Here is a 144179-nt window from a genome sequence, read left to right as displayed (position 1 = left end):
TCATGTCTCCATATGCCAACTGTACCCAGCGGTTCTTGGGCAGGCACAGAAATTCCATTTCTTGTATTGAGCCGTGGAATGTTTGAAATGTGCCACATATTGTATAGGCGGAATGTGCCTGGAGGGGGGTGAGATGCCAGGTTGCCTGAGTGTCATATCAAGTGGCAGGAGCTGAAAATCTGGTCGGCTCTCCGCCTCGCCACTCCCACCTGCCCTACCAGATATGCTGGAATGCGGTCAGAATGCGCAGCACCTGAAACCAATTGAGTCTTTGCACTCAAAAGCTGTGTTTGTGTCACCTTGACGGCGGCACTTGTGACAGGTACACCGAGGTCAGGAGCGGCGACATTTCAGAGAGCAGGCACCCCTGGAGAAGACGGCCCAAGAAGAGTAAAGGGCCTCACAGTGAAGGCGCCAGGAGACGGAGGAGCGAGTGAGGTAAGCGCAAGGACAGGAGCTGAGGAGCTGGGCGCCGTACCCATGGGGCAAACAGGCAGGCTGGCACTTGTACCTCCGGCACCTGCTCAATCCTGCGGGCCCTGGGGTGTCAGACGGGCCTCGGGAAGCCCTAAGACCCGCTGTTAGTCTGTAGGTCTCTCAAGAGCCGCCCGCTGGCTCACCTGTCTGTCTGTCTGCCTGCCAGCGTGTCTGCCTGTGAGTCAGTCTGTCTGTCGGTCTGTCCGGGTAATGCATGCCAACATTGGGCACCAGCTTCAGTGGGCACTGCTAGTGTAGGTGAAAGGCACTATATAAAGTCCACTTCTGTTTATGCTGTTTATTACTATGAAAAGCGCTATATAGTATCGATATTCATTTGCGCTAGTTGTTATATAGAATTGGTATTAACTTGTAGTGTCATTACGAAAGGCACTACATAAAGCCAACGTTCATTTGTGCTGTTTATTATAATCAAAGTCTCTATAAACAATTAATATTCCTTTATGATGTCACTTATTATGAAAGGCACTATATAAATGTAACATTGGCTTATGATGGTGTTTATTACACAAGGCACCACGTAAAGTCCACGTTGATTTATGACGTTGTCTATTATGAAAGGCACACTCCTGGTGCTTTATAGCTCCCTTCACCGAGGCGTGCCATCAACCTCACAAATTCGGGTTAACCTCATGGAAGTTCTGATTACTAAATGAAGGAGAGGCTGCTTGCTTTGTGAAGCTTTTGTGTTGTTTATGAAAGGCACTATATGAAGTGACGACTGGCACTGCGAAAGGCGGCGATGGTGGTGGATGTAGTAGGAGGTTTTATAAAATGATTTGCCACTCTGAAAGGTGCTATATGAGGGGGAACTCGTGATCAGACCCACCATGAAAGGCGCTATATGAGAGGGACAGGCTGGCAGTTCTGATGGGCAAAACCGTTACAAGCCAAAGTGCGGCACTCGGGGACAAAGCAACCCCGGGCAGGATGTGACACTGAGAGACTGTGAGTGCAGTCAGTGCAGTGGTGTCTGTGGAGTTCGAAGGACACCAGGAGGGCATGCCAGTCAGCGACTGGACACATGGCTCGGTAACCATGAGGTCTAAAACATCATATATAGCGCCTTTCACGGGGACACCAGTGCCTTAGGGGGCAGTGAGGAGTGTGAGCGAGTGTGAACCTCTACGCGTAGGCGTGTCTGTGTGTGTTTATATGGCCGTATACATGTGGGCCTGCTCACGTGTGCAAGTGTGTATGTGCTTGTGTGTGTACTTGGGTGGGCCTTCGTGAACTCGTGTGTGTGTGTGTGTGTGTTTACTGTATATACATACATGTCAATGGGTTTGTGTCTTTGCCTGTGTGTGTATTTGGACACGCGAGTGTATGGACATGTGCCTTTGTCGTTCTTCACTTGTGTGTGTGTGTGTGTGCCTGGCATGTGTGCAAATCCTGTCTGTCTGTCTGTCTGCAGGCCTCCGGCTCAATGGACAAACATGTCCTGCATCAGCTCATGCTAGCTTTGGTGAAAGACGCTATATACAGTCAACACTTTCTAATGAGGGGTGCTAATATTCATTTATAATGCTTATTATTATGAAAGGCGCTATATTAAGGTGGTATTTATTTGATGTCACTTATTGTGAAAGGCGCTATTTTTAGGTGGTATTTATTTGATGTCACTTATTATTAAAGGCACTATATTAAGGTGGTATTTATTTGCTATTGCTTATTATGAAAGGCGCTATTTTAAAGTGCTATTTATTTGATGTCACTTATTGTGAAAGGCACTATATTAAGGTGGTATTTATTTGATGTCACTTATTATGAAAAGCGCTATTTTAAGGTGGTATTTATTTGATGTCACTTATTGTGAAAGGCACTATATTAAGGTGGTATTTATTTAATGTCACTTATTATGAAAAGTGGTATTTATTTGATGTCACTTATTGTGAAAGGCACTATATTAAGGTGGTATTTATTTGCTATTGCTTATTATGAAAGGCACTATATTAAGGTGGTATTTATTTGATGTCACTTATTGTGAAAGGCACTATATTAAGGTGGTATTTATTTAATGTCACTTATTATGAAAGGCGCTATATAAAGTCAACACTTCTATGTGACCTTGTTTCTTAAGAGAGGCACCACATAAAGAGACCCAAATCCTGGACTCAGACTCGGTTTGATTGTATTGTGCCAACGAGGCCATGCTTGGTGCCCACTGTGCCAGCCTGCTCTGACGCTTTCTCTCGATTCCCCAGGTCACAACTGTCATGAACCTGTCCTGTGTCAGTGCAGACATGGAGTCCTCGGAGGTCACCAACCCCTACGGTCACATCACCCTCCCGCGGGCTCAGCTAAAGATCACCAACTTGGACAACAGCACCGTCATCAGCAACCCGATGGCCAGAGAGCAGGAGCAGCTCCCGCCGGGGGGCTTCATGCCTCAAGGTGGGCGAGTCGTCATGACGTCACAAATGAACGGCGCTAACCAGAGCAGCGTCACGGCGCCATACGGGGCAGCATACGGTGCAGCTGTCCAGCACGGTGGGAAGACGCGACCCAAGTCTGAGTCCGAGGGGGGCACCTGCTGCACCTGCTGCTCCTGCTGCCGGAAGAAGTGCTGCTGTGTGGTGTCCTAAACGCTGCCCCCTGCTGGCAGCTGTCCATCGTCCATTCTCTCCTGTGGACACTCGAAACTAAAAGAAGAGGCCTTGTTACCTATACTGGCCAGAGTTATCTTCACCAAGGGGAGATGCCATGATGTTGCCCGTTTTCCACCACCCACCTCCTCCACCCATCATCATTTAGGTCTCTCCAGTGGTGGGCTTCCATCCCAGCTGTCCCTCACCAGCTCACATTTGGTGGCCTGAATGATAACACAGGGTTTCATGATTCCTGAGATCCCAGCAGGTGGTAGGCTGGAATGGCCCAAACCTGACCAGGGGGACAACAAGAGAGGGGACCGAACACCGGAGATGTGACTCTGAGCTGACCAGACAAACGACTTTGTGTCCGAGATCTGTGAGTACAATGCTGGACTTTGGGGGACTGTGGACTCCCCTCCAGCTGACCTCTTACAAGCCACCTGAAGTGAGGGTCCTCCATGAGTGCAGCCCACCCTGGTCACAGCATGCCCACCCTTCACTCCTTTAAAGAATTCAGAAAGTCAGCCCACCATGTGTGGTCCCATGTTTGGCAAGTTCTTCTTGTGCCCAGGAGAAGGTCAGGGTTGGCATTGGCTCCTCCCTGGTGCCCTGATGCTGCTAGGACAGACTCTGCCCACCCCCCTCAATGCCCCTCCATTGGAGTTTTCACTTCAAATGTTTATTAAACTTTGTTCTTTTTTGAAGTCTCAATGTGGGATTTACTGAAACGCCAGGCTGTGGGTGCCAGTCACTCGAGACCTTGTCCAGTCCAGAAATGCGGGCGGGCAGACGGGTAACGTCTTGTAGCCCCAGGGGCCAGACGGGTGTGTCAGTGTGACAGACGTGGCCGCATTCCTTGGGACACTTGAAGTGGTGATGACCTCATCTGAATGTCAGTCACCTGCTCTGCTGTCACCTTGTCACCTTCACGCCGATCGGGACAAAGAGGTGGCAGGAGGGCCCACGTGACCTCCCCCTCCCTGCCTGCCTGCCTGCTTGCCTGCCAGTGTCAGCTCGTGGTCTCCACTTGGTGTTTACACAGGTGTGCCACGCCTTACACACACACACCTCACGCACACACACAGCTGGCAACTCCCAGAAACTTCCGGAAGAGCGGCCTGCCTGACACTATATAGCGCCTTTCTGAGGGTGTCACCAGGGCAGATGTCAAGGGGCTCTCTTAGGACCACACCACGGGGATGGAGGAGAGCTAAACCAGAAAACATGTCATGTGCCCGCCATTCCTCACCCACCGTGCCACACTTGACCTCCTCAGGTGGGTGGACAGCTGGACGTGCCGGCCATACAATCAAAGGGACATCATAAATGAAACACGAAGAGAGGGACAAACACGAGTGGGGACAGCAAGAAGGACGGGGGGAGTTCTAGCGTGTCATGTATGGGGGGTTTGGGGGGGGGCAGTCGAGAGCCTGAATGGAAGTCAAACGTCCTCAACACAGAAGGACAGACGAGGTGGGCTGGCAGCAGAAACCTAAGTACCTGAATGAGAAGGTGGGACCCCCACCACAAAACGGGGGGCAGTCGAGAGGCCAAACAGAAGTCACATGAACCTCAACAGAGCCGAGGACACAGAAAGGTCCAAAGAGACCCCTTATGAGGTCCAGGCTGTCATGGCAGCCACAAGAGGAGCACCTCACTTCGGTGGTCTCAAGAATGTGATCACTTTGGGGGTCTGGGCCTTCGCAGGGTCACCAAGACATTTTTCGTGTCTGCTGCTTTAAATTGAATTGGACAACAGCTGGCAACAAGCAGGTGGCGATTGGGTGGGTGTTGGCAGTTGGGGGGGCAAAACCTTAAAGTGTGAAAATCCAAGGCACACGTTGCCAGGCGCTCAGTTGGTCAGCGCTGATTACTGATAAAGTGTCATCACGGAGAGCTGGATTTGGGGGCTTCAAATTGTAATCAAAACATCATCATCATCTTCATCATCATCATCACAGTAGTGCATCTTATTTACATAACGCAGAGTGTACTGGTGGTCTGACAGCCCCCTTTTTGTGTTATCGACTGCAGCAGTAAACGATATCTTCATCAGCTGTCTTCTTTGGGTGGGCACTTGGGACTGTGGGTCCCGTGTGTGTGTGTGTTTGTCTCCTTGAGACCCCCATCACAGGTTGCTTCAGCTGACCCCCTAATGGGATATGGTCGGGGGCGGGGGGGTCAAAGATTTCACTTTTTACAAAACTTCAAAGAAAAAAGAAAACAACAGGGGCCTGTGACATTGTCACCTGGAGTGTCACTTCATGTCATTTCAAGGTGGCTGATATTTTCAGTTTTTGGATCTTTAGCGGTGGTCCGCACCCTTTAGGCGCCACCCCCATAAGGTGACCTGCGCGTGTCCAGGTGCCTGATTATGAATTTGATGTTATTTTTGATTTCGGACCCTTTACTAGACCCCCAAGGACCTCCGTCAGAGGGGGACTTGTGACAGACTTTCATCACAATTAGGAATATTCAGCCGGCAAGCATTTAAAGCGACCCCCACATTTGAGTGTCCCGGCGGGCGGCTCTCCTCGTGAACTCTGACGGGTGGCGCGCCGTACGCCGAGTCGGACCCTCTGTGTGCTCGACCCCCTTGTGACTCCTTCTCTCCGTTTTCTCTTTTTGTTCTCTCAGCTACTTCATTTCTTCAGATGCGTCAGTTGGCCTGTGGGTGGCGCACTACTGGTCACTGCCTGGTGGTCTCCCCTCACTTTTTTAACTTCACTTGTCATTTAACAGGTCGTGGAGTGCGAGGGGGGCTTTGACTGGACGGCGGTCACAGGGGGTTGGTGTCAGCATCAGGGACCCCACTTGAACGCATACAAATATGTGGGGGGACAGGCAAAGCGGACTGCTGCAGGTGGCCTTTGACCGCTCATCACGGTGACACGGATGATGACGTGTGACACATGTGGCCGTGTGACAAGGGAGGAAACGGCATCATTTCCTAGTCAGGTGGCACCCGCCTGTCACTGGGCACTTGAAAGGGCTGTTGTTTGTTTGGTTTTTCTTTTTCGGGTTCAGTTCAGTAAGGCAGTGGGGTCGGACCCCCAAGCTCAGCTTTGTGAGTGGTCTGGTGGCAGCAGGCCAAACAGGTCAGTGCAGTCGTCCCCGTCCCCATTCCAGTCATTCCCTCCCTGGTGTCCTGGGGCTGTTGAAGGGTCTCCGTTCAGTGGGTGGTGCCCAGGACAGGTCTGGAGGGGGGGACGGTCACCTGGGGGGCATCCTGACGACAGGCCAAACCACCTCAACTGGCTCCTCTCGATCTGGAGGGGCAGCAACTCTCCTGTGAGGCAGAGGTGGTCCAGGCTTTAGGTGACATGGGTGGCCATCACCTGCGGGCAGTGCCAGTGCTCAGTTATTTTGTGCCCCAGAACAAGCTTATTGGTGTGCCAACCAACTGTTATGTTGGGTTTATCCACCCATATCATCTGTGCCCAAGGCAAATGCCAAATCTACCTTAGTGGTGGTGCCAGCCCTGTCTGAGGGGCGCCATTTGTGAAAGTTTACAGGCACACGCTTCAGAATCCAAGGGGGGAGAGACCCCTCTGCCCACCTACCCCCTCACCCACCCTGGTTATTGATCCTTGTGACGCTGAGTGGGCACTGCCACCCGCTGGGCACCACTTATGAAAGTAAAAGTGCATGCGCTTTGTGCACCAAGGGCCATGCACTCCTCACGGGTACCGCGGTTTTATACGTTTGCATGAATTTATTTTCTTTTATTTCTTATTCTTTTTTCTTCTTCTCTAATCTTCTTTGGTTTTTCCTCCTGACATCCAGTTAGACACACTGAGCTCCACTCTTGGTATGAAAATGGGGGGGCGTTTGTGCTACTAAAGGGACACCGAGGGGTGACATCCCACCACCCCACCCAAGGTGCCAAGTGGCCTTCAACTGGCGCTGCTCTGAGAGCCCCCTGAGTCCCTGACCTTCTCACCCCATCATGGAGTGTCGAGGACCCCTCTTTCTGTCACATGTACAGTTCAGGACCACCGGTGAGGACACAGCTGAAGACAGACCACTAAACCCAGAGCTTTGTCTGGACCAGTGCAGCACCAGCAGACACTTGTGAGATCTCTGAACTCCTCCACAAATGGAGGTGGTCTCACCTCACTTAGACAAAGTGGTCTCTCTCGGCCTCAGACTTGGAGGGGCTCATCCTTCACACTTGGCAGCGAATCGCAGTCACAGTCAGATGACCCTCATGAAGGTTCAAATTAGCCTGCCTGGCACAGGACCATCAGGAACCACTTCAGGAATCAGGCCTGGAGGTGGCATTCACCAGTGAGCACCTGGTGATCAGACAAGCCCAGTGCCAGTGTAGGGCCTCGTCAAGCTTAAATTGGGCACTGGGCAGACCACACAACCCACCCAGGAGCCACCTGAGGCAGTGATGTGGAGTCTTGCAGGAGGCTCCACGAGACAAAGGTAGGGTGCGATGCCAGCTTAGTGTCGGGTACAGGTGAGAAAGATATACACGGATAAGAAAACCAATAGACAGACAAATAGTGAAAGGCACTATATTACAGATGTGTAGGTCCTTAGTGTTAAGTGTAGGCAGGTTGTGTGGTGCAGTGCCAGTGCTTAAAACTTTGGCCCTGAGGCTGTGGGCTCAAATCCCACTACTGACACCACTGTGGGACTCTGAGCCTGGGCTCCAGTTGGAAAAACAAAAGAAATGAAGCCATGGAAGAGCAAGTCACTCGGGATAAACGTATCAGCCAAATAATCAGATTATAGATACCAGTGGATAGTTAACATGTGAAAGGCGCTATATAATACATAGATAGATAGATAGATAGATAGATAGATAGATAGATAGATAGATAGATAGATAGATAGATAGATAGATAGATGTGAAAGGTACTATATAATAGATAGATAGATAGATAGATAGATAGATAGATAGATAGATAGATAGATAGATAGATGTGAAAGGCACTATATTATAGACCCCCAGGTGGGAGTAGAAACCGAGGCTGCACCTGCGCACACCTCAGCAAACGTCTGGAGAAATGACGAAGGTCCGACACAGGCGCTGTCGTAATTTTCTAAACAATGAATCGCATTGAGCGCATCATGGAAATCTGACCAGGAACTGCCACCGAGTTGCGTTTCTTTCTTTCTTTCTTATTAAAAAGACGATAAACGACTGCGGCGTGCGTTCGTTTTTTTGCCCAACTGCGCCATCTGCTGGTTGCTGGCGGTATTGCTCTGTCTGCCCTGACGGGAGACGCCACAGCAGCCGGATAAATTCGCTTTAAAGCGGCACATTTGGGCGCCCTTTTAATCGCGATGACCGTGTGATCTGCGCTCGTGACAGACGGCGTGACATTTCGCTGTGATTTCATTTTGGTTTTCCCGAAGTCGCTCTCACTTGGCTTTTCTTCTGGCTGACGGACTGGCGCGCTAGCGAGAGGAATCGCCAGTCTTCTCTTGACGCGTCTCTCGCAGTTTGTCCGATGGCCCGCAGCCCCGCCTGCTCAAGCATGAACACGGAGTCGCTTCCTGATTGGTCCAGGAGAGCGGAAACACGTGACCTGTCACACCTGCCCCGCTGAAACTTGAATTTCCCAACAGGGCTAAGTTTGGCGCACAGAGAGAACACATCAACTCCACACAGAACAGGAGCTGTGAGGAATATCAGAAGACCCTCGGGCTGGCGTATCACACGCCTTCAATGACTGTGGAGAGCTGATTCGAAAGGCGTTGGACGTTTATGGTGTACGCCTGCTTGGGACTGACCCCGAGTGACTGTGTATGTGTGTGTGCCCTGTGACAGACTGGCATCCTGTCCTGCCTGGAGCCTCATGCTGGTGGGACAGGCTCAGCCTGTTGCGTTTCTTTTTCCAAATGTTAAATATGAGCGCAAGCCATCAAAGATCCGAAGGACTGATGGTTGGAGGTTAGGGTTAGCCAGCTGCGACACGGCAGACAGTAAACTGGCCAGGGTGATTAGCACTGGGGGGCACTGCCTCGGTGGTGAGCAGAGTGGTGTTTCTCATGCTTGTGTTTGCAGACCACATCTGTAGACCACCCTGAAATCCCATCTAGTGTGGCGCTTGCATGTTCTCCGTGTATCTACCGGACATTTTCTCAGATTTCGCGTCCGCACCTCAGATATGCGCCGCTGGGGTCCACGGCTTTTCTTCTAATTCGTGTCAGCGTGTAATTGATGGGCTCGCATCCTGTCTAGAGCTGGACATGACAATGTCAGAAGAGTTGTGACAATGGTGGGCCAGAAAGGGTGACCACCACACCCACATGACCCTGAAGCAGGCAGCCATAAGTCACCAGCCTGTTGGAGCCCCCAGGTGTTGGCTTCTCACCAATGGTCACCACAATCTGTTGGTATTTGGTTCCTGGTGCGCCAAAGAGGTGTCCCAAGAAGAGACCCGGGGACACGACTCCATGGAAACAGAGAGAGGCCAATGGCGGATGACAAACATCTCATCTGGTCTTTAATGAGGAACTCGACCCTCGGAAATGGGGGATTCCAGCCAGGGGGTCTGAGCAGGAATTAACTTCACGTTTCATGATAAATTCCTGATCGGTTGGACTGTGAGAACTTTTACAGTGCAATCAGGGGGTACTCAGACCCCTCACTGAAGCCCCCTTGGCACTAATGATGCAAGCCTGGCATCTTCTTGGGTTTGACATGACGAGCCTCACATGCCCACATTTGGGGCTGTTCCGCCAATCTTCTCTGCAGGTCCCCTCAAGCTCCTGCGGACTGGAGGGAGACCCTCGGTGGGCAGCCTTTACAGTCTCAGGTCACTCCAGAGATGTCTGATTGGACTCATGTGTGACATCTGACTAGGTCACTCGAGGACATTCTCAGAGGTGTCTCACAGCCACTCCTGTGTTGTCTTTGTCTTGTGACACAGTCTGAGGTCCAGAGCACTCTGAGAGGTCTTCATGACCCTTCACCCCACTTTGAGGGGTCTCCCAGTCCCCGATACTTCACTGCTGGTATTGCGAGGGTAATGAGCAGTGCCTGCTGTCCTCCAGACGTGATGCCCAGCAGTCCACGGTTTGGGTTCTTCAGACCAGAGAATCCTGTCTTCTACATTTTGAGGGTCCTTTGCGTGTCTTTCTTGCCATAACACCCAGACTGCTGGAGTGCTGCACTTGATGGTTGGCCTTCTAGAAGTTTCTCCCACCTCCACACAGGTGCTCAGCCAGAGTGACCATCAGGTTCTTGACCACCTCACCTACCAAGACCCTTCTCCACTGATTGCTCAATTTGGCCAGGTGGTCAGCTCTAAGGAGAGTCCTGGTCGTTCCAAACTCCTTCCATTTAAGAACTGTGGAGACCACCATGCTCTCGAGAACCTTCAGTGCTGCAGCCGTCGCCCCCTGATCTGCTTCTCGACCCACTCCTGTCCCTGAGCCTTGCAGGCAACTCCAGGGACTCCATGGTGTGGTTGGTGGGACCTTCTGTGGAGAGGTGTGTATGACCTTCCTGATCAGTCCAATCGATCGAGCTGACCACAGGTGGTCTCCAAAGAGGTGTGGAAACATCTGGAAGATAAGGAACAGAGTGGGACGCATCGGAGCAGACGGCCTGAAGGTTTGCGTCAGGGGGAGGCTTTCAGATTTTATTTTAAATAAATTTCAGAAAGTTTCTACTGCACAGTCGTCTTTTCACTTCGGCATTCTGGAGTTTCGATGAAGGACAAAAAAAAAAATAAAAAGAATTGGAATGCAGTGGCGTCACTAAGGGTTGGTGTCCCCAATACTGGATTAAGACCCCGACAGACCCCCGGGTGACTGAGTTGATGCCACAGACAGCTGGCCATTTAATGCAGCATTACCCTCCATCGTGGCATCATTTGGGATGTCCCAAGGAAAACGTGGGGCAAGGAATGATGGGAGTGGAAGTCCAGGGGATGAGAAACTGGAGGTGGATGGATAAAGAAAAGGGTCCGACCAGGGGGGAGGTGCAGGACTGAGCAGGACGGAGAAGGTTCATCAGGTACATCCACAGGTTTATTGGATTGTCAAATGAAAAAGAACATTTGGGGCGCTCCTGGTTTTGTTCCCGGTTTTCCAGGTAAGTTGGTGTTTCTAAAAGCCATAATGCGCTCCCAGCCCAACAGCAGCAGCCGAGCAACCAAATCTCCCAACTATGAGAGGACCTCTCAGCGTCACCACCGAGCCCCCCACGGCTCAATCATCAACGACCGAATTAAATAAAACTCTCTGCGAGGCCACTAATCGGAATGCCTCTTCATGTCAGCCTTTGTTCAGGGGTGCGGATCAAAGCGTCAAGAGAGACTTTGGGGTCTAAGGGACCCCCAAGGACGTGACCAGCATCACCAGAAAACACAGAGGTGGACCACAAGGAGGCGCCGCAGCCACAGAGCAACTCCAAGGAGATGGGACGATGACATTAATGGTGAGGACATCGCTTGGGGCAGGGTGGTCTGTGCATCCCAGCTCATTTGGGGGGCTCACCAGGAGAGAAAGAAAATGACGAGGAGGCTGGTGGGTTTGCTCAAACTTCTGCTGCCTGGAAATCGTTTGTCGACTGGTCACAGTGTAACCGAGTGTGGCATGGCCACCAGATGAGCCCCCACCCTACATGACTGGCGTTCTCTGGCCATGGTGCCAGGGATTCACGTTGAGTGGGCAGACCAAATGCCTCATTCTTCAGGAAAGGGTCCACACATCCTCATCGTGTCCTCCTAGAGCCTCCCTGGGCAGGTGGGTCAAAGAAGTGCCCACCACACAGCTGCACCCTCCTTCAGCCCGACGGTTCATGAGATGTTCATCGGAGTGGTGAATCGGGTACTCGAGGACACTGGCGGACATTCAGGAGAAGAGCGGTTAGGACTAAGGCCAGGAAGTTGTGGAATCTGAAAAAACTACCGAGACGTGGAGTTGAAGAAGACACCTGGAGGACCTTCAGGAAGGACGTGGGAGGTAATGGCTAAACAAAAAGCAGCAAGTGGACTGAATGACCTCTCGCAGTCTCGTGTGCCAAATATCTGAGGTTCTTATGGGCGGGATGCAAATTCCACATCTGCATGTAAGGCACTATATGAACATGGACTGATCAGGACCGCCAACCTGTTGGCTCATGGTGGGCCTCCATTATAACTCAGCTTTCTTGCAGGCCCCTCAGTGGTAAAGGCAAGCGGGTAGTAATGATGCCAGCGTGCAGTGGGTATGATCAGCATGGCATGTTACTGGGCATGTGCACGATGTGCAGCCATCCCTAACAGCCCATCTTATCTGTTTGTGTTTCACACTTTGCTATCACCAAGGCCTGCAGCCTGCCATTGACACAAACGCATCAAGACCCACCGACCTACAATCAGGGCACAGTCCAGTGGTGCCCAGCAGGGTGAGAGTCTTTGGAGGAGGTCTCTGGATTATCCCCTTCAACTGATGAGACTGATGAACTTCATTAATGAGGGTCCCTCCTTGAGAGCTGAGACCAGAAGACCACAATGATGGGCAGGGTACCCTGAACATGGTATCTCCCCATGGCAGGGCACACACACACACACACCTCCACTCACTCATACCAGACCAGTTGAGACTCATAGATTCACCTAACCTTCAGCTCTTATACATTGGAGTAAAACTGGCACACGTGAAATAAAAGTCACTCAGACACGGGGAGAACATGCAGACTCCACACACACTGGGCCGGGACTCTGGGCAGAAGGCAAGACCTCTGCATAATAAACAAATAAAAGGGCGCCCCCTTGTGGATATGCAGAACCAGAGCCTGCCTGGCTTTAGAGGGCCCTCTTTGAACTTCACCCTCTTAGGCCTCTTATATGGCGCCATCTGTAGGTGAGGGAGGAAAGTGCTGCGGCCAACTTGAGCTTGTCTCTCTGCCCCATCAGGTAAGCAGAAGCACTGACTGCTCCATCCACGTTCTGACCTGCCAGGACCCCCGTACCTCTGTGCAAAGGGGGAATGGGAACACAGAAGAGACATGTGGTTCATTTCATTCCACCCAGAGGTGAGCTGACCAGCATGGCATTGTTTGTAATGAGGACAAAGTCCAACAGTAAAGATGAAGGTAAGGTGGGCCAAAGCAGAGGGGCTTTAAAGGCAGGTGAGTGAAGGAGACTGAGGCTCATGCAGAGAACGAAGCTCAAGATGGTGGGCACTGGACGACTGACCGGTGCAGCACACTTCAGGTCAGCAAGAAGCACACAAGTCACCTCAAGGTCGCCCATCATGCCTACAATACTAGTGAAAAGCACTCTTAAAAGGCGCTATATACAATGCAACCTGTCACAAAATGTCGGCGACCAACGTCCTGGGGTGCAGCAGAGCTGCTTCATTAGGTCCCTAGTGAGTTGTGTCCACATCTGCGCTCTTCTTCATTTCGTTACCTTTATGTGTTTCTGCTCCTGTGGAGTTTTAACACTTCAGCCAAACAGCCCACAAGCCCCCATACCAGTGACTCTACTGGGACACGCTGAAGCCACACTGGGCCGGCTCCTGGTCTCTGCTGCCCCCATATGGCGACTTGTCGTAACGTCAGCCCTCGTCCGCTCAGTTTATTCAAGTGGGCTTTTCTGAGATGCCCCCCTCCACGCCAGTGTGCTGCTCTTCATCTTTGGGTCCAAAGTGAAATGGTGCGCTCGAGACTGCGGGGGTCCTCCAGCCCCCATAGGTTAGGGTGTCAGGTAGCCAGTCGGAGGTTAAACAATAAAAAGTGAGAATTCGGACGACATCTGGAGAATGTCGCTTCTGGGATGAGCATCAGGCTGCGCCGCTTCTTTGAACCAAAGGTTTCGGTTAACAGCCTGATAATATAACGTGGCGGACCCGGGGGTGTCGCGTTTCCGTCGGCCTTTGCGTGAAAGCCGATCTGCTCGGCGTCCCGCCCCTGCCCAGGAGTAACTCAACACCGGGCCGTCGAGTCTGACAGCTGGCAATGCCAGGCAGCCACTCGGAGCCGAGGCGTCGCAAGCCCAGCGTCTCAGGATGGACGGCAGGAAGGACACGCGAGGACCTCCAGGAGAAGCGGTGAGTCCTCAAAGCGGGCGGACGAACGGACGGTGTGACGGCGCGACATGAACGGGCGAAGAGGAAGAGGAGAAGGACGTGTGGCGACGGGCGGCAGTAGCCTGCTTCTTCCCTTCGGCCATCTTCTATAGCGCTTTCACGTTCGGGTCGTGAGGAGCAGGGGTTGTAGCTATGCTGGGCACATTCACACCAATCAGCCTTGGCATTAACTTGTGGTAGTGGCTAGCCAGCGCTTTATATTATAATAATACAGTTAATTGGCTGGGATTGGCTCCAGCAGACCCCCGTGACCCCGTAGTTAGGATATAGCGGGTTGGATAATGGATGGTTGCATTTAATTCATATAGCGCCTTATTTACCTAAAGTGCACGGATCAGAATTTTTGCGCTTAAAGAACCTCCAGAAAATACATTTTGGAGAAGTGGTTTGAATCTGCACTCCCCCCCATAACGCCAGTGATTGACATAAGGGGGAGATGGGGGGATTTGGGGTTCAACCGGAGGCAGAAGGTCGGACACGCACACGAAGGCCGAAAGAGCAAACTGAGCTTAGGCAGAGGTACGAGGCTGCAGCGCCAAACACTGCGCCACCGGCTGTCCTGAGAGGCGCGCTCGATGGCACAGGCGTTATACGCGTGGGGGGCTCAACGCGCTGGGATGCCGCTGTTTGAACTGAGCCTGGCACCATGTAGGTGCCCACATTTTCATGTTGTGCCTCTAGAAGTAAACCCGTTCACGTGGTACAAATGCAGATACAAATAAATACACAAAGCGCAAAAAGACTGGAGGCTGAAAACATCCCCTCATTAAATCACCAAATAAAAACCAAGGCGGGAATGTCCACTTGGGTGACAGACAACGAGGGGATGATTGACAGCCTGTCACATTGGCTGCCCTCAAATTGGTCTTAGCAAAAGGAGGATTTGTAAGTCTCTTTGGATCAACAGATCCGCGCGCTTACAAACAGTTAGGCTAGAAAGGGGCGGGGCTTGAGCGCAGACCCACGCGTGATGATTTGCATATTTCATTGAAACTTCTGATGACTTTCGGTCACCAACAGGCTAAGAGCCGCCACACTTGTGTATGGTGGTCGCAGGCTGCTGACGTATCTCTCTCTCTCAGGGATCCCTATTTCCGGAACTTTCCACCTTGTGATTTTATATAGCGCCTTTCATAAAGATCACCGCGAGTTACAATGCGGGTAAAGCACAACTACTTCTATAATGTGACTACTGGCCGGTAAAGTGTCGAATTCAGCGAGTACCCTTGTAGCCATATATAGCGCCTTTCAGACTAAATGTCGCCCCAAGATACTTAATGTTCACAATGCGTGACTCTGCGGTGTGAGCTTGGCGCTGATGATGTGTTTTACTTAAGGCCTCTCAATGAGTTAATGGTGAAGACAGAGACCGGCGTCCGGCCCAGAGTTTGTTTGTTTGTTTGGCCCAGAGTTTGTTTGTTTGTTTGCTTCATCCCTACGTCCGATGATTGCTAGGATCGGCCTCAGCTTCCTTACGACCCCGGTCAGGATAAGTGGCTTTGGGAGTTGGAGGGGTAGATGAATGGACTAAAACTTTCATTTGTGTTGCTCTCTGGCACCTTTCATGGCTGATGACACTCTGAGATGTTTTACAGGTAACGCCTGTTGTTTCCGGGCGGCACGGTGGCGCAGTGGTAGCACTGCAGCCTTGCAGTTAGGAGACCCGCGTGGAGTTTGCATGTTCTCCATGTGTCTGCGTGGGTTTCCTCCGGGCACTCCGGTTTCCTCCCACAATCCAAAGACATGCAGGTCAGGTGGATTGGCGATTCTAAATTGGCCCTAGTGTGTGCTTGGTGTGTGGGTGTGTTTGTGTGTGTCCTGCGGTGGGTTGGCACCCTGCCCAGGATTGGTTCCTGCCTTGTGCCCTGTGTTGGCTGGGATTGGCTCCAGCAGACTCCCGTGACCCTGTATTCGGATCCAGCCGGTTAGAAAATGGATGGATGGATGGCTGTTGTTTCCATATTTCTGCAAAGTTGAGCCTTGCAAGTGAAATGACAGCTCAGGGTCACACAGTGGATGGCATTAAACAAGTAACCTAACTGTGTGACAGTGTGACAGTGTGTGTACACTGCTCCAAAAAATGATGGGCACACTTAATGATGACAGCCTAACACCAAGGCAGTCAGGGATGTCAGTCTGTCCAGTTAGGGAGCACAAGTGATTGGGAACCAACGTCACCTGCTTTGGTGCAAATGAAGTGACAACAGGTGACCTGGAGTGACAACCCCATCAAAAAGGACATGGTGGCCACAGACAGTTGCTCTCCTTATCCTCCCTGACGGATTCTTCTTCTGTGGTTTTGTGTTTTGCTCGTGTCCTTGTCACTACTGGTAGCATGAGGTGGCACCTGCAGCCCGTTCAGGTTGCACGGGTAGTCCAGCTCCACCAGGATGTCACATCCATACGTGCCATCACAAGCAGGTTTGCTGTGTCTCCCCGAGCGTGGAGGAGATGCCAGGGGCACAGGCTGTCACTCAAAAAGAGCTGGACAGGGTTGTAGAAGGGCATCGGCCCAGCAGCAGAACTGACATCTGCTCCTTTGTGCCAGGAGGAACAGGAGGAACCCTGCCAGAGTCCTACAAAATGACCTCCAGCTGGCTACTGGTGTGCATGTGTCTGACCAAACTGTCGCCAACAGACTCCATGAGGGTGGCACGAGAGCCTGGCGTCCTCTAGTGGGTCCTGTGGTCACAGCCCCACACCATGCAGCTTGATTGGCATTCACTAGAGAACACCACAACTGGCAGCCTCGCCATTGTCACCCTGTTCTCTTGACAGATGAGAGCCGGTGTGACAGAGTCTGCAACATCATCTAGCATGAGCAGTTTGGCGGTGGGTCAGTGATGGTCCGGGGAGACATATCCTTAGGGGGCAAGGCAATGGTACCCTGACTCCTGTTAGATACTAGGATGAGATCCTCAGAGCCATTGTCAGAATGTACACTGGTGCAGTGGGCCCTGGGCACATCCTGGTGCAGGACAATGCCCGGCCTCATGTGGCCAGAATGTGTTGGCATTTCCCAGATGATGAATACATTGATGCCCTTGACAGGCTGGCACATTCCCCAGGCCTGCATCTAACTGGGATGTTTTTCTATGGGTGCATCTGACACCACCATGTAGCGCCACAGACGCTGACAGATGCCCTGATCAGGTCTGCCATCGGCCGTCTCATCAGCAGCATGACCATGTTGGGGGTCCATACAGGAACGTGGGGGGCCGCACACACTACTGTGTCACATTTCAAAATTCACGCCAGTCTGGGATTTCAGTTTTTGACTTTGATTTTTGGTGTGATGTTGAATCAGCGCTCAGCGGGTTGTGACTTTCATGTCCACTGTCGTCACCTCAATTTCTTCTCGATGAATTACACAGCCTGACTCAGTAAGGACTGACCACTTGAGTATTTCGTTCATCGAGATCCGATGTGTGATTGACTTGCTCCCTTCATTCTTGGAGTAATGTACTGTATATAGCGCCCTTCCACATTCAGCATCACCCACATCTGTTTTACAGGTCTGTTCCCACATTGCTGAACATTATGTTGTGGTGGATGAAGAGACCTGCTGAGACTCAACGGCAGGAGTCTGACTTTACAGTGGAGTGAGTCTGTATAGTGCCTTTCAATAACTCGGCTGTCCTCAAGGTACCGGCACAGGGTCATGTATTTCTATGATGGGAGTCCTGGCAGATAAAGCAAAGTCGCCCAGGGTGACACAGCGGCAGAGACTGAACCTACCAATCTGTGATGCTTTATAGCGCCTTTCATAATTCAGTTTACTTTTACCGTATTGAGCGAGCGCTGTGACGAGTTCTCGGGTAAAATGCAAATACAAATTTACAAAATACTAAGAGTACATCATGAGAGCGCAGAGAGAGACGCGGGTTTGTTTAAAACCTCAGGGGAAAAGACTGAACCTCAGGGGAAAAGACTGAATTAGCGTAAAAAAGACTGAATTAGCGTAAGACAGGGGCGTCCAAACTGCGGGCTGTGGTCCAATTTTAATTGGCCCGCAGCAAATTCTAAAAATATAATGAAATATGATCAACACACGATATTTGCTATTATCTGTTCTGTACTTCTTAGTTTTAACACAAGGCAGAACTACTGTCTTCATCAAGGCAGCGTCTTCACAAACCAGCGTAACCAAAGAACAGTTTTGCTACGGATGACCAAAACTGGCAGAACCAAAGAAACGCACAATAGCAAGTGAGTGCAGAAAATTTCATAAACGGTGGGAAAATGAATATTTCTTCCTAGAAGTGCAGGGCAAGTGTGTCTCTTTGATTCGCAATGAAACGGTCGCAGTGATGAATGAATATAATGTGTGTCTACACTTCGACACCAAACATCCGACCTCCGAGTCCTACACCGGTGCCGAGCGAGAACAGAAAGTTCAGCAAATGGCGGCCAGTCTGCTAGCTCAACAAAAGTTTTTTTTCCGTGCTAACAAAACACAAGAAAATGCCACATTCGCCAGTTATGAGGAAGCGCAACTAACTGGCCGTCACGGGACACCTTTCTTGGATGGTGACGTCATAAAACAGCGCCTCACTAAAGTCGCAGGAATAACGTGTGCGGAGGAAATGCGGGAATTCAACAAGGTGCGCTTGTCCAGAAACGCAGTTGTGTGGCGAACGGAAGATTTGTCCACTAACTTAAAACATCAAGTGTTAGATAAAGGTTGTGCTTTTGATTTTTACTCGACTGCATGTGATGAGGGCACTTCATAATAAAATAAATGAAAACTCATTCATGGAGAGTTGAGATGCTGTTTTATCTTTAAGCATATTCAATTATGAAGCATAATTTAGCGATATTTGATTGATTTTGCTGGCTTAATACACAGGAGGTGAGGTAATATACTGTAGCTCACCTGTAGTGGGTGGTCCAGCCCTCTGTATGTGGCCCCCAATGAAAAACTTTTGAACACCCCTGCCTTATGTTGAGTGCTACCAGATGGCACCAGAGATTTAAAAGAATTAAAAGGGATTACCCAGCTTGTGTCCCGAACATTTTTGATTTGTTCCGGCTTTGTTTGAACCCGTGTCTGGCCACCTCACACTGTAGATTGAAACATGAAAGAAAACACGCATGGCATGAGCACTCAGATGCCTTCAAAGTTGGATCATTTTTTTAAAATTATTTTCTAGTGACTCCAAATTTCAGGGAAAACCTCTAGTGGGTGGCCCAGTCCTTCGTATATTTCTCTGTATGTGGCCCCCAGTGGAAAAAACGTTTGGACACCCCTGGCATAAGGCGTCCTAAAATGAAGTCTCTTGATTTACTTCATGAGGTACAAGTACACCTGTGGGGGCCCTGGCGCCTTGCCCCGGTGTTGGCTGGGATTGGCTCCGGCAGAACCCCGTGACCCTGTAGTTAGGATATAGCGGGTTGGATAATGGATGGTACAAGGACACACAAAACAAGAGATAGACATTTGAAATATGAACACTTTTGCTTCAGTTTAAATGTTTAAAGTCGAAATATCCCCGATAGTAACAGAACTTTGTCCTTTGTCACCTTCTGATAGAGGTCCGTAGAGGGCTAGTAAAGGATCAAAATCCAAACGTCCTTTCATATTCATAATCACTGATCTTGAATAGTCAAAAACGATACCCGACATCCTTAGGTTTGGGATTTGTCACTTTGAATCTTCTGGGGGTGGCAGGGTTAGGGGGCAACTGGAGCCTACCCCAATGCAGCAATCACAGGGCACAAGGTACGAGCAACACCTGGGCAGGGCGTAAATTCACACACACACACACAAGATGAATCCAATTCAGGGTTGCCTACCCTGGCAGCTCTGGGCTCAAAGCAGGCAGGAGGCACAGAGTGACAATTCAGAATGACAAATTAATGCAACCTGCATGTCTTTAAGGGGTGTGCAAGGAAAAGCCACACAGACACAGGAACGACGTGCAGCCTCCAAAGAGTTAAGTGCTTCGAGTGGTGAGAAAGCTCTTTATAAATACCAGGAATGAATGCCATTTTAAATTGGACTGAAGATTTTGGACCTGTGAGACAGCGGTGCTCGTATTTATGTGTCAAGTGCTTTTTTTTTTGAAAGTCGCTATATAATGTGACAAGTTTACTTGGTGCAGGCTGTCTGGGTTTGCAGCGCCATCTAATGGTAGGTGGCTGTGCCAGTCACATCACTGCATAGAACAACCATTATATATTAATAGAAAGTTCCTAGAAAGGCACTATATACAATAAAGAGTGCCGTATAAGGCATGGCCATAAACAAAACCCTGTTGTGGCCAGATGACCCAAAGCGCCCAACCCTGTCCAACTGTCCCGTGTCTTTTCCCTTTCAGATGTCGGCGGAGGCAGAGTTGGGAGCAGACGTGGAGGTCAGCCAGAAGGCAGGCAGCCATTACGGCAGAGACAAGCTGGACTGCATCATCTGCTTCTGCAGCTTCAATCTGGCCGAACGCCTGCCACGCAAGCTTTACTGCGGCCACACCTTCTGCCAGGCCTGCTTGCTCCGGCTGGACGTGGTCCTGAACGAGCAGCGCTGGATCCCCTGTCCTCAGTGCCGCCAAAACACCCCTGCGCCCCGTGGCGGGGTGGTCATGCTCGATCTGGACTTGGCCTCCTTCCTGGCGGCCAAATGTGAAGCAGAAAGCCAAAGAGCGGCACCTCACCACAAGGGCAATGAACTGGACGGCAAGCTGCCCGGTAGTAAGCAGGAGCCAGTGACCCAGCAGCCTGCCATCTGGAGCCTCGAGACCCCCGTAGAACCCAGCTTTTCCAGGAGCCCGTGCTGCAGGAAGATTTGCTTGTGGTGCTTTTGAACGAAGGCTCAGTGGGGAAAATGGCCTCACCTACGACTCTACAACACAGCACTCACCGGCAGAGGAGAGGACAAGCTGGAGCCCTCGAGAAGTCTGCACACCGGATGAGCTGAGGAGCAATGAGGATAAACTGGGGGGATGAAGGGCATGGGTGAGGTCCACCCTGGTCCCGTGTCATGTGAAGCCTAAAATTCACAGCCTCGGGCTACTCAACTGTTCCAAGATGCCCAGCCGTTGTCCTTTGGCAAACCTCCATTGGTCAGTTTGACTCACTGGGGCACAGCCAGGGTGTTTGACACCTCAGACTTAAACAGTAGGCTCAGATGGCTTCACCCAGCGCTAACAAAAGGTGGCCAGAAATTCATCAGGCCTTTAGATATCATAAATAAAACATGAAAGCAGGAGGTGGCACAGCCTGGGGTGATGTGCCCTTCACATGTGAAATTCACAAGGCGCTGTCTCTGTCCACTTTGGAGGAACAAAGATGGCAAAACCCACCTAAAATGTCGGGAACGTCCATTCAGAAAGAGTCAGTCCACCCGGAAAGCCTGTCAAATGAAGTGGGCACTGAGGGTCTTATTGATTCATGTTATAATCATTTCTCTTATTTTGTGCCAACTATTACATTTTATACTTTGTAAATTGTAATAAAAATGTCTCATTTTATAGAGCACCTTCCCGCAGTGAGTACCATTGTAATGAGCTTCATACATGGATGATGATGATGATGATGATGATGATGAAAGCCTTGGCACCATTGGTAACCTACCATTTGGGGGCTTGTAATCTTATATAGTGACTTTCATAACAAATACTATTCCAAGATCACACAACCATTTTCTTCATATTGGAGCAACGTGAGTGCCACCCAGCCAAAGGTGCACTCGCTGGTGGGCCAAACTGAAATACCACTGACTGTACCCGCCACATTCTGCTTTATAGTTCAATGACTGAACCGCGTGAAGTGACAAGCTCAGGGTGACACATTGAAAGGTTTATTGGTCTGAACTGAAACCTTGTGGTGTTACCTGGCACCCCAAAACACCTCGCTGCAAAGTGATTTACAAAGTGCCTTTTATTTCAGTAATTAACATGGCAAGGCAGCTTTTTGGTATTTGAGATATTTCTCTGTGTTTTGTTGTGTTGCCAGGTTATTCAAAAAAAAAATGTTTGGCAAAAGAGAGTAGAAACTTTATGCTAAGGTTGTTACTTGCTAATCATGGTGCTGGAGAGTGGGCATGTCATCCATGACGATCCAAAGCAGAATCTCACCCAACTCTGAACACGACAACAGACACCCTGCAACTCTCTCTAGCCACACCCAGTCTGCTGTCAATCAGGCCGCTAACTCCTCCCAGCTGGCGGCGCCTCAAACACCTCACCCTACCCAGCCGACTGCTGCTCAGACATTTTAGCTCCGCCTCACCAAATGTCACTCAAACATCTCACCCCACCCTGTCGCCTGCCACTCAGATATCTCTTGACCCATCTAACCTTCTGCATGACTAACAGCCCTCCTTTTCTTCCTCTACAGAATTCCCCTGCTTTTTATATTATAAGCATTTAAGGCTTCTCTAGTAAGAATGACAGATGTTTCGAGGCCAAGTACTCGTAATTCACCAATCATGGTGCCAATGTGTGATAACAACAAGCATATAAGAATTTCACTGGACTCTATAAACTTGACAATAAGGTCCCCAGAAACGTAATTCATCAAGGCAGACACTGACATGTGAGGTGACCAGAGCCTCACCACTTTATACTGTCTGGTGCTTGTAGACGGTCACCAGCATCTCAAGACACCTGAGGGCTCACATGAGGGAAGCCATGAAGTGCGCTCACATACATGTATGGACACGGTGGACTGTCATGCTTTCACACGACACTGCATGTGCATGTTTCACGTGTGCCATGTGCAGCACATGTGCAGTCATGGCGGACAAGTCTGTACGGGCACAAAGCCCTTCAGAAAAGTGAGAGGCCGCAAACGCGGAAATGAGCGATCGGCCCTTACCGCACAAGTCTGTGAGTGCCAGGGGAAATGCAAAATGACTCATCAGTGGTGCCAACACTGGCACAGCAAATGGCACCCCAAGGTGATCAAAGCCATAAGTTCTACTCAGTGATTCATCCCTTCATTGTACTTGCTGTTCGCGGGATGCAGCAGGGCTGGCAGGACACACTTCTAGACAAAAGGTTTTCTGAATAAAAGATTTACACAATGAGATGGCGCTTTTCTTCAATGCATATTTATACTTCTTCCTCTTTTCATAATCATTAGAAGGTTATTAGAACAACGTGCACTTAAAAAAACAAAAAGGTTCACAATGGTCTTTAAAATGGAGCTCCAGGGGTCCACACGTTAATGGCAGAGACTTGGGGGCTGAGATGATGGAATCTGTAAAACTGACCAACGACAGAATATTTGAATCGATACTTCTTCAATTACATTATTTTTAAAATTTTAAAACATTTAGTTATAGGAAAGGACATTACAAACAGTAACAACAAAGTTACAAAAATAAATATTAACCATAAGGAACAATTAAGGGAAATCTTGAAAAACGTTATGGTAGATGATGATAATATACAGTGGTGTGAAAAACTATTTGCCCCCTTCCTGATTTCTTACTCTTTTGCATGTTTGTCACACAAAATGTTTCTGATCATCAAACACATTTAACCATTAGTCAAATATAACACAAGTAAACACAAAATGCAGTTTTTAAATGATGGTTTTTATTATTTAGGGAGAAAAACAAATCCAAACCTACATGGCCCTGTGTGAAAAAGTAATTGCCCCCTTGTTCAAAAATCACCTAACTGTGGTGTATCACACCTGAGTTCAACTTCCTGATTACTGCCACCCCTGTTTCAATCAAGAAATCACTTCAATAGGAGCTGCCTGACACAGAGAAGTAGACCAAAAGCACCTCAAAAGCTAGACATCATGCCAAGATCCAAAGAAATTCAGGAACAAATGAGAACAGACGTAATTGAGATCTATCAGTCTGGTAAAGGTTATAAAGCCATTTCTAAAGCTTTGGGACTCCAGTGAACCACAGTGAGAGCCATTATCCACAAATGGCAAAAACATGGAACAGTGGTGAACCTTCCCAGGAGTGGCCGGCCGACCAAAATTACCCCAAGAGTGCAGAGACGACTCATCCGAGAGGTCACCAAAGACCCCAGGACAACGTCTAAAGAACTGCAGGCCTCACTTGCCTCAATTAAGGTCAGTGTTCACGACTCCACCATAAGAAAGAGACTGGGCAAAAACGGCCTGCATGGCAGATTTCCAAGACGCAAACCACTGTTAAGCAAAAGAACATTAGGGCTCGTCTCAATTTTGCTAAGAAACATCTCAATGATTGCCAAGACTTTTGGGAAAATACCTTGTGGACTGATGAGACAAAAGTTGAACTTTTGGAAGGCAAATGTCCCGTTACATCTGGCGTAAAAGGAACACAGCATTTCAGAAAAAGAACATCATACCAACAGTAAAATATGGTGGTGGTAGTGTGATGGTCTGGGGTTGTTTTGCTGCTTCAGGACCTGGAAGGCTTGCTGTGATAGATGGAACCATGAATTCTACTGTCTACCAAAAATCCTGAAGGAGAATGTCCAGCCATCTGTTCGTCAACTCAAGCTGAAGCGATCTTGGGTGCTGCAACAGGACAATGACCCAAAACACACCAGCAAATCCACCTCTGAATGGCTGAAGAAAACCAAAATGAAGACTTTGGAGTGGCCTAGTCAAAGTCCTGACCTGAATCCAATTGAGATGCTATGGCATGACCTTAAAAAGGCTTCATGCTAGAAAACCCTCAAATAAAGCTGAATTACAACAATTCTACAAAGATGAGTGGGCCAAAATTCCTCCAGAGCGCTGTAAAAGACTCACTGCAAGTTATCACAAACACTTGATTGCAGTTATTGCTGCTAAGGGTGGCCCAACCAGTTATTAGGTTCAGGGGGCCATTACTTTTTCACACAGGTCCATGTAGGTTTGGATTTTTTTTTCTCCCTAAATAATAAAAACCATCATTTAAAAACTGCATTTTGTGTTTACTTGTGTTATATTTGACTAATGGTTAAATGTGTTTGATGATCAGAAACATTTTGTGTGACAAAACATGCAAAAGAATAAGAAATCAGGAAGGGGGCAAATAGTTTTTCACACCACTGTAAATGGTCTTCAATGAAACTTTGAAATTCAGATAAAAAGAGAATTAAATGGGGATGGGATTTACTGTGTAGAGGGGACTTGTGTCCATACGGATTACCTTGAGTATCATCATGACTTTTTTTGTCACAGTAATCAATATTGCTTATTTATATCTAACCAGACTCTCTCTGTCACACAAAGATTTTAGGTGGCACATGATTAAAATTTACAACAAATGTGTATTTACTATATTATAATTTACTATATTATAGTATACTAGCTCGGTGTTGCCCAAGAATCTATAACCGGTGAATTTCCCAAATGAAAGAAACAGAACATAGAAAAAGAACAAACAGTTTTCTGATTCACATTTTATTGTACACACACACATACAGTATATAATGTACAGTGGGTACGGAGAGTATTCAGACCCCCTTCAGTTTTTCACTCTTTGTTATATTGCAGCCATTTGCTAAAATCATTTAAATTCATTTTATCCCTCATTAATGTACACACAGCACCCCATATTGACAGACAAAAAAGAATTTTTGAAATTGTTGCAGATTTATTAAAAAAGAAAAACTGAAATCTCACCTGGTCCTAAGTATTCAGACCCTTTGAACCCTCAGTATTTAGTAGAAGCCCCCTTTTGAGCTCATACAGCCAGGAGTCTTCTTGGGAAAGATGCAACAAGTTTTTCACACCTGGATTTGGGGATCCTCTGCCATTCCTCCTTGCAGATCCTCTCCAGTTCTGTCAGGCTGGATGGTAAACGTTGGTGGATGGCCATTTTTAGGTCTCTCCAGAGATGCTCCATTGGGTTTAAGTCAGGGCTCTGGCTGGGCCATTCAAGAACAGTCACAGAGTTGTTGTGAAGCCACTCCTTCGTTATTTTAGCTGTGTGCTTAGGGTCATTGTCTTGTTGGAAGGTAAACCTTCGGCCCAGTCTGAGGTTCTTAGCACTCTGGAGGTTTTTGTCCAGGATATCCCTGTACTTGGCTGCATTCATCTTTCCCTCAATTGCAACCAGTCGTCCTGTCCCTGCAGCTGAAAAACACCCGCACAGCATGATGCTGCCACCGCCATGCTTCACTGTGGGGACTGTATTGGACAAGTGATGAGCAGTGCCTGGTTGTCTCCACACATACCTCTTAGAATTAAGGCCAAAAAGTTCTATCTTGGTCTCATCACACCAGAGAATCTTATTTCTCACCATCTCAGAGTCCTTCAGGTGTCTTTTAGCAAACTCCTGTGTCTTGCACTGAGGAGTGTCTTCCGACAGGCCACTCTGCCATAAAGCCCTGACTGGTGGAGGGCTGCAGTGATGGTTGACTTTCTACAGCTTTCTCCCATCTCCTGACTGCATCTCTGGAGCTCAGCCAAAGTGATCTTTGGGTTCTTCTTTACCTCTCACACCAAGGCTCTTCTCCCTCGGTAGCTCAGCTTGGCCAGACAGGTTCTGGTCGTCCTAAACGTCTTCCATTTAAGGATTATGGAGGCCACTGTGCTCTTGGGAACCTTAAGTGCAGCAGAAATTTTTTTGTAACCTTGGCCAGATCTGTGCCTGGCCACAATTCTGTCTCTGAGCTCTTCAGGCAGTTCCTTTGACCTCATGATTCTCATTTGCTCTGACGTGCATTGTGACCTGTAAGGTCTTATATAGACAGACAGGTGTGTGGCTTTCCTAATCAAGTCCAATCAGTAGAATCAAACACAGCTGGACTCAAATGTCCAATTTATTTTTATTTTTTCATTTTTATTACTATTTAATTTAATATTGTTTCTTTGTATCAGTATACTGCTGCTGGATTATGTGAATTTCCCCTTGGGATTAATAAAGTATCTATCTATCTAAATGAAGGTGATCTCAAGGATGATCAGAAGAAATGGAAAGCACTGGAGTTAAATATGAGCGTCACAGCAAAGGGTCTGAATACTTAGGACCATGTGATATTTCAGTTTTTCTTTTTTAATAAATCTGCAACAATTTCAAAAATTCTTTTTTTTTGTCTGTCAATATGGGGTGCTGTGTGTACATTAATGAGGAAAAAAATTAATTAAAATGATTTTAGCAAATGGCTGCAATATAACAAAGAGTGAAAAATTGAAGGGGGTCTGAATACTTTAACTATCCACTGTATATATATATATATATATACACATCTTTTATAAAAGAAATTCTTGAGACAAGACTATTGCCAAGAGATTTTATCAAGTCCCGCCCTCCTCTCCACCATTTCCGGTTAACGGCCCACGCCCGTCTCACCTCTCATTCGTGTGAATGCTTTTGTCAGACGCCGCTCCTACTCTCTCAGCTCTTATAATTTTTATGTTTTCCTCACTTTAAGTTTCCAATAAAAGAAGACGTATTATGTCCAAATCTTAGTGAAGAATTTCATCACTAAGGGCTATCAACAGAAGAAATGAGTACACGGGCAATCCTAGCACCGAGAAATAATGAAGTCAAATGAATTAATGTGAAAATTGTCGATCGGTTACATGGCATATTGTTAAATTGCATATCAGTAGACTCTGCTGAAACAGTTGGTGATGATGGTGTGGAAGATGAAAACATCAACCTACAAAATCATGAAGAATATCTACAACTGTTAACACCATCTGGTCTCCCACTGGCCGAATTACTGTAGAAAGAAGGGCATATCGTAATGTTATTGCGTAATTTCTGTCTGGGTGATGGGCTAAGCAATACGACAAGATTAGCTGTATTCAAAATTGGCTGAACAATTCGGACGCAAAATTTTAACAGGTGACAAGAAAGGTAATGTACATCATCAGGGTATAATATTAGACACCAAAGGAGATCTTCATATGCCATTCGTATTGAAATGTTTACAGTTTCCCATTAGAACAGCTTTTGCTATGACAATTAATAAATCCCAGGGACAAACATTCAAAAAAGTCAGCTTATTTACTAGAGAGAAAGAAACAAAATTCACTTGCGGGCAGTTATACGTTGCATTGTCACGATGTAAGCCCAAACACGGAATCAAAATTCAATGCGATATTCACAAAAAGTTAATTCCAAAAATTGTTTTTACAGTAAAAGTTTGAAAAGTATTTGCATGTTAATTTCAAAGTAAACAGAATGAAAACGTATAACACAACGAATACCTCTAACACAACATGAAACATAATTTTCTTTCAATTTATTACGTTTTACTATTTTTTTTTACTATGGCTGTAATGTAAAATAGTTAGTTCTGTTATGCACATGTAACAATTCCCATGAAAATAACAATCTGTTTAAATCGTTCATCCACTTCCCCATACGCGAGTGGCGGCAGAGCCCCCTAGTACACACACACACACACACATATGCAGGGGAGGGGCCACATCGGCACAGTTGTAGTGCTGCTGCTTCACAACAAGAGGGCCGACTTCATGAACAGAGACCTCCCTGCGTGGAGTTTGCATGTCCTCCCCTTGTCCATGTGAGTTTCCTCTCATCGTCTGAAGACATGCAGGTTAGGTGGACTGCTGTTGCTAAATTAGCTCCTGATGTGTGTGTGTGTGTGTTTTCCCACCAATAGACTGGTAGTCTACAGTATTCATGGATTATTCCTGCTTTGCACCCTACACTTACTGGGTTTGGAAAATGGAGGAAATGGACACATGCTGGGCATGTCTCACCTCAAAGGTAGAAGCCTAGAATTTTCTGCTGTACTTGGCCCTATGGAATATCCTTCTTCAGCGTCCAACAGTACTTATCAAGCACCCTGGATCTTCACTTACCTTGTGATCACCCTGATGAAACCGTTCGCTATGCTTGGTGCTGACCTCGCCGAGATGTCCATAAGGAAAAGATTCCAAGAAATGGTTTTTTAAAGATGTGAACACATACACTTTGACATCAGAGCTGAGCCTCACACAGGGAGCAGACCCCTCAAGTCCAAACATATTAGAGCCTGCAAATTCTGGCACAACTGACTTATTTTATGCCCTTCTGGAAAGTAATAAAATGTTCACAAACAGCAGGAAAAAAAAAAAAACCAAAACATTTGAATCATAACTGAAACTTTCAAAAACCCATACACCCTTATATACTAAATCTATAAGACAATATAAAGTCAAGAACGAAGGGTGTCTGAAAACTTCTAAGCGCATTTCTGTAACCAGCAAGAAAAAAGTACCTTAATAACAGGTGTTCGGTGACAAAAGCTTTATAGATTTCAAAATTAAATTAAATATTTTCACATTTTGACACACGTGCCACTATGGCGAGATGTTTTATCACAAAGGTAATCGGTTAAGTTGCACCAAAATGTGATACAAAAGGAACAAATCTAAAATTAATAAACATGTTTTTGAATCTCTGTCCTATTAACCGTCACTATCAAGAAACGTGTCTGAATTATATTTAATCAATCAACATTTATTTATATAGCACATATTCATACAAAAAAATGTAGCTCAAAGTGCTTTACAAAATGAATAGAGAAATAGAAGACACAATAAAAAAGAAACATAAGTCAACATTAATTAACATAGAATAAGAGTAAGGTCCGATGGCCAGGGTGGACAGAAAAACAAAAAAAACTCCAAAGGCTGGAGAAAAAATAAAATCTGTAGGGGTTCCAGACCAAGAGACCGCCCAGTCCCCTCTGGGCAATCTACCTAACATAAATCAAACAGTCCTCAAAATCAAACAGTTTACATGGGTAAAGGTGCAAAACGCGAACTTCCTTTGAAATAAATGTATGAAGGGCAGTGTCCAATCGGCAGCGTATGCCTGAGAATGCATTTCCTAGAGGGACTACATTTTAAATCCCAAATAAATGTGTTAGAACGTGTATGACTCATAAGTTTAACACCATAAATACATTACCTCGTTTCATCTCTGTCTCTGATGTTAAGAACTGCATATGTCTTTTTATTAAACGTAACAAACCTGCTGAAGTGGCCCTCCCTACGAAGTTAAACTCGCCAAACTTGACAGAAGATACAAACTGCTTTCAATAGTAAAACGGCGGCTTCATATGACGTTATATTACACGGCGCAGCATTCGCAGGGTAAACAAGCCACGAACTCGGCGATCGATTGGCTGAATACGTTGTCAATTTGTTAAAAGCTTCAAACCCGAACACCTGCAAGGTCCGATTGGCTAGCTCGACAGCTGGCGGCCAATGGCAGCACACGGCGGGCTATCGGGTCACTCGAGAGCTGCTTTCTTCTTTGAAAGTACGTAGCCCGCGTATTTTGTGGCGCTTCTTTTTCACCCGCCCAGTGAGGTGGCGCCCTGCACGTTTAGCGTACTCTGCAGTATTCGTAAATCTTCCAGTAATGTCACCGTAAGCATATTACCATGCAAAAAGTCAAAAATAAAAAAGACAAATTACTGGTGCAGGGTTGTGCCAAGGCGTGGTACCCAGGAGCAGGGCATCCCTCGGGTGCTGCCGGTGCGTTGACGAGGCGCGCCTCCATGGCAACGACTCACCTGTCGCCAGGTGGGCGCCGCGACGGCAGCCTCGCTCCCGTTGCTGGCCTGCGCCAGCTTCACAGGCTGCGCTGGATGTTCGGTCCGCTTTCCAAGATGACCTGAATGATAGTCCCGGCGCCGCGCTCCCGAATGTGTCTTCCTCGTTAGAAGAGAAGGGGGTGAACAGGTGTTCGCCAAGACGTGGGTGAGTAGAAGCGCCTCGGGGACGCACCGGGTATGCTGGGGGCAGAAGTGAGGGGGGCAGGATGGCGGTTTGCGTTGATCGCAGTGACCGTGACAGAGTGAATCGTTAATCGTCGGTTTACTTACGGTGACTACTTGCCCGTTTCTTCCACCTTCTGATTTGTGCCCCATGCTTAAGACAGACTCTTGCGGTCACTTCTAAAGACGCAACATTACAGTGTGCCCTCTGTCTGTTTATCAGGGAGTTGATGTCAGGTTCTTCTCGCTACCTTTGCTACAGGTACTGCCAGTCAAAAAGCCTGCACCTGAAGAGAACCGTCGTCAGCATGTTGGGAAATCGGTCCAGAATCACAGGAGGTCCAGCCTGGACGTGATCTCAGAACGGAAATCACATCGTCTAAGATCCAGGCGTGGTGGCATTGGTGTGCCACCTGGCTGCTACTGGATGTTGTGGCGGGAGGAGGTAGTAAGTATGAGAGGAACAAAAGAGAGGCAATGGAGTCTGTGTTGTGCTGGCAGGAGCCTTAACAAGCTGGGTGATATCATGAATGTGGAAAGCTGCCACACTTACGGCACGTCACTGGAACCCAAATCACACCCCTCTGTGCAGTAGAGGTGGCCTTGAACATCTCCAAGTGTGCCGCTGTGTTCTGTTCAAGGTCGCAGCTAAGAGCTTTAGTAGACGTCTTCTCAGCCAGGTCATGTCCGACACAGAGGACAGCCGTAGCACTGACTGTGCCATCTGCTGGAGCCCCTACAATAACACCTTCCAGACCCCCAAACTGCTGGACTGCCAGCACTCCTTCTGTCTTGAATGCCTGGCCAGGATGCGGCTGGCCATGAACCCTGGTACCCCAGGTGGCTGGGTAGGGGGCCTGCCTTGCCCACTGTGCCGGCACATTACTCCACTGGAGGTGGGGCAGTCCGTCACCGAGCTGCCCACAGACCTGGCCCTTCTGGAGCTGATGCGACTGAAAGCTACACCAATGGTGTTGGAAGACGGCCGGCTCTACTACGAGGCTACATCCCGCAAACCCTGGTTTAGGAAGCAGCGGCCCACCATCTACACGCTCAGCCTGGACATGGAGCGCCGCCTGCGGCTCACTCATAACCAAGTTCACCCTGGGCCCCTGGACGCCGAAAACTCCCCCAATGAAGGCTGTTTTAGCCCCCAGCTCCGGACCTTCTCTTATGTAATGTTGGCCATTTTTGTGGTGACAGTGCTGCTTATTATGTCCTTGTATTGGACACGACAGGTGCTATGGGGTAACAAGTGACAGGTGGCCAAATAAAGCCACTTACCACTCCCTATGAAGGTCACCACGTGGGTGCTAATGCCAATCACCCAGCTGCTCTCCCAGCATCTTGTTTACATGTGATGGATTTGTGCTAATCTTTTTTAACAATGTAATAAGCCTAAAATAACTAAAACAATTGTACTAGTAATGCACTTTTATGAATTATTAAAGAAAGATTACAAAACATGACAGGAGACCAGAAGATCAAGGAGACCCAAATTGGTCAGCCCTGTGAGCAGGTTCAGGGCCACCGCCTGTGTCTCCATCAAGAGACGACCGCCATCTGTTGGGCGGTCAGATTGGGTATGGCCTGCTAGGGGGCTGAGGTAAGCATTTACAGGGATACTGGGCAGCCTCGGTGGCATCCGTCTGTGCCAAACACCTCAGCTGTGGTCAGCATTCTTGATCTCCTTGCATTTTAGGTCTGATATGTCTAATATTTTCTGAAATAGTTGATCATTAGAGATCAGTGTGCTGTACAACAAAACACATGATATATGTTCAATTGGCACATAGAAATTCAAAATCTGACTTGGTTAGTGTGAAAGACCCCCTTTCTCTAAGGCCGGGTTTATAACGTGTACGTGCGCGCATCATGGCCACCACGCGTTCCTAGCATTCATTTGACGTGTACTCTGAGCTGGTACTCAGAAATTAAGGTGACGCGTATGTGAGTTGCAGTCCCAGCAAAATGTCGAGGGGCGCAGTGTGATAAAGTCAGAACGTGACGCCAGAGTCTCAGTTTACTATCTACATGTGACAGAAAGCCACTAATAATGACACATGTGGGGAGTGGTATGGAGGCAGAGCAGTAGCGCTGCCACCGCGCAGGGGGTCACATTCCTGGTGTTCCCTGCCTGGACTTTACATTTTCCTGGTGGGTTTCCACAATGTGCTCCAGTTTCCTCTCAAAGATATGAAGGGTTGGGGATTTGGGGACCCTAAAATGACACCAGTATGTATGTGTATGCCTGTATTCACCTTGCAATGAGCTGATGCCCTGTCCAGGGATTGTTTCTGCCTTGTGCCCAGTGCTAGCTGGAATGGGCACATCCCTGGATTGATGGATGTAATCATTAAACATCCTTTTCAGAGATATTGTGGCAAGGTGTTCTCGGAATTTAATGGATGTTTCAGGCAATTCACAACACAGGGAAGCCAAACATTTTCTCACTTTGATGATATCTCGCGCTGCCACCTGGTGGAATCTTCCACATTTACATAAACTACACACGCAGAATAAACAGTACAATGCGTGTGTAGCGGTAGAGTCCACAGGAGCATGTGCCGAGTCACATGAAGTAGAAACCCGACCTCACAAACCTTGGCCATGATGACCACCTCCATGTGTTTTCTTGTTGTCATCTCGAAGCTTCTTTCCGATGGTCATTACTCGGCTCCTGAATGACTCCTTTTCCCAGCAGCACATTTCTACTCTTGCCGAAGGTTTTCAGTCAGACTGAGATCAGAGGCTTCATGTATAAATGGTGCGTACGCACAAAACTGTTGCATGCACCGGTTTCCATGCCCACATCAAGTTGTATAAAAAGCTAAACTTGACGTAAAGCCACGCCCATTTTCATGCCAGCCTCGCACCACGCGTATGCACGTTTCTGGTCGGTTTTGCAAATGGGTGGTGCCCGGAGTCAAAGCAGTGCTACAGTTTCTGTGTCGTTTCCCTTTCTTTTTTAGATTCGTACCCATGAAGCTGGCTTTATCAAAATACACCACAATTAATTGCATATCGTTTCCAAATTTAATTCACTCGATTGTAATCATTCTGTAACAATATAATGGTGCACACGGTGACAACACTACTTCATCGACTGTAGCTGCTTTAGTGTTGTTAGAAGACATCGCAAATGGAAGAATTAGTAGGAACAAGACAGAATATAGTCATGTGAAAACATTAGGACACCCTTTGAAAGCATGTGGTTTTTGTAACATTTTTAATAAATGGTTATTTCATCTCCGTTTCAACAATACAGAGAGATTAAAGTAATCCAACTAAACAAAGAAAACTGAAGAAAAGTCTTTTCAAGATCTTCTGTAAATGTCATTCTACAAAAATGCCTATTCTAACTGAGGAAAAGATAGGACACCCTCACATGTATTCCCTCTTAAATTGGCTCAGATCTCACACAGGTATATCACACCAGGTGCACATAATTAGTAGATCGTTACTCTGCATGTTGAATGAGGCTTGCCCTATTTAAACCTCAGACATTTAGTTTGGTGTGCTCCTGACTGTTGAAGTGAGAGTGAGCACCATGGTGAGAACAAAAGAGCTGTCAGAGGACTTCAGAAAAAGATTGTAGCAGCCTATGAGTCTGGGAAGGGATTTAAAAGATCTCAAAAGATTTTGAAATCAGCCATTCCACTGTCCGGAAGATAGTCTACAAGTGGAGGGCTTTCAAAACAACTGCCAACATGCCCAGGACTGGTCGCCCCAGCAAGTTCACCCCAAGAGCAGACCGCAAGATGCTAAAAGAGGTCTCCAAAAACCCTAAAGTGTCATCTCGAGAACTACAGCAGGCTCTGGCTACTGTTGATGTAGAAGTACATGCCTCTACAATCAGAAAGAGACTGTACAAGTTTAACTTGCATGGGAGGTGTGCAAGGAGGAAACCTTTGCTTTCCAAGAGAAACATCGAGGCCAGACTGACATTTGCCAGAGATAAAGTTGACAAAGACCAGGACTTCTGGAATAATGTTCTTTGGACAGATGAGTCCAAAATTGAATTATTTGGACACAACAGCAGAGGACATGTTTGGCGTAAACCAAACACAGCATTCCAAGAAAAGAACCTCATACCAACTGTGAAGCATGGAGGTGGAAGTGTCATGGTTTGGGGCTGCTTTGCTGCAGCAGGACCTGGTCAGCTCACCATCATAGAATCCACGATGAATTCTACTGTGTATCAGAAGGTGCTTGAAGAACATGTGAGACCATCAGTTAGAAAATTAAAGCTGAAGCGGAACTGGACCATGCAACATGACAATGACCCAAAACATACTAGTAAATCAACCAAAGATTGGCTGAAAAGAAGAAATGGAGAGTCCTGGAATGGCCAAGTCAAAGTCCAGATTTGAATCCCATTGAGATGCTGTGGGGTGACTTGAAAAGGGCTGTACGTGCAAGAAAACCCTCAAACATCTCACAGCTGAAAAAGTTCTGCATTGAGGAGTGGGGTAAAATTTCCTCAGACCGATGTCGAAGACTGGTAGATGGCTACAAGAACCGTCTCACTGCAGTTATTTCAGCCAAAGGAGGTAACACTCGCTATTAGGGGCAAGGGTGTCCTATCTTTTCCTCAGTTAGAATAGGCATTTTGTAGAATGACATTTACAGAAGATCTTGAAAAGACTTTTCTTCAGTTTTCTTTGTTTAGTTGGATTACTTTAATCTCTCTGTATTGTTGAAACGGAGATGAAATAACCATTTATTAAAAATGTTACAAAAAACCACATGCATTCAAAGGGTGTCCTAAGGTTTTCACATGACTGTATGTGTGTGAATGAGAGGAAGGTCAGTGGAATGGTGAGGATGAGGAGAGTTGGTGAAGGTGGACCAGTTTAAATACTTGAGATCAACAGTACAGAGTAATGGGGATTGTGGAAGAGAGGTGAAGAAGAGAGTGCAGGCAGAGTTGTGTGACTGGGGAAGAGTGACAGGAGTGATTGGTGACAGACACCGGGTATCAGCAAGAGTGACAGTGAAGGTCTACAGGATGGTAATGAGACCAGCTATGTTATATGGGTTGGAGACGGTGGCACAGGAGACAGAGGTGGAGATGGCGGAGTTAAAGATTGTGACAAGGATGGATGGGATTAGAAATGAGGACATGAGAGGGTCAGCTCAGGTTGGACGGTTGGGAGACAAAGTCAGAGCGGCGAGATTGCGTTGGTTTGTGCAGAGGAGAGAGATACTGGGTATACTAAGAGAAGGATGTTAAGGGTAGAGCTGCCAAGAGGAAGGCATAAGCAAAGGTTTATGGATGTGGTGAGAGAGGACATGCAGGTGATGGGTGTAAAAGAACAAGATGACGAGGACAGGAAGATGTGGAAGAAGATGATCTGCTGTGGCGACCCCAATGGGAGCAGCCGAAAGAAGAAGAGGAAGAAGAGAGCGTCTCGTGTTTACAGATGATGACGACGACTCGCTTCTAAGTCGATTTCCAAGAGCTCTCCTCTTGGCACTGTGTGCTGTTAGAATATTTGGAGGTACAGCTGATATCATTTTTATGATGAAATGCATCAAAGTATGTATACAGTATTACATTTTACAAATTAATTTAAAATAATGTACACTGTTGATAATGAAACATGTGGCGGCATGGAGGGAGTGCTGCTGCCTCACAGTAAGGGGTCATGTCTCTGGAGTCCCCTGCCTGGAGTTTGAACGTTTTCCCGATGGATTTCTTTCCAAGGGCATGCAGGTTAGCAGATTCGATGATGCTAAATTGACGCCACTAGTGTATACGTACTTGTAGTCCTCTGTCCCAGCGACCTTTGTGCGCGAGGCAGGAACAATCCCAGGATGGGGCGGCAGCTCATCGCTACCGCTGCACCACCGTGCCCCCATGTGTTTAATGCATGCTTTAATGATTTCAGATACACATCTTAGTATTCTAAAATGTTCAGGGAGCCATAATAACATGAATGTGACGAATTCTGTGTGGCAATCGCTGCTTGTGCGCTCCTGTCAGCGTAAGAGAAAGGCCGTAGTAATTAACGACAGGGGCGAGGAGCACTTAGAATATGAAGCATTTAATGTCCTGCTTTAGTTACGAGGCGGTTTGAGGAATCAGTAAATTAAATATTGATTTTAAAAATGAAGTTTACAACGTTCTACTTTAATGACAATATAAACTACAACATTAAGGTGGAAATTTCGAGATTCAAGTCTTTGATCCGTTTTGTGTAGATAAGAGTTACTTATGAACACTTCAGAATCACTTCAGTCATGTCCAGCGCCTCCTGAAGGTCCCAACAAATCACATACCATTTGGCTCATCTTGATGTCTAGTTATGCAGGACGTCAAGCTTTTTAGAGTTACACACCGTTATTTTGACCTTCATTCCCCCCCCAAAGAAAACCCCAAAACATTTGGGTAATTTTTAGACCATAAACTCTGCTGGAAATTGAATCCTTATGATAAAGTGGAAACCAATGGGAATTTTCAGCAAAAATGATCAGATGCCACATGATCTGACCCCAAAGGTTCACCTGCTAATGGTATCCAAGGGGTCAAATTTACAGTAATCTAGGCATGAGCTGACCACTAGCTGATGATTGACTTCTTTAGCGGTGGTCCTATCCCCTCTAAGAGCCACTCCCAGAAGATGACAGATTTCCAACAGAAGCATGTGAGGTGTTGTTTTAAATCATTTCAAGGTCAGTGATTTATGAATACCACGTGATTTTTGAGTAAATTGGCCCTAGTGTGTGCTTGGTGTGTGGGTGTGTTTGTGTGTGTCCTGCGGTGGGTTGGCACCCTGCCCAGGATTGGTTCCTGCCTTGTGCCCTGTGTTGGCTGGGATTAGCTCCAGCAGACCCCTGTGACCCTGTATTCGGATTCAGCGGGTTAGACAATGGATGGATCCTTTACTCGGAATTTCGCCCGCTACAGACCACCATCAGAGGGCCAAAAATGACCAGTCGTCTGTTGCAACTTGAGAATATTTAGACTTTCCACATTTAAATTGAAGCTCCCATTTTAGTACTTCAAACTGCTGTTGCACATTATGTACTTCGGCCTCATGCAGTAAATCATCACAGTTTATATGAACGCCCCACATCAGGGCAGCGTATGCTAATTCAGACATTTTATTGTTCTTTTTTTGAATTTTGCCGATTGACACTAACGTCTCTGTCAGCTTTGCACACTTATATTGATATTTCTTCCTTGTAGAATTGTTTGGGTTCAGTCAAATGCTGGGGTGGACTGCCCTCTTCTAGTCCATCCACAGATTTTCTATCTTGGCCCCTCAAGGACTTTCACCTTCCTATCTCTTAAGCCATTGTCTTTTTTTTTTTTTTTCCCTGCCAGTGTGTTTTTAGGGTCATTGTTGTGCTGGACGTTGACTGACCCAATTGTCCACCTTCAGGGTTTCCTGCCTTTAGTATGGAGACCAGGGTGTGTGTTTGGGTTCTGCCTGTGTGAAGGTCGCGTGTGCTCCCCGTGTCCACCGTCCAAAGACATGCAGGTTAGGTGAACTGGCACAGCTACATGATTCCTAGTATGTGTTTGCACTGGCTGGCACCCTGCTCAGGGTTTGTTCCTGCCATGCACCCTTTGCTAGCTGGCACAGGCTCCAGCACCCATATGACCCTGGTCTGGATTAAGCAGGTAAGAAAAACGACAGGACGTTTTCCCATCAATCCCGAACCAATCGCCCAGTCCCCACTGAAAAGAGAAAACACGCAGAAGGGTCTTCTTCCTGCCACAGTGGCTTGTTCGATTGTTGTCACCTGCACAGACAGACAGGTCTTAGTCACAACCCCTTCAAAGCCGTCACCGACCTCCGCAAGGTGATGTGGTTTACTCGAAGGGGCGCTTCACTTATCTAAAGCACGTATTTCACAAATTAAATCTGAGTAATTGTTCAGGATTTTTTCAAATGTTTTCACTTTGAAGTTGAGGATTATGACATGTAACTACATCTAGAAACAATTGTATTGAATTGATTTCTTTCATTTCAGGGGTTTAATGCGAGCAAATTCGGACAGGGTATGACGATTTTCTGTAGGCACTGCACATGCTGCAGACGTATTTATTCCTAGTTATTATCATCACTATGTTACGCTCTACCCTTATATATATTTATTTTTGTGTTGCCTTCCTTTGTCTTCATTCTTGTGCTGCCTAACGCGGTCAGACAGAAAGCTGGTCTTGGGCTTTGCCAGCAGAAACAGAGAAAGTTCCGGTCCTTTTTTACCCGACTTCTTTTCTTCTAGAAATGTGTTGGCTAAGCTCCTAGTTAGACGCTGACGGCTTTATTATACCACAACTGAAGTTACAATAAGTGTTAGCACCCCCCAAGCATTTAGAGAAGCCCCCAGGCCTCCAGTTGGGACACCAGCCTACGCATCGAGAGGGTCTTGGCTCACGGAGGGAGTGTCCCGACCACTCCAGGGGCATTTAGCCTGCCAATACTACAATGGAGTTCTCCAGCCAATGTCTGACCTTAAAAGACCCCTTAAATACAAGTGGGGTGTACTTATTTTCGGTGTTGTGGTGGCTATTTTGTTCCTGCCGTGACAAAACTTTCCACGGTGTGATTTGCAGCATTGACCCTGGTCAGTTTGAGGAGCTAGCACTCCCTGCTGTCCACACTGGCATATGCAGTATAGGCAAATACCCAAGGTGGCAAATAATTAGGGGCACACGGCCATCTCTCCAAACACCGGTTCACAGTTCTGCGCTTCTTTGTCCATCGCTGCTACTCAGAGAGGAGCCCAAGAGGGCAGACGGGTGGATGTCATGGAATCAAATCGGTCAGCGGCCATCAGTTGAACTGGCCGCCGTTTTCATTTAATGCACACATGCCAGCAGTAACACTGCAGTAAATGGCACGCAGTGCAGAGCTCATCACTTGACCCAACTGACAACTCAATCCATACACTCAAATAAATAATAAATACAGTGGTGTGAAAAACTATTTGCCCCCTTCCTGATTTCTTATTCTTTTGCATGTTTGTCACACAAAATGTTCCTGATCATCAAACACATTTAACCATTAGTCAAATATAACACAAGTAAACACAAAATGCAGTTTTTAAATGATGGTTTTTATTATTTAGGGAAAAAAAAATCCAAACCTACATGGCCCTGTGTGAAAAAGTAATTGCCCCCTGGTTAAAAATCACCTAACTGTGGTGTATCACACCTGAGTTCAATTTCCTGATTACTGCCACACCTGTTTCAATTAAGAAATCACTTCAATAGGAGCTGCCTGACACAGAGAAGTAGACCAAAAGCACCTCAAAAGCTAGACATCATGCCAAGATCCAAAGAAATTCAGGAACAAATGAGAACAGAAGTAATTGAGATCTGTCAGTCTGGTAAAGGTTATAAAGCCATTTCTAAAGCTTTGGGACTCCAGCGAACCACAGTGAGAGCCATTATCCACAAATGGCAAAAACATGGAACAGTGGTGAACCTTCCCAGGAGTGGCCAGCCGACCAAAATTACCCCAAGAGCGCAGAGACGACTCATCCGAGAGGTCACAAAGACCCCAGGACAACGTCTAAAGAACTGCAGGCCTCACTTGCCTCAATTAAGGTCAGTGTTCACGACTCCACCATAAGAAAGAGACTGGGCAAAAACGGCCTGCATGGCAGATTTCCAAGACGCAAACCACTGTTAAGCAAAAGAACATTAGGGCTCGTCTCAATTTTGCTAAGAAACATCTCAATGATTGCCAAGACTTTTGGGAGAATACCTTGTGGACTGATGAGACAAAAGTTGAACTTTTTGGAAGGCAAATGTCCCGTTACATCTGACATAAAAGGAACACAGCATTTCAGAAAAAGAACATCATACCAACAGTAAAATATGGTGGTGGTAGTGTGATGGTCTGGGGTTGTTTTGCTGCTTCAGGACCTGGAAGGCTTGCTGTGATAGATGGAACCATGAATTGTACTGTCTACCAAAAAATCCTGAAGGAGAATGTCCGGCCATCTGTTCGTCAACTCAAGCTGAAGCGATCTTGGGTGCTGCAACAGGACAATGACCCAAAACACACCAGCAAATCCACCTCTGAATGGCTGAAGAAAAACAAAATGAAGACTTTGGAGTGGCCTAGTCAGAGTCCTGACCTGAATCCAATTGAGATGCTATGGCATGACCTTAAAAAGGCGCTTCATGCTAGAAAACCCTCAAATAAAGCTGAATTACAACAATTCTGCAAAGATGAGTGGGCCAAAACTCCTCCAGAGCGCCGTAAAAGACTCATTGCAAGTTATCACAAACGCTTGATTGCAGTTATTGCTGCTAAGGGTGGCCCAACCAGTTATTAGGTTCAGGGGGCAATTACTTTTTCACACAGGGCCATGTAGGTTTGGATTTTTTTTTCTCCCTAAATAATAAAAACCATCATTTAAAAACTGCATTTTGTGTTTACTTGTGTTATATTTGACTAATGGTTAAATGTGTTTGATGATCAGAAACATTTTGTGTGACAAAACATGCAAAAGAATAAGAAATCAGGAAGGGGGCAAATAGTTTTTCACACCACTGTATGCCGAGTTGGCTTTGTCTTTAGCTGGATGAACACTTTCATTGACAGGCACTGAGGAAGGAGCAATCACGTGGTGATGTGTCAGTTAGAAACACGTTAACGACGACGATCATCGCGATCAGTTACGAAAATTCAAAGGTGCCGGGCTCAAAATAAAAGAACAAAGAGAGCTAAGCAGGAAGTGTGCACCGTCACTTTGTCAGACTTTTGGATCTGGAATGTCATTGGCATCAGTCCAGGGGGCGTTTGAAGTTCCAGTCAAGATCTCGCAGGGCGTCTCACACAAAGGTTGGATTTTGGTTTCTTGCAACCAATTCTCTCAGAGCACCAATTTCAAAACGCAGTCACTTGGCCCAGTACTTCATGTTTTAGATCCGACTGCATGTCACGCGGCTGAACTTTCACTTAAAATGTCACCGGCAGTAAAAAGGCTCAACCGTCAAGCTTGATTTTTTGTTTTGTCCCATTTTGATTGCATTGATTCAGCAGATTAGTCCCCCAACAAGGCACTAAATGATGGCCCTTAAAGCACTGCAGGCGACTTTGTTTTCTTGCCGTAATTGAGAATTCTGCACTCTCAGCAGTTCAGGGAAGATTTGTGACCCGTGGGAGACGTTGAGGTGACTCTCAGTCTTCCCCGACGGACATAAACAGCATTGGCAGCTCCTTGTACCCTGACATCAGGATGCCACTGGAGCTGCTGCCATTCGGAAACGTATCCAGACCTAAGGATTGCACCCCACCCCCAGGGTGGCCATCCCATCTGTAGGGACAGCAGCTGAGGCACTGAGGAGTTTTTGCCGTCATTAGTGTCAAGTTAGCAACCGTGTCATTATCACGTGACAAAAATCAGAGATGGCTCCGTGTCATGGAAGACAAAGAATTTCAGGTTTTAACCTTTGGTTCTTCTAAGCAGCTTCAAACGGTTAACTTATTGCTTTTTCTTGAATGCGCCCCCCTTTTCCTATTCAAGTGTTTCCTTATTTTAGACTGCCAGACGGCGGGTGGGCGAACCAAATTACTGGATTTTGAAATTGTGGGGGAAAAAAAAAAAAAAAAATATGAGGATCTACCATTTTGTGTGGTGCCCCAAATGTCCCCAGGACTACCACTGATGTCACTCAATGGCTATGAAAGTCGGGCTAACTAGTCTTGGAATTAACTGAATTGTGAACTGGGAGCAAGAACAGACAGACGCTGGGCACACAATGGGCACCAAGCCACATTTACAAGAAGCCAAAAAGAGATGGATCAATAAAAGACTTGGAAAATACGACACAAAAAGGCTGTGTGACTCATTACAGTGGGCTTCACTCCAAGTGTGCCGTGTGATATCTCCATTGTGCGCATTGATATTAACGCTACATTGTGAGGACCCGATTGATTAATTCTGACACTCCCTAAATAGCCCTTGATTACTCCTGCCTGGAAACGCAGCCATATACTTATTTTTCAATCCTTTGTACGCTTGTGAATGAGGTGCATGCTGGGAGTACAAACGCCAGTCATGGCAGTAAAATCAATTGAGATCTTAAGGGTAATGATGATAAACCACAAACGGGCTTGAAGTGTCACACCTCGTAATGTTCAAGGCACCGCACCACTCTGTCTTCACGTCACAGTCTCCGCCATTCAAACCATCAAGATACTAAATGTGGTAACAGCAAAACTTTAATGGACGCATCTCTGATCATCACGGTATACAAATAAAAGACGCCGCAGCACACGCACGTCTTGCCTCTTCTCCCAGCTGACACCAAGTCGTCTGTTTCATTGTGTTGGCTTAGTGCTTAGAGACAAACGTGCAGAGCTGGCAGGCCCTGCCAGGTCATTACCCTCGAGTACTGTGGGGCTCGGGAGACGGAGAGGAATCGGTAGACCTGTTTACATCACACTGCCCTCCTTCCTGCTTTCAAGGAGCTGGCACTGATTTTTTTTTTAAAAAGGGCAGACATTAGAACTTTTGTGGTGAGGTGACGCAAGTGTGTCGCTAACCAGCTCTGTGCCCCGAGTAACCAAGTCTGCTGTTTTAAGCTGTAAGTCGAAAGGCCAAGCGACCCAGCGGGAGAGAACTGCTACGACTTCCAAGACAACAGAAGAAATACAAACACCTGGGGGCGCTAGTCAGACATCCAGAGCTTAAAGGTCCGGTCATAGGAACACGTGGCAATCAGCTGGCCGTCGGATGAAATGTCCAATCCCATCACCTTTCCCTCATGGCCAGCGAGTGTTTTCAGGGGGGACCAGCCTGGGTGTGTCCACACTTTAGCGGTGTTGTCGTACGCACCAGTCAGTAAGTAGTGACCATCAATGGCTGCAGCAAGAAAAGAAATACTTTCACTCAACCGGGGGGGCTCACTCCAACAGCGAAAATATTACATTTAATAATAATGATAATAACAATCCTTCACATTTATATGGCGCATTCCTCACTACTCCAAGTGTTTCCGTGAGTGGGGAGCCACCTCAACCACCACTAATGTGTAGCATCCACCAGTATGATGTGCTGGCAGCCACTGTGATGATCGCACGCTCACCACACATTAGCTATCAGGTGGTGAGACAGGCAGCCAATTAGGGGGCCAGAATGACAAGGGCATGCTGGGTAGTTTAGTGAGGACATTGGGATACACCCTGCTCCTTACGAAGGATGCCCAGGGATCGTTTATGAGCACAGAAAGTCTGGACCTCGGGGAAGACGAGTATTGAACACGTCAATGTCTTTCTCGGTAAATGGGGATATTGAAGTGACATTTTCACCCGATGTCGGTAATCCACACATACAAAGAAGTCCATAAATTATGGGTAATAAAGTGGAATGACAGTACTGAACACGCTTACTGAAATGTATTGAATACTTAGTTGTTGTTGGTGAGGACGGCTTCAAGACGCCTCCTGTATGAAGGAACGAGTCGCACACATCGCTCAGGTGGGATTTGGACCCAAACTGTCTTCAAATCTGGAAGGTTCTGGGGGGGCCTCGTCTATAACTCTGATCTTCAGCTCTTTCCATCGATTTTCAATGCGATTCAAGTCGGGTGATTGATTGACTGACTGGGCCATTCTAGCAGCTTCTTGATTTTCTTTATTCTCTGAATACTGAAAGTTTCCTTGGCTGTGTGTTTGGGGTCCTCGTCTTGCTGAAATGTCCCCTCCTCGTTTCATCTTCTTCAGCATCCAGGTAGATAGCAGCAGATTCTTATCAGGGATGTCCCGCTACATTTCTCCATTCATTCATCCTTCCTTCCTTCAATTATATGAAGTCTGCCAGTACCATATGCCACACCGTGATGCTCCCACCTCCAAACGTCACTAGTGGTGTTCTAGGGGTGAAGCGCAACGCCATTTCTCCTCCTAACATGGTGTGTGCAATGACATCCAGAGAGTTCAGTTTTGCTCTCCTCCAACCAGACTCCACTCTCTCAGGATTTCATTGGCTTGTCCAAATGTTGTGCAGTAAACTTTCAATGAGCTTCAACGTGTTCGTTCTTCCGCAGTGAGCGGTGTGTACAGCGGCCATGGCGGTGGAGCGCATTACTTCTTGTTTTCTGCTAATTGCAGGTCTTTCTGAAGCTCTCCGCCAGTGGCTCCTTGGCTCTTGGACAACTCTTTTGATTATTCTTTTGACGGAAATCTTGCAAGAATCACCTGGTCGCGGCCAGTTTATGTCAAGTTCTTTCCACTTGCCGATTACGGCCCCAACGGTGCTCACTGGTACATTCAACAAGTTTAGAAATACGTCCGTCACCGATGACATCAGTATGTTTGTGAAGGTCCTGAGTGAGCTCTTTGCTTTTACCCATCATGAGATGCTTCTTGGGAATGACAGGCCACCAATTAGGACTCAACCAGGTGATATTCATTTGTACCAGTAGGGGGCTATCAGGTGTGATGGACAGATGGGGCTCATACTCATTTGGGATGCCTGGAGGATGGAAGGACTGGGAGAGGAGCAGTACCTCCTCTGGAACATGAGAAGGCAGCCGCCCTGGTGAGTGTTGGGGCAACGGGAACAGAGCTTAGAAGCTCAACCTTGTGGGGACCTGTGGCCACTGCCAGGGGGCGCCTGGATGGTTCAGAAGTCATGGAATGCAGCAGTTGTGCTGGACCAGGAAGCGGGTACAGCTGGAGTGGTTCCGGGTGCCCATACAGCACTTTCGTCACACTAGGTCATCAGGGAGCACATCTGGGGGACAGTATAAAAGGGGCCGCCTCACTCCATTTAGAAAGCTGTTGTTGGGAGGCAGAGGAAGGAGCTTGTGAGGAGAGAAGAGGAGTGGAGAAAACAACAGAGAGAGAAGAAAAGGGACTGAGCTTTACTGGGGTTTGTGCACCGTGTGTGTGCTGAATTGGAAAAGAAGAAAATAAAAAGCATGAACTTGTGTGAGTGTGCCTTTTGTGTCTCTGTGTGCCAGGTTAAGAGCTGGTATAGCGCCATCTACTGGCACACAGGAGTGACCCGTCAACTGCTTTCTTGGCTTTCCTGCACCTCCTTTTCTTCCTTATTCCCTGTGTCATTCCACTTTATTACACATAACTTCATTTATGGACGTATTTGTTTGGATTTCTTTGTATGAGTGGATTAGTTAGATAATGTTAGATAATTTCATCTGGTGAAATGTCATGTCAATAGTCGCATTAGAAATACACTTAATGAGAAAGACGTTGACGCGTTCAATACTTATTGTCCCCACTTGTATGTCTCATCTGAAGGACGGTACCATTTTTACAGTACAGGGTCCCCGCCATCACTGCACTGGGGCACTGAGATCCACACACAGAGACCACCAGGTAAGCACCCTCTGCTGGCCTCACCAACACGTCCTTTCAGCAGCAACCCAAGCTTTTCCTGGTTGGTCTCCCATCCAAGTACTGGCCGGGCCTGCACAGGCTTAGCTTCAGGTGGATGAGCTCATCTGAAGGGCATGTGGTGCGGCTGCTGGGTTTATGTATGGCATTGGGATCCACATACAGACTACAGAGTAGGCGCCCCCTGCTGGCCTCACCAGCACCTCTTCCAGCAGCAGGCCAAGCTTTTTCTGGTTGGTCTCCCATCCAAGTACTGGCAGGGCCTGAACAGGCTTCAACTTCAGGTGGGTGACCTGTACTGAAGTGCAGGTGGTATGGCTGTCCTTATGCTCTCTTCAAGTTAACACAGGTCAAAGAGAGTTTAAAAAGGAACACTTTCTGTTTTCATTGGCATTTGAGATTTGTAATTTGCACCGTCATGTCAAATATTCAATGAAGTAACACTGGGTTATGATACTAAAAAGGATTAAAGCAAAAACCTGAAGCCATTGTGGTCCTCCTGAAGTCAAAGGCCACAGGGTATCCTCCATGAAGGCCACCAGATTTAGAAAGAAGCTAACATGCAAACCTGCACCCACTGTGGGCCCCCCCTGGAGTTTGAGATGCCCACTCTAATTCATGGTCATGTGTCACAATTGTCACCCCTTTCAGGTGGTACTCACACTGGAACTTGACTGCGGAGAGTAGATTTTCATGTGCAGGGATGGTGTAGATGCACTTCCTTTGCCGAAGGTCCCATACTTTACAGGTGTTGTCACCACTTCCTGTAGCGAGATGGAACCTAAAAGTACAAGTGACACACAAGAGCTCATTTGCACTCGGTCTTCCCTTCCACGGTTCGAGAACTGAGCCAACAGTTTACACAGATTTCTTTTTTTTTACCCATTAGGTGAGAAGCTGACTCCATAAATTTCTTTCAGGTGTCCCTCAAGGAACATGATGCAGCGCCCGGTTCGCAGGTCCCACACCCGTCCATAGGCATCCAGGCCTCTGCAGGAAAGGAGGAAAAAAAAAAAAATTAAGGCAACCTGGGAAATGAAACTTAAAAATGAACCTCCATTACCACTTTTTAGACCCATCAATCTTACCCCGTCCCAGCCAGTGAGCCATCAGGGTGGAATGCTATATCATATACTCCCTTGCTGTGTCCCTCCTGGTGAAGGATTTCTTCCTGTATTTCCAAGTCCCAGAGGCGCCATGAGTGGTCATAGCTGAAGACAACATTACAGATGTCAGAGAGTCAGACAAAAGACAGAACATACAAGAGAGCCGGCTGGGGTTCTTGAACTGTAATTGTAGGATGAGGTCTCCTAAATGCCCCCATTGCCATTGCGTTACTCACCAGGTAGTACCCAAGAACCTGCCAGATGGATGCCATGCTAATCGTGACACTCGTTTGCCGTGCCCCTCGATATCTGCTATAGGCTCATCACTGCAGGAACGTAACGGACAGACAGACAGACAGTCAGCTAGGAGTCCAGTCTTCAAAATTTACATCAATAAATAATATGTGATGCAAAGCTCTCACCTATCAAGGCTCCACAGCTTCACGGACCCATCTGCTGCGCAGGACACTAAGTTCACACCTTTCTCATCCATTGAGATTGTAGCTTGAGGGTGAAAAGCGATGGCCCCCACGTTTGTGTTGTGCCCTGTAGAGAGAGAGAGAGAGAGAGAGAAACGGCCATTTATTTGGGCATCCCAGTGTGGGAGAAGCTTCACTCGGAGTAAAGCCCACCACCTGGATGGCTGCTTGGCAGGTAGAAGAGTTGCTTACCTCTCAATGTGCGAATCAGGCTGCAGTTGGGAACCGTCCACAGCTTGCAGAGGCCACTCCTGCAAACAGAGCACAGAACACGTACATGGAGAAAGGGGGCATGTGAGCCACAGCAGAGCAGGTCTGCAACATGAGAGGTTAGTCATGGCGTCTATAACAACATTTGACATGAAAAATAATAAGTAGTCGTGGGGTCAGAGGTAATAAGTCTCTGCACTTTGATTCTGGATGAGCCCTGTGACTCTCTTCTGCAAGCGCCATCTGCACAGTGGTGTTAAAGGTTCAACAGTTTATTTTTGTATAGAGACGTTCATGGAGTACGGGCTCACAGCACCCCTAAAAATGTGAGCCACTCATGTTATGGTGGGGGCGGCGGTGGCACCTGACCAGACCATTAAACTGAACTGGCATAGTGGGGATGCCACATCACACAGAGTGTTCAATGACTCGCTTGGACATTTTTAGTCAAGAATCACCAGTTTACACACAGTCAACCCGAACAGAGCAATGATCAAAAAGTAGGTACAACTTCCCTGAAATTGTGTAGCTGCCATTTAAAAATGAGGGGATCACGTGAGACATTCTCTGTTTCCGCATCCTGCTCTGCAGAGGCTGCATGCGATGTACGTGTATCGCAGCGGTGAAATATGCTGCAGCCTAATCCTTCTTACTAGCTGCTCAGGTCTGTTTAACTGAAAGAAATACATCAGCTGCTTTTACAAGTACAGCAACATTCATTTTATGTACGGGATGGAATTGTCAATATGATGGGCACTTCTGTGATACCCGTCTAAGGTGGGTTGAAGTCCAACTAATCAATGAAGACCTTTGTTGATGTTTGTAATGCACCATCTATTGGGATGTATTTTGAAATGGATGTAGTAATAAAATGAATTTCATTTTTCATTCCAACAGACGGAGCATCACAGTAATAAAATGAATTTCATTTTTCATTCCAACAGATGGAGCATCACAGTAATATAATGAATTTAATTTTTCATTCCAACAGACGGAGCATTACAGTAATAAAATGCGTTTGATTTTTCATTCCAACAGATGGCGCATCACAAGCATGTGCAGTAATAAAAATGATTTTCTTTTTTCAGTCTAGCAGATGGAGCATCACAAGCATTTGTAGTAATAAAATGCATTTCATTTTTTATTCCAACAGATGGAGCACTACAAACATAAGCATGTTTTTTTACGAATCACATAACACATGGACAATAATAAGAGACATAGCAACTAGCACACAGACAGACAGACAGACAGACAGACAGATCCTTGTCCTTTATGAACGCCTTACCCACCTTACTAGGCACTACAGCTCCATCAAGTGCCTTATATGATAAATAATTAGATTACAATATAAAACACAGATCACAGTACTGCTGCTGCACCCCTCGGTTTAAATTTTGGGCCTGCTGGTTGTCTGTGTGGAATTTCTTGCATTACTTATTTGCTGTTTTTGACAACAAACATTTTATGTCTGGTTTTGATTTCTGCCCTGCCTGCCCCTAGTCTCTCTGAAGCCAGGCATATGAAATGTACATCTGAAGACGACCCCAAGTGAATTTTTCTTAAAACTGGGTGGGAACAATTAGGCGGCTCACTGAATGTCAGGTTTCTAAACCAACCCAGCGCCTCGTGAAGGCGGCGTCTGAAGTCGGGGCGGTGATTTTAAACTGCAAAGATCAGAGACGCCCTTGTTAACCTGGGGTCTGACAGGCAGCAAAGATCTGATTATGAGGAGTCGTCTCCAGATGAAAAGTGGCCAAAAAAAAATGTTGGATATATAAACGTGTGTTGTGCGTACAGAGAACGCTTTGCATGTTTTAAAAATAAACATAACATGATGCAAGGAAAAAACCTTTGTGTAACATCAGATTCTACATTGCATTCGAGTGGACGAGTGGTAAACGTGAACGACATGTTGCCGCAGATGCGGTGTGATCTCTGTCATTCAGCGTGACGATGACCAGGTAGGAGCCGATGTACGACTGAAGGAACTGACAGCTGCGTTCATGAAAATTTGAACTGCAAAATATTGAAAACGGTGTGTCAAAAGAGAGTGGACAACAATGAGGCACAGATTTCAGGACTCAGGGTCCCTTGAACCAACAAATCTGCCTGACGACGCAAGTAAAGCACAGATGGGGTAGCGCAACATCCACCTTCTGACTGTAACAACCGTCACAAAAACGCAGCAAAGAAATGAAACCTCGTTTATAAAAATATGTGCTGTTCTGTCGCCTTATCACAAACACAGCTGGGGTGTACCTCTCGATTCCTGTATCTGCAAAAGGACTGAATGTCTCCATGTGGCAATATGAAAACCACCAACGACGACAAATACGACCAGGCCTGACTGATCAGATTATAAAGGAGCAAACTGATGAGACCGAGGACCGGCTGACAACAAGGAGAGTTTACAATGGCACTAACACGGAGAAAGTGTCAACCAAAAGACACCAGCAGTGGTCGGTATGAGGATCCCAATGTCCCAGAGGAGGGACGAGGACACTGTGCTGTAAATATGGCACTGTCCTTCAGATGAGGTCCTCACTCTCTGTGGTCATTGAAGATCCCTGGGGCTCCTTTCAAAAGGAGTGGGGTGTCACCTGATGTCCTGGCTAAACTGCCCATAACGGCCTTGACCGTTCTGTCTCCAATTGGCCATCTCTATCTCTCTCACCACCTAACAGCTAATGTGTGGTGGGCATAGCGGCACAAAAATGGCTGCCGTCACTTCATCCAAGTGGGTGCTGCACATTGGCGGTGGTTGTAGTGACTCCCCTCTGTCGAAGTGCTTTGAGAAGTGAGAAATGTAAATGTAATGAGTTATTATTATTATTAATTAAACTTCCTTTGAGGTAATCGGCTGTGTTTCTCATACTCAAAAAAGGCATGAAGACAGCATAGTGAATGAAGACATTCTCCTTGTTTTAATAATTATATGAATAAAAATATTTGTAGGTCACACTTACCAGGAGGCGGTGGCCAGCATTTTTGAGTTGGGACTGAAATGGCAGTAGGAGATGGGCCGATCATCACCAATCTGACTGCAGATGTTATTCAGATTCTACACCAAAGGAAAACATCATCATCATCATCTTCACCAGCACATACCACCCCCACCCCAGTGCCGGGTTATGTCACGTTTGATGAGGGTTCCTTTCTTGTTTTTTTCTTTCTTTTCTTTGGTCTAAACGTTGCGACTTGAGGTCAGGCACGGAGCATCAGATTTTTTTTTTCTTTTAGTTTTACTTTGCTCTACTCAGTTCTCCTGAGCTCTGCACTGTTTGAGGATAAACAGACCTTCCTCGCATTTCTTTATCCGCTAACCTCCACATCCTGGCAGTCTGTCGTTTAGTAACCTGCTTAGTCCTGAAACAAGGCTGTCGGGGTCTGCTGGAGCCCATCTCAGCGAACATGGGGAGCAAGGCAAGGATCAAACCCAGGATAGGGCGCCAGTCCACTGCAGGGCAAACACACACACACACACACCACCAAATACACACACACCCACAAACCCCACATCCCGCCCACACTAGGGCTAATTTATTGTAGGACCGCCAGTTCTTGCATATTGTGGATGCTAGGGGTCGCTGTTGCCCCGTTGAACCCACCAGACAGACGTCCCAGACACACTTGTAAAAGCATTAGAAGATTTAATTATAATATTCTTCAAATATAGTGCACAAAGCACCGCACACTCCACAATTCTTCAATAACAAATCAAGAAACAATAAATCAATCCTCCACTCCCACCCAACTCCGGCTCGATCTGGTGGGGTTTCCCAAAGTCCTTTTAAAATCTCTGACCCGGAAGTACTTCTTCTCCGGGTCAATACCACATCTTCCTTCATCAAGTGTCCCTGAAGTACTACGGGCTTCTGTCCTCGTGAACCTGAAGTACTTCCGGGTTGGCGTAACCGTAATAGTCCTCGGGTTTTTGGTGAGCTCCCACTGGCAACACCCAACAGGGCTGAAGAGACAGACTCCATGTCCCATGCAGCCCTGCGAGCCCTGGGAGCCCTGGAATCCGAGGAACCATTTCCATCCAGAGGAGCTGTCATTTAGCATCCTGGGGGATGTGATGCCCTGAAAAGGCTGCTTTCTTCTGTAGAGGGACGTCCCGGCCGGACTGAAACGCCGGGTGTCCATCACCATATCCTAATTTCCCTTCACCGATTGAAAATAAGAATGACAGCTGACAAAACAACTACTTCACTGCACTCTACCCGACCTCTCCATCTTGACCATAAATCTAACTTGTATTTGACTTTTCTATCTAAATCTTGTCAGGTCCTTTGCTGTATGTGTCCCTCCTCCCCACAAATTTAATTCACCCAAAAGACATCCACACATTTTCTGAAGTTTAGTTTTTGAACCCAGTGTTTCACAGACATGAAGTGCATTTATTGCTGCCTTGTCTGTATGTAAGAGGAATATCTGCTCTCTCGGATGCTTATCCTTTTGTTCCATTGCTTCTTGCTTTTCCATTCCAACATGTGCTGGGGAGGCAGCATAAAAAAGAGGGACACCTCACACCCTGGACAAACTGGTGAGGAAGGCAGGCTCTATTGTAGGCACAGAGCTGGACAGTTTGACATCCGTGGCAGAGTGACGGGCGCTGAGCAGACTCCTGTCAATCATGGAGAATTCACTGAACAGGATCATCTCCAGATAGAGGAGCAGCTCCACTGACAGACTGCTGTCACCATCCTGCTCCACTGACAGACTGAGGAGACCCCACACTATGCAACTTCAGTTCCACAAGGGGGGTAAACGTTAACATTATACAAAGTTATTGTCTGTTATACTGCATTGTTATCACTCTTTAATTTAATATTGTTCTTTATCAGTATGCTGCTGCTGGATTATGTGAATTTCCCCTTGTGGATTAATAAAGAGAGTATCTATCTATCATATAGCGCCTTTCACATCTATCTATCTATCTATCATATAGCGCCTTTCACATCTATCATATAGCGCCTTTCACATCTATCTATCTATCTATCTATCCCCAAAGTAGTTAAAGGCTCTGCTACACACTCACACACACAAAGAGAAAAGCAGGACCCTCCCATTCTACTGAGTGCGCTTCACTTAACACTAGAATCCCTGCAGCTTGTGATTTTTTTCGTTGTCCCTGAACTCCTTAAATTTTCCTGACATACGCCAAGAAGCTCGCTGCTCCTTATCACTGCACTGTTAGCTTGATTTAGCTTTGCAAATGTGTGGTTTAGCAGAATGGAGCCTGCTCCACCAACCACTCGACCAGATGAAAGCATTGCCCTGCTGCAATCCTCACAGTTCAAGTCTGTGTCAAAGTGTTTACCTCGGGATGCACTCGTAAGGAATTACATAGTTAATGAAATACCATGATTTGAAATCCATACATTTCACATGTGTTCCGTGTCAACAACCATCTGCGTAAACACAGAATAACAGAAGAAATGCGAGGCAAGATATGCTGAACACACGGCTAAAACAGAAAATGTTTTCATATGTTACTAGGGGGCTTTGCCCCCTGCTCGCTTTGCTTGCCAACCCCCCGCCAGTGCTACACGCTGTTGTGAAGAGGGAGATGAACGCACCCCAAGGGGACGTGGCTGCTCCTCCGAAACCCCCTCTTAAACGGTCATACAATGGGAATCAAATAACAGTTGGTTTTTTTTACCTCCTCTTTGCTCGATCAGCTGCTGTCGTGCCACGTAATCTGCATGTTGTGCGGCACTTTGAACGTTTAAAAGCCTGTACAGCAGCTGTCCTTTTGTCTCATTGCCTTGTCTCTCTCATCCTCAAACACTATGCGATCTCTTTTCGCTGTTCCATTATTTCACGGAGTAATAATTTCCGTTTGTTTGCGCTAATGTGATCTTTACTATCAGTTTTTTGAGACTTTCGAATATTCCTACTTCCATCATCTCTAACCTGCTCTGCCTGTGTATCGCGCCAATATTTTTGAATTCTTTAGGGTCTGCTTATTATTACTTTTCTTATTTTTTGAATTTGCACATAGATTATTTTTGCTCTTTTCTCTCCAACGCTTTGGGGTCTCTTTTCAACGTGCTGCTCTTTCTTCTTCGCTTAGTCGTTGACGTGTCATCTAGAACATATAACATTTTTAATGGCTGAGAGCACAGGAAGGGTGTCTGCCAAAAGTATTCCCAACAACCGAGAGGTTAGATGACCGGGGTCTTGTTTGAAAATGGCAGTAAGTAGGGCGTGACTCGCAAAAGTGACCGTCTAATGGGACTTGCTTCCAAAAGTTGTAAGTATGACGTGACTCGACTGTCTGGCGGGATGTGAAAGTGTCCCTCTGTCTCTCTTCAAAAGATCATGTTTCATCACAGGAAAAAAGTCTCGTATCGGTGCAAGATTTTTTTTTTTGTTTATAATAGATAATAGTAAATGCGAGAATAAGCCGGGGGTCGAACCCGCAACCCCTTGATTATAAGGAAGCGGTCCTTTACTCCTGCACCAGCTAAACTGACGTGGCTAACTCGTATCAACTGACAGTTGGACATTGCCAGTAACATTTCTTTTTCGTCGGTTATATTCTTCAATAAAAGCGCACTTGTTTTGTTATACCTTTCATGTTTATTTGATATTTGGACTTCAGCCTTCACACATTACACACGTCATGTCAACAATTTGCCAATTATTACTATCACATGAAAAAAGTTTCTGTTTCAGTTATGTATTCAGCATTTCTTGTCTCGTATTTCCTGTCATCCTACATTAACACAGATCTTTACAGACACGAAACACACGTGAAATGTACGTATTCCAAATAACGATATATAATTTACACAATACACTGCCAGATAAAGAGAGTTAAGCTGTGACAATTTTGCGCCTGACTCGATTTTAGCTCCATCGGTGGGGTGAGCAGGCTGCCTGCTGCTTGTGCCGATTGACGCATTTGCAAAACAAAGGTGCCGACGAGGAGCTGCAAAGGAATTTAAGGTGGCCCGGGATTACGACTTTTTTCGTAGGCTTCAGGGATTCTAGTGTTCAAAGACCATCTATTATCACCTCTTCCACACCTTCCTGCAGTCCACTTACCCGGAGCACCTTGTGAAGCTCCTGTGTACGTGCAGTGCGAGAGGCCTCAGGGATCTCCTTCTGCTCGCGGGCCTCCTTCAATCTGTCTGCAGATCTGAAAATGACAGGCACAAACAAAAAGCGAATCAACGGGACAGACAAAACAACAGCACACCTTCTCAGACCCGCTTACGCCAAGTCAGGGATTCACGTGGCCGGAACCAATCTGGGGAGCACCTGGCACAAGGCAGGCACAGGCCCTGGATTTGGGTATCACCCACCACAGGTATAGGCAGCAGTGAAGTTGAATCCATATTTGAGGTGTCATGGTGATCTGTGTACTCAATAAGCTGTGCAATTGTATAATCTTGATATTAAATGGTATTCTTTAATATGCATTTTAGTTGTGCTTTAATGTATTATTACGTTACACCAGCTGTATAAGCCTGTGCTCCTAGAAACCATGGACTCTGGTACTTCAATCAATCAATCAATCAGTCAGTCGCATCAGTTGTGTGTTAGTGCCGGCGGTTTCACTTTGGCGACAGAGTCGCTTTCTTCCGAGTCTCATGCTGTAGCCTTGCACTTCCAGGCCAGATAGACAGACAACACACTTCCACACATTGACGTTTATATAAAAGATTAGCTGCGTAAGCCTGTGTGGGTCCTAGAAAATATAAAAAAATCATAATTGAAATGTAGAGATGTCAAGTACTTGAAAGGAACTACCCTGGGCATCTCTCTTCAAAGGAGCTTTTGTGTTGCCGACGTACTCGCATCATTCGTGCATTAGCGGCTAAGCAACTGTCTTTCTTCGGAGGTTTCATTTTGCCAGTGTGCTCGCCTCGCTTGTGTATTAGTGGCGGAAGGAAAATTAAAAAGGATACCGCTTTGTAAGTGTGCTCGCCTCACTGCTGTATTAGCGGCTGAGCGAGTAACTCTTTCTTCAGAGGTTTCGCCTCACTTGCGTATCCTTACCCCGACTCCACCTCTCACTTCCGGGCTGGACAGACAGACACACACTTCCACACGCAGATGTTTAAAGATTACTTGATTGTCCCTTTTATTATACAGCAGTAACGTCACACTGCACGTTATACACTTGACCCTTCCTAGTTGTCATCCTCTTTCTTTCTCTGTACGTTTAGCGTTCGTTTGCTCAGAGGTTGATGTGCTTGTTGTTTCCTGAGCAGCAGCCCGCTGTTTCTCTTCTTTCATCGACATCTTTTCGCGTTAAAACTGATTGAGTTAGTTTTTGTGTTGCAATTACTTGGTACGTTTTCCTCAATTTTTCACTTAAGCTGGCACTTAAATCATTCTTGAGGGAGATTGAAGACTTAAGATATGTAGAGGTAGGGGGAGTGACGGCGAAGGTGATAGGGACTGAGAACGGCGCCTGTACACATGTACCACCCTGCTGGCCACTGCTGAGAGTTGATTCTACAATAAAATAAAATTAAAAAAAAAAAAAAAAAGAGGATAATCTTGGAGCTCAATCATCACCCAGAAAGCGGATAGTAAACGTCACGTAGTACATGTGGACCAAATTTCAGGTCAATACTTCAAACGGTTTGTGAGCTACAGGCGATTTAAAATCCTGGACAGACAAACGGACAGCCACGCTAGCGTATTATAGAAGAAGATTCTTCCTTTTTTGTCTTCATTATTATGCCGTGTCTATCTGGGAGAAAGTATTTCTTGGACACTACCAGGAGATATGCTGAAAAATGTCTTGTTTCCAGAGATCTGGGTACAATGCTCCCAGTTAAATACTCACACGTTTATTAAGTCAACAGAGTTTTATCTTAAAGTTATCAACTTCCTGGTTCAGTAGAAATAAAAGTGTTAGCTTTGAAAACACAATGCAAGATTTCAATCTTGCAAGTCAACCGTATGAAAATGACCCGGGGGTCGTATTTGGACATCCTGACCGTGGACGAAGGCCTTGAACGTGAGGTTATTAAATAGCACAGCCTAGGGGTTAGAAATGAGTGATGCACTGCACTAGTGAGGGCTCATCTGGGACACTGTGAACAATATCAGTCAGACATGGCAGAGATGGGTGACAAGGCCTAATGAAGTTCTGCCAGATAGGACTATACGGGAGTTGAACCTTTCCAGTTCAAGCAAAGGGAGATTAAGAGGGGACACGGCCAAAGTGTTTAAAATTAGTAAAAGACATTAGCACAGTACATCCAGGCAGTTACTTCAACAAGAACACAGACGAAAGTTGTTAAGGGCACATGTCATACAAACGTCAGAAACCTCATTGTCAGAAACATTATTAACTGTAATGATTATAAGTAACTAGCCATGTGCGCCCAACTACGCTGCGCGTGTTAAAGTTGTCTGTGAAGGGCTCCCTGTTTAAACGTGGCTGCCAGTCGTGAACTGGGCCCTTCGTCGCACAGCATTATGACTTTTTATAAGGGAAACAAAATTAAAAAAGAAAAACCTTGGACATTGATTCGACAAGAACGGCCTACTTGGAATCACTGTCCGAATAGTAATTATGTGGTGGTGTGGGAGCATTTCTGCTTCTGTCCGTTCACAGTCCGTCTCGTTTTCATGACGCTGTCGTTTCCTCTCACGGTGTCTTCTCAACCTTTCTCCAATCTCGCAGGTTGCTTTGTGGCAATCCAAAGAGTAAGGCAATATACACGGAGCAATGGTTATAAAAGGGGGACACATAGGTATCCAGGCTCTTTAAAACATAAATAGGGATCACTTCTCTGACATGTGAGCAAGCAATGGTACAACTGTGAGACGCGCAGCACTCGCCGGCTACAACGTAACAATAATAATTTCCGGAACGTGCTGTTACGTTGTCATTCATTGTACCCACTGTCTTTCTTTCATTCATATTTTACGTAGGCACGTACCTTTTATCTTCTGCAATCTCATTCTCTAACCAGGCCTCAGGAGCTAACCAGCGTAACACTGTCCACCACCCCTTTCGTTATTCCGGCACATTGTTGACATCCGTGAGTAACACCAACGTACTAAACTAGAAGGTGGTCTACACATGCGTGGAATTCGCAGACAAACAAAGATCAAGATCTAAATGAAGATCTCTTTAGTTAATTTAAAGCACAACAATTTGTTTAGTTTGAATGTCTGTGTTTTGAGGTGTGACTGGCGTACTACAGTCTTCAGTAGTATAAGCCTGGAGGAGATTCTTAATGCAATGCCTATGTGTTAGCTGTCTCTCTACTGCCACCTAGTGCTTCTTCTTCTAATTCATTCACGGACAAACAAAGATCAAGATCCAAATGAAGATTATATATAGAGATTACCTTATAAATACCGACGACTGTATTTTGTATTAATCATCCTGGAGAGAGTTGTATGATTTTTACTTCTATATGATTTGTTCTTCATTTAGGTAGAAAAAGAATTAAGCTTGTGCACAGAACTATGAGTGTAACTTGCATTCCTTTATGTGAAAATGCCGACCTCTTGATACTAACAGAACACCCTGTGAGATTATAAATCAATGTGATAGTTTCTGAATTCTTGCTTAAAACTGTAAGAAACATGTCCCTTATTAATCTAACCAAACAAAATCGAATGAAGATATTAAAGCTATAAGAATGTAATTTCTTTATAACTAATGTACTGAACTATAAGAAACTGCTTTAAACTGGTCGCGTGTATGTATGTGTGCTGATAAAGGCGTATTTTTAGGAATGCGAGTGCCCTGATGACTCTAAGTTGGTAATAAATTTGGATGTAACCGTAATTTACAGCAATCTATGTATGACCTCAAAATGAACGGCCATGTTTTTTTTCGCTCTTTGGTTAATGAATACGTTAGGTAATCTAAAGAGAGGGTTTCTTTCTTTTAGGCGGGCTGTCTGTTCTGACCAGTCAGTGGCACTGAGCTGGGGGGGGCGCAGCAGTCTCTTTGACTCAACAAGAATAAAGCAATTGCTTTTTACTTTAAATTGATATTTGTCTTCAATCGTTTTCGAACTTTCAGCGTCCACACTTCACATCAAGAATAAAAGAAACACGCTCACCGGCCACTTTATTAGGCACACCTTGCCAGTCTCAGGTTGGATCCCCCTTTCACCTTCAGAAATGCCAGTATTCTTTGTGACACAGGTTCAACAAGGTGCTGGAAACATTCCTCTGGGAAGCTGGTCAATACTGACATGATGACATCACACAGTTGCTGCAGATTTATTGGCTGCCCACCCATGATGTGAATCTCCCTTTCCAGAACATTCCAAAGGTGCTCTATTGCGCAGAGATCTGGTGACTGTGGTGGCCATTCGAGTCCAGTGATTTCCTTGGCATGTTCAAGAAGCCAGTCTGAGATGATTTCAGCTTTGTGACATGTCGTGTTATTATGAAAAAGATGGCAGTCATAAAAGGGGTGGACATGGTCAGCAACAAGACTCAGGCAGGCTGTGGCATTTACATGAGGCTCAGTTTGTACTAAGGGGCCCAAAGTGTGCCAAGAAAACATCCTCCCACACCATTACACCACCAGCCACAGCCTGAACCGTTGATACAAGGCAAGATGGATCCCTGCCTTCATGTTGTCGATGCCAAACTCTGACCCTACCACCTGAATGTTGCAGTAGAAATTGAGACTTATCAGACCAGGTAATGTTTTTCAAATCTTCTGTGCGTTGTCTAATTTTGGTGAGACTGTGTGAATTGTAGCCTTAGTTGCCTGTTCGTAGATGACAGGAGTGGCACCCCTGGTGTGGTCTCCTGATGCTGTAGCCCCCCCGTCTGCTTCAATGTTTGATGTCTTGTGTATTCAGAGCTGCTCTTCTGCACACCTTGCTTGTAACAAGTGATCCCAATCATGGGAAAGAGGGGTCCTTTCATTGGATTGGCTGGCACGGCATTGGTTTTTAGCCGTGGAATGGCCAAATGGGGGAGGCAGCTTGATGGATGAGGTCCCCAGGACTCTAAAAATATCCAAATCTTATTATGTGATATCATCTACTGTTAAATTCTGCTCCGTACTTCTAAAACTTTTATTTTTATGCTGTACTGAGGATTTGTTCTGTGTATTGTATTATATTGACCCCCTTCTTTTGATAGCCACTGCACGCCCAGCCTACCTGGAAAGGGGTTTTTCTTTGAACTGCCTTTCCCGAGGTTTCTTCCATTTTTTCCCTACAAGGTTATTTTTGGGAGTTTTTCCTTGTCTTCTCAGAGAGTCAAGGCTGGGGGGCTGTCAAGAGGCAGGGGCCTGTTAAAGCCCATTGCAGCACTTCCTGTGTGATTTTGGGCTATACAAAAATAAACTGTATTGTATTGTATTTTTTGAGTTCCTGATGCCTTTTTATCAGCTCAGACCAGTCTGGGTGTTCTCCTCTGATCTCTGGCATCAACAAGGTAGTTTGGCCAAGAAAACTGCCACCCAGTGGATATTTTCCATTTTAGAACCATTCCCTGTAAACCCTAGAGATGGTTGTGTGTGAAAATCTCAGTCTGAAATACTCGGACTAGCCCATCTGCCACATTCAAATTCACTTCGGTTACCTTTCTTCACCATTCTGATGCTTGGTTTGAACTCCAGCAGGTGGTCTAGAGAATGTCAATATGCCGAAATGCATTGAGTTGCTGCCATGTTGATGAGATATTTAGGCTAATAAGCAGTTGATCAGGTGTACCTAATAAAGTGGCCAGTGAGCGTATTTAATAAGTGATCAAGTAGTATTGTAGTGAGTAGACCTTTAAGGACCTTCAGATCTCAACTTGAGGTTATTTTGGACAATCCAGGTGAGTCACATTGATGAGCTGTTCATGTCACAGTTGTTCCAAGACTCTAATAAAGTACCATCATTCCATCTATTCATTTACTTCAATAATGTGCCTTCAAAAAAATCATTACTTTATTTAAGAAAATGGTGTCCATCCTACCTGGGAAGTGAATACTTGGCAATCCAGATTCGGGCAATTTTCAAAGACGTAGGCCCTTCATGGTACCAGGTCTGATGACACTAAAGAAGGAAGGAGAGAGAAGTACACGTCATTAAAGGAAACGCTCACTTTGTATCTCTGAAGAAAGCAACATTCCAAACAAACTGACTGCCACTTGTCACCAACTCCCACTTACCTCCTCTGGTGGCCTCTTCAACTTCTCTTCTTCTTTCTTGGACTTCTTCAAGGCCTCAGTCCCCACCACAGAAAGGATGTTGCGCAGCCTTGGGAGAGAACAGAGTTAAGTGAGCCAAAGACTTGCTTTAAAGGATGAGTGCGGTCATTTTCAATTCCAACTTAGCTCTTCACACACGTATATATATTGTGGTGGACGGCCGGGCTTTTGCCCAGCCAGGACAACTTGAGGATTGCAAGGACTCGGAGAGAGACAATAGCTCCCCCGGGGACACAAGAGGGCAGCCCCCCTGGTTTACATCAGGGCCACGGGATTGGAGCTTGGAAGATCAACCCTGCTGTGGTCCGAGGCCACCGCTAGGGGGCACCCAGACAACTGTGGAGCCCAGGACGGCAGGTGAAGATGGGCAGAATGTTCACCTTTCAACACGACAATGACCCAAAGCACACAGCAAAATGGACCACACAGTGGCTGAAGGAGAAAAAAGTGAATGTCCTTGTGTGGCCAGTCAGAGCCCAGACCTAAATCCCATTGAAAACCTGTGGAAAGATCTGAAGATAGCAGACCAGCAATGCTCACCATCTAATGTGACTGAAACTTGAACATTTAAACTGTAAAGAAGAGTGGGGGGCAAATATTGAGTTAGCTCAATCTAGGTGTGCAAAACTAACAGAGAAGACTCAAGGCTGTCATTAAAGCGAAAGGGGGGTCAAAAAAAGGACACTGACGTGGGGGGGTGATCCTTTATTCATCTCAGTAGGTCTTGTTTTTGGTATTTTATCATTTTTTTGAACTGTAGCTGTGATTTCTTTCACTTGGATGTTAAAGGTTGCATTGAGTAAGTAAAGCTGGGAAGAAATATTTGTGTGTGTGTTTTCAAGGCTATAAAGCAAACAAATGGGAATATTTCGGGGTTTGGGATGGGGGGATTCTTTTCTATACCCATTGTATGTATGTATGTATGTATATGTACATATACATATACAGGGTGACTCAAAATTATGTTAACATTTGAATGGCGGAAACAATTATGTGCAAGATGATTTACAGGAATATCTCAACCTGGTCGCCATCATATTCAACACATGGACCATATGTGGCACATAAATTGTCCACAAAAATTGTATATAAGTATAGACATAGCAGTACCATTAGTGTTAACAGAATTTTGACTCACCCTGTGTATATATGTGTACAGTCAAAGTAAAAAATACGTGAACCTCTAGGAATTCTCTCTGTTTATGTCTAATTCCCATATAAAACCTGGTCGTATCTTCATGTCAGTCACAATAATGAACACACACCGTCTCCTATAACTAAAGATACACAGATGTTCAGAGAAATTTTGACCTTATTGAATACATCATTGAAAATGTGAAACTGAAGGTTGGAAAAAGTAAGTGAACCCTAAGCTAATGACTTTTTAAAAAGCTCATTGAATCTCGCACACCTGGAGCCCATTTAATGAAATGAGTCCAGAGGTGCGGCCTTGAATGACTTTGATTGATTACAAACACGATAAAGTTTGAGTTTGAGCTTTTGACAAGAAGCATATCCATATGGGAATCACGCCTCGCATAAAAGAGCTGTCTGAAGAGCTACGATGGAGAATTGTTCATCTACAGGAGGCTTGAAGGGGTGACAAAGTCATCTCAAAGATCTGAGATCTTCATCAGTCTGCTGTTAGGCAAGGTGTCTATAAATGAAGACCGTTTGGTATTGTGGCTACTCGGCCTAGAAGTGGGCGCCCTGCCAAGATGAAACCCAAGAGCACAACACAATGTCAGCAATGAGGTCAAGAAGAACCCCAGAGTGACCGCAAAGGACTTGAAGAAGTCATCAGAACTGGCTAACATCTCTGTTCACGAGTCAACTATACACAAAACATTGAACAAGAAAGGAGTCCATGGCAGGAAGCCACTGCTATCAAAAAAAAAAAAAAACATCACTGAACACCTGAAGTTGGCGAAAGAGCACTGGGACACTCTACAACGGTACTGGGAAAATGTTTTGTGGAGTGAAGAAACCAAAACTGAACTATTTGGGAGGAACAAGCAGAACTTCATTTGGCATAAAAGGGCACCTCATATCAACATCGAAACATCATCCCTACAGTAATGTATGGTGGAGGGAACATCAGGATTTGGGCCTGCTTTGCTGCATCAGGGCCTGGACAGCTTGCCATCATGGAGGGGAAAATGAATTCACAAGTTTATCAACAAATTCTCCAGGATAAAGTAAGGGTGTCTGTCTGTCAACTTAAGCTCAGAAGAGGCTGGGTGATACAACAGGACAACGAGCCCAAACATCGCAGCAAATCCACAACACAATGGCTTCAGAAGAACAAACTCGGCCTTGTGGAGCGGCCCAGTCAGAGCCCTGATCTCAGTCCTATTGAATGACTTGAAGAGAGAGAGCCACACACAGAAGACAACCAAAGAATATGGAAGAGTTAAGGCAGTTCTGCAGGGAAGAAGGGGCGAAAATTCGCACCGCACACGACGTGCAGGTCTGATCTGCAGTTACAGGAAGTGCCTGGTTGAGGTCACTGCTGCCAAAGGAGGGTCAACCAGTTATTCAATCCCAAGGTTCACTTACTTTTTCCACTACCACCACCGTGAATGTTGAATGCGTTTGTAAAATAAAGACACGAAAGAGTAAAAATGGTTTGTGTGTCATTAGCTTAAGCTCATTGTGTAGATCAGGACCTGTGACTTAGATGAAGATCACATCACTTTCTATGACCAATTCATGCAGTAAACCCGACCATTCCAAAGGGTTCACATACGAGGTGTGGCAGAAAAGTAATGAGACTGATTTTTTTTTTACCTAAGTTTTTCTTTTTTTCGAACATCAATGTTATCCCCTTCAAAGTAGTTCCCTTGGGCAGCCACACACCAATGGAGACGTTGTTCCCACTGTTGGTAGCAGCGCTGGAAGTCTTCAGCCGGTATGGTCTTCAGCATGTCCGTTACACTCAATTGGATGTTTTCTAAAGTCCCGAAATGACGTCCTTTGAGGACATTTTTCAGTTTAGGAAAAAGGAAAAAGTCACACGGACTGAGGTCAGGTGAATAAGGGGGCTGGGGAACCACAGGAATGCCTTTTGAGGTCAGAAATTCTGTTATGGAGAGGGCAGTGTGACATGGGGCGTTGTCATGATGGAGCATCCATTTGTCTGCAATGTCTGGTCTCACGCCAATGACCCTTTTTCTGAGCCTTTCAAGGACGTCTTTATAAAAAACTTGGTTGACAGTTTGTCCTGGAGGAACAAATTCTTTGTGGACGATTCCCCTTTTGTCAAAAAAACAAATCAGCATTGATTTGACCTTCGATTTGCTCATTCGAGCTTTCTTTGGTCGAGGAGAGTTTGCAGTGTGCCACTCCTGACTTTGCCTCTTGGTCTCAGGATCGTATTCAAAAATCCATGATTCATCACCTGTGATCACACGACTAAAGAAATCTTGCTCATTAGCGATTCTGTCAAGAAGATCAAGACATTTGTTTTTTCGATTGTCCTTCTGCTCAATTGTGAGGTTTTTTGGCACCATTTTGGCACAGACCTTTTGCATGTGCAAATGTTCAGTCAAAATTTGATGAACGGTAAATCTGTTCAAATTTAATTGTTCACTCAACATTCTTAATGTTAAACGACGGTCTGATCTCACAAGAGTGTTCACACGTTCGATGTTGTCTTTGGTTTTCGAAGTTGAAGGCCTCCCTGAAAAACTTGAGCTCGGGATAAAGAATGTTCCCCAGAGGCCTCTTTTAACTTTTCAAACGTCACACTTGCCGATTCTCCAAGCTTAACACAAAATTTAACGGCACAACGTTGCTCCAAATTCCGTTGTTCCATTTTGCGTGACGCACAACCAAAAACACAACTTCGCTAATAGCAGTCACAAAAATCACGTAGTTAACGGAAGGAGTTGAAACTCGCACTGAGCTATGGGAGGGTACTGATACACGGGCTCTGTCAAGGACAACAGCGCAGCGTTGCCAGGTCGCTTGCAGTGTTGCCAGTCTCATTACTTTTCTGCCACACCTCGTATATATTACTTTAACTGTATATTATACCATACTAGCCAACCCGCGGTGTACTATACGCCGCATAATCAGGCCAGTTTTTTAATGATTTCTAAGCACAGGGAGAAAATTAACATTTGAAAAATCCGTAATGTCATAAATCAGCAAGAAAAGCAACATTATAACAATGCACCGAACGAACCAACACACAATCGTCCGTGACTGAAAACGGGCGGACCGCCATCGCTCATGTGCCCACTTCCAACTCGTCACTTGAGTCGTTGTCGTCTTTGCACAGTCCAGATGCACCTGTGACTCATGTAGACTTTCCGTGTTCCTGCAGGAGCATCTAAGAAGACGCAGGTTTGTCGCGGATGCGAATTGCTGTATGTAGCGCGTAAAACAGTTTGCTATGGTGCACGCGGCCGTGCGTCGTTTTTAAAGGCTGCTTACTTCATTGTGCTTCAACCTCGGTTGTAAAGGATTGTTTTAAGGATCCCATGGGATACCCCTCGCAAACCGTTTTACACGCTGCATATGGCGATTCACCTCCGGCGTGGCTCCTTCCTGCGTGCGCCACAGGTGTCTTACTTGTCGGGCTTAGTGAATCCACGCCCCTTCCGGCGTGCTTTCCATGGGTGTCTTGCCTTAGTGAATTATATATATAGATTATGTTATATCATCTACTGTTAAATTGTGCTCCATACTTGTAATGATTTTATTTTTTATACTGTATTGAGGATGACTTGTGTTCTGTTCTGTGTATTCTGTTGTATTGGCCCCCTTTCTTTGACACCCACTGCATGCCCAACTTACCTGGTAAGGGGTCTCTCTCTGAACAGCCTTTCAAGAGGTTTCTTCCATTTTTTCCTTACAAGGGTTTTTTTTTTAGTTTCTCCTTGTCTTCTATGAGAGTCAAGGCTGGGGGTCTGTCAAGAGGCAGGGCCTGTTAAAGTCCATTGCAGCACTTCTTGTGTGATTTGGGCTTAACACACAAATAAATTGTATTGTATACCATGTTTGTGAAGAAATAACTTGGACATGAAAAGAAATACCAAACTGACCCCTTTAATCAGAGAAAACAGGAATGTTAAGACACTCACCTCTCTCTGCGCTCTGCCGGTCCCTCACCAAACAGCGTAATCGGCTCTCCCAGCGCACGCAGGCAGGCCTTCACCTCGCTGTCATCCGTGGACACGTTGATCTGTCTGGCACGCCTTCTGCGCTCAAACTCTGCCAGCACCTCGGCTTGTCGTTCATTGATGTGCTCCTCAATCTCAAACGATTCTCCTGCAAGAGACAGAGAGGAGCTCTTTGAGAAGTGGGCCTTGCCACCGAGCCCTGCCAACCATCGAAATCATCATCCATGAGCATCAAACGGCTCGAACTTAAAAAGTTCCCAGCACGCTGCAGCCAAAAGTGCAGTTTTTTGCATAATAAAAGCAGTTTCATATTTTATGTTAGCTCACGTATGTTTTTAACATTTTACAACTGTGCCAACTGTTTGCCACCTCACCCTTTCTGGTGTGACGGCGAAACTTCATGTTGCTCTTTGGGTCCCAAACCTGCATCACTTACGGCCCACCAACAGCCTTAAAATCGCAACTGATGTTCTGCTTTAGGCAAAGATCCATTCAGTTGTTCTTTGTTTGGGGGGGATTTCTGACTCGAGTCACGTGTGACCATATTGGACATTAAGAGACTTGTGTGTCACACTGGATTCAGTCAGTGCTAAAGTGAGGCAGGTCATGGATATCGGTATATCAGACCACTGTTTCAAATTATTTAATGCAGAAATACCGTTAACTACAACTAATGAGGAGCGTATTGTTAAAAAAATGTTACTTTGATATACCTGCAGCTTCAAAGTTGGGTAATATTCTAAACATGGAGTCAGTTTGTGGTGATCGTACCTCAACAACGGCAACAATGTTAATAGCAAGGTGGAAAAGCTAAGAAATGCTCCAGCACTTTTATATCCTGGAAAACCCAACGAGGGTCTAATTTAAAGAGAACATGCCGGAGAGCCAAGCTCAAACGGAGAAAAGCTAAACTGATAGCCCATTATGAAATACTGAAGGCTAACTGAACATAACAACGCAGCCCACCTTGAGAGGCAGTCCTATTCCTCTAAAACTATAAACGACTCGCAGTGTACGCCGGGCTTCTAGACACCATGGATTCTGGCACTTCAATCAATCAATCAATTAACCAGTCACATCGAATGTGCATTAGCGGATGAGCGAGGTTCTGTTTCATCGGCAGTTTTGTTTTGTCAACCTGCTCGGCTGTGTTGTGTATCAGCAGCTAAGCAAGTTTCTCTTTTCTTGGCAGTTTGACTTTGGCAGCAGAGTCGCGTTCTTTGAGCTTCATGCTGTTGCTTCGCACTTCCGGGCCAGACAGACAGACACATACACACATGGCTAGGGCACGTCTGGCTTCATTTGCCAATCCCTGGGCGGGCGCTACACGCTAACCTCTTTGCGGTTCTGCCACTCCCGTGTGGGAAAGCGGAGGTACAATTTTAAAAGGGTTGTTATTTTCTTGGGAATTGTGACATATGCATAATAGAATGAACTATTTTACATTACACGACTAATTTAACCAGATTAAAAAATAGTAAAACATAATAAACTAAAAGAAAATTATGTTTCATGTTGCATTAGAATTATTCGTTGCATTATACGATTTCGTCCTGTTTGGCTTTGAAATTAACACACACATACTTTTTAAACTTACACTTTTACTGTAAAACTTTTTTACAGTATATCATTTTTTGAATTAACTTTTCGTCGATATCGCATTGAATTTTGATTCCGTGTTTGGACTTTCATCGTGACAACGTGATGCAGAACTTGCCCGTGAGTGAATTTCGTTTCTTTCTCTCTAATAAATAAAACAACTTTTTCGAATGTTTGTTTCTGTAATTTGTTAATTTTCATAGCAAAAGCTAATTTAATGGGAAACTGTAAACGTTTTAATACGAATGGCATAACAAGATCACCTTTGGTGTCTCATATTAGATGGACTCCATTACCTTTCTTGTCACCTCTTCAAATTTGACATGTTGGAATTGTTCGACCAATCTATATCTATCTATATATATCTCTCTCTCTCTCTCTCTCTCTCTCTCGAGAGAGAGATATATATATATAGAGATATATATATATATATATATATAGAGATAGAGAGAGATAGATAAACAGTAGAACCTCGGTTCACGAACGTCTCGGTACACGTACAAATCGGTTTACGACCAAAAAGTTTGCCAGACTTTTGCCTCGGTTCACGACCACACACTCGGTATACGAACAAGCCAGTTTCCTTTTGGGTTTGTACATGTTCAGTCTCTCCCTGTGCATTTCCTGTGGAGCGAACGAGCAAGAGAGAGAGAGAGCGACACACACACACAGGCGCGAGCGAGACACACACACACAGAGGTGCGCGAGAGAGACACACAGGCGCGGAATTGAGAGAGGCACACACAGGCAAGCGAGACAGAGGCACACACATACAGGCGCTCCAGGCTCGCGAAAGAGACACACGCACACACAAAAGAGAGAGTGAGCGAGTGAAAGTGGACGCTTAAGGTAGAAAAGGCTTGTTTTTGTTTTCAGTTCTGTTTCCAGCGATCGGTTCGTAGCGTGCATTGCTGCAATGTTACTTTTTTTGGTGGTTTATTAAATTACAGATTTTTCAAATGTTCATTTTTTTCCCTGTGCTTAAAACTCATTAAAAAAAAGTGCTTTTAGCGAGCGGTTCCTAGCACTATAGTGCAACTATTGCAGTGTTAGTTTTCTCTGTTATTCAATGTTTTTACATATTAGTTTACTATTACGCTGTGCATTCTATGGTATAATTAACTATATTTGAGCTTAAAAACTAAAAAAATATATATTTACATACAGTTCATAAGGTCTGGAACAGATTAAATGTATTTACATACAATCCTATGGGGGAAAATTGCTTCGGTTCATGACCAAATTGAGTTACGACTGAGTTTTGGAATGGATTATGGTCGTGAACCGAGGTTCGTAGGTAGGTAGGTAGATGTAAAAGTCAATGTGTGTTTGTATTTATGTTCCAGTATCAGTTCCGAACGGCTGGAGCAATTTTCATGAAAATTAGTACACATGTTCCTCATTGGTCGACTAAAAATACTGCAGGGTGAAATCAGCCCTAACCCACCCCCCTTCTGGGTACGGTGGGGGGTGATCTTGTGCTCATGTATGCATCTTATCATCCAGTTGATACTCCACCAGAGGGCATAATGGAGGCGACTGCCAGCATTCTTTATGTTTGAGCGCCACCGCTCCCCTGTTGCTTTTGAAATTAAATAAAGTTGTCTGGTTCTGAGCGTCAACTGCATGATAACATACATAAAAGACCGTAAGACAAGCACATTAGTGAGTCTTTATTTTTTGTTAATTTATTTTTAAAGCTGTGGTTTTTTTTTATAATTATGTTTTTCTCAAACAATTAAAAAAAAAACAAAAAAAAAAAAAAACACTTTACTTTTCTCCCAGGCATCACTGGGTATTTCAGCTAGTTTTGGATCCAACTAATCGTGTCCTATTGCACAGCCCATCACTCAGACATAAATTACGTAATAACATTACGATACGTCCTTCTTTCAATTCGGCCGGTGGGAGACCAGACGGTGTTAACGGTTGTAGATATTCTTCGTGATGTTATAAGTTGATGTTTTCATCTTCCTCACCATCACCACCAACTGTTTCAGCAGAGTCTATTGATACGCATTTAACCAACTTGCCGTGCAACCGATCGACGATTTTCACGTTAATTCGTTTGACTTCCTCGTTTCTCTGTGCTAGGATTGCCCGTGTGCTCATTACTTCTATTGGTAACCCATCAGGATGAAATTCTTCAATAGGATTCAGAACAGGATACGTCTTCTTTTATTGGGAACTTAAAAGTGAGGAAAACATAAAACATTTATAAAAGATGAGAGTGCAGGAACTGTGATGACAAAAGCATTCACAGCCATGAGAAGTGAGAGGTGAGACGGCCGTGGGCCGTGAACCGGAAATGGTGGAGAGGAGGGCGGGACTTGATAACATCTCTTGGCAATAGTCTCGTCTCGCCTTCAGATTTTCTTTTATAATAGAGAGATACTCTCAAATTTAGAACACAGTTTCATGTGACAAATGCATATACACCAAGTTTGTGAAGAAATAACGTTTGACTTGAAAAATCCCAAATGTACTCTTTAAATGAAATGGGACACAGGACAGAATCAACTTCAGGCCACCTCACCTTAACAAGTGGACTCCTGGAAGAACGCAACGGTCTAAAGCAGGACGTTACACACACACACACACACGCAAGAAACACACACAAGTCGGACTCACCACTGGAGATGTTGATGTTGCCAGCGTCGATGCCAGCCTTGATACCCTCCCGGGCAGAGGAGCCACCCTCGGCCTTGTTAAGCCGCTCTCTCTCGTGGTCCTCCAGGCTGCCATAGAAAATCCGAGATTTCTTTGCCACTGGAGCTTCTTCCTCGTCAGACATGTTTCGTCTGAGGTTTTGCTCAACTGCAGAAAAGAGAAGAGATCATTTTGAAACTCTCACGTGAAGAAATGATATAATACCACACTGAGAAGAAGAGCAAGTGATGTCAGCAGGCTGGGCACTGCCAGTTAGTGCCACTTATGGTCTGCGCCTCACCGACTGAGCTGATCTTCCCATGAGGCCTCTCTCTGTGTGAGTGTATCAGTCTCCCTGTCTGTGGCTGATGCTTCGTAACCACTCGGGGTGAAGGGAACAATCGCATATTGTGGACAAGGACGAGGCCGCTTGTTGATGGCAGTGACTAGAAATGCCGATGTTAGTGAAAATGCTAATGCTAGCAACGCACCAAATGCACAGAAATAAAATAAAAATGGCAACAACTGGCATTGGACGAGGTGCATAAAAACAGTCGGACGTGTGAGGTCGAGGATGACACTTTCAAACAGGACCTCCTGCTGCTCGGTTTGTAAGGGACGCCCCAGTAATGGAAGGATGGGGGGGAAGGCAGCTTATCAAGGACACTGCTTCACCCAAGACGATAGATGGCAGCTTCCCTGGACTGCAGCGGTGCCCCCGAGTCAGTAATAATAGAGATTTCATTGAATACTTGAAGGAGGGCCGTCTCAACACCATGAGAACACCTAAAGCCAGACTGCTGGCTCTCAATGGCACTCAGCCGTGTTTTAAATCGCTACTACGCTCTTCAGGGGGTCCAGAGTGTGTCCGATAATTGGGCCTGCCCCTTTAATTAGCCTGTTGATTTGGTGGCGATTTTAACTTACGGGACAAGTCAGACTGGGGAGCACACACTGGTACAGCATGTCGGCGCACCCACCACATAACGAAACAACTCAAGAACCTGGTTGGCAACCCCAGGCAGACACGCAGTCCAGTCCTACTCCCCGGATTTGACCATGCCCAAGGTGTTATGTGGGCATCCCCTTTGTCTGGTCCAGCTGCTCGGGTCTTGTGAGCCAGATCACCCTCAGTGTATCGCGCCACATGGCCATAGTGCCGTAACAGACGCTCCCTCACAATGCAGGTAATGTGCCTCATTCAAGCAACCTCAAAGTTCGACACCCCAGCAAGGGCCGTACCCGTCGCCCAGAGCAGTGTCAACCTAGAGTTACTGCAATTTGGTAATTTTAGTTTTCACTTTTAGAGAAATCTGAAATGCAAAATTAATAGGACGTCTGCCAACACGGCCTAATTGCTGGACATTTTCTGACAAACACGACTTTCCGAGGTACTTGTGCCCGCCGTTGGATGATTACACTCATGTCATGTATTGACCCCCTACTTTTGACACCCACTGCACACCCAACCTACCTGGAAAGGGGTCTCTCTTTGAACTGCCTTTCCCGAGGTTTCTTCCATTTTTCCCTACAAGGTTTTTATTGGGAGTTTTTCCTTGTCTTCTCAGAGAGTCAAGGCTGGGGGGCTGTCAAAAGGTAGGGCCTGTTAAAGCTCATTGCGGCACTTCCTGTGTGATTTTGGGCTATACAAAAATAAACTGTATTGTATTGTATTGTATTGTATCGTCTTTGAGCACTGGCCATTGTGAGCTGATAAGCGGTCAGGTGTCCTGCACCATAAATTAAATTTGCTGTCTGCATGTAGTTGGTATTCATGGTTGTCTAGCAGGTCGCACCTCTTTGATGGATTTATTTGTATTCAGGTTTGAGATCAGCACAGTGGATTTGAATCTTTAGCCAAACTAATTCAAACAAATAATACAAAGCGAGGCAGAAATCAGAAGCGAGTCCCTGTTCCTTGCAGCCTGAACGCAGCTTTAATAGCCCGTAGCGACACATCAACAACATTTATTTATTTAGCACATTTTCATACAAAAAGTATCGCAAAGCGCTTTACATAATGAAGAAAAATAAAAGACAAAATAAGACAACATTAGTTAACATAGAAAAGGAGTAAAGTCTGATGGCCAGGGAGGACAGAAAAAAAAAAAAAAACTCCAGACGGCTGGAGAAAAAAATAAAATCTGCAGGGGTTCCAGGCCACGAGACCACCATGTTCCTTCTGGGCGTTCTACCTAACATGGACTCAACGAGGACTTGTTCATTCGTTTTTACCATTGTGACTTTATTGCTCTCCGATTTTGGGCTTCTGTCTCAGATAAAACATCTGATCCCCCCACAATAACCAAAGCCCCCCAACCTCCAGAGCAGCCAAGCTCTGTGCCACTTTAGAGAAGGGCTCATTTTTCTTTTTGTGTGCACACAGGTTTTATAAATGAGGCCCCAGGTCTTTGCCCGGGAATTCCAAGGACAAACTCCAGTCGTGCCCAGATGTTCTTTCCAGCTTGCTCTTGGCACATCTCCCACGCAGATCACTGTCTCAACAGTGGTTAAAGCTACCTGGAGGTCCCAGGGTGAAATTCTGGGCTCCATAGAAGTTCCTTTCAGCACTTGTCATTCTGCTCCTGGGCTGAACTTACTGGGGTGGCCTGGCCTGGACAAGTGGGCTGTTGTGTGAAATCTTCTCCCCTTGTTGATCAACTTCCAGACAGTGGAATCATCAATTTCCAATTGTTGGGAGGTATTTTTAAATCTCTTGACAGCCTCCTAAGGCATCGAGATCCTTCTTTCTGATGGCCCTACAGAGATGTTTCAATCAGACATGGCGATAACACGCACTTCACTGCTGAAGAGCAAACCAAACTAAATGTCCAGAGGTTTAAATAAGACAAGATCCTCTCTCCTGATGTGCTAATCATTTACTCCGGATTCTAATTCAAGGCAGTGATAAATACAGGGGTGCGCTTACTTTTTCTACTTGTTAAATTTGTATTTACGTTTTTTGAAATTATACAACGGCCTACAAAATGTAAATGTAGCCCGATATTGGCTCTTTTATTACTTCACCTTTATCTGTTGATGCTGTTTATATGATGACCAATTGCTGATATGTCCACCGATGTTAAAAAACATTTCAAGGGGTCGACTTACTTCTTCCCACTATGCATAAAAACATCGAACTGGACTCCGGCATGCAGAAATAGTGTGAGTAAAAAATAAAAAGATTCACTTTTTCCTGATCACAACAAGGTACTATTAATGACTGAAACAAATCATTGCACATCACTACTACTGCTGCTGCGCTGGTCTAACTTGCTGCGATTCACTCTAAAGATTGAGAAGTAATGCTCAGAACTTTAAATTTCAACGAAGCTCCTGAACTAATGCATGTATAGAAGCAAGAACCGCTGGCCTATACGAAACAGTTACCTCGGTCGGTCGGTCCATTATTTGAACCCGAGGCCGAGCCGCTTTGAGTCGACCCTCCATGCTGATTTCTCGCGCCTCACTGGTATTAGCGCACGCGCGCTTAACCACCGAAGTGCCTGTTCGAGCACATATTGACGGGGAACGACGAGAACTTCGCTCAGTTTAGTGCAACAAAACCACTCACCTTTTACAAAGCCACGAACTCGACACCTCGGTGAATTCCGGTACTAGTACACAGCTACCAGCGTGAGAAACCCTTTCCGTAACCCTTTACTGTCATTTCCGGAGCACGAACGCCTTGTGGGAAATGTAGTTTTCACCCCAAATAGAATTAATTAAGATCGCTCTTTGTAAAACAAAAAACAGCATTCATGCAGATGATTTCTTTTCTTTATTTAAAACGAAAACGCTACGGAAGAAATGCAATTTAGGCCGAGACTTGTTTTGGCCGATTCCCGCCTCCGAATCTAATTGGTGACGAGTAAGTCTGACGTCACAAAAACGCGTCAACAACCTAAAAGATGATTGGCTTTATTCGGCAACACCGGAAGATTTCGGACGTACGTAAACCGCAAAAAACAACATGGTAGATTTAATTTAAGCGTTCAGTACTGAAGCGGGCACGGTGACTTGATCATCAGATGATTTTCCTCCCGTTGTAGCAACTCTTTTAAGTAAGTAAAATTGCAAACATCGATCTCATTAGGTACATTTTCTGTGCTTTCTTACGGTGTATATATATATTTTTTTACTTTTCCTTGTGGGCAGACAGCACCAGTGTATTTACATTTCCTATGTGACAGTAACTCGGGAGCCTTGGCAGTTAACGAAAAAAGGGTCAAAATCGGCATCGTTGTACAAAGTTTGTCCCGTCACACGAAACCAAAATGTTCTAGCATGGTTTTGGCAGCAGATTTTCATTCCAGTTTGATAATCGGCCGTTAAGTCTTAAATTGAATTTGTTTGGGCAACCAGATACCATGAAGTTGGTCCCAGAAGTTTTTGTGTGATGATTTTATGTTATAAGCAATAATTGATTGGCGGTGAGAAGTTCCGTTTTTAATTTTCCAAAGATGTGGTGGGGCGGCTACTGTATTTTTATCCCTAGTCTGAGACTCCATTCGTGTCTTCTTCGGTTGATTTTTCTTTTTTGGGCCGTTTTAGGATTCGTTCTTTGTAGTGCAGGGCAAAGTCTGGCACTTTGGGCAGCTGGAAGAGCCTTAGAAGAGTCTGCAAAGCAGCAGCTGTGTGAACAACTGGTTTTGGTCTGAAGAGTATTTTTTTTATTTATTTTTTATTGCCTGAACAAAAAAGGGTTAATATTCAAATCCCAAACCTATCTAATTCTTCCCAGGGTCTTTGACGACCACCGCCTTTCCTCAAAGTGTCATTTTTTTTTAATATAAAAATACAAGTACAGAGTAGCTCAAATAATCGCTTCTCGCTCTGATCTGCCGGCAGGACAACACAAGAATGCTGCGCCGCAAGCCCACCCGCCTGGAGCTGAAGCTGGACGACATTGAAGAGTTTGATAGCGTCAAGAAGGAACTGGAGGTGAGGAGGAGTGTGGTGGTCCCGTCCCAGCTGCTCAATGGCCAATTTCATATTATTGGGGATATGGTCTGAATCTGCCTTAAGTGCAGGTGCATCTCAATAAACTGGAATATCACCAAAAAGTGAATTTATTTCAGTAATTCAAAAAGTGAAACTCCTATATTCTATAGATTCATTACACACAGTGATCTATTTCAAGCGTTTAGTCCTTTTCAGTTTGCTGATTATGAAGCTTACAGGTAATGAAAACTCAAAATTCAGTATCTCAGAAAATGAGAATATTCCAGAAGACCAATCAGTCGGTTAGTTATTGTCCAACCCACTACATATAACCAATAAAACAAAATGATTTTTAATACAGAAATGTTGGCCTCCTGAAAAGTCTGTCAGTGTAGGCACTCAGTACTCGGTCGGGGCTCCTTCTGCATGAATGACTGGATCAGTGTGGCGTGGCATGGAGGCGATCAGCCTGTGGCACTGCTCAGGTGTTATGGAAGCTTTGATCGCGGCCTTCAGCTCGTCTGCATTGTTGGCTCTGCTGTCTCTCATCTTCCTCTTCCTCATAGATTCTCTATGGTGGGGTTTAGGTCAGGCGACTTTGCTGGTCAATCAAGCCTAGTGATACCATTGTCCTTAAACTAGGTGTTGGTACTTTTGGCAGTGTGGGCAGGTGCCAAGTCCTGTGAGAAAATGAAATCGGCTTCTCCATAAAGCTTGTCGGCAGAGTGCTCTGAAATGTCCTGGTAGACGTCTGGCTGCACCGGATAAATAAAACACAGTGGAGCAACACCAGCAGGTGACATGGCTCCCCAGATCATCACACTGGACCTCAAGCCGCTTGGCTTCTGTGCCTCTCCACTCTTCTTCCAGACTCTTGATTTGCAAATGAAATGCAAAATTGACTTTCATCTGACAAGAAGACGTTGGACCACCGAGCTGTTAGCAGTCCAGTAAGCCCAAGTAAGACACTTCTAAGGTGGTCTCTGGTTGACACAAGGAATGCTGTGACAGTTGTAGCCCACGTCCCCGATACACACGTTGTGTGTGTGTGTGTGTGTGTGTGTGTGTGTGGTGGGCTCTTGAAGTGCTGACTCCAGCCGTAGTCCACGCCTTGGGAATCCCACCAAATTCTTCACAATCCTCTCAAGGCTGTGCTCACCCCTGTTGCTTGTGCCCCTTTCTCTGCCACTTGACTTTCCATTAATCTGCTTGGGCACAGCACTCTTCAGCAGTGACCTTTAGTGGCTTAGGGGGTCTCAATGGCTGTCGAGTCAGCAGTCTGACTGTGTGGCCCCCTGTAGCAGCCTGAGACCCCATTTCAAGGCTCAGGACCCCTTTGCAGGTGTTTTGGGGTCATTAGCAGAGTGCCGTGGGACACCAGGAGTCTTGAACCTTTTTCACAATATTCTACTTTTCTGAGATGCTGAATTTTGAGTTTTCATTACCTGCAAACCACAATCATCAAAATGAAAAGAAATAAACGATTGAAATATATCACTGTGTGTGTGTAATGAATCTGTAGAATATAGGAGCTTCACTTTTTGAATGAATTACTGAAATAAAATAACTTTTCAGTGATATTCAAATTTATCGAGATGCACCTGTAAAATGCCAGTGTTGTATACAAGTAGGCATTCCCTGCATTATTGCATGTCCGTCAATACGCCACGGATAAAATGTCCTGTTAGATGTGAGTACGTCACCGGGGGTCTGAACGGGGAGGTCTGACGAGTTTCCATGGCCTGGTCGCAATCTTGCATCCAGATAGTGGACAGACGGCTAACAGAAAGTGAGATTACACGTCGCGATACGCACGATTGTTAAATCGTAAAAAACATTGTGAACGTGGAGCGGAGGCGGACAGACAGACAGACAGTACTTTAAACGTTTAACTCAACAATAGCAGAGGCACAAAGTTTAAATGCAATAATAAAAACTACCAGTGCAACCAAAAATAAAATCGGGGAGCGTGAAGAGCCGCCGGCCACATTTAAGGAGCACTGGAACTCTTTTTGGATTCCTCCCCGTGTAAACGACGACAACAACCTTTATTTCTGTCACGCATTTTCATACAAACAATGGAGCTCAAAGTGCTTTACATGATGAAGAAGAGAGAAAAAAGACAAAGTAAGAATTAAAATAAGAGAACAGTAATTAACATAGAATAAGAGTAAGGTGGTCCGATGGCCAGGGAGGACAGAAAAAAAAAACTCCAGACGGCTGGAGAAAAAATAAAACCTGGGCTCACGAGACCACCCGGCCCCCTCTACCTGACATAAATGACCTCAGTCAGTCCTCATGGTATTCAGGGTTCTCATGGAAGGCCTTGATGGTGACAGTCACGTGGACTTCTGCGCTTTAATCCATCGATGGAGGGACATCACGGTGCTCTGATCAGGTGGTGATGGCGCAGGTCACAGAAAACCAGAAAAAGAACAGAAGAGAGACTAGGGGTTAGTAGGGAGTGTGGAGCCACCAGGAATAGTAATGATCATTAATTAAATATACAGAGCATCAGGATTACACTAAGATGAAGTTATGAGAAGGCCATGTTACAGTAATGAGTTCTCAGCAGTTTGTTTAAGAGCTCCACCGTATCAGCCTGGTGAATTCCTACTGGCAGGCTATTCCAGATTTGAGGTTCATAAAAGCAGAAGGACAATCGCCTGCCCGCCTCACCACTTCTTTTAAGTTTTGCTCTTGGAATTCTAAACAGACCATCATTTGAAGATCTAAGGTTAGGACTTGAAATTTAAGATGTCAGACACTCCGATATATAAGATGGAGCAGATTATTGAAGGCTTTGTAAACCATCAGCAGGATTTTAAAGTCAATTCTGAATGACACCGGTAACCAGTGTAGTGACATCAGGACTGGGGTGATGTGCTCGGATTTTCTTTTCCTACTTAAGATTCTAGGAGCTCCATTCTGCACTCGCTGTAACCGATTGATGTTTTTTTTGGGTGGTCCTGAGAGGAGTGCGTTACGGTAATCTAGTCGACTGAAAACAAAAGCCTGAACTCATTTCTCAGCGTCTTTCAATGTTCTAAGAGGTCTAACTTTGTGAAGTGACAAAATGCTGTCCTAGTGATCTGATTAATATGCGATTTAAAATTCAGGTCACAGTCAACAGTTACCCCCAAATTCTTTACCTCCGTCTTGACATAAGGGTTTTGGGAATGCACTAAATTATTGTCATTTTGGACAAAAGTCTTTACAGATCGTCTTTGGGTCACAATCTCCCCTAATATGTTAACTGCAGTATTTAATGAACCCATTGATGTTTAAAGTGTGCAGGGAGAACTAGATTGTAATGGCCGATAGCCAACCCCCCCAGTGGCACACAGGCTGATCTCGCTTAACTGGGAGAATCCCCCCCCCCCCCCATCTGTAATGCAGTGGGTAAGAGACATTCCGTATTATCTCAAATTAGAAAAAAAATCATTCTCATTAAGAGGAAGTGTCCAAAACTATTTGAGAATCTGTCAAGAATAAACAGCCCACCTTAATAAAAAGGTAAGTGTGAGTTGCTATGACTCTGCCATTCCAAAAGATGGCGCATCACAACCATTTTTAGTATTAAAATGCACTGCACTTGTCATTCCAACAGATGGTGCATCACAAACCATTACTGCTTTTATGAATCCCATACCCAGTAGCACATAACCGAGACATCTGCATTGCATGGTGCCCTGCAGATGTGAACACCGAGGTCTACGTTGCCTAAGCCGGGTAGCACAGCTAGCCAATAGAACGGGAGAGTCCATACTATTTAAAATGTCAGTCAGTCATCGCCCAACCCGCTATATCCTAACACAGGGTCACGGGGGGTCTGCTGCAGCCGATCCCAGCCACACACACACACACTCGCCAAACACACACTAGGGACAATTTTAGGATCGCCAATGCACCTAACCTGCATGTCTTTGGACTGTGGGAGGAAACTGGAGACACGGGGAGAACATGCAAACTCCACGCAGGGAGGACCCGAGAAGCGAACCCACAGGTCTCCTAACCGCGAGGCAGCAGCGCCACCCACTGTGCCGCCCCCATTTAAAATGTATTATTATTAAAGTTTATCCACTTTGTGGTGAAAGGCACATAAGGCATCGACGATTTGCCTCCATCCTGTCCCATCTTGAGCTACGTGTTCTGCTTCACCCCATTGCTAGGCTCACCTCCTTCAGCTCATTTATCACAGTCCACCACCACAGTGTTTGCACTTCCCTGGTGGTCTCCCATCTCCGAGCAATTTTAAAAATCGGGATTTGTTGCTTTCTGCTCGTGTCTTTCTCTCTTTTGCTTCAACTAAAATGAATTCAAAAGAAGTTAATTAGCTGCGAAAACAGCTCACTGATTAAGAGAAGGGTTAGAATGAAAACCAGCAGCCTCTGTGGCTCTCCAGGACCGCCGTTGGGGACCCCTGCTCTAGAGTGATTGAAGTAATAAGGTACTGTAAATATTTAGAGCGAGGAAGTGCCACGTGATCTGAAATGCGAGGTTTATCCGGCTGAGGATGACGAGGTCTGTCCAGTAACAGTGCGTCGTTAAGGTAAGACATTCAATGGCCTGCAGCCAAAGATGTGACGTCTTTGTATGTTTGATGGAGTTGGGGACCCCTGGTCCAGAGGAACCTTCAAATAGCGTAACTCTGCAATGAAGGGTGAATTCTTCTGGTCCATGGCTACCGTAATGAACTCTTTTATGATCAGAAAGATGAGCGTCAGAGCAGTAAATAGTCACTGAAATGTTAGCCCACTGACACTCGCGTCGGGGTCCTGCTTTATACCCCCTTGCTTGGCCACCTGCTCCATGTTTGTGTGACGCTTTTCCCTTCACAAGTTTCCATCTGTTTTCACCCCCCGTGCCCCTTCGGCCTCTCGTGTCACCTCTCAGTCCCCTTCGCTCTTTGCCCCTCACTTGCTCTCCTTCGGTCCGTTCTTTGCACCACGGAGACCCGCACCGTCCACGGCCGTGCTCTTTATCTTGACGACGTTTTCTCTCCTGTGTCCATTTTCAGAGTCGGAAGAAGCAGCGAGAAGACGTGGACGTCGTTGGGGTGGCCAGCACTGCCGACGTTGGGGGTCCCAGTTCTGCCAGTGGGGATGCCAAGCTGAGGAGTCAGATCATAAACGAACGCATCGGCTACGATCCGGAGCCCAAGTCCAACAACCTTCACTCTCTCTTTGGCAATCTGCAGTTTTAGGGGATTCCCAGACTTTTGGGGGGGTCGGGTCTCCATCTTGAATGCCATCCTTTGTTGTTTCCTGGTTTGAAAATGGCATTTTTAGGTCGAGAGGGAGAGCAGGAGCGGGGTGCCCGCTAGTGAGCGCAGGATGGCATGGGACTGCAGTGATGCCACCAGAGTGCCGCTCTCGGGAATCGTGAGTGTGGAGCTACTGCTGCGTTGTAAGAAGCTTTGCTTTGTTGTCATTGTGGGTAGCATGGTAGGTTACTGTTAACAATAAAACGTAATTGTAATTCAAATCATGATTTAAAAGCCGCAGTCTGCATTGAGTTTTGCCTTCCGTTTCGCCCGTAGGTGTCGGGGTGCAGCACTTGCTGCTGTCTGCTTACCGACCCCCAGACTTCGCCTCCTTTTCTGATTTGGCGTCTGTTTGCATTTCCTTAGATGCACACGTGTGCCCGCCGTCTGAAGCATTTCAGGCTTGTGGGGCACTGGAGCCCACCCTTCCAGCACGGGTGTCAAGGCAGGAGTCCGACCTGAGCAGGATATGGAGGGGCCTTCAGAAACTAGAAGCATGGCGGCCATTTTAAATGAAAAGTATTAAAACAATGCAAAGCGGGCACAACAGAATGGTGATTTACAGTATGGGCGAGTCTCAGCCAATTTGTGGGTCTACAGTTACAGTGGGATGCAAAAGTTTGGGCGACCTTGTTAATAGTCATTATTTTCCTGTATAAATCGTTGGTTGTTACGATAAAAAATGTCAGTTAAATCTATCATATAGGAGACACACACCGTGAGATTTGAGAAGTGAAATGAAGTTTATTGGATTTACAGAAAGTGTGCAATAATTGTTCAAACAAAATCAGGCAGGTGCATAAATTTGGGCACCACAAAAAGAAATGAAATCAATATTTAGTAGATCCACCTTTTGCAGAAATTCCAGCCTCTAAACGCTTCCTGTAGGTTCCAATGAGAGTCTGGATTGTGGTTGAAGGTATTTTGGACCATTCCTCTTAACAAAACATCTCGAGTTCATTCAGGTTTGATGGCTTCCGAGCATGGACAGCTCTCTTTAACTCACACCACAGATTTTCAATTCTATTCAGGTCTGGGGACTGAGATGGCCATTCCAGAACGTTGTACTTGTTCCTCTGCATGAATGCCTTAGTGGATTTTGAGCAGTGTTTCGGGTCGTTGTCTTGTTGAAAGATCCAGCCCCGGCGCAGCTTCAGCTTTGTCACTGATTCCTGGACATTGGTCTCCAGAATCTGCTGATACTGAGTGGAATCCATGCGTCCCTCAACTTTGACAAGATTCCCAGTCCCTGCACTGGCCACACAGCCCACAGCATGATGGAACCACCACCATATTTTACTGTAGGTAGCAGGTGTTTTTTGGAATGCTGTGTTCTTTTTCCTCCATGCATAACGCCCCTTGTTATGCCCAAATAACTCCATTTTAGTTTCATCAGTCCACAGCACCTTATTCCAAAATGAAGCTGGCTTGTCCAAATGTGCTTGAGCAGACCTCAAGCGGCTCTGTTTGTGCTTCCTCTTCATCACTCTCGCATACAGCATCTCCTTGTGTAAAGTGCGAATGGTTGAGCGATGCACAGTGACTCCATCTGCTGCAAGATGATGTTGTAGGTCTTTGGTGCTGGTCTGTGGGTTGACTCTGACTGTTCTCACCATTCGTCACTTCTGTCTATCCGAAATCTTTCTTGGTCTCCCACTTCGAGTCTTAACTTGAACTGAGCCTGTGGTCTTCCATTTCCTCAATATGTTCCTAACTGTGGAAACAGACAGCTTCAATCTCTGGGACAGCTTTCTGTATCCTTCCCCTAAACCATGATGGTGAACAATCTTTGTCTTCAGGTCATTTGAGAGTTGTTTTGTGACCCCCATGTTGCTACTCTTCAGAGAAACTTACAATGGACCCCCTTAAATACTCGGATTCACCTGTGTATGTAGGTCAGGGGTCACTGAGCTTACCAAGCCAATTGGAATTCCAATAATTAGTTCTAAAAGTTTGGGAATCAATAAAATGACAACGGTGCCCAAATTTATGCACCTGCCTGATTTTGTTTGAACAATTATTGCACACTTTCTGTAAATCCAATAAACTTCATTTCACTTCTCAAATCTCACTGTGTGTGTCTCCTATATGATAGATTTAACTGACAACAACCAACGATTTATAAAGGAAAATAATGACGATTAACAAGGTTGCCCAAACTTTTGCATCCCACTGTACTGCACATTGTGTGCTGGGGTAGTCGTAGCCTTACAGCAGCTTGGTGGTCTGCTCCTGGCTTTGGGGGCCGAGTCTGCTGCTCTTTGACTGGCCACAGATTCTTAACAGGCGGAGCCCCCTTGTAATGAGACTCATGGCGTCATAAAAAATATTTTGTTATAATGAATGTGGGGATACATAACCATTGTGACCAGGGGTCGGCATCTATTATTGGGGTCTTTAACGGCGGCAGCACAAGCCCTGCTGTGTCTGGTCAGGCCTACCACGTGATGTGCTCGCTGCTCTTCCTCGGACTCTTCCTCCCGATTTCTCTTCTCCAGACGCCACCGCGGTGATTCGGATCTGCCGGTGTTCTCCTAATCTGAAGCAGGACGCTGGCGCGTGTCGCAGCACCCGTTCTGAGTGAAGTCTTGAGACTGGACCCCTCCTTCTCTATACGGTAATGAAGTGCCTGCATTGTCCTTACAAAACCTGGAGGTCCCTTCCAGTCTCTCGGGCGGCGCTCTGACCCCATGCTTGACAAGTCTATCGATAACGGCAAAAAATGAGACGGTAGAACTAAAGAATGAAAATGCGATAAAGGTCATGTTTGGGGGAACTGGCACTGGCACAGCACATTGGCACACCCACCACATGACAAAACAGCTTGAGGTCCCAGTTGGCAACCCCGTGGTCCAGTACCACCGCCAGGTGTAACGTGGGGGTCGCCTTGGCTTGGTCCAGCCACTCGGGCCCCCTCAGGTAATCGCGCCACACGGCCGTAACTGACGCCCCCTCACCATGCAGGTCACGTGCCTCATTCAGGACTCCATGAGTAACACAAAGTCAAACCAGCGAGACTCTCTGAAGACCCACACGAAGGAGTCCAGGCTTCATCAATCTCAGGTCACTGGATAGCGTCCATGTCTCACAAACGAGACTCTAAAGACTTGGACCTTCGTCATTTTGTGATCCTCTCCCAATCCATCTACTGACTTCATAGGAAGAGTCACCAGAGTCACATGAATGTCACTACCAAGGTGAGTAACCCTCTCGACAAGGTCGACACGCAGACAGACACACTACTGCTGGACGTGCCCATGAGGTCATTAAAGGCCTGGATGTTGGTGTTTATCAGGACACTCGGACCCCTCACTCAGTCTCTCGAGACCACTGATCAGAGCTTCGTCAGCAACGTGGAGATCAGCGAATTTCATTTCACCAACCTGCCGTACTTCCCTCCAAACCCGTTTAGACCGGACCAAACCAGTTTGCCAAAGCAGACAGGATGCAGCAGGTTTGAACTTGAAAATCCAGAAACCGACGGGGAGCTCCCAGGCCAGTCTAAACTCGTTTGGGCTGCAGTCGCCCTTTATTGGGCCAAACCGGCTTGGCCCGGTCTAAACGAGTCGATATAAAGCATACAGCAGGTCACCTGCCTCGGCGTGCACTCCGAGGGGCTCCAGCCCCGTCACTTTTTCTTATGTGGTGGGTTTGTCCCAAAATCATCAAGCGACAGTTCACACCCCAGAATTAGAGAGCAAATTTATTAAAACGTAAAAATCTGAAGCACCTCCCCATCCTATTGATGGTCATCGAGATGTTCAGAGTGGTCCACTCCATCGACTGGACTGATCAGGACAGGCCCCCGTAGAAGGTCCAAGGAATCGCCAGCAGAGTTCAGAGACAGGGAGGAGGGTCCCAAGAGCACAGTGGTCTTCAAAGATCTCAAATGGAAGACGTTTGGAACAACCACAAGTCTGATCAGAACTGAAGACGGGCCTTGGTAAGAGAGGTGACCAAAAACCCATCCGTCACTTTGGCTGGACCCCCGAGAGCACGAGAGAAACTTCCAGGAGGACCACCACCATTGTAGCCACACCCCACCAGCTTGAGCTTTACAGCCGAGTGGTCAGGCAACACACCTGGAGTTTGTGAAGAGGCACCTAAAGAACTCTCAGACCCCCAAGAAACAAGATTCCGTGTCACAGCTGGGCATTAAAAAGGATGGCGCTCGGTGGTGGCAGCATCAGGCACTAGGAGAGGCTCAGTTCAGAGACCCCCCATACTGAAAGCCTCTTAACGCTCTGAACCTCCGGATCACAAAGCAAAAGACAAGACAGCCGTGGCTTGGGGACAACTCTGTGGATGTCCTCGAGTGGCTCTGGCAGACCCCCCGGAGAGACCCCGACAGCAGCCATCCACCTGACCGAAGCTGAGGAGGACCTGCAGAAAAACCTCGAGAAGCCCCCCACACCCAGGTGCCGAGTGAAGGGTCCGAAGGCTTGTGTATTGGGGGGATAGTTCAGTTTAACACACTTGCACAAATTTACTAAGATCCTGTTTTGGTGTCGCCATTTGGAGGTGCGGAGTGCAGGGTGGGCATGAACAGGCGAAAATTAAATCCCGAAAAGTCCTTGAAATTCTCATTAAAAAAAAAGTGCTCCTCAAAAGTCACGGAAAATCCGAAAAGGAAATTCCAATAATTACACATCATGAGCTAAAACCTCAGACACCGCGCGACAGAACAGCCACATGTCGCACGACCATCACGCTGTCTGCGGACCCCACCCGTTGACATCGCCTTGCATCAAACTGGATCTTTTTTTTCAGGAACTCGGGGACATTTGCTGCATTCCCACAGCAGGAACTCGGGCCTTTTTTTTTTAGCTCCGCCTCCTCCTCCAGGAACGGTTGTGGGTGGGGCTCAGGCCACAAACAGCTGATTGGCTGACCACAAGCACTCTGGCGGCTCCATAATTCAACACCTTGCTGTTTGCTGCGTCACTGCAGTGCGCCGATGAGCTACACGGCGGTCAGACATGAAAGCAAGCTGTCAACTGTACAGGGACATTGTGACGATGACGACCACCATCTAGGTACTCCTGAAAGTAAGTCGCAGGAACCAAAACCCAAGTTTGATACTTAGAGTCACCCAAACACAGCAGGGGGTCATCGGCACCCCCAGGCCAACACTGGCCACCCCTCCAACCCCTGATTTGCCCAGTCGAAATAAAAGCTCGTGACACAGGTGGAGGTTTGCAGCACGTCATTGTATTTGTCACTAGTGTCAGGAGTCTGGTGCCCGTCTATAATCCTGCTACTCGAATGCCCCCTCATTTCCCTACCCCCTTTGGAATGGGTGGGGGTGGGAAAAGGGGGGGTTAGGGGTGTTGGGTTTCCAGAATTCCCTGCCAACTGCACTTCAGCCGCGTCCTTGAAATCCCAGCTCAAAGGACGGGACGTGCCAGCAGTCCAGCGAGGCAACCCCAAGGACTTGAAATTCAATCAACTTCAACCTAAAAAGTTAGAGATAAATAAACGTGGACCTGATTCTTAACGTATTAATAATTAAAATACATTAAAAACAATAAAAAAAAAAGAAAAAGAATAAACTGATCCTTCACTAGCACGCCACGGGGCCAATGGTGGAGAAGCCCACGCCAGCCCGAAGCGGCCATCACAGCAGCTACGATGAGGCACAGATTGGCCTGAGGTCAGTGAACTAAGGCGCTCGCCGTTGGCACACTGCTGCGCATCTTGGAATCTTGGGTGGGCTTTTGGTGGGACGCCTGACACGATCTCAGACGTGGAAACGTTCCTGGTAACGGGGTGCCAACCTGGTGCCCAGGCCTTGTCAAGCGAGAACTACCAGGGGTTGGAGATGGGCTGTTGGGGAGCTTACCGGCCAGCTGCCATTAAGTGCCAGTCAGCCCAGTGACGTGTCATATTGGGACCGGCCACAGCGTCCCTAACAGAAGGGGGCGGGGTGGGGGGGTATCCAAGATGGGCGATTCTCCAGCAGTCTTGGAAAAGATTGGCGGCAGTGCCCTCGGTCAGTCTGCTTTGCTTCGGGTCAGTGGCAGTGCTCAGTGATGTCCACCACCACGGCCTTCTTCCAGCTGAAGAGGAAGTAGCCGGTCCCGGCGCCCAGAGCCACGGCCATGCACAGGTAGCCATTGTAGGTCATGAAGACGAGCATCAAGAAGTAGCTGACCACCACCTGGATGATGTGGAGCAGCGTCTGGAGTAAATGAGGGAAGCTGATCATCTGCTGCCTGCAAGACAGGGGTGGGGGGGAGAGAGAGAGGCAAGGTGAGACGGTGAAGAGGACCACCGAGTGAGCAACAACACCCACCTGTGGGGTCCAAGCGGCAAACACACACACCCACTCCCACCCAGAGTGACACCCAAGGCCTCTCCTTGTTTGAATGAGGTAGCCTCAATATCAGCTCAGAAATCAACACCACCCAAATCCTGTACACTTTTATCGTGGGTGGGCCTCTAGGGGGTCCATGCCTGTCCACCAGTACCTTACTGTATTACAAATAAGTAAATCTAAGCCATCTGACAGTTCCACTATGTTGAGGGGATCAGGGTTATTTAAGGTTTGTGATGCGCCATCTGTTGGAATGCACACAGTAATAAAATGGATTGCATTTTCAATTCCAACAGATGGTGCACTGCATTTATTTGCACTGCTGCTGAGAATCCCACAGCAAATAAAACAAACTGACAATCTAACTTAAAAGAAAATTTAAATAGAACAAAAATACACAAAACACAAAAGGGAGGGTGAATCTCTCATGAGCCCACTGATCTGCCCTGTTAAGGTGGCAAAGTAAGGGCAGAAATAAACTGCATTAACAAACAGCAAGTTACGTTAACAGCTGGCCACCCTTACATTGCCCCAGTTTGGGACCCCCCACAGCCAGTCCCATCAGTGTGACGGTCACTTCCTCTTTTTTTTTTTTTTTAAATCTGCTATCCTGTACCATTTCCTTCATTAGGTTTCTGTCAGCTCTGTGCACCATCTGTTGGAATGAAAAGTGCACTGCAATTAGCACAATGCCTTGGAAGGTGGAGGTCAGGAACGAAGCCCTCGTGTGAGCGTGTCATGAGCGACACTGAAGGTACAGCAGACTTGCCCCCCCCCACCGCACACAGACCTGAGTGTAGACCACCGGACCACGAGTAAGACCACGTTCTATCTGATGAACACGGACTTTGTATGTTGTTACACGGGGACGTTCAGAGCGTTTACCGTGTCTGTCCACTACTCGCCGCTGCTCTCCCGTTGACTCTGGCGTAGTGTTGAGGTGGGAGCTGAAGGCCGTGGTCTGCTCTTCTTGTGACAAACCGTCTGGCCCAGCCGGCGTCTGATCGACACACACGTCAACGTCGCTTGTTTCATTTCTGTGCTTTTGATAAGGAGGCGTCTTTAAAGGGGGTCTCTGAACGAGGCCGGGGTCCATTCACTATTCTCACCGATTAGCGCCCGCCCACCTGAACGTTCGTTTTGGGCAATGGCTCGGTTCACCAGTGACATCTCATGCCAGGGGGTCTAGCCTGTGATCCTCTCAGTTGACCCCCCACCTTTATCTGCTTGATTCTGGGACCACCAGCCAGCCCATCGCCCAGTTTCTGACTCTCTAAGTTCCTCACGGACCTCCGGTCTCTCATCTGTTCCTTTCAATGTGGACGCCTCAGCAGACCCCACAGCTGGGGAGTTGGTGTTAGAACTTTAGAGTCACAAGCTGGCCAATCCTATCTCAAAAATGTGGGGGTCTCCAGACTCCTACCATCCACAACCCTACTTGGTCTCGTCTGTCCCCTTATGTGTCCCAGGCTCCTGTCAAAGAACTCATCTTAAAGTGGCACCCGTCCCGTCACGTCGTCTTCTTTAAAGGTTCAGCTGTCCTCCTCAGGTCGTCTCTCGACTTTCTCTAGCGCTGCTATGGCTTTACTTGGGGACCACGACTGTGCAGTGGTCCGGGAGGGCAAATCTGTAAGACTTGTGCATGCAAAAGTGCTGCCAGTGGGCCATGGGTTGGCATCGTTAGTTCTAGTGGGTCGTCTGAGCCCGTTTTTCTCAACGACGGTATGACGGTGGGCTGCCATCATCACTTCCCAAGTGGCTCGCGGTGGCTTCCCTCAGCAATCGGCGGTGTGCTGCAGTGTTTCCCCTTCTCACCAAACGGGACCCCCAATTGCACTTGTTTCACCACAGAGGCCTTTTGCAGTTGCCACTTAACTTAAAAAGGTAAAACTGGGTGACGGGACCATAAAGGGTGACACCAGCGTCTGGGGTGACTTCGTGGAGTGGCTTTGGTCAAAACAAACCCTAACGGGCCCACCCAGAGTCAGAAAAGGTACGAGACCCCCGAGAAAAACAAATCATGATAATTACTACTATGACTGCCGCTGGCATTGGCACTTTGTAGAACATCAGCGCCCCGTCGTTCTCCTCTGCCACAAGTACAAGTCACCGTAAATCATCACATGATGGTGATTTGTCACATTTTGTCACCTGTCAGAGAACTCGGCGCGGCTCGCTACCAACACAAAACGTGCAGATCACTGCATGGCTGATACAAAGGTCACGAACTACAGGACAATCCTCCATCGCCCAGTCTCTGCCCACTCTGTAGACAGGACAAGGCGGGCAGTGCCCATTTATATGCCTCAAATGGCCTCCATGACTGAAGTCACCCGCCTGTGTGGGCGTCTGTGGTCCAAATGAATGTGTACCAGCAGGAGGACATAGTGGGCTACCTTATATAGTGCCTTTTAGGGGACACTTGTTATTATCCCACAGCCACATAAACATGAAACGAAGCAAAACAACCAGGAGACCAAACACGCAATGGAAAAGCAAAGCTGTGCTTTTGTGCCAACTGACGGGTCACGTGATGCTTACTCAGCCGAGTGCCCAAATCCCATAATTACAGGCGAGTGCCACCACAAACACAGTGCTCTGTTTTTAGAGAGCGTGGGCCCCTCGACTCGGTCACTGCCACTTAAAACCTCGCACTCCGAGGCTTCTCCACTGTCACCCCGGCGTGTCCCCAAGTCATTTGGGTGAAGAGTGGCACCCCCCGTGTCCTGCTGGACAGACTGATTTCCAAGAGCCTTTGGTCAGATGCATTAGACCACGGGTTCAACTGTCACCTCCGAGTTACTGGGCGACCCCGAGCATGTGACCCGAGAGGGACATGGAGTGACGTGTAGGGACTACTGACTTAGGGGTCACTGGAGGAAGACATCCACCAAACACACACACAATTTGTTTGCTTCTCCCTGTCCCATGTGAAATCCTCTTGGTGAAAGCGTAGGATGACGATGGCACAAGTTGGACTTTGTGTCACCTGAACATCTTTAAATTCAAGTCAGACCCCTGGGGGGTGCTGTGGCCTCTCCAGACAGGCAGGAACCAAACCACCACAAGGTCCGCTCGCCCACCCTGAAAGTGGAGCATGAAGACCCTCAGTGACGCAGGGGGAACATGCGAGCGACTCCTGCCCTGAACCAGAAACCCCCGAGGGAGACCCTTCAGGACGATGTACCCCTCTCGAAGATAATCCATCATGTCACCCACAATCCCCTGCTGCACAGCTGGCAGCCCACCCAGCAGTTGCTCGGGTTCCATTCCCCACTTTAGACGCCATTCTCCATTTCTCCTCATCACCAACCAATAGTGTTCTGTCCTGGCACCCCCTTCATAGACCACCCAAAATGCCACATGCCATGCCTGGCATCCCCCGGGACATCTGCTAAGCTGGACTTCTTACCCGACCGTCTTGTGCGTCTCCATCAGCATGCTGCCGTTTGGGCCCGGGACTGGCATGGAGTTGTACCTCACCGACACCTGTGACCTGCGCAGCAGAATCTCACGGCCGATTTTCAGACCCTCGTAGAAGATGGCCAGCAGGAAGACGGCGATGCAGGCGCCCACCATCTCTGCACAGACAGAAAGACACAGAGGGGGAGGTCAGTAAACTCGCCGGCCCACGCGCTTCACGTCCCGGGGGGATTCCTCCTCTCTTCAGTCTCGACCCGACTCTCTGAAACACCAGAACAAGAATTAAGAGGGGACCCCCCAATACCCCCAAATGTCAGACTGACCTCCAGCGCTGTTGATGACGAGGCCAGAGAAGAGCAGCTCTACATTCTGGTAGCCAAGGTAGAAGGTCATGTGCTGGGGGGACACAGGGAGAGACACGGGGTGAAGGGGGCCGGCTTTACAACCCGCACCCACCACGATGTGGCGGAGAACCCCCCCCGGCAGGAACCCACCACTCACCATCATCATATTCATGTTGTGGTCCTGGTGACCCCCTGAATCCGGAGAGGATGGCGTGTGCACGTGGGCCGTGTGGGACATCGCCATGGTGGTCACGTCATGTTCCATGTCCATGTGCATGTGGTCGTGCGCCATGATGAGAAGCCAACACCTGGAAAGACAAGATGAAGAGAGGACTTGTGGTCACTACAAAGACCCTAGGCAGATGGTGGCACCTCCTGGGCGCTTCAGTGCTCGCCCAGTGGCGAGACGCGGGAATAGGGGAGAGGACTGGCCAAACCAAAGCGCTGAGCAGGTGACGTTAGAAGGGGCGTCCAGCAGGGGTCAGTGCTGAGCCGCCACTCCGTTTAATGACGAGGGCAGAAACAGCAGGCTGGTGGAGAACGAAGGAAGGGCACTGGAGTGGAGAGGAGAGTAGAGACGGGGCTTGGCGGGCAGACAATCAAATTTAACAATAAGAACTGGAAAACGTCAAGACGGGGAGGTCTGTGTACGACTGGAGGTCTCAGACTGGAAAGAACTTGGGGGTCTGCAGTGCACCGCTTATTATCAGAAGCGGTCAAGGTGGCATATAGCGCCCTGGCATGGGCGGTACAAGTTAAAGGAGCTGATTAGCTCACCAGAGGAAAAAAAAAAAACAAAACAAAAAAAACAATGAGTCAGTGCCCGTGTGAGAGGGGCTACGCCAACAGGGGGCGCCCAAGCATGGACACCATCCTACAAATAGCCGTGTCGTCACTCGACAAACCCAACAGCACAAAAGGAGTCATGGTGGCATCAAGCAGTCCCCTCTGTGAAATAAGGATCATGTGACAGACGTGAATGACTTGTAAAACGGGGTTAATGCGCTTGACTGTGCCCGCGTACAGGAAGTTGGCAACAAGCCACCCATCCAATGGGTCTACCAGTAGTGGTGTATGTCACAGTTACCCGCTAATCGTGTCGTTGAACCCTGCGGTCGAAAGACGGTGCTCACAGACGGGCACGACCACAGTGTGCCACGCGCTGGGACAGTAAACAATTCCTACAGGTGTCCCAACTCTTGTTGATTACTTACTTGAGTCAAAGTGGTGCTGGAACTACGCGTGTTACCCTTTAGTGCTTCATGTCCAGAATGAACACAGAATGGCTAAACCCCCACGGACTCCCAGGATGATGAATGTCACGTGGTGTGGGACTGACTGACTGACTGACTGGCAGGAAGAACATTCGCAAGCATCCCGACTGGCAAGCAAAACCCCACAGACGCCAGCTGAGCCATCGGGATCGGCTGGTCGCCAACATGGCAGACAGATGGGCAGTGGTTCTTCAGTCTCACCAAGGACTTGCCCGCTATTGGACAACAGTGTGCCAGGGGTGGCACAATTTCATTTTTTTTGGTTCGGAGGGCTTACTCAAGTTTTAAATTCACTGGTGCCAAGAAGGGAAAGACCGACGGAGTCAAAGCAAATGGAGACGAAGGTGGGATGTGAGTGAAGGGAGGGCCGTCTTAACAGCATTACAAGTCCCCCTGGCACAGCAGTGCACCGAGACCCCCACCTACACAACCACTCAGCAAGTCGCAAGATAGAGAAATTAGCAGGGGGCTCCTATGCTCGTGGGACCCCCAGGCAGCTGCCCAGCGTGCCCACGTGTTAAGACTGAAGGGTTCTGGAGTGAATCACGACACTGGACCACAGGCGCTGCTTCTTCACGAAGCTCAAGTGAGGCCTCACCCGCAGCGCCACGCGCACTTCTGGCCTCCATAGAAAGACACCGCAGCACCAGAGGAAGTACCGAGGAGTGGGCCGATTCAGGACCACCGACCGCAACCAGTAAGGAGCGACTAAGGGAGCCAACGGGAGACTTAAGGCGTTTTCAGGCCTACTTCATTCTCAGCGGCTTGTTTCTGAACTCTGGGGCGAGTGCCCACCGTCCCATGATGGCATGTCCTGTAACCGTTGCATTATGCCAGGTGTCTCCATGCCACATTTGTAACTTAATAATGTGATATGCCAACTGTGCCAGCTCACTCCTGTGGCACATGACCCTCTCGCTGTCCCCACACACGTGTGCCCCTTTAGGGTGGTACAGTGGCTAGCATTGCCATCTCACTGCCCATTCTCTTCCAGTGTCCTTCACAAGGATGGGCATCTTGAGCTGCCTGGTCCTGCCCTGGGCTTTATAGGTGGCACCATGCCCAGTCAGTCCTCGGCTGTTAAGTCGGCCCCTCAGGGTGGTTCTGCCCGCTGTCACCACCCTGCTTTCTTCTCCTTTTTCTTATCACCGAGGTCGCCTACTTTGAACCCTGAATCTCCTGCGCTGTTCAATTTTCGCGTATTTTGCACTTTTGACCCACCGGTGCTTCGCTGTGATTTATGGAGCCAGCAGGTGGGCAACTGATAAGAGTGCAGGTGAAGGGGGCCTGGACGAGCGCCTGGCAGGAGCCTTTGGGCACTTGAGGCTCTGTTGCTAAGCATCGGGGAGGATTAACTGAATTAGCGCTCGAGACCTTCCTGGTAATTGAGTCGCACCAGGCAGACAGCCGCGGGCGGAGGAATTGGTGTGACTTGCAGGGCGAGCCCAAGCAGCGCCCCTCCTAAAGGTGCCCACTGTGCCGACATGCAACACACACACACACACTCACTCCTGCTGCCACCCACAGTCTCACTGACCCAGCACCTTGCCAGCAGGCTCACCCACCTGTGCGTCACCCCCAGTTTGGACTGCCACAAAACCTGCCCACCCCAACTCCACCTCGATGGTCCCAGCAGCCCAAACCCACCAAAAACACAGCAGCTCAACTCACCCTGCCAGATGCCTCCCAGCTGCTCCTTACACTGTGGCGCCCGCACCCAAACCCGCCTTTCTTATAACTCGTGCTCTCCGTCATGTGACGCCAGCCCGCTCACTAATTGGCCGCAGCACACTTCTACTTTTCTGTAAGTTTATAATCTCGCCCCCATCCCCGGCCATTCCCCTGTCATGTGCTCAGCTGTCAGGAAACAGGTCCCTGAGCCCAGCCACGCCGCGGGCCATCAAACATCTGCAGTGACAAAGTGACACTTGCCACCGCCTCGATGTGTGCGCGTGTGTGTGTGTATATATAGGACACTTAAGGAGAACCCTAGTTTTTAGTTTCTGATGTTGCCACACACACCCAAAAAAAAAAAGGCTGGCACCAGACAAGTCTCCACACATTTAATTTGGGGGGAGTGGAAGGCTGCAGTCCTGCAGGGGGCGCTGCTCCAAAGTGGGGAGCACAAATACAGACCGGGGATCAGGCAGAAACCCACATGAGCACAAAGAGAACATGCCAACCCCACACAGACGACCATCAGGACAGATGCCACCCGACACACTAAAGGGCGACTCCAGTAAGTGTGTCACTTCAGCAAGAGAGCAGCAGGGGGCGCTGGAGGGCAGAAAGTTACATTCTCTGCTGGGCGGCTGTGGTGTCTGCAATTTGTGTAAAATGGTGGAGACCCTTGTGGTGTCCCCTTACTGTTACCACAGCACAGCATGTGACACTCCTGGGGGCCCGACTTGAGCCCGAATGACAAACGGGTCAGGTGACTACGTGGTGGGGAACGTCCTTCTGTAGACTGGCTGACCCCCCAATAATTCACCTGGGGATATAAACCCGACTGCGGCCGTAAAGGTGACCTGAAAGGGTCCTGATGCTCCGATGGTCTGCACACCTTACCAAGGGCCAGCAGGTGGCAGCAGAGGGCTTTAAGATTTTTGCGTTTTATTATTTGGCCGACGCGTTCATCCAGCTGAGATTCGGTGGGCTGCATGTCTCTTGTTTTTGGGGCGCAGAGAAGTGAAGTGACTCATTAAGGGTCTGGTGACGCAGCGTCAGAGTCTGAACTGTTAACCACTACACCCCACTGACTGAGGTGCGCCTGCTCTTTCAGATGTGCCAGCTGGGCATCTGGAATGCACTATTACAAGACACCACTGGGGGCAGGGTGGTCTGTAATGCCACTTTGCTCAGAATGCTGGCAGATGAGAAGCTACCCACCTGATCATCCCAGCCTCTGCCAGGAGGTCTTCAGTTCTGCCCACCTTATTTACAACTTTCTGAAAACACCGCCTGTCACATCTCGATTTTATCCATTGATGTTACTGAATCCCGTTTAGGGTCACCAGAGACCACCACGGCAGAATCAGGCACAATGCTGGTGCCCACCTTGGATGGGCAGCACACTCACTCAGACAGAGTACACATGTTGGGCACAGTCAGGGGAGTGAACAAGGGTGCAAGTGGGTATGAGACAGAAAAGGGGGTCCGCATGGTCTCATCTGGACTGACGACATGGCAGAAAAGCAATGCTGACAGACAACAAAGGGTTAACTGGCGAGAGCCTCTCGTTAAAATCCAGAATTGGAAATTTGGTGGGGATGGGGGATTGGGGGGGCACAAAGACAATTAAGCCATTCAGGACTGCCACACTTCGCCATGAAGTGCCCACCTGAAATGCTACACTCTGGAATGTTGAGTTTTCCTGCTTCCTTCCGCATGCCAGTGTGGATCGGGTTTCTGGCGTGGATGGTGCCAAATCCCCCTTGGCGTTCTGGATTCTTTCATATAGCGCCTTTCCTGAATACTCTCGTCTTTTATTTATTTTTCTTCTGCTCTCTTTTTTATTTACACATCACCGTGGTGACCATGCTCTCGTAGGGTGGGTGACAATAAAGACCTCAAATCTCTCTAAGCGGGTTTAAAGAGCTACGGGCACAACATGTGAGCGGGCAGGGTGTGCCAGTCCCATGGAAACCCCCAGTTAGACTGGGAGATGGAAGAAAACCCACCAGGGACACCCGGAGAGCCAGCAAAGGCCACACAGACAGGGGCACAGAATTTGAACCCGAACCACTGCAGCCATGAGGCCTTGGCACCAAAAACTGGGTAAGTGGCACCTGCTACATGAAGAGAACGCCCTTTGAGAGGAAGACGGGCACAAAACTTCATGAAGAACAGAGGATGTCGTGTAAAATGAAGACAAACACACACCCTATAGAGGAGGGTAAAGGGTGCCATACAGATGGCACACACAGCAATACACAGAATGAGTGATGCCATCCACACACACACTAAACTGAATAAAGAAGAATGAAAAATGGCACACAGGGGGCACATACACACACCCCGGGATGTGGGCGAGGCCCTCCAGTCTCGATTGGTTTCAATGGATTTTAAGGAGGGTGCCCGCTTTGCAAGGCACTATAAACAGGGCACCCTACAGCTGGGCTCCTAGATATGCCGAGTAAGTGGCACTCTCAACAGGACGTGTGTTGTGCCCGGCATGCCTTACACTTTTAGACACTTGGCACGTAGCTCATGCCCAGGTGCCCACCTCTCTTCCTCTATTATTTTTTATTATTTGGCTGACATCTTCACCCGGTCAGTTCCACTTCTTTTGTTTTTCTAGTCAGAGCCCAGACGGGTGAAGCGACCAACTCAGGGTCAAAGGGTGGTGCCAGCAGTGGGATTTGGACCCACAAGCTCATCTGCGGAGGCCTCACCCACTTAACACCCCACCGATACGGCAGTCATGGAGCCCAAAAACCGCAGGCTGACCGGAGAGTCCAACCATCCACAGCCACCACGCTCAGCACGGGCATCACGTCCTCACCAACCTGAAAGGCGGACACTTCAGGGAAGGTCCTGCTGACTGGGCAGAAGGGAGGCGGCTGGGCAAAGTCCTGGGACCTCAAGTAACACGTGACAGGTGTTTGTCTTGGAGGCGGGTGGTACACTGCAGCAGACTTCAATCCATTCCAGTCAGACATGGCGGATATAAACATGTAGGCAAACGTGCATGCCAACATTCCAGGAAACACTTTCAAAAAGTCTCAGGATACACAAATAATTGGCCTGTGGGCACTCTGCCATCCTGCATGGCTGACAGACACCTCGCTAGCCTCAGGAGGACCACTGCAGACAACTGGACAAAGAAGTACTGGTGGCACCTCCCTGCAACACCCAGGGCAAGGATCCTCAGCCCACTAATGCCCAGTGACAAACTAAATCACCAACAGTCAGCACTGGCATGGCGGCCTACGTCACAAAGTACAGCATCCATTGAGCTCAACCGGCACAGCATCCAAACTGGACCGTACAAACGACTGGCACAAAAGTCCATAAAGTGTAGCGAGCCAGGCTGGCACAAGCAGAAATTGCGTTGTGCAACAGTCTGGCGAAAGAGGCAAAGGTATGCAAGTGGCACAGTCACTGACTGGCATAACAGTCCACACCACACAGTGGAGCTGACCCAACATCCCTAGTGTTAGCCTGGCACAAGCAGACATGTTCTGCAACTGACTGGTACTCTCGAGACATTGTGCCATCTTGCAAGACAGGTACCCTGCAACTGACTGGCAATCACAGGCACAATGTCTCAGTGGTCAAACTGGCATAAGATGGCACTGTACCCAGTAAATGGCTGACACAAGACTCCAAAGCAAACAGAAAGTCGGGATAACCCAAGCAGCCTCAGATCCCTAAAGTCAGGGATATCATGTTCAACAAATGACTGGCACCAGATGGCACAATGACCCAAAAGTTAGATTCACACAAAAAGTGCTCAGAAATCATTTGGCACAAGTTGGCACTCCATGATAAGCATGAGACTTGCACAGGCAGACACTGCATCTGGAACTTTAAGACCACCCAAGGAGAATAATGCCATGCAACAACCTGGCAAAAATGGCAACAGGTCCTGTAGGTTAACTAGTAAAAAATGGATATGGGTACAAGGGGTCTGACTGGCAGTAGCAGCATTCCGAAGCAGGGCAAAGGTGGTGGGCGCAGTGGATGCAAGTGATCTCAAGAGTCAAACTGGCACTGTGAGTGTCCCATGAATGAGACTGGCACAGCTCTCAACATGTACAGTACACTCAGGTGGGCACAGTCTGCTTTGTTAAGTGCGTGATGTTCATGAAACAAGGGGGCAATAAAAAAAAAAAGGGGAGTGCCCAAGAGTATGGGCAGCGAGGGGAGACCCGACACACACATGCAATGGCACTAGCCACATGCCACCTGTCACACTACAAGGCCGAAGACTTGAAGAGAAAGCGGTCATCGTCATTGTGAGCACATCAGCCGGGCATCCAACACCGAGCCTTCACTTACAGGCAGAAAACGTCGTCTTGGCCTTCAAATGGGGTCCACAGGTCGGCCCCCGATTCTCGTGTCCTATCACGATGTATTTATCATCGCTGGTATGCTGGAGGGCTTTACTGCGCCATATGTTGGAATCCATGGCGGGCTGCTGCAGCAGTCAACAAGGACGAGAAGCCGATCTTCAATTCCAACGCGCGGCGTTGTGGGAAGGACGACTTCCTTGGGGACGCTTCGGTCACATCTGTCATACGGTGGAGCTGAGAAGATGGGAGTCGCAGTCGTGTCATTTGTGACCTCCGCACATTCGCGCCACCCAAGTGGGAAAGTAAACACGGACGCCCTAGAAAGCTGGAGTTTCCACAACAAACGTCCCCGACGTCCGAATCGGCGAAGAAACCGACGAGCAGGAAAAAAAGTACGACGACGTCTCGTCTGGAAAACGTTTTTATGTTCTCGGCCGCCATAAATAAAAGACACAACGTAACCAAAGCGCTCAACGTACGACCGGCAGCGCAAATCAGGCAGACATCGGTTAGCGCATCGCCGCCAGTTTACCTTCTCGATGTTCAGACCGCGGGCCGAGGCCAATCAATTAAAGTCAACTCTCCCACCTGGGCCAACGGACCCCAGAAAGCGGCGCCCTCTTGGAGTGACGTCATAACGTGCAGTCGCACGAACTCGGGACTCGAGGGACAAAGAATTCCAAGGCGGAGTTTTAGTCGAGCGCAGCGCTGTAATGAGGGGCTTTCAGGACGTACCCGTCAATCGTACTAACATGAAACGCACATTCCGGCCTCACAAACGGAGATCGGGACACGTGGGATAATGCGATGCGAGTTACGTCAACATTTTTCTTTTGCCCCTCCCCAGTTTTCTGGGACTGCCCAGTGCTGACCCTTACTGAATATTCAATATTTCACTTGCCCACTGTGCCAAACTACATGGGGTGCGCCACACATCACAATCCGGTGAGGGAGCTGGGCCGGGTTGCCCTTCATCGCCTTTACTCTTCAATGTACTCCTGGGACCACTCGCAATTGCCAGCTCCTATTCCAATGTCAAATGCCAGTCCTATAGTATCCTTAAATGCCAACGACATCCTCCTCTGCCCCTCAGTAACGTGTCCGCGCCTGGCATACCTTGCATGCCGGGACTGTTCAGGTGTTTCCAAAGGTAATCCGCTCTAAATGGTCTCTCGCCCCTCAATGATCTGCACCATCTCGCCATCCCTCAGTCCAGCAGAACGAGATATCTGGGAGTCCATCTTAGTCATTCCCTCCAATGACCAGTGGCACAGCATCTTGGTGGACTTGAGAGCGCCCCACCTTCAATGTCATTGGCCCGTTACCAACATGACTCTTGTAGCCCACTTCAGCTTCATTAACGCCATGCTGCCACTTCCACCTCCTACTAAATGTTGGTGCCAAGTTAGGAACCCCCCTGATCTCCAGGCTCCTCCGGAATGGCACGAGACCAAACCTTAAACATCCAGCAGCCCTGGTTCGAGTCGGACAGAGTGCAGGTGTGGCGCTGCCAGTGGGCTTTCGCCCTCCGCCCAATTGTGCCACGGCTGTGCCCTCATCCCCCCCCACCCCGTTCACCTCCTTGAAGTCTAAAGCCACCAGAATTCAGACCCATTTTGCCACACGCCATCCACATCAGGCACCGTGTGGAAGAATTCCTTGCACCCTCTAGGAAATTGGCACCTACCCCCCCCTAATCTCCCTCCTCTATGCCCTCTCAATCCGTGGCCGGCCTGCATATTTCCTCCTTGGCACCGTGCTGGGGGGTCTGTTTAATACTCCGAGGCAGATGACGTCCCCACATTTGAGTCCCCCGGGTTCCAGTTTCTAAGCTCCGATCAGTTCTCAGGACAGGTGGGATTTCCCCAGCGGTCTCTCTGCTCTGCTCAGCACCCTACACCTCTGCCCTCCATTTCTCCTCCTCCTCTTCCTCTCCAATGGGAGGTTTTGTTCCAGATACCCAAACTACCTGCCACCCCCTGTTCTCCACTCCATACAGATGGCACCTGATGGGCCCCACTGCCGATGCCCCTCTCTTGTCATTTATGTCCCCCTCCCTTGTCTTTTCCTTCTGGACACACGTATGTCACCTGCGCTCTTCCTCTCTTTCCCTCCGTTGCCTCACTTTTCTCCTTCTTCTTCTAGAACTTTCCAGTCTTCGGCTCAAATTCCCTGAACGCAAGTCCCTCTGACTGGGTACCCTGGGCACCCCAACTAATTACTGCCTCCTGCTGGGAGACCCCTGAATGTGTCACCGTCGACCACTGCCAGTCCTCCTTCTACAGCTAGACGCATTGGGGGTCTCCTGCAGCGCGTGTGATCAACGGGACCAGTCCAGGATGTGCCACTGAATTCTGCTCTGCTGCGGCGGCTCAGGGGTTAAAATCTCAGCTGGCAGCTCCTCCATTTTTATTTTTAAACGGCTCGGGCTGGGTGGGACTCGGGTGGGTTACTTTGTATGTTTTCTCCATTTTATTCCCATCAGTTTGTTTTTGCTCAATAAAAAGTTGATCACAAAAAAACAAACCAATCTGGTGGGCCGCTCCTTTAGTTTGGGGGGTCCACTCTGTGAAAGGCCTGAGCTCAACAGTCAGACGGGTTTTGGTCAACTGGCAGTCGTGTGAATTCAACTGAATCCTAAAATAAAAGGTGAACAAAACAAAATCAGGCCATCGGTGCGTCACTCGCTGTCACCTCAGGTGGCCAAAGTCACAATCCCAGGACACTGAGGTCCTATGCTGGCAGCACCGGGTGCCAGTCCGCCACTCCAACGGGTTCAACCCGGAATCCCCAATTCACTTGAACTGGCCATTAGGTGGTGAAGTGGTGACAGACAGTTAGCCAATCACAGACCAGGGGATGACCAGGCCGTGGTGGGCAACTTAGCCAGGACATTGGCATACCCCTACTCTTTAAGAAGGATGCCCAGGGATCTTTAATGGCCACAGAGAGTCAGGACCTCAGTTTTACGTCTCATCTGAAGGATGGTGACATTTTTACAGCACGGTGTCCCTGTCACTGCACTGAGGCATTCAGGACACAGGGAGAGCGTCCCCTGCTGGTGTCATCAACACCAATCCAAGCTTTTTGTTGCTGGTCTCCCATCCAAGTCCTGGTCGGGCCTGAACAGGCTTAGCTTCAGGTGGCACAGCTGCTTGGTGACACAAGGCCAGCAGAGGGTTACGGCAGTCCAGCTGTGACGAGACCAAACCCTGGGCTGAAGCACATCTTTACACAAAGACCAGTTGGAATCTGAACACACCAGCGAGACATGGAAGTGGTAGCAGAAACGCCAAGAACCTTCAGGAAGCATCTGGACGGGATGTTGGGACATCTGACCTAAACAAACGAGTGACCAAAAGGACCGAATGGCCTCCGCTTGTTTGTCAAACTTCTTATGTCCCGACTGGTGACTGACTTCTGACGTATCTAAGAGCCTCCACGCCTGGTCACTCTCCATGGAGGGCACTGCCACAAGTACAGTGACAGGCCGGACTGCTCCAGTAACACAAACACAATGGAGGAGGCTCTTTTTTTGGTTAGGTGACAGACACTTGTTTAATGAGGGTGACGAGGACATCCTCTACACATTCTACAAGTCTGTGATGGTCAGTGTGGTGGGCTGGGCTGGGCACATCACCCACTAAATCAACAAGCTAATTCAAATGGTGGGCTTCATTATAGGGCATCCTCTGGACCTGCTGGAGGTGGCAGAGGATCAGAGAACAAAGACAAACCCGAGTGCGTTTACAGACAACGCCACACGTCCTCTCTGCGACACCCCAGCAGCACGGAGGACTTTCAGCCAACAAATCAATCAGCACAAGTGAGTCCAGAAACGCGACTGGCCGCTCCTTCGTACCAACCACAGCACCCCCGTATAGCGCCTTTCTGGGAGGGCATCGTCATTCTGGTGTATACTGGACGGGAGTTTGTTACAATCACATTTATTTATCGAGGGTGACAAATCAAATTCTCAGAATCTGCGCTGACCGTCTGGACGGACCACCAGAGTGTCCCCTCATACACAGCCGCCCGGTTCAGGGTCATCAGTCAGTGTAAGCTACACGTCAGTAGGATGAGGGTAGAGACTGGAACAGTGACCGGCCCGGGTGACCTCTTCAAACACCGACATCAGGAGAAAAAAAAAAAAATCAAAAATACAATAAGGGACAAAACAAGCGGCAGCGCGGAGCGAAAGGCCCGCCCGGTGACCATGCAGGCGAGCAGAGCGATCTTTGCGGACTTCTCATCGTGCTGCCGGTAAAGCTCTTTAGAATTCAACCTACCGATTAAGACGAACGGACAGACAGACAAGCGCAACGCACCGGCAACCCCGAACTTAACATCCAAGGACACGGCGACCACCAGAGTCAAAGGGTCACTTGCACCGCCGTCACCGGACGGATCACCTCCCCTCCTCTCCTCTCCTCTCCTCTCCTCACCTCCTCTCCGTTACCGCACCCTCCACGTGTCTCGCGCTCAGTGGTCAACTCTGGCGGTTTCAGAGACAACTAACGGCAAGCTGAAGTAAACCGAGACGCCATTCAGCGCATCCTGCGGCCACACGTACCCAACTTCTGCGCGAGGCTGCCGGTGTGTCCCTCCGCTGCTCCGAAGAACACACACGCTGCTCCGGTGTACACTGAAAGGCGCTCCACCGCTGCCGAGTGAGGTTGGCCAGTTCAAGCTCCACAAACTTTGTCACCTAGTGTGTTTGTCTCCGTCTTCATTAACAGCCCACACTGAGCTTGCGCAATGGTCACTTTCTGCACATGCGCCATAGTAACTCAGTGAACTGAAGTTCACCCTTCATTTTAGGGAGGTCGATTCGCTATAACGTGTGTTTTGAAATATTATTATTATTATTATTTATTTGTTTATATTTTGTTCGGGTTAATTAAGTTGTAAAAAGTGCAAGTTATTTGGACTTCAAATGTGAATTATATTATGTTTATTTTAAATAAAATTGCCGTAAACGCGTGCGCTGTGTGGCACGTGATTTTCGAGCTTGACTGCCATTGGCTCAATCAGCCCGTAACCCCGCCCCCTGACACGTTGCCTGTCAAGCTAGTGGGAGGGCCGGTTTGATTGGCACGTCACAACAGTCATCAAGGAAAATAAATAACTAAAACAAATAAATACGTCAATCAGTAAAGTCGGAGCTGGGAAGACTTTGATTCTGCGACAGTCCCCTTGAAACTGGACAGCGTCCACTGCCACTCGGTGTGCTGTCGAAACACAAGCTTTTGTCCTTCGCAAGTTTACTTTCTACGGCTGGGTGACGAAATTCTTACTGTTACTGTTTGTTGTCCACATTTGAAAAGCAGGTTGACGGGAAACAAACAAAAAAAACTGAATGATACCCAGCAGATCGGCAATAAACTGTAGAGGTTTTTATTTTTACTGAATTTATTCAATTTATCCTATAAAACCTTTTGATGTTCCACAATTTAAACTTAATACTAATGGTAGATATCCTCAGGTAAGTGGTACAAGATGGCATAACTTCCCAAGAATCAGCCTGGCATATGCAGGCACTGCATCCTGAAACCAACTGGAACAAGCAGACACAATTCAGACTGGCACAATTTGCCATAGTTTATAGAGAGTCAGGCCAACCCAAGTGGGCACAGCATTCCTTGAGTCAGACTGGCACAAGCAGACATCATATTCTACAACTGACCAGAAAGATGGCCAAATGTATCAATAGTGAGACTGGCATAAGATGGCACAAGTTCCCACAAGTCACAGTGGCATAAAAAAGCATTGTACCCTGTATGTGACTCACACAAGTAGGCACAAGTCAAACTGACAGAAGATCTCACAATACCAGATGGCACTGTAACCCATATATGACTGACACAGGCAGCAGGGACAATTTCCCAAGAGTCTGATTGGCATAAGCTGGCACTTCACCCGAAAAGTAACTGGTACAAGTACACACAATTTCTCAATAGTCTGACTGGCATAAGTTGGCACTTCATCCTAAAAGTAACTGGCACAAGTACACACAATTTCCCAATAGTCTGATTGGCATAAGCTGGCACTTCACCCTAAAAGTAACTGGCACAAGTACACAAAATTTACCAAGAGTGAGATTGGCACAAATTCCCAAGAGTCTGACTGGCATTAATTGGCACTACAGATAGATAGATAGATAGATAGATAGATTGAAAGGCACTATATAATAGATAGATAGATAGATTGAAAGGCACTATAAAATAGATAGATAGATAGATAGATAGATAGATAGATAGAGTCAAAGGCACTATATAATAGATAGATAGATAGATAGATAGATAGATAGATAGATAGATAGATAGATAGATAGATTGATTGAAAGGCACTATATAATAGATAGATAGATAGATAGATAGATAGATAGATAGATAGATAGATAGATAGATAGATTGATTGAAAGGCACTATATAATAGATAGATTGAAAGGCACTATATAATAGATAGATAGATAGATAGATAGATAGATAGATAGATAGATAGAGTGAAAGGCACTATATAATTGATAGATAGATAGATAGATAGATAGATAGATAGATAGAGTGAAAGGCACTATATAATTAATAGATAGATAGATAGATAGATACTTTATTAATCCCAAGGGGAAATTCCCATACTCCAGCAGCAGTATACTGATAAAAAATCAATATTAAATTAAAAAGTGATAACAATGCAGGTAGAACAGACAATAAGTTTGTATAATGTTAATGTTTAATCCCCGGGGTGGAATTGAAGACTCACATAGGGGAGGTCCGATCTCCTCAGTCTGTCTCCTCAGTCTGTCTGTCTGTATCTATTATATTAAAATATCCTGCAACATGATGTGGTAAATTTTAACGTTTTCCTCACTTTAAGTTCCTAATTAAAGAAGATTTATTATGTTCAAATCGTATTGAAGAATTTCATCCCGAGGGGTTATTAACATAAAACATGAGTACACAGGCAATCCCAGCACTGAGAAACGATAAAGTCAAATGAATTAACGTGAAAATTGTTGATCGGTTCCTCGGCATGTTGCTTAACTGCGTATCACGTGACTACTCACGAGCGACAGAACCACAAAGAGGGTAACGCGTAGCGCAGGCAAGTCGGGGAGAGTGAGCGAGGACAGCAGGGGACAAAGCCTATTAGTACAGTACAGGTGCTGGTCATAAAATTAGAATATCACGACAAAGTTGATTTATTTCAGTAATTCCATTCAAAAAGTGAAACTTGTACATTAGACTCATTCATTACACACAGACTGACGTATTTCAAATGTTTATTTCTTTTAATTTTGATGATTATAACTGACAACTAATGAAAGTCTCAAATTCAGTATCTCGGAAAATTCGAATATCAATTAAGAGCAATGCAAAAAAAGGATTTTTAGAAATGTTGGCCAACTGAAAGGTATGAACATGAAAAGTCTGAGCAGGTACAGCACTCAATATTTAGTTGGCGTGGATTACTGCAGCAATGCGGCGTGGCATGGAGTCGCTCAGTCTGTGGCACTGCTCAGGTGTTATGTGAGCCCATGTTGCTCTGATGGTGGCCTTCAGCTCTTCTGAATTGTTGGCTCTAGCGTATTTCATCTTCCTCTTCACAATAGATTTTCTATGGGGTTAAGGTCAGGTGAGTTTGTTGGCCAATCAAGAACAGGGATACCATGGTCCTTAAACCAGGTACTGGTAGCTTTGGCACTGTGTGCAGGTGCCAGGTCCTGTTGGAAAATGAAATCTGCATCTCCATTAAGTTCGTCAGCAGCAGGAAGCATGAAGTGCTCTAAAACTTCCTGGTAGACGGCTGCGTTGACCTTGGACCTCAGAAAACACAATGGACCAACACCAGCAGATGACATGGCACCCCAAACCATCACTGACTGTGGAAACTTTACACTGGACCTCAAGCAACGTGGATTCTGTGCCTCTCCTCTCTTCCTCCAGACTCTGGGACCTTGATTTCCAAAGGAAATGCAAAATTTACTTCCATCAGAGAACATAACTTTGGACCACACAGCAGCAGTCCAGTCGAGACACTTCTGACGCTGTCTGTTGTTCGAGTGGCTTGACACGACTAGTGCGACAGCTGAAACAAGCCCATGTCTTACATACGTCTGTGTGTGGAGGTTCTTGAAGCACTGACTCCAGCTGCAGTCCACTCTTTGTGAATCTCCCCCACAGTTTTGTTTCACAATCCTCTCCAGGGTACCAGCGGTTATCCCTATTGCTTGTCCACTTTTTTCTACCACATCTTGTCCTTCCCTTCGCCTCTCTATTAATGTGCTTGGACACAGAGCTCTGTGAACAGCCAGCCTCTTTAGCGATGACCTTTTGTGTCTTGTCCTCCTTGTGCCAGGTGCCAATGGTCGTCTTTTGGACAACTGTCAAGTCAGCAGTCTTCTTCATGATTGTGTAGCCTACAGAACTCGACTGAGAGACCATTTAAAGGCTTTGAAGGTGTTTGGAGTTCATTAGCTGGTTAGAGTGAGTGTGGCACCAGGTGTCTTCAATATTGAACCTGTTCACAATATTCGAATTTTCCGAGATACTGAATTTGGGACTTTCATTAGTTGTCAGTTATAATCATCAAAATTAAAAGAAATAAACATTTGAAATACATCAGTCTGTGTGTAATGAATGAATCTAATGTACAAGTTTCACTTTTTGAATGGAATTACTGAAATAAATCAACTTTGTCATGATATTCTAATTTTATGACCAGCACCTGTACATAGAGATATATAGCATAAAAAAATCGTTTTTAAGTTCCATTCAAAAATCCGTCCACTAAATGTTCACCACTGACCAGTAGGGTGTCCATCCGCTTCGTCCTCAGCATTGACCATTAGGGTGTCTGCCCACTTGCTCTTTGGTATCTCCTTGTCTCCTTGTCCATGTCAGCCTTGTCTGCTTTGACGTTTGTCTCGCCGCTCTTGCGTTTTCCTTACAGCTGCCTTGTAGTGCGTTTCATGTCATTGAGCGCTATGGCCAGCAGGTGGTGCTCGCGCCTTAGCGATGGCCCTGTCCCCCCATAATGGGGCGTGGGCGGCGTTAAACTTCCGCGACTGCCCAGGAGTCAAAGTGTTGAGAGGCGCGTCATCCACTAGGGGGAGCCAATCTAAGTGCATGCCGGCCTGTGCGCTCAGTGCTTAACCTGCTGTGCTGCAGAGGGGACACCCAGCTCTGGGTGGGGAGAGAGGGGTTTGGTTGGGGTTTGGGGCGCTGCTGTAGAGGATCACCCAATGGGAAGAATGGAGGTGACGGTCAGAAGTCATTATGTCCCAAGCTAGTGATGGCTCATGGGACATTCTATGGAGGCCACCTTGCATATGTTGACAGTGACAAACGTAATATCTGTAGTTGTAGCACTGGCAAGCAGGTGGCCATATTATGATTTGTGTCACCAGTCTTGTGAAAGGCTCAACGAGGAACTCAAGTTTTCTGTTGGGGGGCCATGGCAGACTTTACCAGTGAGATGTTTCCTTCCACTGGTCTGTGCTTTGCTCATCTCTTTGGCACCTGTGATGTTTAACAGCATCATCTGTGTCAGGGTATTATGGAAAGACATCTTTGGGGGGGTCCTGTGTCATCAAGTGGGTGCACTGAGTTATGTCCTACGGTTCAGTACATTTGACCTCCATTCTCCCACCATTCATTTTCCCACACGTTTCTTCAGCTCCGATAAGCTGTGAAAGAGCAGCAGGGGGGTTGTGGTGGTCTGGGTTAGCGACTGCGCATGTGGGGTCAGCATGTTCTGTTCTCCCCGTGTCTCATTGGGCGTTTCTCACTTGGGGTGAATTGGCCCAGTTGGCAGGAGATTGCCCAGCGATATCCTGACATCCCGTTCCTGCTGTGTTCTCAGGGCTGCCAGGAAGTGTTGCAGCTCCCTGCCACCTCAAAGGCGGCGAATAAACGGATCCTACCTAATTCACTGCTATAGGGAGCAGCAGCGCTCGCTTTGTGTCGAGGAGCGCAAGTTGAGTGGCTTGTGGTGCATCTGGAGCTCCGCTTGGGGGGGCGACCAGTCTCACAGTTCAGGAGCTCTTAGCCCAGGTGAGCAGACATACTCAGCCCTGGCACCTACCTGGGCGTGCGGACGGCGGCACGTGTGCCCGTATGGCCGTTCATTCACTCTCAGAAATGACCACCGAGCTCCCACTGCACTGCTTGCTACATCCGGTTCTGGCCGGCAGCACCGCGGGTCTGAGGGTCTCCTGCAGCACAATATGGTGGCTGACCTGCTACCTCAGGTATTCAGCTTCTCCAGCCGTAACTCCGTGCTGAGCCTGAACTTGTTTGGCTTCTTCACACTCCTCTGCGGGTCACGGTGTCACTCCGGCAGTAGTGACGTGCGGTGAGGAACGAGTCAGATTTACAAAAATATGAACCCCAAAGGGTCTATTATTGAGTATTCAATTGGCAGCCCCCGTGCACATTGACTACTGGTTATGTTTCATGTCTCATTTTTGACACACACAAAGGTGAGGCGCAAATTTGGCTAAGCGAGAGCGGAGAGAGCGCATTTCCTCCTCATCCTCCACGTATTCTAATTTGCCGTTGCAATTCCACAATTCACACTCATTCAATGCAAATGAAAGTACAGAGTGGTGTACAAAAAAACCAAAAAATAAAACACGGATTTCAACTGGATCTTAATTGAAATATTTAGTTTTGTAAAGATTTTATTCGGTGGGCTGGCGCCCTGCCCGGGGTTTGTTTCCTGCCTTGTGTCCTGTGTTGGCTGGGATTGGCTCCAGCAGGCCCCCGTGACCCTGTAGTTAAGATACAGCGGATGGAAGTTTTTTATTCTGATGCTTTAAGCAATTTTAATAGAGACTATTCAACAAAAGGATAACACGAAAAGCAAAAGAATATTTTATATAAGGACAAAATGTAGTTTTTAAATTTTGGATTGTTTTTTTTATTAGTCTGACCCCATTTTTTTAAATAAAATTGAAACCCGTTTATGGTCTTAACCTTTATTTGTAAACTAACAAAATACCCGCGCTTCGCAGCGGAGAAGTCGTGTGTTAAAGAAGTTATGAAAAAGAAAAGGAAACATTTTAAAAATAACGTAACCTGATTGTCAATGTAATTGTCTTGTGACTGTTATGAGTGTCGCTGTCATCGAGGATTTGATTCTCATTATTTCTTTCAATCAGGTTCGTATTTGGAGGACGTGTTGTGTTCAAGTTACATTCCGTGTTTGTCAATCGTTGTAAAAATATCAGGTTTCATTCATCGAAGTGTTAACCACGCAAATCGCTACTCGTGAATGTAAAATGTTTAACAAGCATTCCCCGTATTAACTTGTGCTAAACGTGCCATGGTGTGACGTAAGGGGAGCGGACTGTAAAAAGGCAAGGAGGCGCGTATTTTGAACGAAAAGGGAGAAGACAGCGAAGGAGCGGAAAAATGAGAAGGAAAACTGTTTAAATAAAGAGCTGTGAAGGTGAATGCAAAGAAGCAGCCAGCGGTAAAGCAAGGAAGACTTTGTGATAAGGACGGTTGGGTGCGCGTAGAAGGTGTAAAAATACGATTGTTAAGCCTTATGATAATGTTCCCGCACGGAGGATTTAGAGAGACGCACTGGGAGAAGTATAATCGGAACCTCTCTACAGTTTCATTTATTTTCGGGTTGTAATCCATCCATCCATCCATTTTCTAACCCGCTGAATCCAAATACAGGGTCACGGGGGTCTGCTGGAGCCAATCCCAGCCAACACAGGGCACAAGACAACAAGGAACCAATCCCGGGCAGGGTGCCAACCCACCGCGCACACAAACCTAATTTAGAATTAAACGTTAAACTTCCGCGACTGCCCAGGAGTCAAAGTGTTGAGAGGCGCGTCATCCACTAGGGGGAGCCAATCTAAGTGCATGCCGGCCTGTGCGCTCAGTGCTTAACCTGCTGTGCTGCAGAGGGGACACCCAGCTCTGGGTGGGGGAGAGAGGGGTTTGGTTGGGGTTTGGGGCGCTGCTGTAGAGGATCACCCAATGGGAAGAATGGAGGTGACAGTCAGAAGTCATTATGTCCCAAGCTAGTGATGGCTCATGGGACATTCTATGGAGGCCACCTTGCATATGTAGACAGTGACAAACGTAATATCTGTAGTTGTAGCACTGGCAAGCAGGTGGCCATATTATGATTTGTGTCACCAGTCTTGTGAAAGGCTCAACGAGGAACTCAAGTTTTCTGTTGGGGGCCATGGCAGACTTTACCAGTGAGATGTTTCCTTCCACTGGTCTGTGCTTTGCTCATCTCTTTGGCACCTGTGATGTTTAACAGCATCATCTGTGTCAGGGTATTATGGAAAGACATCTTTGGGGGTTCCTGTGTCATCAAGTGGGTGCACTGAGTTATGTCCTACGGTTCAGTACATTTGACCTCCATTCTCCCACCATTCATTTTCCCACACGTTTCTTCAGCTCCGATAAGCTGTGAAAGAGCAGCAGGGGGGTTGTGGTGGTCTGGGTTAGCGACTGCGCATGTGGGGTCAGCATGTTCTGTTCTCCCCGTGTCTCATTGGGCGTTTCTCACTTGGGGTGAATTGGCCCAGTTGGCAGGAGATTGCCCAGCGATATCCTGACATCCCGTTCCTGCTGTGTTCTCAGGGTTGCCAGGAAGTGTTGCAGCTCCCTGTCACCTCAAAGACGGCGAATAAACGGATCCTACCTAATTCTTTCAACGGAATAGTGAATGTCGCACGCAAAGACACCCGCTGGACGTTAAGGGGAAGCCCAGGAAGCAAAGAGTCGTAGGAATCGGGAATGAAAATGTTGAGGTGAAGCAGAAACCTGACCAGTGCGGATGAAGGGATGAACAAATGGACGGACGGGTGGCTCTGGCTGTCTTCACCCCTTTGGCCTGTTCGATCTTCTCCTGAACTCAGACTGTGTGACTCTTATGTCTGTGTGCACGTGTGGTTGTGGACCACCTCGGCCAAGGTTTCTGTCAGTGGCGTTTTTAGCTTAAAAAATGTCAAAAGGTCCTATAAGTTTTCGGTGTTCACCAAGATGAAGGTTCCGGAGTGGCAGACGGGCACACCTTGGTATTTCAATTCAAACAGGCAGCAGCGATCCGGACTCACTCCAAATACGGCGACACGTCGCTTAAAGAACACGACGTGCGTGTCCAGGCAGCCTTTTCACTCACCGCTAGAGGGCAGCAGCGCTCGCTTTGAGTCGCATGTGGTGCATCTGGAGACACACAAACCAATTTAGAATTGCCAGTCCACCTAACCGGCATGTCTTTGTACTGTGGGAGGAAACCCACGCAGGTATGGGGAGAACATGAAAACTCCACGTAGAGAGGACACGGGAAGCGAACGTGGGTCTCCTAACTGTGAGGCAGCAGCGCTACCATCGCTACCACCCCACAGGTTGTAATGTTCATCAAATGTACGTATCATCCGGTCCATTGGCGGACTGCGCATCTCACACCTAGGTCATCAGTAGTGCTCCGTCTGAATCAACCCACCTCTCAAAAACTAATTTATGGTTCTAAAAACCATCTTAATATGCAGAAATACAGTACTGTATAAAGAGCGGCTGCATCGCAGATAGATAACTCCTGTAGCCACCATAAATGCCTTTATTGAATAGACAAACCAAGTTCCTTTCCACTGCAGCCACAGCCGCGAAACACATAAAAATCATCAATAATAACTCATAAACTTGCAATATTATTTAGGAAAATCGCAACATTTTGCTCACCAAAATTTGGATTATCCTTCTATATAAAAGCGGTCGGGATTGTACTTCCGTTCCGTGAGTGCTACGCAGGCGCGGAGTTTCACGCACGCCCGTCCATTTTGCAATGCACGATGGGATTTGTAGTTTCGATTTTCCAGGTAAAAGATGATTTTCTACTCCAGACTGTGCGATATCTTCTTCTTCTTTCTTACTATATAAAAGCGGTCGTGATTGTCCTCCCGTCCCGTGAGTAGAAAGCGTCCACTTATCACAGACTTACTACGTGCAGCTTGCGGTACGAAGCGGCATGATGTGAGCAGAGTTCTGGTGCTCCCATCGTTCCCTTGCTTTTGTGCGCGATGCGCTGGAAAAATTGACAAAATGATGTCTCTGGAAATAATTAATGTTAATGGCGTACAAATGCCTCACCGCGTAGTAAATATCAGGGGGGTTCAAAAGGGCGAGCTCAATATAGAAAAAAGTTTAAATTTCATCACAAAAATAACAGAAACTACGAGTATTAAAGTAATACCGCTCAAATGCAATATAACCAAATTAACGAGTTTGTCTAAAATATCAAATTGATCTGCATATTGAACTGCCTTAAGACGTGGTCAACTTAAAAGGCGGGTCAGCCTAGTCTGTAAACACAATCCATCGTCCTCTCGTTCCTCAGTTCAATTACTCTGTCGTACGGATTATCCGTGCCCTTCAGTTCCATCAAAACCTCACTTTCTATCGCCATCAAAGCTAATTCTGAAAGTCGAACCTGCCCTGTCGTATTTCTGGCATAAGTTTCAATTCGCTTTATGGCTGAAAACGTCCGCTCGACAGACTCAGTGTACACAGGAATGCTCAGCGCCAAATATACCAATGTGAACAGCCGCCCCATGCTCTCATTCAGATTTTTCTGATGAAGGAAGTCAAGGAGATCAGTGGGAGCTTTTCCTACAAAATCATCCATGGCATACATTACAGTCAGTTCTGTTTTTAGCCGAATCAGATCAAAAAGCGCTCCGTGGCTCTTGTGTTAACGTGTAGAAGGCTGCATGTGGGAAATTTTTCTTGTATTTCCGAAACTTCTGGGAGTCGAGGAGCGTGACAAACATCAGGTTTTCGTGGTCTTGAAATCTGGTCTGTGTCTGGCAAATAATATTGTCCAGAATCCTGCCATGGAGTTGGCCGTAGTGCGCGCGACGATCTTGCACTCGGAGTGCCTGCGGCGCGTTCAGTGGCCTCGTAGAGTTCCTCATATCGGCTTCTATCCAATCAATGGGTCTGAATACGGTGACGTTGCCGTACGCCTGCTAGAGGGCCCTACTGACACCAACTCAAAATCTGATTGGTTGAAGCAACAAGTTAATCGACATTTAATCTGTGTTAGAGTGTCTGCACAACGGATTGTGAAAGCCTCTCTGCCTGGCAACAAATGATGACTGAAATGTGATCGGTTAAATGCTATAATATGAAAATACATGTCTGGAAGCAGCACAACCATCGGAAAACCTATGAAAGGAAGCGGACAGACTATTTGGAATTTAAGCTTTGCACCTTGCTTTCCTATTGATTTGTGTACAAAGGCTTGTTCAGCGTCAGAGGGTTTCTGCAGTAGCTGCACTTATGAATATGCTAATAAACACAGTCCCTCACCCGCGAATATTTACCTTATATGGGCAGGCACTCAATTACATGGGAGGCGTGACGATGGGAGACGCAACTCCGCCTCCCACGGTGACCGAGCTGCAGGCTATTACAGTATATGGAGAAAAATAGGTTCCAGTTATGACCGTTACGCGTAGAATTTCGAAATGAAACCTGCCCAACTTTTGTAAGTAAGCTGTAAGGAATGAGCTGCCAAATTTCAGTCTTCTACCTACACAGCAAGTTGGAGAATTAGTGATGAGTCAGTGAGTGAATGAGTCAGTGAGGGCTTTGCCTTTTATTAGTATAGATGAAGTCCATGTGCCTGTCCTTCTCCACGAAAATTTCTTGTAAAAGTCTTCCTTATGTTCCTTTAGTTTAAAAAAAAATCTTAATCTTCCATTTTGGCAGTCAGTTGGAACAAAGAAATAAAAGTAAAGGCCCGCGGCAGTGCGCTTGACTTTCTGATGTCGCTAACTTATCGACTCCTTTGTGTAGAACAGCAGCAACGAGCGCCTTTTGTGCTCACATGCGCCCCCTTCAGGGTGCCACGGTACTGCCTGCCTCGCTCACATTTGTGCCTTTTTATGTCCGATCAGCAAGTCTAAATATGTCCCACACATTCATTAAGGATATTAGACAGACTGTGGAAAGTCAGGGTGTATAATAAACGTGTCTGCATACCTTCGATTGGTGACATACAGAGGGACAGCGGCAGGCACGCGCCAGTGTATGAGGACAGCGCAGTCCGAGGGGAGGTGAGGGTCGTCGCTGCCGTACCTCGCGTTTCTCCCCTGTAGTTGAAAACAGGAAATGCGCCAATTCAGCGATTTTGACTATAAAAAATGATCCAAAGTTTTCGGAATCCAACAGAAGACACATTCATAGCACAGACCAGTGGGCACATTTACTTTATGTTATAATTATTAGTCTTTTTACCTTTCATGCCTCCCCGGACCACAGGTCTCTGCCCTGGAGTAAGACCCTCCGCTCACTCGGCTTCATACTTTTAGGTAGGGGTGGCCCACTGAAGGGCCTGCTGACGTGACACCATTCCATCATGTCAAAGAAGATGGTCACTTGCTGGAGTGACAGCTGTGTCACTCGCAGTCTCTGCGCTGTAGTTTTACACTGTGGGACCACCTTACTTGAGCAGTCTCTCTGGACCCCTTCCTCTCTTACACAAACTTTTTATTCCAGGCTTCGAGGGAAGTGGGAGGGGGTCCTGGGTAATCATTAGACCCCACCATGGTTCCAAGGTCTCTCCAAGTATGTGTCCTGGCTGAGGCACATGAGGGCCATTTGGGTATTGTCCATGTTAATCAGCAATGTCACAAATTTGTGTGACACTGACATTGAAGCTCTGGTCAAAGACCACCCTGCATGCCTTTACCCAGACCCCCATTGCAGCCACTTCAGTGGCCTGTTAAGCCTCGGTGTCACATCCAGCTGGAGCGACACGGCGTTCCACCTCATCACCATTTTCTTATTATGACTTTCACTCTAAGTGGTCCAAAGTCACCCCAGGTGGATCAAACACTACCAGAGCTGTAATTGAGTTTTTGGGGTCCATTTTTTGCTTGCTGGAGGGGTTTGTCAGTGGCTGTTTTAACAGACTGGGGGTCCACCATTTACTTTCAGTGAATTTATAAACTTTTTGACAGATAAAGGAATTTGACAGAATCGCACAGGACTCTCAGGCTAATTGAGGTGAGGGGGGCACTTACTTTTTCACATGACAGAATTTTCAAAAGGCATACCTCAGGACTGACTAAATTGCTTTGGATACCTGACATCGTGAAGCAAGTGGTCTGGTGGTGCTGTAAATGAGAGGAAGATGGTGGGGCCGACATCCTGCTCACTCTTAACATGGAGGTGCCAGGTGGTCCTTCAGACCTGTGCCATATAGAAGAACCCTTTCTGGTTCACGAAAGACCCATCAACATGACAAACCTTTTTATTTATTTAGATGTGTAGCAGGCTCCATGAACAGAAGATAACGGCTTTGTCAAATACCAATGGCCCCTGAGTTTAACAGGACACTTGCTGCCAACATCGAGTACCAGGGGCTCAGTTCTGCTCTTCTTCATGTCTTATGTCCTGCTAGGACCCTCAGGCTAATTGAGGTGGGGGGCAGAGTGTCAAAATAAAACTTTAAAAAGTGTCATCAGTACACATCTCTTTCGTCACCTCTGCAGACACAGTACTCAACTACCGGTTGTGAACTGCAGCCCCCCCACTGGATCGTCTCAGCCCACCACAGTGCAACACACACAACAATGCGTCCGAAAGCCAGAAACAAATGAAGCACCTCTTTGATGGACCAAAATGCCATTCTCAGATTGGGTGAGGGCCTGGGCGCCGTGCCGAGACATAAAGATGAAGTCTTTCCTGGTCTTTTACTTTAAAAGTCATAAGCCAGGTGGGCGATGCCACATTTTGTCTGGCAGAAGGTCCCCGATGGCACACCCCGAAGTCACCTCCGCAGGGTGCCAGCACAGAGCATTGAGCTGTGTGACTCTTACCACAGAGTGGCGCCATTCAGCTGCAGGGTCACCCGGCAAGTCTGCAGAGCGAGGACCCTGCCAACTGAAGCCATCTGCAGAGCTGAACGCTCAGACCCCCTGGCGCTGCAGCCCGACTCTCAGATCTTCTCACTGATTCTCACAGTTAAGGCGTCTTTAGAATGACATTTGGGTTTTGGGTTCTTTAGCCCATTCTTTAGGGTTTGAGTGATTTCTAGAAAAGTTCAGGCCTCATGTTTTATGTTGTTTGGGAGTCGTTTGGGGGGGCGGAGGGGGGGGATGGTGTTACATTTTTACGCGTTTGATCACCGCGTGGAGTTTGGGGTTAGAGGGAGAGTTTTAATGAGGATAAACGCGGATATCCAGAGGGTTGCCAGTTCAAATCCCATTAATTCCAATGGGGATCCTACTCTGTTGGGCCCCTGAGCAAAGCCTTTAACCTACACTTGCTCTGGGGGGGCCGCTGTACAATGGCTGACCCCACACTCTGACCCCAAGGGGTACACGAAAAGTAAAAAATTGTATAAAGCCAAATAAGGAAGAAGAAAAAAAAGAAATAGACCCCTTCTGTGACAAACTGCACCCCTGTGCCCTCATATTGGATGCAACAACAACAACAGCGCCCCCTGTTGGTTTTGTTCTACACCTTGGGGTGCAACTTGGACACATCATCGGTGACGAGTCCGGGGTCTCAGGGTGTTTCGGGTCGTTGATCACCAGACACCCTCACATGTTTGTGCCCAACTAGTGGGTTGCGCCAAGGTTCTGCCCACCTGATCCAAAGCCCCAGTAGAAGCCTTTACAAGAATGTCCTTGATGGCTCTTCATTTGTGGAGTCCAGATGTGCCAAGGAGTTTCAGGGCCCCGAGAGGTCCCACTCCGTCTCTCGCGCTCATCCCTCACACCTGGCCCACTTTCTTCCATGTGCTTCTTCAATGAGGTCTTCCAGTGGGCCGTGAGCTCCAGCAAAGCCCCCCTGCTCAGTTGATTGAAATGGAAGGATCAAATCTGGCCTTCTTCAGGGAGACCAATATAGCGCCTTACACCACTGGCCTGGGCCTGGCCTGAGTCATGAAGAACATATGGAATCCACCTCAGGGGGTGCCCTTGAGATGCCATCAATCACACACACACACACACACACAGAAACCGCCCACTCCCCTCAGTTTCTTAGAAATCACCCACTCACACCCATGCACAGCCGTCGGCCATCACCTTAGGGGTTTTGAGCAGTCAGTTCAGTGGAATTCTGTGTATTGTCAAAAAGCACAATGCCAGGTTCTCAGGAACATACAAACTTGACAAAAGATCACCGACATCATGAGCTCAGAATCAATAAAACACACCTCCCTGCACGCTGTGAGGCCAAGAACAAACACAAAGGAGGTCCGTTTCCATCTCACGGACCACTGGGCACAGGAGCCAAATCTGTGAAGGGCGCCAGTTCATCTGAGGACCGACTCACTCCCACCTGGCCCGTTTTGAGTTGCCGCCGTTGTTCCCTAACCTTCTCGTCTTCGGGATGTCCATCAAGTGCCCAGCAGGTCGGGATTGTGAGACAGTTTCGAGGAAATCAAGATGGCAACAACAGCGCCCCCTGTTGGCTTTGTTCTACACATTGGGGTGCAACTTGGACACATCATCGGTGACGAGTCTGGGGTCTCAGGGTGTTTTGGGTCGTTGATCACCAGACACCCTCACATGTTTGTGCCCAACTAGTGGGCTGTGCCCAGGTTCTGCCTACCTGATCCAAAGCCCACTAGATGCCTTTTCAAGAATGCCCTTGATGGCTCTTCATTTGTGGAGTCAACAACAACAACAACAACATTTATTTCTATAGCACATTTTCATACAAACAGTAGCTCAAAGTGCTTTACATATTAAAGAATAGAAAAATAAAATAGGTCAACATTAATTAACATCGAATAAGAGTAAGGTTCAATGGCCAGGGGGGACAGAAAAAACAAAAAACTCCAGACGGCTGGAGAAAAAATAAAATCTGTAGGGATTCCAGACCATGAGACCGCCCAGTCCCCTCTGGGCATTCTACCTAACATAAATGAAACAGTCCTCTTTGGATTTAGGGTTCTCACGGAAGGGCTTGATGATGATGATGGTCACGTAGACTTCTTCCTTTTAATCCGTCCATCATTGTTGGAGCATCATGAAGCTTTGAGTAGGTGGAGGTGGCGCAGGCCACCACCACAAAGAAACCGGAAAAAGAAACAGAAAAGAGAGTTGGGGTCAGTACCGATTTTAGAGCCACCATGAATAGTTATTTTGAGGAGATTGAACATACAGAGTATCAGGATTAAGTTAAATTACGATTAAAATGAAGTTATAAAAAGGCCATGTTAAAGTAATGTGTTTTCAGCAGTGTTTTAAAGTGCTCTACTGTATCAGCCTGATGAATTCCTATTGGCAGGCTATTCCAGATTTTAGGTGCATAACAGCAGAAGGCGCCTCCTCACCACTTCTTTTAAGTTTTGTTCTTGGAATTCTAAGGAGACACTCATTTGAGGATCTGAGGTTACGATTTGGAATATAAGGTGTCAGACATATCCGATATATAAGATGGAGCGAGATTATTTAAGGCTTTATAAACCATAAGCAGAATTTTAAAGTCAATTCTGAATGACACAGGTAACCAGTGTAGTGACGCTAAGACTGGTGTGATGTGTTCTGATTTTCTTTTCCTAGTTAGGATTCTAGCAGCTGCATTCTGCACTCTTTGCAAACGATTTATGTCTTTTTTGGGTAGTCCTGAGAGGAGTGCGTTACAGTAATCTAGTCGACTGAAAACAAACGCGTGAACTAATTTCTCAGCATCTTTCAGTGATATAAGAGGTCTAACTTTACTTATGTTTCTTAAGTGAAAAATGCTGTCCTAGTGATCTGATTAATATGTGATTTAAAATTCAGATTACAGTCAACAATCACCCTAAGCTTTTTACCTCCGTCTTGACTTTTAATCCTAATGTATCCAGTTTATTTCTAATAGCCTCATTGTATCCATTATTGCTGATCACTAAAATTTCAGTTTTCTCTTTATTTAACTTGAGAAAATTACTATTCATCCATTCTGAGATACCAGTCAGACATTGTGTTAGTGAATCAAGAGAGTCGGGGTCATCAGGTGCTATTGATAAGTACAGCTGTGTGTCATCAGCATAGCTGTGGTAGCTCACGTTGTGCCCTGAGATAATCTGACCTAACGGAAGCATGTAGATTGAGAAGAGCAGCGACCCAGGATAGAGCCTTGTGGAACACCATATCGGATATCATGTGTCTTGAGTTGTAATTCCCACAACTAACAAAATATTTTCTCCCTGTCAGGTAGGATTCAAACCAATTTAAGACCCTGCCAGAGAGGCCCACCCATTGACTAAGGCGATTTCTAAGAATGTTGTGATCAATGGTGTCAAATGCAGCACTCAGATCTAAGAGGATGAGAACAGATAAATGGCCTCTGTCTGCATTTCCCAAGTCATTTACTACTTTAACGAGTGCAGTTTCTGTGCTGTGATTTGTTCTAAAACCTGACTGAAATTTATCAAGAATAGCAGGTTTATTGAGGTGGTCATTTAACTGCATAATGGCTGCTTTCTCCAGAATTTTACTTAAGAAGGGTAGGTTAGAAATGGGTCTAAAATTTTCAAGAGCTGAGGGGTCGAGATTATGTTTCTTAAGTAGGGGTTTAACTACAGCAGTCTTAAGACAGTCTGGGAAGACCCCCGTATCTAATGACGAATTTACTATGTCAAGAGTCCAGAGTCCAGATGTGCCAAGGAGTTTCAGGGCTCGGAGAGGCCCCACTCCATCTCTCGCTCTGACAATCTGCCCCATATGGCCCCTTCTTCACGAAATTTGATAGGCGGCTTCCCTGCGCTAACCGAAACTGATGTACGTACTTATTTCGGTGGTATGATGCCACTGTCGGCCGCCATATTGAACTTTTCAACGGTCTTTGTTACTACAAGAAATTTGGTACTTGGGTTACCAACGCTAACTGAATCCTACTTACGTACTGTGACAGACAGCCGGGTCCCATGCCCGGCCGGGACGCCCCTGCTGCATATGTTCTGGGGGAGCCACCATGGACAGCTCAATATCTCCCCCGGGACACTTGGTGGCAGCCTCCCCGGCCGTTATTTGTTTCTCCGTCTCCCACGTGGCTCCATGGGACATGGAGGCCTCCACAGCCTGGTTGGGAGATGGGGTGTCCACTAGGGGGTGCTGCCGAGAGCCAACAACCCAGTTGGACGAGTTATCCGCCCCACCCGGAGGTGCAATCAGGGCCAGCTGGTCAAGCACCTGGAACACTTCCGGGTGGGATATAAAACGGGCCAACCTCTCTTCATTCGAGGCCAGAATCGGGAGGAAGAGGACGAGGTTGCCTGGGAGGAGTGGTGGTGCCAGGAAGGCTTGTTTAGACAGTTGTTGGGTGCTTTTGGGACTGTGTTGGGCCTGTGGGGCACGGGGAAGACGTGCCCCATGGCTTAAAAGGAATAAAAAGCCTGTTTATTTTACATGTGCCTCTGCTTAAGTCTGTGCCGGGTCGGGTGCTATATAGCGCCGTTTACAGTACATATATACGTCCATAGCCTGCAGCTCGGTCACCGTGTGAGGCGGCGTTGGGTCCCTCATCTCAACGCCTCCCACGTTGTTGGCTGCCTGCCTATATAAGGCTGACCGTCGCTCCGGTCTCTACATTCCCTTCCTTGTTTGATTCACGTCCCCTGCTGATAACTGCAGCCTTTTAATTTAATCCACGGCTTCTCTGCTGTTTTATTGTTCATTTATTACGATTATAGTTATTGTGTAGGTATTTTAGACTTACTTTACATTGTTCAGGTACCCATTTCCTTTATCATTCCAACTGTACCCCATTAACATGTCTATCGAGGTGATCACCATCGATCAGAGAACTGTCACTTACCGAGTGGTTTCCATGCCCAGAGATGGCGCCTGCCTTTTCCATTCTCTTTGTTACATATTGCACGGCCATATCAGGCTCACTCTTGATATCCATTGTGTCTTATGTATTGAATGACTGGACAGGTTCAAGGTGTGGACTGATGACGTACAGGAGATAATTAGACTACACAGGAGCACTAGAAGAGTGAAATGCTTAAGCCCTTCACCTGTGGATCTGCATGTGAGTTGATGGCCGCCGCTGAATTGTTCGGTTGTCGCTTTCAAGTGTACTGAAATGGCCAAATATTTTACACCTTTGGACAACCGCCAATGCCTCTTCAACATCTTAGATTGACAGGTGACGATTTGAGTAGTGGACACTTTGATGTTTATGAATGTTTAAACTCTCAAAAGCTGGATGTGAAGTTATCGATGAAACTGGTTGTGTGCTTACAACGCTTGACAGATGCCGAATGTCACTTCAACACAACAAGTCCTACAAATACTGTCGTCATTGAAACAAACCATGAAACTCAAACCGATTATGATGGCAGCAATCCAAGCTGTGAGATTAGAATTAGAATTAGAATTAGAACAATCTAGACGAGAACAGGCCATTCAGCCCAACAAAGCTCGCCAGTCCTCTCCACTTGTTTCCTCCAAGAAAACATCAAGTCGAGTTTTGAAAGTCCCTAACGTCTTACTGTCTACCACACTACTTGGTAGCTTATTCCAAGTGTCTATCGTTCTTTGTGTAAAGAAAAACTTCCTAATGTTTGTGCGAAATTTACCCTTAACAAGTTTCCAACTGTGTCCCCGTGTTCTTGATGAACTCATTTTAAAATACAAGTCTCGATCCACTGTACTAATTCCCTTCATAATTTTAAACACTTCAATCATGTCACCTCTTAATCTTCTTTTGCTTAAACTGTAAAGGCTCAGCTCTTTTAATCTTTCCTCATAATTCAACCCCTGTAGCCTGGAATCAGCCTAGTCGCTCTTCTCTGGACCTTTCTAGTGCTGCTATGTCCTTTTGTAGCCTGGAGACCAAAACTGCACACAGTACTCAAGATGAGGCCTCACCAGTGTGTTATAAAGGTTGAGCAGAACCTCCTGTGACTTGTACTCCACACATCAAGGCTATATAACCTAACATTCTGTTAGCCTTCTTAATGGCTTCTGAACACTGTTTGGAAGTTGATAGCTTGAGTCCACTATGACTCCTAAATCCTTCTCATAAGGTGTACTCTCGATTTTCCGACCGCCCATTGTGTATTCAAACCTAATATTTTTACTTCCTATGTGTAATACTTTACATTTACTGACATTAAATTTCATCTGCCACAAATCTGCCCAAGCCTGTCTGCTATCCAAGTCCTTCTGTAATGATATAACGGATTCCAAATTATCTGCTAATCCACCTATCTTGGTATCATCTGCAAACTTAACCAGCTTGTTACTTATATTCCTATCTAAATCATTTATATATATTAAAAATAGCAGCGCCCTAGCACTGACCCCTGCTGGTCACCACTCTTAACATCGGCCAGTTCTGATGAGGTTCCTCACACCATCACCCTCTGCTTCCTGTGTCTGAGCCAATTCTGCACCCATCTAAAAACATCACCCTGAACTCCCACTTCTTTTAACTTGATGCCCAACCTCTCATGTGGCACCTTATCAAATGCTTTCTGAAAGTCCAGATAAATAATATCATAAGCTCCACTTTGATCGTATCCTTTTGTTGCCTCCTCATAGAATTCCAACATGTTAGTAAAACACGACCTCCCTCTTCTGAACCCATGCTGACTGTTCAGAATAACTCCTGTCCTTGCCATGTGTTGCTCAATCTTATCCTTAATAATTCCTTCCATTAATTTTCCTGTGATGCATGTTAAGCTTACTGGCCTATAGTTGCTTGGATCTGCCCTGTCACCCTTTTTATATAATGGGATGATATTTGCCATTTTCCAGTCCTTTGGAATCTCTCCAGTGCACAGTGACTTCCTAAAATATGTGTCAAGGGTTTATATCTGTACTCACTAGCCTCCTTAAGAACACGAGGATAAATATTATCTGGTCCTGGTGATTTGTTTGATTTCATCTTATTTAATCTGAGCAGCACTTCTCTCTCTACAATTTCCAAATCCCTCAGTACCTCCTTAGTAGTCTGTTACTGCTCTGAGGTTATCCACTTGCTCACTTGTAAACACCTCAGAAAAATGTAAGTTTAGGGCATCTGCTATTTCATTGTCTGTATCTTTTAATTCCCCTTTACTATTCCTGATGAACTTGACCTCCTCCTTAACTGTTCTTTTACTACTAAAATACTGAAAGAATCTCTTGGGGTCGTCTCTCATCTTATCTGCTCTATTCCTCTCCAACTGTCTTTTAGCCTCTCTGATATCCTTCTTAATGGTTGCCCTCATGTTCTCATACGCTCTACGATTCACTTTGCAGTCATTAGTCTTATATGCCTTATACAGCAGTTTTTTCCTTTGCAACTTCTTTTTTAAATCTTTATTAATCCATCGTGGAGTTTTTTAGTTTCCTATTAATTCCAAATTTAGGTATGTATCTGTCCTGCATTACATTTTTAAACCTGTTCCACTGCTCCTCGACTGTCTCCACATTTAAAAGCTTATCCCAGTCTATCCTACTTAGACTTTGTCTCATCTGCTCAAAATTAGCTCTACCAAAGTTCAACTTAACAATTTTAGTCTTTGCATCTGCCTCTTACAAAATACTGAGAATTGTATTACATTATGGTCACGTGACCCTAGTGGTTCAATCACCTCTACACCCTCAATTCTATCCTGATTATTACAGAATACTAAATCCAGACAGGCTTCACCCCGTGTTGGCTCTTTAACATGCTGTGTTAAAAAACAGTCGCTGATTACTTCTAAAAACTCCTGCTCTTGTGCTCCTCCATCTGTAAGGATATCCCAGTTAATATTTCGATAATTAAAGTCCCCCATGACAATAATATCTGAGACAAGATTACTGTTCACATGGCCGACTGTACGTTACATGCTCAGAGTCAGCTCAGCGCACAGCTTGGTCAGATTACAACCGGAGGGCCGAACTCACAATGTGGTATACAAAGAGATCCTTAACAAATAATTATTGGGATATTTTCCCTCAGTTTAAAAAGGTTTAATTTTCTTCTTAATAAATTTAATTTTCTTTTCTAATAAAACTTTTAAGGCAGTACTTTGCTACTGCGAAGCGCGGGTATTTTGCTAGTGGCAAATAAGACACCAACAGGACACTCCAGTCATTATATAAAAATACCCTGAGGGCACTTAAATGCTACCCTTGGAAACGATTTGGCATGTGGGCACTACAGAGAGACATAGACCAAGGCGGGAAGTGCCATTCATGATGCCCAAGCACTTGATGTACAGTGAGCCACACGGGCTGCCACTCTTATAAACCTTTTCTTGAATGGCATCTCACCATCCATTCTACTTGGTCACCATCTGCAGTAATAAGGGTGGCACAGTGGACACCATCTCACAACTCCGGGTCTTCCTTGCATTTTCCAGTTTTCCTTACTTTGATGGGCAGATTTCAATTTTGCATGGCATGAGCCGATGCCAGCATGTGCATGAACATGCTCTGTGATAGACTGGGCAGCTCGTCCAGGTTTGGGCCATGTCTTGTGTCCGTCTGTGGAGAGGTACCAATCCCAGCATTGTGGAATGGAAGTTAAAATCGATTGCTAGCTTCTGTATGAACATCTGCATGTTCTCGGTGTGGCCGGGCGTTATTATAACAGATAGTGTGCTTACATAGAGTGGGGCTGCCAGCGTGGAGTGCAGTTTTTGGCTACTTCCATGCTGCCTCAGCCGTGTCTAGATTATCGTCTAATTAAGATGCCAAACGTATGACAGGTTTTCTGATAACCTTCATTAAAAATCTAAGAAAAGACTCAAATTTCTGCTTTCCGTTGTAATCAACAAATTGTGTAAGAATGTTCTGTGACCTTTGGATGAAACTGAGCTTATTTTTTCTAATCGCTCTTTTGAAGATCTCTGTTATAAAATGCAGCTCACCCCGCTATGAGGGGGCTTTTCGCACTTAGTGTCTGTAAGGCAAAGACCCTCCACTCACCAAGCGTAAAGAAATAAAGAATTCTGCTTGTTCGATTAGGGGTCTGCCTGCTGTTGTCTCGAGTTCGCCCACAGTTTTCTGGCGTCCAGACGTGGGGCAGAGACGGACATATGACTCCTCGAGCGGGATCGTCCAGAGGACTGATTCCGGCCGGATCGGTAAGGGCCAGCTCCGGAAAAAGTTAGGACTGGCCTGCCTCGGGCGTATCCTGCGTGAGAAGTTCCTGGACCTCCTCTGACCGAATACGAGGGTCGAACCAACTGGGATTTCCCTAGCAGGTCACAAACTTCTTGGTGAGTAGACCGAGGGAGTCCGATTGAGTGAATGACGCAGCTCAGGGATTTGACCGGTTTACGGGAAGTTAAGGAAAATAAATACTGTATCACTAACGTAGTGGATAGTAAAACTGGAAAATAGGGAATAATACTTGGGTCCCTCGGGGGACAGTGTAAGATACGACAAGTACGTTAGTAAGTTACTCCCTGTGGAGTGGAATAGAAAGGGGTGAGTGGCACACTCCTATTAAATAGGGGAATGGGAGTAAGAGGTGGAACTCGAAATAGCAATGTGGTGGGCACTGCCAGTTCAAGTGGAAGGTCCGGTTTCACAGCACGTAGGCTCCTACAAAAAAGCTGCTTGTGATGTTTAAAACCCATTTAGCCCTTTACTGCATTTATATCTGAGATTCAGTAATAGGTGTTGTAACCAGTAGGGGGCGTTGTAGCACCCCAAACCCTAAACACAGCCTCACAGATACAAGTCCAGGGTTGACTTAACACATGGGCACACTGGGCAGTTGACTTGAGGCCCCTCAAGCTTAGGGACCCCATGCTAATCTATGTATGTTGTGGCTTAATAAAGTATCTATCTATCTATCTATCTATCTATCTATCTATCTATCTATCTATCTATTATATAGTGCCTTTCATATCTATCTATCTATCTATCTATCTAATTATTATATAGTGCCATTCACTCTATCTATCTATCTATCTATCTATCTATCTATCTATCTATCTATCTATCTATCTATCTATCTATCTATCTATCTATCTCTTACCACAGAGTGGCGCCAATCAGCTGCAGGGTCACCCGGCAAGTCTGCAGAGCGAGGACCCTGCCAACTGAAGCCATCTGCAGAGCTGAACGCTCAGACCCCCTGGCGCTGCAGCCCGACTCTCAGATCTTCTCACTGATTCTCACAGTTAAGGCGTCTTTAGAATGACATTTGGGTTTTGGGTTCTTTAGCCCATTCTTTAGGGTTTGAGTGATTTCTAGAAAAGTTCAGGCCTCATGTTTTATGTTTTTTGGGAGTCGTTTGGGGGGGCGGAGGGTGGTGTTACATTTTTACGCGTTTGATCACCGCGTGGCGTTTGGGGTTAGAGGGAGAGTTTTAATGAGGATCAACGCGGGTATCCAGAGGGTTGCCAGTTCAAATCCCATTAATTCCAATGGGGATCCTACTCTGTTGGGCCCCTGAGCAAAGCCTTTAACCTACACTTGCTCTGGGGGGCCTCTGTACAATGGCTGACTCCACGCTCTGACCCCAAGGGGTACACGAAAAGTAAAAAATTGTATAAAGCCAAATAAGGAAGAAGAAAAAAAAGAAATAGACCCCTTCTGTGACAAACTGCACCCCTGTGCCCTCATATTGGATGCAAAAACAACAACAGCGCCCCCTGTTGGTTTTGTTCTACACCTTGGGTGCAACTTGGACACATCATCGGTGACGAGTCCGGGGTCTCAGGGTGTTTCGGGTCGTTGATCACCAGACACCCTCACATGTTTGTGCCCAACTAGTGGGTTGCGCCAAGGTTCTGCCCACCTGATCCAAAGCCCCAGTAGAAGCCTTTACAAGAATGTCCTTGATGGCTCTTCATTTGTGGAGTCCAGATGTGCCAAGGAGTTTCAGGGCCCCGAGAGGTCCCACTCCGTCTCTCGCGCTCATCCCTCACACCTGGCCCACTTTCTTCCATGTGCTTCTTTAATGAGGTCTTCCAGTGGGCCGTGAGCTCCAGCAAAGCCCCCCTGCTTAGATGGTTGAGATGGAAGGATCAAATCTGGCCTTCTTCAGGGAGACCAATATAGCGCCTTACACCACTGGCCTGGGCCTGGCCTGAGTCATGAAGAACATATGGAATCCACCTCAGGGGGTGCCCTTGAGATGCCATCAATCACACACACACACACACACACAGAAACCGCCCACTCCCCTCAGTTTCTTAGAAATCACCCACTCACACCCATGCACAGCCGTCGGCCATCACCTTAGGGGTTTTGAGCAGTCAGTTCAGTGGAATTCTGTGTATTGTCAAAAAGCACAATGCCAGGTTCTCAGGAACATACAAACTTGACAAAAGATCACCGACATCATGAGCTCAGAATCAATAAAACACACCTCCCTGCACGCTGTGAGGCCAAGAACAAACACAAAGGAGGTCCGTTTCCATCTCACGGACCACTGGGCACAGGAGCCAAATCTGTGAAGGGCGCCAGTTCATCTGAGGACCGACTCACTCCCACCTGGCCCGTTTTGAGTTGCCGCCGTTGTTCCCTAACCTTCTCGTCTTCGGGATGTCCATCAAGTGCCCAGCAGGTCGGGATTGTGAGACAGTTTCGAGGAAATCAAGATGGCAACAACAGCGCCCCCTGTTGGCTTTGTTCTACACATTGGGGTGCAACTTGGACACATCATCGGTGACGAGTCTGGGGTCTCCGGGTGTTTTGGGTCGTTGATCACCAGACACCCTCACATGTTTGTGCCCAACTAGTGGGCTGTGCCCAGGTTCTGCCTACCTGATCCAAAGCCCACTAGATGCCTTTTCAAGAATGCCCTTGATGGCTCTTCATTTGTGGAGCCCAGATGTGCCAAGGAGTTTCAGGGCTCGGAGAGGCCCCACTCCGTCTCTCGCTCTGACAATCTGCCCCATATGGCCCCTTCTTCACGAAATTTGATAGGCGGCTTCCCTGCGCTAACCGAAACTGATGTACGTACTTATTTCGGTGGTATGATGCCACTGTCGGCCGCCATATTGAACTTTTCAACGGTCTTTGTTACTTCAAAAAATTTGGTACTTGGGTTACCAACGCTAACTGAATCCTACTTACGTACTGTGACAGACAGCCGGGTCCCATGCCCGGCCGGGACGCCCCTGCTGCATATGTTCTGGGGGAGCCACCATGGACAGCTCAATACCTCCCCCGGGACACTTGGTGGCAGCCTCCCCAGCCGTTATTCGTTTCTCCGTCTCCCACGTGGCTCCATGGGACATGGAGTCCTCCACAGCCTGGTTGAGAGATGGGGTGGCCACTAGGGGGTGCTGCCGAGAGCCAACAACCCGGTTGGACGAGTTATCCGCCCCACCCGGAGGTGCAATCAGGGCCAGCTGGTCAAGCACCTGGAACACTTCCGGGTGGGATATAAAACGGGCCAACCTCTCTTTATTCGAGGCCAGAATCGGGAGGAAGAGGACGAGGTTGCCTGGGAGGAGTGGTGGTGCCAGGAAGGCTTGTTTAGACAGTTGTTGGGTGCTTTTGTTACTGTGTTGGGCCTGTGGGGCACGGGGAAGACGTGCCCCATGGCTGAAAAGGAATAAAAAGCCTGTTTATTTTACATGTGCCTCTGCTTAAGTCTGTGCCGGGTCGGGCGCTATATAGCGCCATTTACAGTACATATATACGTCCATAGCCTGCAGCTCGGTCACCGTGTGAGGCGGCGTTGGGTCCCTCATCTCAACGCCTCCCACGTTGTTGGCTGCCTGCCTATATAAGGCCGTCCATCGCTCCGGTCTCTACATTCCCTTCCTTGTTTGATTCACGTCTCCCTGCTGATAACTGCAGCCTTTTAATTTAATCCACGGCTTCTCCGCTGTTTTATTGTTCATTTATTACGATTATAGTTATTGTGTAGGTATTTTAGACTTACTTTACATTGTTCAGGTACCCATTTCCTTTATCATTCCAACTGTACCCCTATTAACATGTCTATCGAGGTGATCACCATCGATCAGAGAACTGTCACTTACTGAGTGGTTTCCATGCCCAGAGATGGCACCTGCCTTTTCCATTCTCTTTGTTACATATTGCACGGCCATATCAGGCTCACTCTTGATATCCATTGTGTCTTATGTATTGAATGACTGGACAGGTTCAAGGTGTGGACTGATGACGGTACAGGAGATAATTAGACTACACAGGAGCACTAGAAGAGTGAAATGCTTAAGCCCTTCACCTATGGATCTGCATGTGAGTTGATGGCTGCCGCTGAATTGTTCGGGTGTCTTTCAAGTTTACCGAAATGGCCAAATATTTTACACCTTTTGACAACCGCCAATGCCTCTTAAACATCTTAGATTGACAGGTGACGATTTGAGTAGTGGACACTTTGATGTTTATGAATGTTTAAACTCTCAAAAGCTGGATGTGAAGTTATCAATGAAACTGGTTGTGTGCTTACAACGCTTGACAGATGCCGAATGTCACTTCAACACAACAAGTCCTACAAATACTGTCGTCATTGAAACAAACCATGAAACTCAAACCGATTACGACAGCAGCAATCCAAGCTGTGAGATTTGAGACAAGATTACTGTTCACATGGCCGACTGTACGTTACATGCTCAGAGTAAGCTCAGCGCACAGCTTGGTCAGATTACAACCGGAGGGCCGAACTGACAACGTGGTATACAAAGAGATCCTTAACAAATAATTATTGGGATATTTTCCCTCAGTTTAAAAAGGTTTAATTTTCTTCTTAATAAATTTAATTTTCTTTTCTAATAAAACTTTTAAGGCAGTACTTTGCTACTGCGAAGCGCGGGTATTTTGCTAGTGGCAAATAAGACACCAACAGGACACTCCAGTCATTATATAAAAATACCCTGAGGGCACTTAAATGCTACCCTTGGAAACGATTTGGCATGTGGGCACTACAGGGAGACATAGACCAAGGCGGGAAGTGCCATTCATGATGCCCAAGCACTTGATGTACAGTGAGCCACACGGGCTGCCACTCTTATAAACCTTTTCTTGAATGGCATCTCACCATCCATTCTACTTGGTCACCATCTGCAGTAATAAGGGTGGCACAGTGGACACCATCTCACAACTCCGGGTCTTCCTTGCATTTTCCAGTTTTCCTTACTTTGATGGGCAGATTTCAATTTTGCATGGCATGAGCCGATGCCAGCATGTGCATGAACATGCTCTGTGATAGACTGGGCAGCTCGTCCAGGTTTGGGCCATGTCTTGTGTCCGTCTGTGGAGAGGTACCAATCCCAGCATTGTGGAATGGAAGTTAAAATCGATTGCTAGCTTCTGTATGAACATCTGCATGTTCTCGGTGTGGCCGGGCGTTATTATAACAGATAGTGTGCTTACATAGAGTGGGGCTGCCAGCGTGGAGTGCAGTATCTATCTATCTATCTATCTATCTATCTATCTATCTATCTATCTATCTATCTATCTATCTAATTATTATATAGTGCCTTTCACTCTATCTATCTATCTATCTATCTATCTATCTATCTATCTATCTATCTATCTATTATATAGTGCCTTTCACATCTATCTATCTATCTATCTATCTATCTATCTATCTATCTATCTATCTATTATATAGTGCCTTTCACATCTATCTATCTATCTATCTATCTATCTATCTATTATATAGTGCCTTTCACTCTATCTATCTATCTATCTATCTATCTATCTATCTATCTATCTATCTATCTATCTATTATAAAGTGCCTTTCACATCTATCTATCTATCTATCTATCTATCTATCTATCTATCTATCTATCTATCTATCTATCTATCTATCTATCTATCTATCTATCTATCTATCTATCTATCTATCTATCTATCTATCTATTATATAGTGCCTTTCACATCTATCTATCTATCTATCTATCTATCTATCTATCTATCTATCTATCTATCTATCTATCTATTATATAGTGCCTTTCACATCTATCTATTGTCAGGGATGCCAGGGGCCATGACCCGGCCGGGACGCCAGGAGGGACCGGAAAAGGGTCAGAGCCCTGCCTGGATCACGTGGGGTTCGCCTTCCGGGTTGCTTTGGGGGCCACGGGTCAAGGGCATGGAATCCCTTCCCTGTAGGGGCCCGTGGTCACCGCCAGGAGGCGCCCCAATGCCTTGGGGACTTGTTTCCCCAGCACTCCTGCCACACCAGGAAGTGCTGGGGGGAAGATTTATGACGGCCCGGAGAGCAGCCGGGAGGACAGCCGGCACTTCCGCCACACTTGGGCGTGGCCAGAAGAGGATTGCCGGGAACACCTGGGGCTCATCCGGGTCCTCTATAAAAGGGGCCGTCTCCCTTCATTCGAGGCTGGAGTCGGGTGGAAGCAGGACGAAGCTCAGGAGGAGAGTGGAGGCGGCCCGAAGACAAGGCATTGTGGCCAGGACTGTTTGGATTTGGGGTTTGTGCACGTGACTGAGGTCTGAGTGACCATTGGCTGGGGTCTTAGTGACCTATTATTGTAAATATTCTGTAAATAAACGTGTGGTGGTTTGAAAACAACATGTCCGCCTGTCTGTGCCCGGGTGCCGTTCACACTATCTATCTATCTATTATATAGTGCCTTTCATATCTATCTATCTATCTATCTATCTATCTATCTATCTATCTATCTATCTATCTATCTATCTATTATATAGTGCCTTTCATATCTATCTATCTATCTATCTATCTATCTATCTATCTATCTATCTATCTATCTATTATATAGTGCCTTTCACATCTATCTATCTATCTATCTATCTATCTATCTATCTATCTATCTATCTATTATATAGTGCCTTTCATATCTATCTATCTATCTATCTATCTATCTATCTATCTATCTATCTATCTATCTATCTATCTATCTATCTATTATATAGTGCCTTTCACACTATCTATCTATCTACTTGCTGAGTGCTTGTGTAGGTAGGGTCCGTAGTGCAATGTTTTGCCTGGGCCTTTAATGCTGTAAAGACGGCCCTGCACAAGTCCTGGGTGCAAATACAAGGTTTTTTAACAATAATTACCTTATTAATAGGGTGGCGCAGTGGGTAGCGCTGCTGCCTCTCAGTTAGGAGACCCTTAAGGGTTTGCTTCCCAGGTCCTCCCTACGTGGAGTTTGCATGTTCTCCCCGTGTCTGCGTGGGTTTCCTCCCACAGTCCGACGACATGCAGGTTTGGTGGATTGGCGATTTTAAATTGGCCCTTAGTGTGTGGGTTTGTATGTGTCCTGTGGTGGGTTGGCACCTGTGACCCTGTGTTTGGATTCAGCGGGTTGGAAAATGGAAGGATGGGAATAAGAAAAGCATAGCATATAAATTGAGTGTCTGGGAAAAACACTAAGTGGGTGGACGAGTTTTCTGTACCTAACGTCTGGTCATAATCCTGCTTCTACGGGTTGCTCTGTGGTGGCGCCATGCACTAGCAGTTGGCACATAGGAGGCGTCTGACAAAGGAATTGGTGTTGAGCACATCTTGTATTCCGGACTCGACGCTGAATATTTTTGTACGATTCTGCTAAACAACGGACACGAAACCACTTGAGTACCAATCCGGGAGTGGGACAGGACTGGGAGCAGAACGCCGCGGGGGCTGAATTGTTCTGCGGTGGTCCAGTGCCATTCATTATGGGACAGCAAAGTAGTAAACCGGTCAAAGAGACTCCCTTGGGAAATCAAAAGTCTCTGTTAGAAGGATTCGTTTTGGAAAGTGTCTCGGACACGAGCTTCCACTCGGGTCCGAAAGGGGGTTCACCTAGAAAATGAATAGAAAAGAAAACCGGATTAGACTTTAAGAAAGCGTGCAAAAAAAATGGAATAAACAGAGTGGTGGCAGATGGCCGATAGACGGGACTGGGGACATATCAGAAATACAAGAAATAAGTAAAATATTATGTAGAAATGCACGAGGATGTTGTAACAAAGGTCCGTATCAAATGGACATGTTTGATAGATGGGAATTGGTGATAAAGGATAGGACCTTGGAAGCGGAGCAGAAGTGTAACGAGCTGCTGGCTGCTGAGGTCAAAACAAAAAAAGAAAAGGAAAAGTTATTGCTAGCAATGCAGAAAACGAAGGTAGAGACAGAGCCCAAGCCTGAAAGTAAAAGAAAGAAGACCGAAAAGAAAGATCCCCCCAATACCCCCTCCACCTCCTCCAACTGCACCCCAGTTAACAGACGAACGCGAGTTTTTACGATGAACAATATCATTATGACCCGTCCTCACATATCGACCCTGAGGAAGATGATTCAGATCATTCACAAGGTGCTACTGGGTTGCAATGGCAGAAACCAGAAGAGTCATCTGTCTCCCAGCGCACAAGAAGTCAGACCCTCCGCTCTAAACCTATGGGTGGCTTTACTCCCCTAAACCTTCTCTTGCCCCCTCATTGAAGTCCCCGACCCCCGACATGATCCCGCACAACCCCCAGACAATAATAATCCCACCGAAATTGGGACATTCAAGAATTAAAGGATGTGGTGTCTGAACTGCCCGACCCCAAAGTGGTCGGTGGACTGAGATTTGTGGAGCAGTTACAGCAGCTGGATGACACGTATAAACCAAATGTTGCAGAGTGGACACAGGTGCCACGCCGAAAGCTGGGCACCACATGGGCAACTGTAAATCACGGTGATCTTAACGGTGCCCCTTGGCGAGCGTTGGAATGAAGCTCTTCTCCGAGGCCCCGGGAATGAAGGTCCTATCCTCCGCCGGTGGGAGCCTTTGAAAGGGGCCCTGGCAGAAAAATATAAAAAGGGCACAGACTGGTCACTCATTTCAGCCGCTAAGCAGAAAAAAAGACGAGACAGTGGACGAATGGGCTCACCGGTTGTAAGATCTGATGGCTAATCACTCTGGGCTCGACAATGAAAACGGTAAAACTCGTGCTGCAGAGCCTCCTTTTGTCTCGGGACTGAGAAGTGACATTCAAAGCAAAGACCGCACGTCCTGCGTTAGGCTGGGATTGCGATACGTTCGAGGAAGTCCAGCGTCATGCGGAGCATGTGGAGAGACAGACTAAATGAAAAGAGCCAGACACACAGACCAAACAATTACTATACTGGTGGAAGTGGCCCGGCTAGGGGGAGAGGGCGCAGAAATTTCTTTGGAAGTCGAGGCTGCGAGAGACGACGTGGGTTCCAATTATCAAACCCTAATAATCCTTTCGCTCAGATGCCTGACCCTTCGGAGCAGACGCCGGCGTCATATGCCTGTTACGGCTGCGGTGAACTCGGACATTTCAGACGCGACTGCCCACACAAGCGCCCTCTGCCACCCCCTCTCCCTGAGCCCGATGACATTCCTAGGTCCTAGTTCTTAGCAGGGACCCCCTTGTCATGCTGATACCGATCCTTTATTGACTTTAATGGTAAACGGCAAAGAAACTGTCTTTCTTGTGGTCACAGGAGCCATGCGCTCCACTTTGTCGCTGTTGGAGGTCCCTGCCTCGATAGACACAGTACAGGTGCTTACTGCCTCGGGACAACCTCATACTTTGCTGGTCTCCAAACCTCTGCAAGTGCAGCTCAGCACCGACAGCTCATCATTGACTCATCGCTTCCTGTTAAATCATTTGTGCCCTGTGAACTTGCTGGGAAGGGATCTTATGACTAAGTTGTCAGTCTCAATTTCTTTAACTGAACAAGGATTTTACTGCTCCATTCCTAAGCTCCTATGCCAAACTAGACACCCCAGGCCCTCTTTTGCTGCCTGGACCCTTGACATCTCACCGCACAACCTCCTCTTGAAAGCCCTTCACTCTTTCACCTCATGTCTATGTCTCCACTTACAAGTCCCGGACACCCTGCATTGTTCTGCCCAATACAGTGGTGTGAAAAACTATTTGCCCCCTTCCTGATTTCTTATTTTTTTGCATGTTTGTTACACAAAATGTTTCTGATCATCAAACACATTTAACCATTAGTCAAATATAACACAAGTAAACACAAAATGCAGTTTTTAAATGATGGTTTTTATTATTTAGGGAGAAAAAATCCAAACCTACATGGCCCTGTGTGAAAAAGTAATTGCCCCTGAACCTAATAACTGGTTGGGCCACCCTTAGCAGTAATAACTGCAATCAAGCGTTTGCGATAACTTGCAATGAGTCTCTTACAGCGCTCTGGAGGAATTTTGGCCCACTCATCTTTGCAGAATTGTTGTAATTCAGCTTTATTTGAGGGTTTTCTAGCATGAAGCGCCTTTTTAAGGTCATGCAGGTCATAGCATCTCAATTGGATTCAGGTCAGGACTTTGACTAGGCCACTCCAAAGTCTTCATTTTGTTTTTCTTCAGCCATTCAGAGGTGGATTTGCTGGTGTGTTTTGGGTCATTGTCCTGTTGCAGCACCCAAGATCGCTTCAGCTTGGGTTGACGAACAGATGGCCGGACATTCTCCTTCAGGATTTTTGGTAGACAGTAGAATTCATGGTTCCATTTATCACAGCAAGCCTTCCAGGTCCTGAAGCAGCAAAACAACCCCAGACCATCACACTACCACCACCATATTTTACTGTTGGTATGATGTTCTTTTTCTGAAATGCTGTGTTCCTTTTACGCCAGATGTAACGGGACATTTGCCTTCCAAAAGTTCAACTTTTGTCTCATCAGTCCACAAGGTATTTTCCCAAAAGTCTTGGCAATCATTGAGATGTTTCTTAGCAAAATTGAGACGAGCCCTAATGTTCTTTTGCTTAACAGTGGTTTGCGTCTTGGAAATCTGCCATGCAGGCCGTTTTGCCCAGTCTCTTTCTTATGGTGGAGTCGTGAACACTGACCTTAATTGAGGCAAGTGAGGCCTGCAGTTCTTTAGACGTTGTCCTGGGGTCTTTTGTGACCTCTCGGATGAGTCGTCTCTGCGCTCTTGGGGTCATTTTGGTCAGCCGGCCACTCCTGGGAAGGTTCACCACTGTTCCATGTTTTTGCCATTTGTGGATAATGGCTCTCACTGTAGTTCGCTGGAGTCCCAAAGCTTTAGAAATGGCTTTCTAACCTTTACCAGACTGATAGATCTCAATGACTTCTGTTCTCATTTGTTCCTGAATTTCTTTGGATCTTGGCATGATGTCTAGCTTTTGAGGTGCTTTTGGTCGACTTCTCTGTGTCAGGCAGCTCCTATTGAAGTGATTTCTTGATTGAAACAGGTGTGGCAGTAATCAGGAAATTGAACTCAGGTGTGATACACCACAGGTAGGTGATTTTTGAACAAGGGGGCAATTACTTTTTCACACAGGGCCATGTAGGTTTGGATTTTTTTTTCTCCCTAAATAATAAAAACCATCATTTAAAAACTGCATTTTGTGTTTACTTGTGTTATATTTGACTAATGGTTAAATGTGTTTGATGATCAGAAACATTTTGTGTGACAAACATTCAAAAGAATAAGAAATCAGGAAGGGGGCAAATAGTTTTTCACACCACTGTATGTCCCGGCTGAAGTAGACACTCCTTGGTTAGAATCTTTCCTTTCCTCCAGCACATGCCCTGAAACTTTGTACATTCCATGTATTTTTATCTCCTCTACTAAAGCTGCTGTGTCAGTTCACCTCACATGTTCACAAAGTCTTTTCTATTCAGGTGGTTCAGTGCCCCATGTCTCACTATCTAAATCTGACACCGTTCACTGGGTTGAAATTGGGGACTGGGTTGAAAAATGTCTAAATAGAAGTGATTGGCTGTACGCTGAGCCAGGTATTTTTGACACCTCAGACCATCTAGTTACTAAAGTAGTAATTCAGATTGATCTGCCAGTCGTTCGTTCCCTGTGTCACTCGTCTCTCTCTTTATGTTCATTGCAAACTGCTAGAATTCCATGGCTGTCTTCGACTCCTGACACACTGTGCCCTCAAGCGAAAAATGATTTTGGCAGAATAGCAAATTGTGAACCTCTAGTAATCTTTCCAAAATCCTCCTTCCGTCCTTGCCGTGCACAATATCCTCTCTCTCCCGAGGCCCAACTCTGAATTGCTGCTGTACCTAAAGATCTCGTTGAAAGAGGGGCTATAATTCCTATTAAATATTCTGCTGTAAACTCTCCTGTTCTGCCAGTAAAGAAGGCTGATGGCTCTTGGCGCTTTGTCCAGTTAATTCTGCTATTTTTTTCCTAGAGCACCGATTGTCCCTAACCCTTCCACTATTCTGTCTACAATCCCTCCATCTGCACGTTATTTCTCAGTAATTGACTTAGCAAATGCTTTCTTTTCTATTCCTGTACATCCTGATTCTCAGTTTTGGTTTGCTTTTACTTTTCAAAACCGGCGTTGGACATGGACCGTTATGCCACAAGGTTATACAGACACTCCTTGTGTATACGGCCAAGCGTTTGCTCAGAACCTGGAAGGCTTCTGGCCTGACAGGGGGAGTGCATTGATTCAGTACATCGACGATTTATTACTCTGTAGCGAAACAGAGAAAGCATGCACACAAGATACAGAATTATTGCTCAAGTATCTTGCAGAAAATGGGCACAAGGTCTCCAAGGCCAAGCTGCAGTTAGTTCAGACCACCGTCAAGTACTTGGACATCACGTGTGGTACCAGAGCTCTGTCAAAAGACCGCATAACCACCATCCAAAACCTGCCCAGACCGGTCACAAAACAACAGCTTATGTCTGTATTGGGCATTTTAGGTTACTGTCGACAATGGATTTTAATTTCTCTGAAAGAGCACAGCCTTTACAAAGTCTAGCTAACACTGCTGACCTTCCTCTTTCTGGCCGCATACAGTAAATGAGCAGGCTGAGAAGGCTCTGTGTGATTTAAAAAGTGCACTACTCTCTGCGCCAGTGTTAGGGCTCCCTGACTATTCTCGTCCGTTCACTTTGTTTGTAGACGAAAAGGGGGGATATATGAATGCAGTACTAACACAGCTCCATGGAGATAAACAAAGGCCAATAGCCTATTTTCGAAAAAATTTAATCCAGTGGCTTAGGGACTTCCAACGTGTGTCAGAGCAGTAGCAGCCACAACAGAGGCCGTGCTAGCCAGTACAGATATAGTGCTCATGAGCCCCCTAACAGTAAAGGTGCCTCACGCCGTACACTCCATTTTAGTACAGGCCAAAACTTCACATCTCACTACTGGTAGGGCAACACACTATCTAAACGTACTCTGTACTCTGTCAACTGTCACAATTGAAAGATGCTCAACTCTCAATCCAGCCACACTTCTTCCTACTGAAGAAGAAGGGGAGCCACACAACTTCCATGATGAAATAACTAAGATCATAAAACCCAGACCAGACCTGCAGGAAGCTCCACTAGAAACTGGAGGAGTACTCTACGTAGATGGATGTTCCTTGCGATTGGATAATGGAACACCCTCAGCCAGCTATGCAGTGGACAAAGGTGACCACCTGCTGGAGGCAAACCGAATTTCGTCAAGTTTAAGCGCGCAGGCAGCTGAATTAATTGCTCTCACCCGAGCCTGTCAGCTGTCAGAAGAGAAAGCAGTAGCCATTTATACAGATTCCAGGTATGCCTTTGGAGTCTTCCATGATCATGGAGCATTGTGGAAATTAAGGGGATTCAAAACCAGTACTGGTAAGCCCATCCAACATCAGAAATTAGTCGAATCCCTCCTCAAATCTATAATAAAACCATCAAGACTGGCAATAGACTGGCAACTTGGAGGAAATAAGTGGATAGGACTGGCGAGCTTTGTTGGGCTGAATGGTCTGTTCTCGTCTAGATTGTTCTAATGTTCTAATAGTTAAATGCCAGGCCCACACTGGGAAACAAGATCCTGTCAGCAAAGGAAACGACCTGGCTGATCACTTTGCTAAACAGGCTGCCTACAATAACACGCCATTTTTTTTATTCCAACAGAAAGATGACAAAGACCCCGATAATCAAATTATCTCTTTACAGAGCACAGCCACGGACAGAGAAAAGAGAAAATGGTCCAAAGAAGGATCCCTCTCTGATGGGGTCTGGACACACAAGCAAAATAACAAACCTTTCCTCCCAAAAGCTTCTTTTCCAGGTATGGCAAAAACCGCACATGGCCTGGACCACGCCGGAAAGGATGCCATGATTCAAGATGTCGTAGGCTTTTCTACGTATGAAGAGAAATTCTGCAGACGCTGTGCACTATGTCAAAAATTTAATGTAGGAAAAGGTACCCCGGTAAGTCCCGCCGTCCCACCTGACCCAATGGTTCCATTCAAAAATCTCCAAATGGACTTCATTGAACTAACACCAACCATCTAAAGGGTACCGATACTGCTTGGTAATTGTCGATGTGTTCTCCCGATGGGAGGAATCTTTCACTTCCAAGCATGCAGACGCCAAAACTGTGGCAAAAGCCTTGATAAAAGAAATCATTCAAGATGGGGAATACCACAAAAATTGCAGACTGATAATGGTACCCATTTTGTGAATTCAGTAATCAATGCGCTAACCACCTGGCTCCAAATTAACGTGCATCACTATTGCATGTACCACCCTCAAAGCGGAGGTATAGTAGAAAGGCGCAATGGCACCCTGAAATCTAAATTGGCTAAGATCTGGGAGCAGATGAATTTAACCTGGCCTGACGCTTTACCTCTGGCCTTGATGGGATCGAGAAGGAGGACACACCGACAATTAGGGCTGTCGCCATTCGAAATTCTGACTGGACGACCGGTCATTGGAAATGTCAAACTGCATACTGTGGACGATGATCTTCTCTCCAGTCTTACAGGTCTCCACACATCCCTGAAGGAGGTCCACGAGCAGGCTAACCAGGCCTCCACCATCGGAGTCACAGATTCCCTTGGGAACCTGGATACTGGTCAGAGACACCCGAACGAAGCACTGGCATCAACCTCGCTGGAGGGGACCATTCCAGGTGCTGCTATCCACACCTCACGTCATTAAAGTCGAAGGACTTCCCGCATGGATTCACGTGTCGCATTGCAAAAAACTGGCATTCATAGCTTCGCTAGTCCTAATCTTTACTATCCATCTGACTTTAGGACAACGACAAACAGGTGGTGACCATTGGACTCACCAATCGAAGCAAACACATGGGGTCTTTCCCACGTTAACTTTCCAAATAGGGAAAACTGCCTCGTTATATCCACTGTTGGCTCTGGGGGCCAATGGTTCAGATCAAGTTTTTGTTTCCCTTTTAGTTGCTTTAACTGTCATTCTTTTGATTTGCTGCTGTCTTATTCCGTTAATCCGTTATTTTATCCAGAAGTTTTTCACTGCTGTCTTATTCCGTTAAGCCGTTATTTTATCCAGAAGTTTTTCACTGCTGTCTTATTCCGTTAATCCGTTATTTTATCCAGAAGTTTTTCACTGCTGTCTTATTCCGTTAATCCGTTATTTTATCCAGAAGTTTTTCACTGCTGTCTTATTCCGTTAATCCGTTATTTTATCCAGAAGTTTTTCACTGCTGTCTTATTCCGTTAATCCGTTATTTTATCCAGAAGTTTTCACTGCTGTCTTATTCCGTTAATCCGTTATTTTATCCAGAAGTTTTTCACTGCTGTCTTATTCCGTTAATCCGTTATTTTATCCAGAAGTTTTTCACTGCTGTCTTATTCCGTTAATCCGTTATTTTATCCAGAAGTTTTTCACTGCTGTCTTATTCCGTTAATCCGTTATTTTATCCAGAAGTTTTTCACTGCTGTCTTATTCCGTTAATCCGTTATTTTATCCAGACGTTTTTCACTGCTGTCTTATTCTGTTAATCCGTTATTTTAACCAGAAGTTTTTCACTGCCTCAATAACTAAAGCTTATTTCCTCCACACAGAACGCATGCCTCTTCTTCTCCAGGCCCGATTCTCTTCCCAGTCTTCCCTCGATCAGGACTGTTTAGCTTAAACTCTCTTATTATTTAAACGTTTAAGTTTAAAAAGGGGGGAATGTGGAATGGAAGTTAAAATCTATTGCTAGCTTCCGGATGAAAATCTGCATGTTCTCTGGATGGCTGGGTATTATTGAAGCAGATGGAATGGACAGGATTGCATGGAGTGGGGCTGCCGGCGTGGAGTGCAGTTTTTGGCTCTTCCCGGCGTTCCTCAGCCGTGTCTAGATTATCATCCAATTAAGATGCCAGACGTATGACAAGTTTTCCGATAAGCTTAATTAAAAATATGACTCGAATTTCTGCTTTCCGTTGTAATCAACAAATTGTGTAAGAATGTTCTGTGATCTTTGGATGAAACTGAGCTTATTTTTTCTAATCGCTCTTTTGAAGGTCTCTGTTATAAAATGCAGCTCACCCCGCTATGAGGGGGCTTCTTGCACTCTGTATGGTAAAGACCCTCCACTCACCAAGCGTAAAGAAATAAAGAATTCTGCTTGTTCGATTAGGGGTCTGCCTGCTGTTGTCTCGACTTCGCCCACAGTTTTCTGGCGTCCAGACGTGCGGCAGAGACGGACAGGTGACTCCTCGAGCGGGATCGTCCAGAGGACTCGACTTCGCCCACAGCATCATCAGGTCCACGGCAGGAGCCCACCCCGGGCAGAGGACATGCGCACCCTCAGAACACCACTGGGGTGTGAGGGGATCAGCAAAGTGCCATTTTCATCCGAATGGCCGATTGTCCCCAAGCCTGGGGGAGTCCGAGAAGAATCCAGGCAGAGACAGGGAGAACATGCAAGTGGTGCACAGAGGGTGACCGAGCCGGGAACTCTGGAGCTGGAGGGCAGAAGGTGGGCGTAAAGCGACTGATGTGGACAGCTGGTAGCCCCCGTGGTCCTAGAGATGGTGGTGCCCATATCTCCCTAAAGGTCTCAGATGACCCCCAACTGATTTTTTTAAGAAAGTTCTGGAAAATCAGGAGTCCAGCTGATGCAACATTTTTGAAAAAAAAAAAAAAGAAAAAAGTAATGAATAAAAGTCCTTTCTGAACATTCCTGAGTATCTGAGGAATGAAACAACCAGCGGAGTTCCTGAGAAAATGACAAGAACGGGCAAACCAGTCCGAGGGGTTTGTCAAAGAAGAATTTGTTAAGCAAACGTCAGCCTGGGAGCCGAGTTGATCACGGGAGGGAGAGGTGAAAAGCTGAGACCAATATAGCGCCTTACACCACTGGCCTGGGCCTGACCTGAGTGGTGAAGAGCATATGGAGTTCACCTCAGGGGGGCGCTGTTGAGGTGCCATCAACCACACACACACACAAACTCGTTCGCCCCCCTCTGTTTCCAAGGAGATGCCCACCCACACCCACAAACAGCTGTCTGCCATGACCTTAGGGGTTCAGTTCAGTGGAATTCACTTTGATTCTATTTTTTTGTTATATCGCGCCATGATAAGTTCTCAGGAACATTCAAACTTTACAAAAGACCACCGACACCATGAGTTCCAAATCAATGAAACCCACCTTCCTGCACAATGTGAGGTCAAGAACAAGCGCAAAGGCAGCCTGTTTCCATCTCACGGACCACCAGGCACAGGAGCCAAATCGGGACAGGGCGCCAGTCCATCCGAGGACTGACTAGTTCCCAACTGGCTCGATTTCGACTTCCCATTGTTCCCTAACCTTCTTGTCTTCAGGATGCCCATCAAGTGCCCAGCGGGTCGGGATTGTGAGACAGTCCGGAGAAAATCGAAACGTCAGAAAGGCAGATGCCCCCTCCGGACCTCCAATACAAAGAATGGCAATGTGAACAGCAAATATGGCAAGATGACGTCCCGCAGGTGTAAGCACTCAAGACGGGTCCCCCCACCAGCAGAACACCGCAAATAACATGAAGAACTTGTGCCCCCCCATAATTAAGGCAATCAGCCCCTGAGGCCACCTGGCTTGCCACTGGGTGTTTATTTGGCATTCTCAGGGCAGCTGCTCTTTCCTTGTGCCCATATAGTTGGCATAAACCCCCATGACCCCCATTTGAGAATGATCCATCAATTGATTGATTGAATGACGGCTCGCACAGATAATCTCTTTGTATATGAAGCAATAAAATGGAAGACCGTCCAGTGTCTGTGCCCAGACAGATGTAATGTCGCCTGGCGTCCACAAGAGGGTGGAAAGGTAAGTGGCTGGCATAACATAATACACCCACGTGTCATGCCATCCAGCATCCACAACATGACACGGCTGAAATAGCCGACAAAGAAAGTCTCAGTGTGAAAGGAATCAGAGGAGACCCTAAGAATAGTTGGGGTGCCAGAGGGGCCATCCCGTTTATTACCAAAATCCAAAAAACGAACGTGTGGTGGCGCAACTGAAAATAGGCATAATAAATGCCAACGTAGCCTATTAGGTTTATCCAAATGGGCAGCTGTCTCGAGAGCGTTGATGAGATTATCTTCCTGCAGTGACCCCTGGCAGCACCCAAAGAACTCAGCTGGGCTGTACTGTGGGACTCCAACTCCCATCATGCCCTGTGGGTATCTGAAAGGGACCCAAAACCCAGGGATGCTGTCCCCTAGTGCAGGGTGGGAGTTCTGCAGTACCTACATGCCGTTGTCACCCGCTGTCCTTCCAATGCAGTGGCCTTCTTGTCCCCATCCAATCGGAAAGCCTGTCCTTCCAGTCTGTTTTAGTGTGGCGTCCCCACCGTTGGAATGAGGACACCACACACGTCAGCAGCAAAGAGAAGAGCAGACCCTCGATACCTGCATGCGCTTTCACTGAGACAGTCACCTGCCGACTCCCTAAGGACCACTGACCACCTGGTGGATGTGAAGTGGTGAGAAATGGAGGGGTGGTCTTACTTTCTGCAGTTTTCTTCATTTAGATCAGGGCTTCAGGTTTTCATCCTAATTAGTTTTTTCGTCCTAATTTTTCTTAATTAGTGACCTGTTTTTGAATTCATTTTAATTAACTTGTTGTTAATTAGACATGTTTTTTAATAATTAATTCTCACTACGCAACGTGCTCAGCAATTGAGGCAGGTACAGAGCAGAGTCCCTATTGGCATTGACGGGATTCAAACCAGCAACCTTCCGATTGCCAGTGCAGATCCTTAGCCTCAGAGCCACCACTGCGCCTGGATTTGTTCTCCTGGTGGTTCTTCTGAGTTGCTTCATTTCTTTCCTTAAATGGCACCCAAACAGAAATGAAATGTGAAGCGAGGGAGCCGACAGAAGACCAGCTAAGTCAGGGCCTCAAACTCCAGACAATTTCATTCCAACCAGTTGCTTAATCAGATGCCAATTCTTGTCAAGGAAACCCATTTCTTTAATTCCATGGCTTGTTGCTGCTCTCATTGTGAAGTAGCAGAGATTTTCGAAATTGTTGATTTTCTCTTTTCTAAGAGCTTTGGTCAAACGTTTTGTGGACCTGAGCAGATC

At 46.8% G+C, this 144179-nt stretch overlaps 6 protein-coding genes across 9 annotated transcripts; 4 read left to right on the top strand and 2 right to left on the bottom strand.

The window, feature by feature from the left end:
* The first annotated feature begins 224 nt into the window (after positions 1–224).
* On the top strand, positions 225–3800 carry si:ch211-202f5.3 (cysteine-rich tail protein 1). Its single transcript, XM_039775822.1, has 2 exons — positions 225–438; positions 2703–3800. Exon 2 carries the CDS (start codon positions 2715–2717, stop codon positions 3081–3083), a length of 369 nt encoding a protein of 122 aa, XP_039631756.1. The 5' UTR covers positions 225–438; positions 2703–2714; the 3' UTR covers positions 3084–3800.
* Positions 3801–13973: 10173 nt separating this feature from the next.
* Positions 13974–21548, top strand: LOC120543015 (RING finger protein 224-like). The gene is made up of 2 exons (XM_039775829.1): positions 13974–14096; positions 20456–21548. Exons 1-2 carry the CDS (start codon positions 14055–14057, stop codon positions 20933–20935), a joined length of 522 nt encoding a protein of 173 aa, XP_039631763.1. The 5' UTR covers positions 13974–14054; the 3' UTR covers positions 20936–21548.
* An 8498-nt stretch (positions 21549–30046) lies between these two features.
* On the top strand, positions 30047–32229 carry LOC120543133 (E3 ubiquitin-protein ligase RNF183-like). Its single transcript, XM_039776018.1, has 2 exons — positions 30047–30746; positions 31026–32229. The coding sequence occupies exon 2, from the start codon at positions 31294–31296 to the stop codon at positions 32020–32022; it is 729 nt and encodes a 242-aa protein (XP_039631952.1). The 5' UTR covers positions 30047–30746; positions 31026–31293; the 3' UTR covers positions 32023–32229.
* A 10990-nt stretch (positions 32230–43219) lies between these two features.
* Positions 43220–74104, bottom strand: prpf4 (PRP4 pre-mRNA processing factor 4 homolog (yeast)). Its single transcript, XM_039775796.1, has 14 exons — positions 74007–74104; positions 70415–70600; positions 66146–66332; positions 61017–61104; positions 60821–60900; positions 54953–55046; positions 50863–50957; positions 47876–47934; positions 47627–47750; positions 47441–47530; positions 47187–47309; positions 46981–47088; positions 46761–46879; positions 43220–43603 (listed from the first exon to the last, which is right to left on the bottom strand). The coding sequence occupies exons 2-14, from the start codon at positions 70575–70577 to the stop codon at positions 43410–43412; spliced, it is 1524 nt and encodes a 507-aa protein (XP_039631730.1). The 5' UTR covers positions 70578–70600; positions 74007–74104; the 3' UTR covers positions 43220–43409.
* Positions 74105–74336: 232 nt separating this feature from the next.
* cdc26 (cell division cycle 26 homolog) lies at positions 74337–100550 on the top strand. Of its 2 annotated transcripts, none has more exons than XM_039775802.1 (3): positions 74337–74496; positions 75284–75376; positions 100162–100550. In XM_039775802.1, the coding sequence occupies exons 2-3, from the start codon at positions 75296–75298 to the stop codon at positions 100303–100305; spliced, it is 225 nt and encodes a 74-aa protein (XP_039631736.1). In that variant the 5' UTR covers positions 74337–74496; positions 75284–75295; the 3' UTR covers positions 100306–100550. The 2 variants fall into 2 exon arrangements, with proteins under 2 accessions (XP_039631736.1, XP_039631734.1); XM_039775800.1 differs by lacking the exon at positions 100162–100550 and adding an exon at positions 80397–80876 and having other exon boundaries at positions 74348–74496.
* On the bottom strand, positions 85832–102809 carry slc31a1 (solute carrier family 31 member 1). Of its 3 annotated transcripts, none has more exons than XM_039775797.1 (5): positions 102590–102809; positions 90883–91033; positions 90705–90777; positions 90371–90539; positions 85832–86857 (listed from the first exon to the last, which is right to left on the bottom strand). In XM_039775797.1, the coding sequence occupies exons 2-5, from the start codon at positions 91015–91017 to the stop codon at positions 86656–86658; spliced, it is 579 nt and encodes a 192-aa protein (XP_039631731.1). In that variant the 5' UTR covers positions 91018–91033; positions 102590–102809; the 3' UTR covers positions 85832–86655. The 3 variants fall into 3 exon arrangements, with proteins under 3 accessions (XP_039631731.1, XP_039631733.1, XP_039631732.1); XM_039775799.1 differs by lacking the exon at positions 102590–102809 and adding an exon at positions 98003–98128; XM_039775798.1 differs by lacking the exon at positions 102590–102809 and adding an exon at positions 93671–93722.
* Positions 102810–144179: the final 41370 nt, after the last annotated feature.

Source organism: Polypterus senegalus, chromosome 13 (assembly GCF_016835505.1).
Source record: "Polypterus senegalus isolate Bchr_013 chromosome 13, ASM1683550v1, whole genome shotgun sequence".
NCBI lineage: Eukaryota > Metazoa > Chordata > Cladistia > Polypteriformes > Polypteridae > Polypterus > Polypterus senegalus.
The sequence above is the reverse complement of the archived record's forward strand: the minus strand, read 5'-3'. Positions and strand labels throughout refer to the sequence as shown.

Coding starts and splice junctions, on each gene's coding strand:
- LOC120543133 (XM_039776018.1), top strand. CDS start 31,294: ATGTGGAAAGCTGCCACACTTACGGCACGTCACTGGAACCCAAATCAC.
- cdc26 (XM_039775800.1), top strand. CDS start 75,296: ATGCTGCGCCGCAAGCCCACCCGCCTGGAGCTGAAGCTGGACGACATT. Junction 75,377..80,396: donor GCGTCAAGAAGGAACTGGAG/GTGAGGAGGAGT, acceptor GTCCATTTTCAG/AGTCGGAAGAAGCAGCGAGA.
- si:ch211-202f5.3 (XM_039775822.1), top strand. CDS start 2,715: ATGAACCTGTCCTGTGTCAGTGCAGACATGGAGTCCTCGGAGGTCACC.
- prpf4 (XM_039775796.1), bottom strand. CDS start 70,577: ATGTCTGACGAGGAAGAAGCTCCAGTGGCAAAGAAATCTCGGATTTTC. Junction 66,333..70,414: donor CAACATCAACATCTCCAGTG/GTGAGTCCGACT, acceptor TGTCTCTTGCAG/GAGAATCGTTTGAGATTGAG. Junction 61,105..66,145: donor CCGGCAGAGCGCAGAGAGAG/GTGAGTGTCTTA, acceptor TTCTCTCCCAAG/GCTGCGCAACATCCTTTCTG.
- LOC120543015 (XM_039775829.1), top strand. CDS start 14,055: ATGGACGGCAGGAAGGACACGCGAGGACCTCCAGGAGAAGCG. Junction 14,097..20,455: donor GAGGACCTCCAGGAGAAGCG/GTGAGTCCTCAA, acceptor TTTCCCTTTCAG/ATGTCGGCGGAGGCAGAGTT.
- slc31a1 (XM_039775797.1), bottom strand. CDS start 91,017: ATGGCGCACGACCACATGCACATGGACATGGAACATGACGTGACCACC. Junction 90,778..90,882: donor ACAACATGAATATGATGATG/GTGAGTGGTGGG, acceptor GTGTCCCCCCAG/CACATGACCTTCTACCTTGG. Junction 86,858..90,370: donor GAGACGCACAAGACGGTCGG/GTAAGAAGTCCA, acceptor CCTGTCTTGCAG/GCAGCAGATGATCAGCTTCC.